Below are 144,179 nucleotides of genomic sequence, written 5' to 3'. Positions count from 1 at the left end.
CATCTCTATATCTTTGCATGTGTAGTTTCCATCCCAGGATGCTCTTTCCTCCTTGTCCACCCATTCCTTTCATTCTGCCATTTCTTATTAGCCAATATTTAAATTTTTTTTCAGTTTCTCTCTTCTGTTATAATTCTCAGGGAAATACAAGGCAGTAGTATTTGTTTAAGACAAATATCACTCCTCCAGGCAGCCCTTCATAACTTCTCTGGGTAGAAGTAAGAGACATCTTCCTTTGAGCACTCATAGGACTTCTCTGGAGCTTTAATGACAACCTGTATCACATTAATTATTAATTAATAATTAATTTCTTGTCACTGTACTTACTGATTTTCATGAGTCTCCCCTAAGAGGCCCCACAAAAGGTAAAATTGTTATATTTCATAATAAGTATTTAATAGATATTATTGAATCAATGAGTAAGCAAATGAGTGAATGTTTTATAAGGCAGAAACAAAATGAAGAAATTATTACTTGAATGAATTTTCTGTAATGGAATATTTGTCATGAAACTGGTTTGAGCAGAGGCAAATCTTGAGTGGTCATCATTGCTGGAGCTCTTCCCAACCAATCTGTTTAGCCCTGGTGTCTGGCACAGTGCCTGGCACTGAGGATACACTTATTAAATGTCTGGTGATAGAGGTACCAGATGAACTCTAGAGATGAGTCACAAAGAAGATGCTATCTCCAAGGTCTATGAATTGTGGAGGAGTGGTCACTGGAATAAAATTAGGAACTTAAATTTCAGCCACTTTAATAAAAAGCACCCTGCAGAATTATTTCACAGTGGCAATGTTGTCACAACCTTCTGGGAAGAACTTATTCTTAAACACGTCTTAAAAGTGCCAGGCTTCAAAACCACCTGTCAATACAGGTTTGCCAATATCAGATAGTTAAGGAGCAAATGTTTTTGAAAACAGCAGCTGCCAAGCATTTCTGAAGGAGGTGCCCAGAGTGTTTTGATGAGTGCTGAGTAAGAACTACTCTCCTTCCCTAGCCATGCCAGGTTATTTCCCTTTGACCATTCATTTGTCGGAAACACCCTTCCTCTTTATTTCATCTGGCTAATTCTATTCCTCCAGGTTTCAGCCTAATGTCACTTCCCACCCAGGAGTTCTTTATTGATCCTCCAGGATGCATGGTGGACCTTTTCTAAGTGTTCTCAGAACGTCCACACACCTCCCTATCTGAGCAGTGGTCCCCCCTCATCATGAATTCTTGGTCAGTTGTCTGCCTCTCCTCTCTTTAATTTCAGCATACTTGACTCAAAGACTCAAATATTTAAAGCATTTGATAAACATTCATGACATAAACCACTAATCCTTGGTGGTTGGGATGGTTGAAAAGCATTGGCGGACAGGACTCTTCAGAAGGGTTGGCCCACATGCAGGGTGCTAGAAATAGAATGTTCCAGGCATCAGAAATCATACATCATTTATCCTACAATTCAGCCTGGGCCAATCCCACTAATAATACCCTGGTAAAGTTACCATGGCTGAGTCATGCTATTATGAAATTACTTAAATCTCTTTTAAAAAGTGGATTTTCACCTCAATTAGAGAATTTGAAGGCCTAGGCCATATACTCTCTTTTTTACAGCCCTTCAGGGTTTCTAATGGTGAAGAAGAAATCTGAAATTCAGATGTGATAATCTCAATGTTTGTTCTGAAAGGAAATTTTATAATCACTTTCACAAAGCTTCAGGCTTTCCTGGGACTTGCAGTGTACATCTGTACTGAGGTTGAAATATTTGTTGAATCATTTTCTTTCTCTCCTTTCTTCCCTCCTTCCTTCCTTCCTTCCTTCCTTCCTTCCTTCCTTCCTTCCTTCCTTCCTTCCTTCCTTCCTTCCTTCCTTCCTTCCTTCCTTCCCTTCCTTCCTTCTTTCCCTCCCTCCCTCCCTCTCTCTCTCTTTCTTTCTTCTTCCTTTTCTTCCTTTCTTCCTTTCTTTCTTTCACAGTGAGTTAACTGTGATGGATTTAGTCAGATTCCTTTTCCTGAATTTCCATATAGTTTCCAGAAATGCCCCTGTATAAAACCCATCTCTGTGTTTCTTTACTTTTCTGCAAAGATCCTTTGTGTTCACAGCAAATAAGGCATGAAGTCCTTGAAACTACTGAACTCATTAGTTGCTGGAGCAATAGACTGAGTGCAAATTGCAATTAGAGCACCACTGGAAAAAGAAATCAGTTATGAAACAATCCTAAGTCCCCTTAATATGCCGGTGATATTAAATGCTTAGTATAAAGTAAGCAAGGTCATTACCAAGTTGCAGCCATCATTTCATGATTCCTGCAGAAGAAAAATGAGCTCAGTCAAATAGTGTCTTACAAACCAAGCTTTCAAAAGAAAATGACTATTAGGCTAAAAAGTCTCAAATTTTATTATTGAATACAATTAAAATCAGGTAAAATCAGATAATCTTTGCCTAACTTTGTTTGATTCTCAGACACCCTCTTTTAAAAAATCTAGTCTGTTAATAGCCATTTTTAAATACACACACACACACGCACACACACACAAATATATATATACTACATGTGTTAAAAATTAAGCCTAATATAAAATAAACCAAAATTTAAAGTCTATTTCCTGCTTCAACATAGATTGATACCGACCTCTAAATTTATACAATTTTATTTTCAAGTTAGATGTGATATTGTTTATATGTCTAGCACCTCAAAAACAAGAAAATCAGAAGAAAAACGAGAGCTTTCTAATAATATTTTAAAACAAGAGAAACTACCTGTGGAATTATTGAGTTAGTCCCAACCCTGAAAATATGATTATGAAATCCACACATTTGTTTGGTAAATTCAAAGCATTATTATTTTATGACACATAGCAGTGAGTTTTATGAAGTAAAAGACCACAGTTCAAAGAAATAAATAATGCTTAAATTAAATTAACTGCAAAATGTGGCAGTATTTTTTTCCAGTTAACATTGTCTATGCACGCTTTTTTCTGACGTTTTTGGGAGACTAACTTGCTGTTTCCTTAATTTGCTCACTGTTTTTCATTTGAGCTTTCCAATTTTGAATCATGAGCACACCTTCAAGGTATTAATTTGTGGATGTCCTGAGAGGTCTGGATTTAGGATGTATCCCGAGAAGTAGATTTGGTGTTAGAGTCTATCAAGTGCCCCAGTATTACTAACCTGGACCTGTTCTTTTGTTAATATCTACTTGAGTGGTTTTTTAAAAACACAGGTAGTAGAAAGTCAAACCTCAAATCTATCTGGTTACCAATTTTAGAAGCGATCTTCCCCCACCGAATTCCAGTTAAAAAAGTAGAAACTCTTTTAGCTTCTTCTAATGATGGCGAATGAATCATTTCCACACTGTCATTTCAACCAGGATGCAGCATTCTGAGGCCCAATGCCAATGTGCTGTATTGTGAAGACTTAAAGGCTTCTCTTGCTCCTGCATAGTTATTGAATTCCAACTTGCAACCTACAGACCTTTTCTAACCCTGTTCCCACCCCAAGTGCAGCTATTGAATTTTCAGCTTCCTGGAATTTTCCCTTATTTTCTTATGAGCTCAGTGATACATTTTAAAATTCTATTTTCCCCAGTATTTCTGGATGTTTTGCTGCAGGAAGATTTTCTGGCTATATACTCTACCACACTGGCAGCAAACAAGATCTTAGCTGAGAGAGTGAGATGCACTTAAGACCAAAAAAGAAAACAAAACAAACATTAAAAAATGCAAATTAATTTTTTGTTACTAATCGTGCAATTCTCAAAATATGTTACTTTTCTAATTATTAGTTCCTGAAAGAATAGCTACTACCATATAAGTGCTTTATTTATAAAATCAGGAAATTCAGTCTGATATTATACACTACAATACAGAGAACTTATAATGACATAATAAAATGAGAAATTAAAAATAAATCAGACTGTGTTAACGTGTGTTAAATGTATATATGATCCACTTATTGAAACATGATATCAAAAGAAAACTGTATACACCAAGCATTCTTCAAATGATTTGTCAATGCTTTCAAGAAAATGTTTTGTTTTCCGTCTCCTAGTTATATCAATTACTGAGAAACGAGTCTTGGAATATCCAGCTACATTTTTGGATTTGTCCATTTCTTTTTAATTTTATCAGTTTTTGCTTCATGTATTTTGAAGCATTGTTATTAACTGCATAACTACTTAGGATTAAGTCTTTTTGAATTGAATCTTTCATCATTATGTAACATACCTCTTTATCCCTCATAAGGTTTTAACTCTGAAGTCTACTTTGTCTAATATTAATACAGCCTCTCCAGCTTTTTCAAAATTAGTGTCTGCATGCTATATACTTTTTCCATTTTTACTTTCAACCTATCTATACTGGGTCATCAGACTTTTCTCCTAAAGGTTCAGATGGCAAATATTTTAGGTTTGTGGTCCGTGTGGTTTGTTTCATAACTACTCAATTCTGCCTTTGTAGCATGAAAGCAGCTAAAACAACTTGTAAATGAATGGGCATGTCTGTGTTTCAATAGTTTATTTGTAAGAACAAGTGCTTGGCTCATGAGCCACAGTTTACTGACTCCTAACCGATGTTGTCATATTTGATGTGACTTTCTTGGACAGATGATATAGGGAAGCAGTAGAAACTGAGATTTTTTTTAAAACAGGCTTATCACAGATAAACCACACATATTCAAACTGTGTAATTTGATAAGTTTTGACATATAGACCCTTTATCACCACTGTATTAGTCCATTCTCATGCTGCCAATAAAGACATACCTGAGACTGGGTAATTTATAAAGGAAAGAAGCTTAATGGACTCAGTTCCACATGGCTGGGGAGGCCTCACAATCATGATGGAAGGCAAAGGAGGCAAAGACACATCTTACATGGCAGCAGGCAAGACCATGAGTGCAGGGGAACCACCCTTTATAAAACCATCAGCTCTCATGAGACTTATTCACTGTCATGAGAACAGCATGCAAAAAACCAACCCTCGTGATTTAATTACTTCCCACTGGGTGCCTCCCATGACACATGGGCATTATGGGAGCTACAATTCAAGATAAGATTTGGGTGGGGACACAACCAAACCATAGCAACCACCATAATCAAGGTAATGAGCATATCATCATCCTCCAAATCACTGTGCCTGCCACGTCTTCCTGTCCCCCACCCACCCCCAGGCAGCCATTGATCTGCTTCCTGTCACTCTATATTTGTTTCCACTTTATAGTATTTTATATGAATGACATCATCTAGTTATGTATTATTTTTGTCTGGCTTCTTTCACTTATATAATAACTGGAACTTTATCCATGCTGATGAGTGTATAATAGTGCATTACATTTTATTCCTGAAGGGTACGACATTGTATGGATATGCTACGATTTATTCAACTATTCACCTGTTAGTGGACATTTTGGCTATTTTCCACTTGAGGCTATTACAAATAAGGAAACTTTAAATATTTGTGAACAAGCCTTTCACAATATATACTTTCATTTCTCTTTGGTACAAATACCTAGGAATGGAATGACTGGATCATATGGTATATGTATCATTAAAATCTTAAGAAACTGCCAAACTGTTTTCAAAGTGGTTATACCATTTTCCACTACCACATTTAATGTGAATACAGGTAGGGTTAGTTTTCCATCTATCATTGTGCTATTTTTTTTTTTTTTTTTTGCTTCTGTTTTTCCTTCTCTTTTGCCTCTGTTTCTGCTCCCTTTTGAGTTTTGCTTCCATTTTATCTCTTTTTAGAATCATTAGGTATATTTCTTTATTTTACTATTCTAGTGGTAACTTTTTGGTTTCTAGTACATATTTTAACTCATCACAGTCTATCTTCAGGTGATATGATACAACTTCACATTGCGGTATAAGAATGATATAGTGGTATACATCCATTTCTACCCTGCAGATGATTGCACTCTTATTGCCATGCAATTTATTTGTACCGTGTGTTATGAGCCCCATATTACATAGTTAATATTTTTGTTTAAACTGTCATTTATACACAATTTTAAGGAATATATATTGTTACCAATGTCTTTACCATTTTCATTGGTTTTCATTCCTTTTTGTAGATCCACATGTCATCCTGGTCCCATCATCTTTCTGTACAGAAAGATGTCCTTTAATATTGCTGTAGAACAGACTTGTTGGTGATAATTTTTTTAAATTTTTGTGTGTCTATTTCACCTTCCTTTTTGGAAGATATTACCACCAGGTATAAAATTCTAGTTTAAAATTTTTGTTTTTCCAATAATTGTGTTCTTGGAAAGAATAAGTGTTCTATAACTGCTGGGTGCTGAATTCCATGTTTGCTTATTAGATCTAATTATTAATTCAGTCATTAAAATGTATTATTATGTTGTTTAACTGTTTTATCCTTACTAATTTTTGTCAGCTTATCAATTACTAATTAATGCATGAAAACCTATGTTTATGGTGGTAGATTGGACATGTTTTTCCTTTAAAGATGCTAAATATTGTTTTATATGAGGACACATTAGGCTCATAAAAGTTTAGAACTGTAATTCTATCGTTATGATAGAGGCTTTTAGTGCTCGCTCATTAATATCGTTTGGATATTTGTCTCCTCCAAATCTCATGTTGAAATGTAATCCCCGGTGTTGGAGGTGGGGCTTGGTGGGAGGTGTTTGCATCATTCACCCCTCATGAATGGCTTAGCATCATCCCCTTGGTGATGAGTTCATGTGGGACCTGGTTATTTAAAAGTGTGTGGCACCTTTTGTCTCTTTCTCTTGCTCGTGTTCTGGCCATTTGATGCACTTGCTCCCCCTTCACCTTCTTCCGTGATTGTAGGGTTCCTGAGGGCTCCCCAGAAGCAGATGCTGGAGCCATGCTGGTATAGCCTATACAACTGTAAGCCAATTAAACCTCTTTTCTTCATAAATTACCCAGCCTCATGTATTTCTTTATAGCAATGCAGAAATGGATTAATCCATATACATAATTCTTCTCTCCTTCTGGGTACAGTAGAGTATAATAATTCCCTGACTTTCTGAAATAAGGCAAGACTAAAAGTGACTAGTTCATACAAAGTGTCTATGAGAAGAAGTAAATACCACTTGCAGGCTGAAGCATTCAATTTATAGCGTGAGACAATCCAGTGCTCTCTTACCTTTCCATGGCAAAAAGAAGGTTATGCATTTCTGACAGGGCCACTACAAGACAATAGAGGCTCTATCAGCCTGAGTTTCTGGATGACTTGTGTGGAATAATATACCATTCTGACCTGTAGTGGTTATACAATATGAGTAAAACATGTTAAACAGGATGGATTTGGGGCTAATTTTTACTGAAGCAAAACCTTTCTTATGTCACTAATATATGTGGTGATTCCTTATCCTCAATGAGGCTTTTATCCTTAATAAATTGCTTATGCTATATTTTGTGTTATACATGAAACAACATTAGCCTTCTTTTAATTTGTAGTAGTTTGGTGAATTTTTTACTTGTCACTTACTTTTAAGCCTTTTTTGTTTATTTTGTTTTGTTTTAAATGTGTCACTTGTAAATAATAGAATATAATAGGATTTCAACTCAATTTTTATTATTTCAACCAAGCATTAAAGTGTTCATTTAGTTACTTATGAGTACTAGGCCCTATTCTAGATACTTGGAGTACAGTAATGAACAAAGTAAAATTGTGTCTGTAATAAAACTGTGAATATCTGTCTTTTACTGACAATGTCATAATTTCACCTTCACTGTTAGATAAGAATGTGTCTGAATAAAATTTGGTGTGTAACTAAACTGTATGTAATTTCCATTTTGTAGGTATATAATTTAACATTAGTAATTCTGTGTGGCCTAGGCTAACTAGGTTATCAATTATTTTCCCTTAGCATCAAAGGTATTTGATGTCTGTCATTGCTGTTGAGAAGTTTCATTTCAGTGTCCCTATTTCTATTAAAGGTAATTTATTTTTCTCTTTTTAAAATTTTTAATTTATTATTTTTCAGTATTGTTCTACTTATGAATTTGTAGATCCCTTTCTTTTCTTAATTAAAAAAAATTAGCAGCTATTTTCTTATATGAATATTGCCATTGTCTTATTCTCTCTAGAGTTTCCATAGGCATTCCTATTAGATGTATGTTGGACCTTCTCATTTCTTTGCCTTCAATTCTAAAAATTGCTTTCCTATTTTGTCTCTTATCATTTATGATGCATTATTGATTTTTTTCTCAGATATATGTTTCTGTTCATTAATTCCGTTTTAGTTGTGTTTATCTGATGTTAAGCACATTTATTGAGTTTTTAGTTCCAGTGTTTATACTCTTTTTTACTTCTCAAAGTTTTATTTATGTTTCCAAATATTTTTATTATTTTCATGTAATGTTTTGTGTGTGTTTGATGTTTTGATTCCTTTCTTTAACTCTCATTCATCTTAAATATGATTATTTTATGTTCCTTTTCAAACTGTCTTTCAAACACCTCATGTTTCTATGACACTAATCCCACTGTTATCTTGTGTGTTGCCTCTAAGCCTTTAAATTGTTTCTTCATATGCTTTCTTATAACAAGCTCATTGTTAGGTGATATATTTTGTTATTGTTTTAACTGAGTATTTTGTGTGACCTGAATTCTAGAAGTTTCTTTCAAGGGTTAGTTTGCATTTGTTTCTGACAGGAACTACTTGAGGCCTATTGAATTTTGGGGTTAAGGTTTCCAGGTTATGTGAGTGATGTAGTTCAAAACATACACCTCAGTGCAACATAAATCTTGAATTTGTAATTATTTTTTCTGCCATAAGCCAAGCCTAGACAGACAACAATTTTTGTTTTCTACTTGTTACAATCCATAGATGTTCACAACAAATGCAGTTCTTCAAGGGTCCCAGAATTATGCAATAGTCTTAACTCCAACTCCTAGCCCTGTATGTCTGTAAGGCCTCACTACTTATGCCTTCCACATCATAAAAAGCCAAAATCATGGTTGACTGATACCACTACTTCCTTCTCTTTATTCTTCTAGAAAATCAAGAAGTAGGCAGACAATTAAATTTGGAACTAAGATAGATATATGGAGGTAAAATGCTGCCAGTTCTTAATAGTACAAAGGTTAAAACAAAAGGAACAATCTTCAATCTTTGCAGTTGACACAGGCAAGGTTTCCTTGGATAGATCACAAATAGCACAAATCATTTAAAAATTGATAAATTTGAATTTATTAAATTTTAAAACTTCTGCTCATTGAAAGACAGCATAAAAACACTAAAAATACAAGAAATATATAATTGCAATCCACATATCTGACAAAACACTCACATCCAGAATCCCTAAATAATTCCTACATCTCAATAATAAGTCAAAAATGGGTACAAGATTTGAATGGACTTCACAGACGATAATCAATAAGCAAGTGTAAAGATGCTCAATATATTAGTCATTGATGAAATGCTAATTAAAGCCAAACTGAGATCCCATTATATATGTCAACTGGAATCCTCAAACATTGCTTAATGTGAAATGGGACAATCACTTTTAAAACATGATTATCATCTTATATAGTTAAATATATACTTATCATATGACCCAACAATTCTAAGTTTTTACCAAATAAACAGAACACATACATCCACACAAAAACTTATATTTAAATGTTCATGGCAGCTTTACTCATAATAACCGAAATAAATGAACAAACCACAGATACACATAACATGGATTAATCTGAAAAAAAAAAAATGCATTGCAGAGCAAAAAAAGCCAAACCAAAAGAATACTTACTATATACTTCCCATTTATCTAAATTAGACAGCAGTAAAAACTAATGTATAACAGCAGAGATCAGATCAGTTATTGCCTGAGATAGAAGAATATCTATCTATGCAAAGAGATACCAGGAAGCTTGTTGGAGTGATAAGAATGCCTTAAATATGGTAGTAGCACATGATATGTTTTTTGTCAAAACTTAAAACTGTATACGTAAGATGAGTGTAGTTTACTATATATAAATTATATAACATAACTTATATACCTAAAAAAACTGTAAGGATGATAGTAATTTGTTATTACACCAGTGGTAAAACAACAGAGTGATTCCAGCAGCAAAGCTGGTGTTGTTGTCACTAAACTGCTGCCTCAACATCCCTTAGCTTCCCTAATACCAGAAAAATAGGTGTTCTCAGAGCTTGAGAAGGAATTATGGCCTGTGAAAGTATTGAGTGTCCCCCTGTTCCATAGAGGCTGGATGTAGAAAACCAGACAGGTAGTTATTTTCATGGTTATTCTTGTTTTCTGTAGCGGTCACTGGGCCAGATTTATGTCTAGGATTGACCAAGTCAAAATTAGGGGAACTCGAGTACATGAGTGACAAAAATGAAAATGAGTCCTGTCCTTAGAAACTTTCAAGATTCTCTATGGCAACATACTTTATTGAGATACACAGTTCTGTTTTCGCATATTGTAGCAAATCCTTAGACAACTATCAAAATAACATTTCTCTTCTTCCTCCATTTCTTCATAGTTAACTGATACTAATTTGTTTTCTGGCTTATAGTGAGATTGTTAATGACTTTCCTATTTCAGAGTCTGAACCAGAGACTCCACGTCACCAGGCTTTTGTATGGGAATCTAGAGCAGGAGTTGGCAAAGTTTCTTAAAGAGACAGATAGTAAATATTTTAGGCACTTGGGACCAAGAAGAAATACCAACGATATTATATAGGTACTTATATAACAATTTGGAAATACAACTATTTAAAAACATTTTTTAAAAATTTGCTTACAAGCCATAAATAAACAGGCTTTTGGCTGGATTTGGCCTTTGGTAGGTCTCGTAGTTTGTCATACCCTGATTGAGGAGAATTAAAGTGCAGTTTTCCTTAGGGACCTCTTTCCTTGGGACCAAAGAGAGGAGGACAATGGTGGTGAATTCCAAGACTGTGGAGGAAGCCAAGTTCCACTTCTGTGAAATACCTAGGGTTGACAGTACCTTTGATGGATGGGCTAGTACATGGATTTCAAAAGGGATGGAGTGGAAAGCAAACACCAAGGACGGTGGCCCAGGGAGCCATTGGCAGAGTTCTCTGTGTCCCAGCTTAGCACCAAGTTGGTGAAAGCAGGTACATTTAAATGGACTAGGAAGCCCTGGGCAAAGATCTTGGGCTTCCCTTCCTGGAAGGAAAGCCCTGATGCCATGAAGTTGAAGGACCCCTGCTCAAGTTCACTGGATTACATAAGCCATTTGGGACTCTGAACAACCAAGGTGAAAAGAAAACTCCTTAATACAGACAGATATTGGCTATTCCATCGTAGTTCTGGGGGCACTCAGAACCAAATTTATTCTGATTTAAGAAAACAAAGCAATGTAATATCTGATGCACATGCATATTGTAGGAAAAATTCTACTGTATATCATTAATTGACACCATATTTTCAGAACCAGCAAACTACTAATTTAGAAGCAAGATAAGTTGTAAGCTAGCTTGTTATATTGTCCAGACTCCATGAACTATTTTATAGCTGGGGCAATTAGCATGAAATGAGCAAAACTCAATACTTTCTGTGGTTTTCCCACTCTCTGTCTCCTACCGAATAAAAGAGGCATTATAAATCTTAAATAGCGATATCATATCATGATCTAAAAGTGTCACTCAGCTTCTCATGGAATTACAGTGAAGGAGCAGTCGACCCTTTTACTGTCAAAGACAACTGTCAGCTTCTGCTCTGGTGGATATTTCCATTGCTGGGCCTTATTATTTTTCCTACCCTTGTTGAAAACATGCACTCCTCTATCACAGCCTTCTCAGGTGCTTAGTAGATTTTGCCATGGATACCACAGTAGCAGCTTGATGCCTGGTGTGTGAAATAACATGTCAGCATCCAACCTTGCTCAGCAATGAGAATTGGCATTTCTAGGAGCCCAAATTCTCCAGAGTCAGTGCCTTTTCCTGAGAGTGGATAAATATATAGATGAAAAGAGCCTTTATCACTCCTATTTCTTGTTTATTTGATTGCATATTGTGTTCTTTTGATTTATAATCCACCCTCAAATTCCTGGTTTGGTAGTATCTATTATCTGTGGTTGTCACTTGCAAGAATTGAGCTTTATTTTCTTTACTGCTCTTATGTACCAGTGGTGGGTGAGAAATGGCCTTCTCTGTACTTTCATTTTCACAGGCTATCCATAATAAAGTTGACAGAGAAGTCCCTCAAATGCACATATGTAGTGTGTATAACACAAAGGGGAAAAAAAGAGCCTGAAGAAAAAATAATGAATACACCTTGAGCACTGAAACAAAAGGAAAGAAGAAAAACATGCTGAAGTCAGGTTTTTGTAGTTAGAAACAAAGGGAGGTTAAAGAAATGTCAAGACACCTGGCTCCCCTGCCACTATGTTCATTTAATATTTCAGAAATGAATATCTTCATGTTTAAAACAGTCATTATCATTCCTCCCCTACCATTTTATTTTGAAAGTTAGATGGCGTGCAGTATGCAGCACTTTGAAAGTAGCTCTGCTAGCTTTGCCCTGCTAATAATTAGATAGTACATTTAAATTGAGTCACTGAAGAATGTTTAATTGTTGAACTCTTTACAAAGCTGAGGATAAAGTTTAGGGAGCTATAAGGGATCATGTAGCAGCCCAGGGCTAGCAACTGTGAGGATCCATTACCATTCCTAGCCTTGAGCTGGTAAGAAGTGTTTACCAGTCCTAAGGAGGGTGGGCGTGGAAGAGCTCACCTAGCAGGAGCTGAGTTCAGTAGAGAGATCCAGTGGACCCTTGGCAACTTAGCAGGGAGACAGGCAGAAAAATACCCCAAACTCACTCACTTCGTGTGGCCTGATCTGCTTGTGTCCTGCCTCCATTCCTACCACTACCCAGATTAGCAGACAAGTCAGAGAGCAAGGATGGCTGTTAATGCAAAGGCAGGGTAGAGAAAGGTGAAGAGCAGATGGAGGGGGCAAATGAAGACATCCAGAATGACAACAAAGACGGCCTTCTTTCCTCCTTTCATGCCTTCCACTTCAGAGTTTTGGGTAGGTGGATAGATAGATAGATAGATAGACAGATAGATAGATAGATAGATACATACATACATAGATAGATAGATCAGGGGTACACGTGCGGATGTGTAGATTTGTTACATAGGAGGAGAAAGTGTCATGGGGGTTTATTGCACCTATTATTTCATCACCCAGATATTAAGCCTAGTATCAATTGTTTGTTTTTCCTGATCCTCTCCCTCCTCCCACCATCCACTCTCCGATAGAGCCCAGTGTGTGTTGTTCCCCTCTGTGTGTCTGTGTGTTCCCATCATTTAGCTCCCACGCATAAGTGAGAACATGTGTTATTTGGTTTTCTGTTCCTGCGTTAATTTGCTAAGGATAATGGTCTCCAGCTCCATATCCTTGCAAACGACATGATCTCATTTTTTTCTGTGGCTGTGTAGTATTCCATGGTGTATATGCACCACAGTTTCTTTATCCAGGCTATCATTGATTGGGTATTTGGGTTGATTCCATGTCTTTGCTATTGCGAATAGTGCTGCAATGAACATATGCATGCATGTGACTTTATAAGAGAATGATTTATATTCCTTTGGGTATATACCTAGTAATGGGATTGCTAGGTTAAATGATATTTCTGACTAGGTCTTTAGGAATTGTCACACCGTCTTCTACAATGGTTGAACAAATTTACACTCCTACCAACAATGTGTAAGTGTTCCTTTTTCTCCATAACCTCGCCAGCATCTATTATTTTTTTGGTTTTTTAATAATGGCCATTCTGATTGGTGTCAGATGGTATCTCATTGTGGTTTTGGTTTGCATTTCGCTAATAATTAGTGATGTTAAGCTTTATTTCATATGCTTGTTGGCTGCATGTATGTCTTCTTTTGATAAGTGTCTGTTCAGGTCCTTTGCCCATTTTTTAATGGAGTTGTTTGTTTTTCTCTTGTACATTTTATTTAAGTTTCTTACAGATGGTGGATATTAGACCTTTGTCAGATGCATAGTTTGCACAACTTTTCTCCCATTCTGTAGATTGTCTGTTTACTCTATTGATAGTTTATGTTGCTGTGCAGAAGCTCTTTGGTGTAATTAGATCCCATTTGTCAATTTTTGCTTTTGTTGCAATTGCCTGTGACATCTTCATCATGAAATCTTTGCCCATGCCTATGTCCTGAATGGTATTGTCTAGGTTATCTTACAGGGTTTTTACAGTTTTGAGTTTTACATTAAAATCTTTAATCCATACTGAGTTAATTTTTGTATATGGTGTAAGGAAGGGGTATAGTTTCAATTTTCTGCATATTGTTAGCCAATTCTCCCAGCACCATTTATTGAATGAAACTTCCTTTCCCCATTGCTTGTTTTTGTCAGGTTTGTCAAAGATCAGATAGTTGTAGGTGTGTGGTCTTAGTTCTGGGTTCTCTATTCTGTTCCATTGGTCTATGTGTCTGTTCTTGTACCAGTACCAGGCTGTTTTGGTTACTGTAGCCCTAGAGTATATTTTGAAGTCAGATAGTGTGATGCCTCTAGCTTTGTTCTTTTTGCTTAGGATTGCTTTAGCTATTCAGGCTCATTTTTGTTCCATATGAACTTTAAAATCATTTTTTCTAGTTCTGTGAAGAATGTCCATGGTATTTTAATGGGAATAGCATTGAATCTATAAATTGCTTTGGGCAAGATGGCCATTTTAAAGATATTGATTCTTCCTATCCGTGAGCATGGAATATTATTCCTTTCGTTTGTGTCATCTCTGATTTCTTTGAGCAGTGGTTTATAGTTCTTTTTGTAGAGATTTTTCAGTTCCCTTATTAGCTGTATTCCTAGGCATTTTATTCTTTTGTGGCAATTTTGAATGGAAGTTCTTTCGTGATTTGGCTCTCAGTTTGGCTGTTTTTGGTGTATAGAAATGTTAGCAATTTTTGCACATTGATTTTGTATACTGAGACTTTCCTGAAGTTGCTTATCAGCTTAAGAAGCTTTTGGGCTTAGATGATGGGATTTTCTAGATATAGAATCATGTCATCTGCAAACAGGGATAGTTTGACTTCCTCTCTTCCTATTTGAATGCCCTTACTTTCTTTTTCTTGCCTGATTTCACTTCCAGAACTTCCAATACTATGTTGAATAAGAGTGGTGAGAGAGGGCATCCTTGTCTTGTACCGGTTTTCAAGGGGAACGTTTCCAGTTTTTGCCCATTCAGTATAATAATGGCTGTGGGTTTGTCATATATGGTTCTTATTGTTTTGAGGTATGTTCCTTGAATACCTAGTTTATGTAGAGTTTTTAACAACAAGGGATGTTGAATTTTATCAGAAGCCCATATATTTTCCCCAAACATCGACTCATCTTCTCTGTTCTTCATTTTCCACAGAGCATCTAAAGCAATCTTACAAACCTGTAAATCTGATCTCATCTTTTATCTGCTTAAAACCTTCACCAATTTGCCAATGAAAGCCCAGTGTGATCCACCCATGCTAATCTCTACATTCTTACCCGGCCATTTTCTCCCTGGCTCCCAATACTCAAGTCATACCTCTCACACATCGTCTCTCCCTTCTTTAAAAAGTCACACTTATGTCCACTCCAGGGCCTTTGTTCTCACCACTTTGCTCATGATTTTCCTAGAGTTGTTCAAATATCTGTTCCTTCTTATCTCTTCATGCTGTAGCTCAAATACTATGTTGGCAGAAAACCATTTGTGACTATGCATTCTAAAGTATCCCTCATGGCAGACACTGTTGGCTTTCTACCCAATATTTTATCCTCTCTGCTTTCACATTAACAAAACTGCAACTTTTCATTGGATATGTCACTAACTGACTTAAAGGCTACATTTCACATCTTCTTGCCGGCATGTAAGACCAAGTGACTTAGCTCAGAGTAATGAAGTGGGAGAATAAATATCTTGTAGGAATACTAGGAAGTCTTCCAGAGGGATGAGATATTTCCTTGTCTTCATTATTGCCCATCTTGCTGCTTGGAACAGAGATGTAATGGCTAGAACTCTTTAGTCATTTTGAACCATGAGGACAAGGTTGGTATCTTAAGAATGGATGGAAGACTAATAAGCTGGAAAGGTGCAAGATCCCTCATAATCAGGCCTGAACTTTTCAGCTGTCAAATATTTGTTCAATGAGTTTAAAGCATTATCGGGTGTTCTTTTTTCCTATCTCGTTTTCTTGAAGCTCCCAACGCTTCACATTTTTTCTTTGTTTATTTCTTTCATTGGACTTACCACTATCTGAAATCATCCCATTTATGGATTTGCTCAGTTGTGCATCGCTTGCCTCCCCTCATTGGAGGACAAGGCTCATATCAGTCTTACTCACTAAGTCATCTCCAGCCCCTAAAACAGTTCCTGACACAAAACACAGGCATTCAATAACTACTTTGAATGAATGAATGACTTTTTTTAACTTTAGTTTTACTGCAGATGGGAATGTTTACCCGTGAGTCCAATTTTCTTAATGATTTTCTTATTCCACACTAGAATATTCACAGTGAAGAACCCAGCCACTATGACTGTTCAGAATCAATGTAAAAAATATTTCTAAAGTGGAGTGACTTTATATTAGGTTCATTGAAAAGCCGGGACTCTGTTGGAACCTAGGACCTAAAACTAATGTAGTCATGCACTGTCACTGTATCAATCGGCAGTCTGAAATTAAATTTCTCTATTAAGTTGGTCTTACACCTTTTATAAGGGTCTTTAGATTCTTAGACAAGGATACTGCTAATGAAAATCTACAACAACTCCCCGAAGGCCAATACACACAGTTACATTTAGGATTTAATCCTGTGGGTCTCTTTTGCAAGAATTAATACTATGGGGAGTTTTTCCTTCAAGATAAAATATTCTGTAACCCTTAATAAGTACACTCTGAAGCTTGTCTACAGTGCAGCCTTTTCAACCCCATGTCATGTAATTCAACTCTAACTTTGTCCACTCAGTTTTGTTTTTAGTCTTCTGGTGGCAGTGAGGGAAGGAATGTATAGTTTGTTGATTGCTTCTGAGTTAGAACCTCTTTAATCATCTCAATTGCTCTAGCTGATTTGGTTTGGTTTAGGTTTGCTCCTACCAACTATAGGGGCTGTTGACAGAGGTGCTTGGGATGTGGGTTTGTGAATCGGGCTGTATTCTCAATCTAGATCCTTCATAATTAGATATGTACAGTTATATTTATAATAAGATTTATAAGAGCTAACCCTTATTTAGCATGTATCAGGCACTCGTCTAAACCCATTTCATGTGCTATCTAACTCAACCATCTTACCAAGAGGTACTATTTTCATCTCCCATTTTACAGATAAGAAAACTGAGGTAAAGAGAGGTACCTCAACAAGGCTGGCCAAGGTCATAGGGAAAACAAATAGCAGAGCTAGGTTTTGAACTCTGGTCGCCCTGACTCCAGAGTCTGTGCTCTCCATCACCATGCTAACATTCCCTCTAGAAATGAAATCTTACTTTGTGAAACACTTTCAGATGTGAGACCTTATTTGATTATTTAGAAAATATATTCAAGAGAGCAAGACAGACAGTGACATTTTCATTTTAAGAAATCAGAACACGGAGATACCAAGAAGTCAAATGTTTTACTTAAGGTTATAGAAAATTCAGGATCAGTGCCCTGTAGTGGGACCAGCAGAAACTTTCAAGCTAGTTAATCTATGTCAAATGTGGCTCTGTTATTACTGGTTGTGTGCTTGGAATGTCATCTTACCTCTTTGACCTGTAGTTTCATCATCTCATCACCCATACAATGAGATGTAGAGCAGGTGTCTCCATCTTGGTACTATTATCATTTGGGCTGGAGATAAAGCAACATTCCTGGATTCTATTCATTTGATGCTAATAGCATAACCTTTTTCACCTTTTCACCCCCAACTATGACAACCCAAAATGTCTCCCGATATTACCAAATGTCAGGAGTAAATAGCCTCTCGTTGAAAACTACTATCTCTACCTCACAGTGTATTTTCAGGTATTAAAGAAAATACATATAAAGTGATGGGTGCACAATGTTTCCTTGGTGAACGTGAGATAGTATTAATTATACTTCAGCTTAGCTCATTCTTTGACCAGTGTTTTTTCCATAGCAATAAGGAGAGCACTTTCACAGATTGGTGGAGGCATCAGATGAATCAGTGTATATGAAAATGACAGGTTGTTACTTAAAACTTATATGCCATATTGAAGCAAGATCAGACTCTGAAGTGTAATACATGAATTAAAATGGTTCATTCTTTGCAGTGTTCAAGTCAATATTCCATGTTGCACTTGCTTAAGGCAATAGAAAGTCCAGAATATACACGTGTACACACACCCAGCCCCAAGCTAATTCTCTAGTCCACATTATGGGCACAAGTCTTGGCTCTGGATTGAGTACTCTACTTCCAATTATAATTACAGTGATTTCTAGTTTATCTAGTATTAGGGTTTTGAGTTCCATGGAAACCAAAAGCTCTTGATCTTTTTTTTTTTTCAAATTCACTTCCTATCACAGCTCCCCAAGAGGCCTTGTTGCACAGAGTCGTCTATCTGCCTTTGGTCATTATAGGATTTCAGCCAAAGACAGTTGCAAAGTATTGATCGTAGCTATTTCTGGTCTTCTTTCTCTACCAGTGGTTGAATGAAGTAAAGAAGGGAAGTTCATGTCACAGGGAAGGATGAAAGAGGATAAGACCTACCTAGTGGCATCTTTTGCTGGCAGAGGCATTTGAGACTCCATTCAGCAGCCTAAAAACGTTTTGAGTAGGTTTATTTATTTTTTCACAACTTTCTGTTGTAACAGCAATATCTCTGATTGTATATCTTCAAGACTCTTTTTACCTCCCATTTATTTAACAGGCAAAGGCACAGGGGATCATCAACTGCACTGGCATCATTCCTCATGGATTTTTTATTTCTACACTTTGCCATAGGAAGAAGCAAATGAAAGCACCCATGCACAAAACACTTTAATAGTTTTCATCATACACAAAGCAAACCGTGCCAAGATGGCTTGCCTCAGTTCCTGGACAACCCCTATTTAAAAATTTTTTTAGATGTTCCCTATATTTTTCCTTACAAATGTCTGTCCCAAATTTGTATAATTTGCAGTCTCTTCCTTTCTGCTAGCTCCTTTTCTTCTTATTATCCAATTGTTTAATTCTAATTCCTAGTATATCACTCACTTCTAACCTCTTGAAATTTAGCCTCTACCTTAATCATCCTACTAAAATTGATCTCTCAAAGGCCCTCCATTAATAGACTCCTACATTTATTCTGAAGTCTACCAAAGCTGAGTCATCCACCATTCCCTTTGGATGGTATCTTACATCTGTACTTTTTCCTATAGTGTCAATACTGTCTACATGCTCGTATTCCATTCTGATTCACTAAGACTGTCATTAGCTACTCGGGTTCCTTTGTACAAATTAGAAAACGACAGCTCCTTCTCTAGGTCAATTGTTCTCAAACTGTGGATCCCAGTACTAGCAGTACCAGTTTCACTTGGGAACTTTTTAGAAATGCAAATTCTCAGCCCTACTTGGACCTACTGAATCAAAAACCTTAGGGGTAGAGACCAGTAATCAGTTTTAACAGATCGATTGGGTGATTCTGATAGATGCTAAGGAGGGAGAACATTGCTCCAGGGGAATAGTGACAGAGTTGCCAACAGGAGAGGAAGGTAGATTTCAGCTCCTATCAGCAACCCTCAGCCAGGCTCCCTTGGTGGAATGGTCCTCCCTAACTTCTGCAGACATACAGCCTGCCTATTACATTTTACTTATCACTTCAATAGCCAGTTAAATTAATATTTTAATAGACCCAAGAAGAAAAACCATATAAGGGTCATCATAAATATTGGAAAGCATTTTATAAAATGTATATATTTATTTCTGAAAATAAAAATTCTTAGTAAAATAGGAATAAGTGTTTTCTAAAGACATCACTTTACAATATAGATTCTGAAACTCTGAAATAAATCTAAGTGAAGACACCGTTATAATTTTACAGAGTTTTGAAGATGCTAGCCCTTATCATTAAACAAGAAAAAAGAATGATCTATTAAAATTAATAAAGGGAAAAGTTACTCTTTTCAGATAATATAATTTTATATCAGGAAACTAAGATTAATTTTACAAATTAAGTAATGCTACTGGTTACAACATTAATATATACAAATCAATAGCTTTCCTATTTATAAGTAGTAACTACTTAGAGCAAAGATTAACAAACTATGGTCTGAGCACCTAATCCACCAAACTAAGGATGGTTTTAATATCCTCATTTATTTATATTTTGAGACAGTGTCTTGCTCTGTTGCCCAGGCTGGAACACAGTGGCATGATCCTACCTTACTGCAGCCTCAAACTCCTGGGCTCAAGTGATCTTCCTGCCTCAGACTCCTGAGTAACTGGGACCATAGGTGTACACCACCACCCCCTTTTTTTGTTTCATCTTTTTTTGTAGAGACACAGTCTTGCTATGTTGCCTAGGCTGGTCCAGAATTCTTGGTCTCAAGCAATCCTCCTGCCCAGGGGTTCCAAAAGTGCTGAGATTACAGGTGCTAGCCACTGCGCCCAGCCCCTACATGGTAGAGGGATTGTAAAACACACACACTGTGCCCAGCCCCTACATGGTAGAGGGATTGTAAAACACACACGTATGTGACAGGGTCCCAAAAAGACTGAAACATTTACTATCTGGCCTTTACCAAAAAGAAGTGCTGACCCCGATTCAGAGAATATGATGTTCGTATTTCGTAACAAAAACTTATAAAAATATCTAGGAATAAACTTAATAACAAATGTGTACTATTTATATGAAGAAGACATAAAAATCAGATTGAGGACTAAAAAGACTTGAATAATTGGAAAATGGAAGATTTTTTATTTTGAGTGAGAAGACTCAATGAAATCAGTTCTCCCTAATCATGTTTGTAATCCCAACTACTTGGGAGGCTAAGTAGTTTATCTTTTTAATCTATAAAGTTAATTGGATTTTGATTTAGGCATATTTTATCAAAAAAATCATAAAAGCCTATCTCATGTTTTAAATGTCATCAATATACCAAAATCCCATAAATGTTCAGATCCACTACAGATATCTCAGACTCTAGATGCATGTATGCAACTCCCTACTTAATATCTTCAATCTGATGATAAAAGATATTGTAGAAGAACGTATCGAAGCAGAGCCCTGACTTTCCCTAAGTCTCTCCACCTGCAGCCTTATCTCATTTAGCGCCAATTCTAATCATCCATTGATTTAGACCAAAAATATCCTTAGAGTTTTTAAAGATATCTTTCTTTTTCCAATACCCCACACCCAGTCAGTCATAAAATACTTCCAATTATACCTCGAAAATATATTCAGATTCCTTCCACTTCTTATAACCTCCACTACTATCACTCTGCTCCATCTAACATCATCTCTCTACCTGGATTACAGCTGCGGTCTATCAACTGCTCTCTTGTATCTGCCGCTACCCCACAGTATACTCTTAAAAGAGCAGTCAGGTCATTTCTTTTTTTTTTTTTTTTTTTTGAGAAGGAGTCTCGCTCTGTCACCCAGGCTGGAGTGCAGTGGCCAGATCTCAGCTCACTGCAAACTCCGCCTCCCGGGTTTACGCCATTCTCCTGCCTCAGCCTCCCAAGTAGCTGGGACTACAGGCGCCCGCCACCTCGCCCGGCTAGTTTTTTGTATTTTTTTAGTAGAGACGGGGTTTCACCGTGTTAGCCAGGATGGTCTCGATCTCCTGACCTCGTGATCCGCCCGCCTCGGCCTCCCAAAGTGCTGGGATTACAGGCTTGAGCCACCGTGCCTGGCCAGGTCATTTCTTTTATTTTTTATTTTTATTTATTATTATCATTTTGGGGGGGGCGGGTGGATGGAGTCTTGCTCTGTCACCCAGGCTGGAGTGCAGTGGTGCTCACTGCAACTTCTGCCTCCAGGGTTCAAGTGATTCTCCTGCCTCAGTCTCCCAAGTAGTTACGATTACAGATGTTCACCACCACGCCCAGCTAATTTTTGTATTTTTATTAAAGACGGGGTTTCACCATGTTGGCCAGGCTGGTCTTGAATCCCTGGCCTCAAGTGGTCCACCTGCCTCAGCCTCCCAAAGTGCTGGGATTACAGGCATGAGCCACCATGCCTGGCCTCATTTACTTTAAAACCTAAGGCATTTCATGTCACTCTACTGGACAAAACCTTCTCATAGTTTCCAACGTTGGGCAGGGTAAAAGCCAGCATCCGTGCAATGGCCTTCAATGTCTGACACCATCTGGCCTACATCCCCCTCTGAACCTGTATCCTAATACTTTCCCTGCCCACTTTGTTCACTTTAGACCCATTGGCCTCTTTGTTATTTTTGTAAGAAACAAGGTGCATACTCATATCAACAACTTTGTGCCTGCTCTTTGTTAGTCATAGAATGTTCATCCCCAAAAAGCTAATTTCTGCCTCCTTGAAATCTCCATTCAAATGTCACCTCAGTGATGCCTCACTTAAAACCACCCCCCAGGGCTCCTGGCACCCTGCTTTCCTTTACCTTTCTCTAATGTTCTCCAAGTCCTAATTTCCTATAGATTATCTGTATCCTCTACCAAAACTGTAGGCTCCACAAACGCAAGGACTTTTTCTGTTTTGTTTTCTACCATATCTCCAGGGCCTAGAATAGTGTACGGCACATGGTAAAATTTTCAATAAATAGTTGCTGAATGAATGCAGAATGTGTGGGGAAATTCTGTAAAACAGCATTGAGCAGCTCTGCCAGATAGGAGTAATTACAAAACTTTGGTACGTAAAACATTTTATACTACTCAAGAGTATCAATTTCAATGGAACTAAAAAAATGAAGAACTAGAACAAAATACAAATAGAAATTTAATACATGGTAAATGTGGCATTTCAAACCAATGAGAAAAAGATGTAAAACTGAAGAAAATGGGAACAAATTGGGAGAAAAATCAAGCTGGGTCTTTATTTCTTATTCCAAGATAAATTAAACACAAACCCCTGAAAATTTTTAAAAAGAACTTGAAGGCTTTTAAAAGTACATATTCTGGTGGTGATTCAGGCAGAAGCAGACAGAGAAGTGTGGCTGACAGAAAAATTAACAACAATAATAACAAAAATAAACCTTCCAGATGTGCAGCAAAGCTTCCAGAGTGGGAATAGAAACACATTAAGAGTTCTCAAAATGGACTGGAGAAATTACCAAGTGTGCAAGAGGGAGAAACTTTGAATTGCCAAGAGAATAAGACAACTAATGAGACCTCATCCATTTCTCTGCTTTTTTTTTTTTCTTTGACAAGGTCTCACTCTGTCACCCAGGCTGAAGTGCAATGACACCATCTCAGCTCAGTGCAGTCTCGACCTCCCAGGCTCAAGCGACTCTTCCACCTCAGCCTCCCAAAGGGCTGGGATTACAGGTATGAGCCACGGTGCCTGGCTTTTGTTTCCAGCTTCATTGAGTTATACTTGACAAGTAAAAAATTGTACATATATGAGGGGTACAATGTAATGTTTTGATGTTTGTATATAGACTTTGTGAAATAACTATTGCAATCAAGCTAATTAACATATCATCTCACATAGTTAACTATTTAGTGTATATGTGTGTGGTACGAATACTTAACAATCAAACTTCTTAGCAAATTTCAAGTATACAGTGTGGTATTATTAGCTACGTCACAATGCTGTACACTAGATCACCAGAGCTGATCCATTTCTAATGTCAGAGTCTTTTTCCAGTACCAGAGCCTTTGATCAATAGTTTCATAAAAGGTGTATCAGGAGAGGGTCTCATTAAACAGGATTTACGTGCAGAATGAATTTTGACTACAATTTAGAACGAATGCTTGGAAATAACTAACCTGAATCGAAAAGCCATCCTTTCTCTGAAAAGAATAACTTTCTTATCTCTGAGCAAAAAAGCTTTGTTAATCAATATCTTAAGGACTTCAGTTTCCCATTTACTGGTCAGCAAAATGAAGTTAATTTTCCATCACTGAGGATGAAGCCATTCAAGGGAAACCACAAATACTCTCGCTTCTGGCCTTCTTGGGACAATCAAATGAAAAACTGGCTTTCTAGAGAAGTGCTAATGTCAGTAACCCTGGGCTATTATGGAAGTGACAAACAAATCAATTAGCTTGGTGTAGAGCATGACCTTGGGCTCTGAAATAGACTTCTGAGAACTGCCAGATGAGCCTCCTTCTGTGAGAAACAGTGTTTTTGGAAAGAGCCAGGCAAACCTAGGTTCTAATTCTGGCTCTGATGCATTCAGTACTTCTGTGACTGCAAGCAAGTGGCTACCTATCCACTGGACTTCTGGAAATAGTAGACAAAATAAAATATTCAATTAATTAACTTCTATTTAGTGCTTTCTATGCAGCTGACATGTTTGGTGCTAGGAACACAGGGATGAGCAACAGAAAAAAAACAGAAAAGAACTGTATGGAGAGTTCACATAATCAGATATTACACAAGTAAACAAATAAATGGTATAATTATGGACAGGGGCTAGAGTCATGAAATAGAGAATAACTGGTTAGGAATAGTAGGGGCACCACCTGACATAGTATAACCATAGCTCTGCTTAGCATATTCCAAGCAGAAAAAGCTGTAAATGGAAAGATCCTCTGAGGAGACAAGAGCTTGCCACATTGAAGGAAACCAGTGTGACTGGAGCACAGTGAATGATGCACAGAGTGATGTAAGATGCAGTTATAGAGGCAGACACTGACTGACTCCCATTCTGCCCTTGTTTGCTCCCAATAATATCTTTGATTACCTTGCATGAGGCTGGCCATGTGACACAGCTCTAGCCAATGAGATGAGGCACAATTCCCAGTGGAGAGCCTCTCTGTCTGAATTGAAAACAGTATCAAACTCTTACATTTGCCCTTTATACGTCTTTATTCTTGCCTAGAACAGTGATGCAGTATCTGGAGATGTAGTAACCATCTTGTGACCATAAAGACAAAAACTCCATGATAAAGACAGCATAGAAGATAGATAGAAGGGGCCTGGGCTCTTGGATGAGTCTCTTGATTATCTGCTCGGACTTCCTACTTTAGAAAAACCTTTACACAGGAAAAGTTGGTTTCTTCCTTTACTGACTCATTTTGTTGAATTTTCTTTTACCTAACACACAACCACTATTCCTAGCTGATACAGTTGTAGAGGTTAACAGAAGGCAGGCCATGCACGGCAAAGAGTGTAGAATTTAAGGATTACAAGCACATGTAAAGCAACCAATTACATTCAATGGCACATTTTAGATTTTCAATAAGTGATTATTACTACTATTAAAATGGCAATATTTACATATTTGATGCTAATTTCGAAAAATAAAAATCTTAGGTCAGCTTTTCATACTACTACAAATAATTTTTTTTCTCCAAAGTCTTCTCTATTCTCTTCTCCAAAGCAAAATCTCAGAAAATTACCCATAATGTATGTTGGGTCAACACTAGTGTATCATGCTACATTAGGTGCCAGTGATTAAACTGACACCATCTGGACTGAAACATGTTGTCTTTGCCTGATGTCAAAAGAGCAAAGACAGCAGAACTCATATTCAGTGTGCTGGAAACTTCTAAGTATCAATCCACAGAAGGCTGCTGAGGTTGAGAAAGCATAATCCCAATAGTCACAAATAGCTCAGAGTCCTGGAATTAGCCAGTAAGCCTAAAGGAAGAAATGAACACAGCTTGCAGTTTCAGGACATATCACTTCCCTATAGGTGAGAAGTGAAAAATTGGCATCTCTCCTCTGCTCCCCAGCACAGACAACCCCCGAATGGGATGCCTGAGAAATGGGATAAAGTGGAAATCTGAGCCTCCATAGTTGTAATGGGAGGCCCCTAGCAACTTGCATCAGGATTATCATCAGTCTGTGATACATACAATGTAATATACATATATAATTTGAATGTTTAGATGCAGTGGCACAGGAGGGTATCTGCAGAAGATTCTCTTCCATTTCGGAACTGGTCAAGAATAGCTATAGAAATACTGTTTGTCAGTTGTAAGATTCATAAAACAAGTTTACAAAAACTGAAGTTTCTTTCACTGGACAGCATAAATACACACACACATATATATACACACACACAGAGATATGTATGTTTGTACACCTATTTTATGTATGTGTATATTACATTTACATAGATATAGATACATATATACATGTATCTGTATATATATTCCTGCACAAGTATATTTCCAAGCATCATAAATTCATCTCTGTAAATTACCAAAGATGGTGGCAGATATTGTTTAGTATGGTTCAGATGAAAATTCACTGAGATAAAATTTATCTGTAAAATTAAGTAAAAATCATCATGGCAGTGGGCCCCAAGTCCAAAGAAGGTGGGTAGGAAAGCCTCATGGGTAGATAAAGTAAATATGACCCTACCCTGAGTCTAATATCTGGAGTTCAAGACCTGGAACAATCACTTTATCTTCTCACCCAATGCCCAACAAAGAGGGTTAAAACTTCAAAAACACCCAAGATGAAGAATATGCACATTCTCCTCTACCTTGAAATGTCACTGAAAACACCCTATAGTCAACTCACCTGCCAATGAGCCTGATGTGATGCTTGTACTTACCCCATCACCAGAGAAAAGATCCCCCATGTGAAAGTTACAAGGGCACTGGGGAGAAGGGACAATGGCCACCTGTGCAGAAGCCACCATGCCTCTTTCTCTGTTCTCCACCATCTTTAGTAGCCCTAGGGCAAAGCTATCTAGTGCTGACAAATGGTAAATTTGAAAATCAGACTCCAAACAGGAGCCTATGTATTTGTACCTAAGGATATGTTACACATGTGTTTATATACTTTATGAAATGAATTATTATGAATATGCAGTATGCATAAGAAACTCACCAAAATCTTGCTTCTGCTGACTTGCTAGATAGGCAAGCTGAGCTTTCTGGAAATTTAAAAAGCAAACTAATTTGCAAAATAGATAACAAGGGCTTCCACGTGATTCTCAAGTATGACTTTCAATTTACAAGTCTTTTATCTGTCCTCACTTTTCATCTGCCCTTCTTTTCTTTAACATCATTTGAACCTAAACAGATCTATCAGCATGAAGATTCTGAAGAATTGCCTGAAGGCTTCCCAAAAGAGTATAGAACTGTCTATTTGGGTATTTTAAGGCACTTTTAATTGTAGGAAAATGGTCTCTGGATATCTGCCATAGATCATATGGATTAGTGAAATTCATTCAGCTCAGGCATAACATGAAATATTAATAGTAGCGGTAGTAATGGTAATAGTCGTAGTAGTAATAGTCACCATGTTAATCACTTTACATACATTTTTTCACTAAATTATTTTTACATTCTGCAAGATGGTCATTTAAAAGCTGATGAAACGGGGTCAGATTTATCAAAACCACATAACTAGTACATGTCAATGGCAGAAATGAACCCAGGTTCACCTCACTTCATTGTTCATGCTCATACCTACCTCTCCATGTTGTTTCTAGAGACACTAATCATGCTAACTTACATGTTGCACAGAAGGTATTGTGGAAACCACTGGACCAAGATTACTGATGCCTTTACCTACAGATGCTGAAGCCACAGCTCAGAGGGAAACAATAGTAGGCAGGCAGGTTGAAACACTGGTACAAGAGAACCACACACCCTACTTGAAGCATAGTGCAGCTAAGACACCTCTGTGGCAGAAAGACACACTGGCATATGTGGTAATAAGATAGGCTGATTCTGAGCAGGAAGCACTAACAACCACTGGAGCAAAGACCAAAACAAAGTGACAGATGACATCCAGGTGTAGACAGAGATGCTTATCTGGAATGTAGCACAGAGAGGTCAGGTGCCACATGCGTAACCTTGAGCATTATCAGCACTCAGATAATTGTAAGTAATAACACCCCTACAGTGTCAACTTCTAGGTGAATTCTTACACACTATGTGCAACAGAGAATGTTGTTCACCAGGCCAAGTGGGTTTGTAGAACACAGAGTAACCAATCTTTTAAAATTATTTTTAACTAAATAATTTCTGCAGATTTTATGTTAGATTCATTGTAGTTCAACCATCAGCTTCTGTCTTTGAGAGCTACATACTTCAGGAGATAGACACAGCAGCAGCTACTGGGACAAAACATGCCAGAAGTATTGTCGTTCAACATTTTCCAAGACTTGTGCATCAGGCCCATATTGGTAAACTTGGAACTATGTCTATTACTGTGTAACACAAGTTCACAGTAGATTTGAATTCATCCATTCATTTATTTATTCAGCCAATATTTCTCCAGCATCTATTAAATGTCAACACCATACATATACTTATAGTCAATCTAGGGTGGGGAGAACATTTTAAAAATACAGAAATGTATGTTTAATTGTAAATGTGATTAGTGCTACAAAGAAGTCCAGGATGCTATGGGAATTCAATGTAGGGGATCTAAACTCGGCCTAATTGTGTGTAATTTAAATTAAGACTTGAATGGGAGTTTTACTTTTGTTCTGTAAGGAAGAAAGAAAGAATCTTCGAAAGAGAGAAACAGAATATGTGAAGTTCCTAAAGGAGAAAGTTGGAATTTCTGATACATGGGAATGTGGCTGGAGTATGAACAGAGGGAAGGAAGAGCAGTGTTAAAGAGACTGGAGAGATGGATTGTGAGGGAAGCCATTATCAACCACATTGGGCATTTCAGACTAATCTAAGGACACTGAGAGGTCACATGAAGGGTTTTAAGCTTGGGTATAACATAGTAATGACGAGCCAGGAATTCTTCTGTATTTGTTAACTTTACAATCTGTTAACTCTACAATCCTACTAGGTAGATAAACTGATCTCCTCTATCAGATGGGGTGTTCAGCCTTAGAAAATTTCAGTAACTGATGTTGGACAATCAGCAGAAAAGCCGAACAGGGATTCACACCCGGCAGCCTGGCTCCAGAACCGAGCTGAACTGTTACCTGACATTGCCTCTAATGAGCAGCTTTGTGCTTCAGAGGGCAGCAGATTGTTAAACGTGTTCCGTACGTATTTCTTCAGTTGGATGTCTGTGAACAAGAGTAGAATAGGATCTCAAGAAGAAATCACTAGACATCTATCTGCCTTGGCTGTGTACAGCTGGTGGAGGCCTTTTGACAAATGTGAACATCACAACCAGAAGTACTTTCTGCACCTATTAGACATTTTGCACTTAAAAGCCTCTGAAAAAAAATGGAAGGCAGTCCATATTTCAGCAACTTCCATTAAGCTGTCATGTACCTTTCCCACACTTCCTGTCATATGGCAAGCCTTGGATAAATAAGATCTTCCTTACTTAGTGAAAGTGCTCTTCTCTCATTTACCCAGCCATCCTGTATTCTACTCCTGATGTCATAGTGCAATAATTTGAAGGTGAGAAGCACAAGTTCAAACCCAGATCTTGAGCCCTTGGGTGGTTCTGAATCTTAGCAACTGTAGCCAATGTTTTAAAGGCTAGAAACATACTGAGTTTTGCTTCCCCAGGACCACCTACTACAGAAAACTCTTCCCCACCTAGCTCCTGAGTGTGAGAAACAAGGGAAATAAAACACAAAAAGCTCATTGTTTAGTTCTGTCATGGAAAATTCAGAGAATATCGATGTAGAACTCCACAGTAAGCGTATTTTTTTTTTTTTTTTTTTTTTTTTTTTTTTTTTTTTTTGAGACGGAGTCTTGCTCTGTCGCCCAGGCTGGAGTGCAGTGGCCAGATCTCAGCTCACTGCAAGCTCCGCCTCCCGGGTTCACGCCATTCTCCTGCCTCAGCCTCCCGAGTAGCTGGGACCACAGGCGCCCGCCACCTCGCCCGGCTAATTTTTTGTATTTTTAGTAGAGACGGGGTTTCACCGTGTTAGCCAGGATGGTCTCGATCTCCTGACCTCGTGATCCGCCCGTCTCGGCTAAGCATTTTAAGCTGTTGAAAGTTTCACTCAAAGTCTGTTTTTTAAATAAGTAATATATTTGCAATACAAATACAATTTTCCACTCATCCTACTAAAAATTATATGCATATACATATATACATATATGCACAGGTACATATATATGGAGATATATGTGTACATACATATGCACATATACTTGTGTATATAGAAACAGAGTTTCAATTATTCCTCCTACTCTAAGTCACTTGTTCCCACCAAATGTCTCCAAAATAGGTAAGTTCTATTATTAGTTTCTTCTGTACCCATCCAGAGATTGATGTTTTTTCCCTCATTCTTACACAAAAAAAGCATACTATGCACACTATTCTGCAGCCATTGTTTTTCATATAACATAAATATTTAGGAAGTGTCTTCACTTTTCTTTAAACTATTTGTCATATGTGATTATTGAGCATGTGGCTAGAACAACTTTTTGTCTTTCAATAGCTTGAGATAGTATTCACATCACATAATTCACTCATTTACATTGTATAATCCAGACTAGGCATAGTGGTTCAGGCTTGTAATCCCAGCAATCTGGGAGGCTGAGGCCGGAGGATTGCTTGGCCCAGGAGTTTGAGACCAGCCTGGGAAACATACAGAGACCCCTTCTCTACAAAAATAAAATAAACAAAATTATCCAGGCATGGTGCCATGCACCTATAGTCCCAGCTACTCTGGAGACTGAGACAGGAGGATCTCTTGAGCCCAGGAGGTCAAGATTGCAGTGAACTGTGATCACACCATTACACTCCAGCCTGCCCAACAAAGCAAGATCTCATCTCCAAATTAAAAAACAAACAAAAAAAAAACTGTAAAAATAAAAATAAATTGTACAATTCAGTGTTTGTAGTATATTCACAGAATTAAGTACAATCACCACAATCTAATTTTAGAATATTTTCATCACCCCCTGCAAAGAACCCTAATGCTCATTAGTAGTTAGTCCCCATTCACTCCCTCAAACTCCTCTCCTTTAGTCCTAAGAAATACTAGTATATTTTCTATCTCCACAGATATTCCTACTTGACATTTAATTTAAATGGAATCAAACCATTTGTGGTCTTTTGTGAATAGCTTCTTTCATTTAGTATAATGTTTTCAAGATTCATCCATGTTGCAGCATGTAATATTCAAACATTTGTCTTTGAGCTTCTATATGTTTCATTTCTCTTGGGTTTATACATGGGAGTGTAATTGCTGGGTCATATGGGTAACTCTGTGTTTAACATTTTGAGAAACTGCCAGTTGTTTTCCAAGGTGGCTGCACTATTTTGCATTACGAGCAATATATGAGGTTTCCAACTTCTCCACATCTTCATCAACACTTATTATTGTCTCTTTTTTATTATAGCCATCCTAGTATATGTGGAGTGGTATCTCGTAGTTTTCATTTTCATTTTCCGAATGACTAATGATTTTGAGTTTCTTTTCATGTGCTTATTGGCTTTTTGTATGCCTTACAAGTAATGTCTATTCAAATCCTTTCCCTATTTTTAAAATGGGTTGTCTTTTTATTAATAAGTTGTAATAATTCCTTATACATTCTAGATAAAGTACCTTATCAAACACATAATTTGCAAATATTTTATTCCATTCTGTTGATTTTTCTTTTCTCTTGATGGTATCATTTGTGACACATAAGTTTTTAATTTTGCTGAAGTCAAATTTGTATATTTTTGTTTGTGTTTTTGGTGTTATATCTAAGAAATCATTTCCTAACCCAGCTCCATGAAGATTTACTCCTAGGTTTTCTTCTAAGGGTTTTATAGTTTTAACTATAGATCTTTGATCAATTTTGAGTAAATTTAAGTCTTTGATTTATTTTGAGTGAATTTGTGTGTATGATGAATGAAAGAAGTCCAACTTCATTCTTTTATGCACATGGATATCCAGTTGACCCTGTATCATTTTTTGAAAAGACGCTTTCTCCCTTAAATTGGTTGGCACCTTTGTTGAAAATCAATTAACCATAAATGTAAAGGTTTATTTTTAGATTCTCAATTATCTCCCACAATGAGTTATATGTCTATTCTTAATGCTAGTTCTACACTGTCTTAATTACCATTTTCTTGTATTACATTTTAAAATTAGAAAGTGAGTGTCTTTTTACTTTATTTTTCTCTGTTAAGATTCTTTTAGTCATTCTGGGCTCCTTGCACTTTCATATCAATTTGGAAGTGGCTTGTCAGTGTCTGGAAAAAAAAAGCCAGGTGAGATGTTGTTAGGGATGGCACTGAGTCTGTAAATCAATTCTCAGAATAAGCCTTCCCTAACAAAATTAAGTATTCTGGCCCATGTATATGGGTTGCCTCCATTTACTTAGATTTTTAATTGCTATCAACAGTGTTTTTAGTTTTAATGTATAAGTCTTACCCTTGTTTCCTTTATTTCTAAATATTTTATTCTTTTTGATGCTATCATAAATGGAATTGTTTTTTAATTTCATTTTTGAATTCTTCATTGTTAGTCATAGAATTACTGTTAACTTTTGTATATTGATCTTATATACTGTAAACTTATTGAACTCATTAATTAGTTCCAATAAATTCTCAGTTGATTTCTTAGAATTTCTATATATGAGAGATCATACCATTTATAAAGAAAGATAATTGTAATTCTCCTTTTCTGATCTAGACATCTTTAATTTTTTTATTTGCCTGATTTCCCTGGCTAAAATGCACAGTAAAATGTTTATTAGAAATGGTGAAACCAAACATTCTTGCCTTGTTCCTGATCTTAAGAAGAAAGCATTCAGTACCTCACCATTAACTACGATGTGAGCTATGCATTTTTCATTAGATATCATTTATAAGGTTGAAGAATCTACCTTCTATTTCTAGTTTGTTGAACTTTTTTAATCAAGAAAGGGTGTTTGATTTTGTCAAATATTTACAGATAAAATATTTCACAAAATCAAACACCCTTTCATGATTAAAAAAAACGTTTTTTTGAGATGATCATGTGGGTTGTGTTCTTAATTGTATTAATATGGTGCATTTTACAGATTGGCTTTTGAATGTTAAACTAACATTACATTCCCAGGATAAATTCCACTTGAACATGGTTTATAATCCTTCTCATATGTTGCTGGATTCGGTTTGTCCCTCTTCCTTTTTTTAGAGCTGTATATTATTCCAGTGTGTGAATGGTTTACTTATCCAGTTCCATATTGATTGGAGTTTTTTAATTGCTTACTGTTTACAAATAATGCTGCAATGAGTCAGCCCATATGTATGTAATTTCAGAAGTAGAATTGTTATTATCAAATAACTATTTTGATATGTATTGTTTAAAAGCTCTGTAGAGCTGGAATCCATTTACATTTCTGCAAGTCATGCATGAAACTGAACATTTGATCACAAGCTTGGAAGCTGAGTGGTATCAAATTTTTGGATACCTGTCTTCTTAATAGTTCCACATTAGTAACCATGAGCATTGTTTTCATGTTTTGGGAGCCATTTTCAGGGTCTACTGTTTTTAGTGTTTATTCCTAGGCCTTGCTTATCTTTTAATGAGGATACTGATGTTTTACAATACGGTTATAAATGTAGTTATAAAAGCACTTTTTTAAATTAGGGAAAATGCAACTTGGCTTTTTCTTTAAAAAACTTTTTGCTATGCAGGATTTTTTAAAATATTATTAGGTAAAATTTAGAGATTTTTATATATGGTTTCTGATTATTAGCAATAAATAGAAATGTCTGTTTTATGCTAAGGCAATTAGAATTTCCATTGTCTTTTTTTCCTAGAACATTTATGCTTTTATTTATTACATGTAAGTAATTGATCCATTTGAAGTATATCCTGGAGTAAGATGTAAGAAAGATTTACAGTAATCTTTTTCTGATTTTTTTGGTCTATCAAAACTTGTTTTTACTTATTTGAAATGTCACCATTTTACATAACATAGTTGCACATTAATATGAATTAGTATCTATATAATAAACTCTCAAATTAATATTTTCAGATTTTTCTTTTCTGTTCCACTGGATTGTCTTCCTACTAATGTCTCAGCACCATGCTGCTTTTTTATTGACTCTTCAAAATGTATTCTTTGTTTCAATAATCTAATAGATTGATTTCTCAAATTCACTTAATTTTTTTCCTATTCCCATATATTTATTTCCTTATATTGCTATATGACCCTAGAAACAGTCTATCTGGTTTTTGAAATGGTGATACTTTTATCAGGTTAGCATTGTATTTATAAATTAACTTAGGTAAACTTGACATTCTTCATGATGTAGACTATTCCTACTCAAGTCATAGTATCTATCGATTTTTTCAATTGTTTTTGACGTACTATGATGTTTTATCTTTTCTTCATATATGTCTTGCATATTTCTTATTTTTTCTAGGTATTTTATCTCTTTTGTTGCTATTATTTATGTTAATAAGATTATGTAATCACATCTAATAATTTATTCTTGCTTTAATATATAAAAATGCTAATTTAATAATTTTGTAGTAGTATGTTTTTCTGAAAACTTGTATTCTTTTTAATAGTTTTTAGTTGATTATCTTTGGTTTCCAAGGAAAATACATAATCATTATGGCCTGGAAATAGTGATAGTTTTACCTCTTTCTAATTTTTAAAATTCTTTCTCTTAAATATTTGGGTTAATTTATATCTACCCAAGAAGTCTAAATAATTGTGTATTTCTGTGTTTATATAAAAAGTTAATTTCTTGCAGGTAGCATTTAGTTGGGTCTTTTATATCCAGTGTGATAATTTTTGCCTTCTAAATTGAGTATTTAGGCCATTTATATTTAATGTGATTTGAATTGTATTACATTTAAATCCATCATCCTGCTTATTTGCTCTCTATGTTCTTTGTGTCCTTTTTTCCATTTTTTGCCTTCATTTGGGTTAAATTAATATTTTTTAATGATTTCATCACTTGATGTATTAGCTACAACTCTATGTTGTATTATTTTATTGGTTGCTAGGACTTATGCTATACATCTTTAACTTATCACAGTCTGTCTTCAAGTGATAGTCTTCCACATCACATGTACCATAAACATACTGCAGCAATCTACTGCTATTCTTCTATTCTGATATTTCGGATATTGTTGCCCTTTGTTTACTTCAACATATTGTATAAACTCCATATATAATTTTGTTTCAAAAGTCAACCATCTTTCAAAAGAATTTAATAAGAAGAAATATCTGCATTTTATTTTTGTAACTACCATTTTCAGTGTGCTTCATTACCTTGTGGAGCTCAACATTTTTGTCTCATATTATTTTTCTCCCGCACGAACTTTTAAAAATATATGTCTCATAGTGCTGGTCTACTTGAGATGGATTCTTTCAGCTTTATTATATTTGAAATGTTTTATTTTGTCTAAAGAAGATAGACTGACAGAAAACTTTTTTCATTACTTTAAAAATGTTTTCCTAATGTTTTCTAGCTTGCATTGTTTCAAATAAGAAATATAATATTACCCTTGTTTTTGTTCCTCTTTGGGCAATGCATATTTTCTCTTGACATTTTTAAGATTTTTTTCTTTATCACTGGGTTAAACAATTTGTGATAAGTTTTGTTATAGTTTTCTTCATATTTTGTCACTGGCATTTGTTCAACTTCTTGGACCTGGGGGCTCACTGTTTGAAAATTTTTTTGGCTGATATGTTCACAAACATTCTGTGTGCCTCATCACCCCAATTCTCTCCTTTAATGACTCTAGTTACATACACATTTGACCATTTAAGTTTGCCCTACAGTGTAATAGTGCTCAATTTCTTGTTGTTGTTGTTGTTGTTGTTTTCCTAGTCCTTTTTCTGTTTCATTTTAGATAGTTTCTATTGCTATATCTTCAAATACATCACTTTTTATTTGCAATGTCTATTCAGCTGATAATCTCATCCAATGTATTTTTCATTTTAGACACAGTTTTCATCTCTACAAGTTTGATTTGGGCCTTTTTATAAATCTTTCTTGTTTCTGCTTTACATGCCCAATCTAGCTCCTCAAATTTATGGAATATACTCATAATAGCTCTTTTAATCTCCTTTACTACAGGCTACTTTAAAAGAATTTAATCATTTTGGGCCTTGATTTTTAGCTTTGTTTAGCTGAGCGCCATTTAGTCTAGGGTTGATTTTCTCTGCTTTTTTTTTTTTTTTTTTTTTTTTTTTTTTTTGAGACGGAGTCTCGCTCTGTCGCCCGGGCTGGAGTGCAGTGGCCGGATCTCAGCTCACTGCAAGCTCCGCCTCCCAGGTTTACGCCATTCTCCTGCCTCAGCCTCCCGAGTAGCTGGGACTACAGGCGCCCGCCACCTCGCCCGGCTAGTTTTTTGTATTTTTTTAGTAGAGACGGGGTTTCACCGTGTTAGCCAGGATGGTCTCGATCTCCTGACCTCGTGATCCGCCCGTCTCGGCCTCCCAAAGTGCTGGGATTACAGGCTTGAGCCACCGCGCCCAGCCGATTTTCTCTGCTATTGAATAAAGACCCATTTTTACTACTCTAACTAAAGCCTCCTAACTTATGAGGTTTTCCAGTCTGAGTGTTGGGAACAAGCACTATTTCAGCCTTGTTTGAGTTATGAATGATTCCCTTTTATTCTTTCAGTAGGTCCTTTCCAGACTTAATTCGTGTTTCCACTGACAGACACTGATCACTCCTCAGCTGAGGACTTGAGGGAGTCTTCCTGCAGATCTCTGGCGCACTCTCTCTCTTTCTCTGTGTATCTCCCTCACCTCTAGTGCCATGTCCTGTGAACTCTACCTACTCGGACATCCTCAGACTCTTAGCTCTATCTCTCCCACTCAAGGAGACTGCCAGACTGTCTACAATTCCCTGCCCTGTGACACAGTCTGGACACTTTTTCAACACAATAAACTAGGGAAATTATTGGGCTCACTATTTGGTTCCCTGACTCCTGGGAATAATTGTCCTTCATTGACTGGTGTTCAATGTCTTGAGGACCATTGATTTTTGTCCACGTTTTATTTGTTTGACATCATAGTAAGTCTCTGGTACTCCATTTTGGCTACAAGTAAAAGTCTTAGATCTGCCTTTTCTGTCGTACTGGTCCTCTCTCTATGCTTCTTCGTTTTTTCACATGCATCTTCTGCTCAATACTAGCTAATGTTGAAAGTCTTATGCATATACTGGAATCAATATTACATCCATCTCCTAGAGTGACTGAAAATGGAGCATAAAGGTTTTAATTTTCCTAGTCTACTTGTTTTTCCTGACAACCTAAAAGAGAATGTGAAAGATGTTGACATTCTTAAATAAAGCCATCTCAGTTTCTATTTCAACAGTAGCTAAGGGCATGCACAAATCCTAGATTCTCATTCAAGTAGAATAAATTGGGGCATATTTAATGCCAGTAAGTTTCTTAGGCCATTTGATGTTTCCAGGTCATCGTATATGGGGGCTGCATTTACAATTCTATAGCCAATTAATCTTGATAATATTTTTAGTATTATTCAACAACTGGGAACATTTTCTCTGAAGTTTTGTGGCCATTATAATCACCATTATTACTAGTATGACTGTCTTTCTCTAATGAGGCAAAACGCACTATGTCTTGGGGTAGTGGTTCAAGAGACAGAACGTGAAAACCATAGTGTGATTTTCCCTTCTTTATTATTAGTCTGTTCACTCCAGCCCCAAGTCTTCACCTCACCATCTACTACTACTTAGAAATTTTGCTCCTTTGGTGCCAAATGAGGAGGTTGAAGGCCCATTCTTGCCATCCAAAGTTATTCATATATTCATGTAGCCACAATAGAAAATGGACTAGAGGAGGAGTATAGAATAAAGTTCTAGAGCACATGATTTGGAATGACACAAATCAGAATTTGAATCTTAGTTCTATTGTTTATTAGATTTAGGCAAGTCACTTAAACTCTCTGAACTATTTTCCATCTGTAACATGGAGGTTATCATACATACATCATTGTTTTACTAAGGGTTAAATAAGTATATGAATTTAATTTCTCAGCCCAGTGCCTGACATCTTGCCAAGGATTACTATCATTATTATTGATATTATGTTAATAATATATTGCAATTATAATTTATAATGAGAAAAGGTTAGGACTCTATTTTTCCTTCCAACAGCCAGTTCAGCATTACCAGTGTCTTGTTCAAGACTTCTAAAGGAATGTGCCAAGCTCAGGATTTATTGCCATTTTGATTATTTAGTATTCACTGAGCACTGAGAGAATGCAGCATTTGTGGGAACACAGAAGGAGGCAGGGGCAGCCTCTCCCACTCTGAGTGGAGAAGGAAACCTGGAGCTGGCTGGATATGTGGCTGAGAACAGTACAGCCAAAAAAGACCATCTGGACCGTGCAACCAGGGTTCCCAGGAAATCTGTGGGGCCTCTGACTAAACTAAGTTATTTGGCTTCTAATCAACTTAACATTAACATTCTCCAAGCCCTCCCGTCTAAGATGCTAATTTATCCTAAAGAGGCATGTGAAGTATAGGCACCCACATCAATCAAGTTGCTCTTTTCTTCTGCCTCATCTCACCTCTGTCAGCTAGGTTGATCCCCTGGAAAACACAGACCTTAAAATAAAGTAAAACCTTCCCCTTAAAATAAAGTAAAACCCTAATTTGAATGAACACCACTGCCAAACTCTCGCTTTAAGAGCCCTGAACACAGTTGGGGACTTAAGGCCTTGCCAGTCCAATAATAATTCTACTGAAAAAATGCCAAATTCCCTTTCTTTTTAGAAAAAGGGCCAAGCATTGCTTCTAGTATTGCCCAGTCCATGACCTCCTAACCTTCCAAAAACTGCTTTAAGGCCAAGGGTGTTCTGAATTCTGTATATAACATTAGTATAGAAGCTGTCCCCTCCAACAGGTTGATTAGTGACAGGGTTCAGTTCTAAGTCACAAAATGCATCCTGTAATTGCTTTCTTTACTTCATTACCTGCTTCAGCCCAGACAAATGGTATTCAGGGAAGTCTAAGGGTATCCACTTTCCCACAGAGAATTAAGCAAGACCTTCTTTTTAAAACCCTATCTTATAAATTTGACCCATTTCACCTAAAATGCTGAGGGAAATTTCAGATCAGACCCTCTGCCTCATGTTTCATGGTATTATCTTTACTTCCCCAGATACAGTGACAGGCACATGGAAGGTGCTTGTTCCAATGTCTGCTAAATTCAGTACAACCAAAAGAACTATTCCTCAGCTTCCATGGGTTTTTATTTGCAACTTTAGCTCCACTGGTATTTATTTCCAAACCTCATGGTTAGGTAGTATTACAGGAAGGTCTCAAAAGCAATTCTGCATAACCAGACAAGCAAATAGTCAATGTAGATATGAATGTGTGTGTTCTAGACATGTTGTAAGTTGGAGAGGGGAGGAGGAATATTTGTAGTCCCATGAAAATAGGTAAATCTATTGTAAAATGTCTACAGTATGTTGCCACAGGAATCATTTCAGTTAATAATGATACTAACTGCTGATTATTTGACGGTTGATGGTTCACAAAGGACTTTTGCCTATGGTATCTCATTTGATCTCCATAACAATTGAAGGAAGTAAGAAGGATCAGGATTCTTATTCCTGTTTTATCCACGGGGAAGCAGAGCTCCTAGAGTCAGCTGTGAGCAATTTACAGTGACAGAATTGGCCATGTTGACACTTCTCCTGCTACACTCCCTATCACATATTCTCAGCTGCTCCTGATGCTTCTCTTCCTTAAGGGCTCAATCCGGGATCACTGAATCCACTCCTATACTTTAAAAGTTGACATATTGCATAATCATTTATTGAATAAATTATCCAGTGATTACTTAGATAGTAGGCACCATAATGCATTGTGGAGGAAGAGAAAACATTAAATAAGATAAAGATCACTGTTTTTGCAGAACTCAAAGTCTACTTGGAGAAGTCAAAATTGTAAATATTTTTGTGTAATGTGGTAAGTCCCTACAAAGTGTTCAATAAGCAAAGAAGAGAGAAGAATAAACTTTTCTGAGAGTGGACGTCAGTGAAACTTCAGAAAGGGTTGATCTTTGGCAGGGCTTTAAAGGATAAATAAGTTTCAAGGCAGAGAAGAGAAAGGAAGAGAAGGGAGGGTATTTGAGTAAGGGGAAAGGAGCACAGGCACGGAGTCATGAACAAATATGGCCTACTTGTGAAAAGATGAGCAGCTCAGTGTGTTACATTATAGGATATTTGGGAGAACTGGTAATAGGTGAGACTACAGAATAAAATCAGGCCAGATGGCTCCATACTGAGACATCTAGTTCCTAAACCTGTGCGTTATATATATTTCCAGAATTTAATTTTTTAAAAAACAAGTTTTGTAAATAAGCATTTCACCTAAGTACTTGGTCAGTACCAAGCACCAAGTACATCAATATTTGAAATGCCTTCTGTGGAAGAAGGCCAAGTTTGTTCCAAGACAGGCGTAGATAGGATATGGGCCTGGAGATCAATAGTGGAGATTGTCTGGGTGCCGTGGCTATTTCTGGGTGGCCACATGAAGAAAAGGGACAGCTTGTGCAGACCCAGAGAAGGAAGCCATGTCAAAAAAAAAAAAAAAAAAGGATGGTTCTAGTTTATTATAATCTTATAATCTCATTTATATGTTGGCGATGGCAGATAGCAGAAAGACTCTGAGGAAGAGATGTGTCTCAAGAGCATGGAGATGGGAGGGACTAATTCTCCAGTCTCCCACCTCTCCATCTGATGATTCTCCTGTACTGACTGTGGGTTATATTTCCCTGTTTAGTGCTTTGCAGTGAGTGTATGTGGATAGTAAGTATTAAATACCAAATAAATAAATATGTGAAGCACTTCTTTACAAGGGATTTTGGGGTACTTGGTACCTCTTTGACAAATTTGGTAGAAAATGTATTTTGCCAAAATAATACAAACCTAACTAAAGAACTGCAGCCTGCCACACTTTGGCTGTGGTTCTTCCTTTCAGTCAAGAGCTTTGCACTTACCATAAAATTCTAGCTCCTTCTCATGGCCTACAGGGCTTTTGCCCAGTCCAGCCCAGATCACCCCTCTTCCCCCAGCCTTGCTTGCTGCACTCCGTACATCTGCTTCCTTTCTTTTTCTCAAGGCTACCAGGTTCTTCCTACCTGTGGCCTCTGTCGAAGCTATCCTTCCTTTTCCTCCTCCACTTTGCATGGCTGGCTCAGCCCAAATGTCACCTCTTCATAAAGGTCATGCAGATATAGCTGCCTCGCTCTAGCCCTCTCCCAATTATTACCATATCCATTGGTTTTATTTCTATCTTACCACTTATCACTATCTGAAAATGTCTTATTTTGGTCTTTATTTGTTTTTTGTCCATATCTCCCACTATAATGTGTCATTATTACCGGGATCCCCATGTTCACCACAAGGCCTGGCACAGAATAGTCACCCATTAAATAAAAAAGTGAAAGAAAAAGCAAAGGTAGTTTTGAGGAGAGTCAAATTCTGCCTCTATTGGCATCAATATTTCAAACACCCCAATTTCTACTTGACTTTTCCAGCTACGGAAAGAAACAGCTATATATTATCTCACTTTCATCACATTATTTTAATATCCTTCATCTAAGTAACTTGTGAATCAATTTTATTTCTTTACCCCCAACTCCTGACCCTTCACTCCACCCCATTTTCCTCCCCATGTCCCCATTCTCCCCACCATGTCCCCATTCTCCCAATCTAGTCTATTTCTGTGAGTGATAGGGAAGGAATGTATGCTTAGCTCACTATCTGGTATAACGCCCTTCCATACCAAGTACCGCACTAAGCACTTCTTAACTATGATCTCTGAATCTGATTTATTATAAACACTTTCTGAATATTGCCAGACCCTACACATTTGCATTGTAACTGTTCCACTTACCTATTTCCTTTTTTAAAAAATAAAAACAAAAACTCCTTTTTGCCTTCTATCTTTTCACCTCCTATTTATTTCTACCAATGCCTTAAAATAGTTGTATATCCAATAGAATGAATCTAATTTTAAAGGTCCTTTGATACATGCCACAACAATTTTTATGGCATATTTTGATCACTTGGTTCTTCAAATAGTCCATCAATCTTTAAGTAAGGAACGCATGCCTTCTATGACACCACCAGTGATGTTTTAAAAGCAGGGATTTAGTTCAGAGAAAAAGAAATTTTAATGCTCTCAGTTCACATTATACACCAGCCATTGTGCTGAGAGCAGCACATTAGTTATCTAACGATTACAACAACCTTGTGATATAGGTGTCATTTTCCCCATTTTATTGTGAGGTAACTGAAGCCTGCTTCACAATGTGGCCAAAACCATGCAGCTAGAAAGAAGATGTACTGGATTAGAAGCAGGGGCTGAGTGAATATAATGTTAGAGGTTAGACACAGATGTCTGGTGTTCACAATGAAACATCTGAAAGAATTAAAATGCTTCATTATCTTATTGATAACTATTGAGGTCTGCTAGATGAAGGTGTGTTCCTGCAGATAACGTAATACTACTACTCTGTGCTGGGCCCAGTGCTAGGTGTTATTATTCAGAGATAAATAGAAACTAATACTTTAAGGAGGAGAACATAGAAAAACAAAACACACAAGACACAAAGTGACAAAAGCAAGAACACAAAAAGGTGATTGCTTGAAAGGCAGCACTGAAGATGGAATGATTGGTATTGGGTAGAATATTAGGAAAAGCTTTCTGGACAAGGGGCCATCTGAATGGATTCTCAAAAAATGATAACTAGAATTTATTGAGAACTTACTATGAGCAGTGAATTGCCTTAAGTGTTTTACATACAGCTTCTCATTTAATCCTCACATCTATTCTAAAATGGGTAGTTTTCATTCCTTCACTGAGTAAAAAACTGAGACAGATAGATTGACTAGGGTGCTGGTGCTCAGACAACCACTGTATCAAACATAGTCCAACATGATCACAACAATTATTTTATATTATTTTATATGTAAAATTTAGCCAGATATTGAAGAAATTGAAAGCAAAAAGAGAATAAAAAATAACAGAAGCAGAATTGCATAAAGCAGTTAACCCTCCTAAGGCTTAGGGAATTAATAGAACCCAGACGCTTGGAGGAGTAAACCCCAAGCTAAAACACTGTCCTCTGAGGAGGAGACACTGATTAATTAATGCTGATATCTTGGCCAGGGAGAGCCACAATGGAGCTGGGATCTAGACCTCCAAGCAAAGAGTACAGTAACCTGGTGCTTTTCTCTGAGGGGATGTGATGAGGCTGGTTCTTTGAGTTTGGGGTAAACTGCAAACTGGAAATACTGCAGGAAAAGAGAATGAAGTACTGCTGCCATGGTGAAGAAGTATTACTGGGTTGACACTGTTTGAGAGAGGATCAAGCAGGAAACAAAACAAGAAGAAAGTCCCCTTTTCCTCCCTCTAGGCTTCTGATACCCCTCTAGGGCCTCCTAACAAGGAGCAGCCAGCAAAGGAGAAATGTAGTTAACACAGTCCCTGCCCCCAGCATCATGAAGCCAAGAATACCTGAGAGAGTTGGGGGCTGAGAGACAATAGCTTAAAAACTGGCACAACCAGGCAATCTTACTTTCATTATGGCCTTTTCACTCTCCACTCTCCTAGATGACAATTTCACTCTTGCTCCTCTTGTTTTACATCACTAATGCCTCCTCTTTCATTGCCACACTCAGTTAATAACCTCGCTTCCTACTTCACTTAGAAGAATGAAGCAATCAGAAGAAAATGCCAGACTGCCTCCATTGTACCTAGCCATCGACCAGCAGAATTGCCATTGTACCTAGCCATCGACCAGCAGAATTGCCATTGTACCTAGCCATCGACCAGCAGAATTGCCATTGTACCTAGCCATCGACCAGCAGAATTGCCATTGTACCTAGCCATCGACCAGCAGAATTGCCATTGTACCTAGCCATCGACCAGCAGAATTGCCATTGTACCTAGCCATCGACCAGCAGAATTGCCATTGTACCTAGCCATCGACCAGCAGAATTGCCATTGTACCTAGCCATCGACCAGCAGAATTGCCATTGTACCTAGCCATCGACCAGCAGAATTGCCATTGTACCTAGCCATCGACCAGCAGAATTGCCATTGTACCTAGCCATCGACCAGCAGAATTGCCATTGTACCTAGCCATCGACCAGCAGAATTGTCATTGTACCTAGCCATCGACCAGCAGAATTGTCATTGTACCTAGCCATCGACCAGAATTGTCATTGTACCTAGCCATCGACCAGCAGAATTGTTATTGTAAAAGCTCTGCGTTGTACATAAATACCCCCATCTAGAACCAGGTACACGACCTGTGCACTAGATTCCATCATTTCTTGCTTCCTCATGTATACCACTCCAGCAATTCTCTCCTCTCTCTTGTGAGTTGGTGGCAGTTAATACCCATCAGAAACCCATGTGTTTCTCTATATTTCCCAGCTTCCCTTCAGTTAGGTTAGGGCTATGTGATTAATTTTGGCCAATGGCCTCCAAGCAGAAGTGAAAAGCATCCATTTTAAAAGGCACTGTAACAAATTTAAGATGTGGTTTCCCTTCTTTTCTCTCTTCCTTTGCTATCTCAGAGGCTAAAGAATGTTCCAGATGGTGCAATTACAAGATGGATGGGCCTTCATTATTATGAACACCTGTGTAATTGTGTGGCCCTCACAAGATAATGACTTTTGTAACTGCAGCCCAGACTTCTCTCCTGGATGAAAATACTATTTTTGTAACTCTAGCCCACATTCATATAAACAACTGCCTATTTGACATCTTTACGTGCTTGTTTAATAACTCAACTTGCCCAATACCAAATTCCTAATCCTGACCCATCTTATAGGAATCCTCCCCTCTAATCTTTCTTGGCTCTACTTCTAAGATCTATTCCAGCACTAACAGTCCAAGCCTAACACCAACATTCACATCATTGCCCAATATTTACCACTGGACAATGCAGAAACTGTCACCTCAGTAATGAGAGAAGGAAAGTAAAGTGAAATACCAAGTTCTGGAATAAACAGGAAAATTTCATCAGGAAATATAAATTACTCCATGATTTGCTTACCCTGAAAAGTATCTTTATGAAATATATTTTTCAAGGGAGAAGCAATGCAGGTGTGTTGACTTCCTAAAGTTGATGCCTACCATATCAGTATTGAGTTTTTTCAGCAATTCAGTAATATTTTAATTCCAAATATTAATAAAACTCTTCTGGACAAATACAAACTTACCTAAAGCAATATTCTACTCCCTGCTGTTGTTTTGACTTGCAGTTGATTGATGAATACATTAATTGAATTAATGAATTAAAAGTCTCAGGGTATAGGATTTGAGAGTTTGTTTTTTTTTTTTTTCCAAAATCTATATATTGTAATATTTCTACTATTGTGCAAATGTTTATTCTCGGGCAAAAAGAATTCTTTCATTGAAGGATAAGTGGTAAATTCCACAGTGTTTAAGAGCTACCAAGATGAAGGGGGAAGAGGAGGCGGAGGAGCAGAAAGAGGAAAAGGAGGAGGAGAAGAAAAAGAATAAAAATAATTGTGTATTCTCATCAGCTATGTTTGATCACAGTGCTTCCCTCAGAACTTTCTTAACTTTCTTATTAGAACATGAAAAATTATCTAATCTAAGATCCTGCAAGACCATCTCCACAGCTTTATCTTTATAAAGGATTGGAAGTTGAATGGAAAGGGAATCTGCTTCTTGTTTATGAATTCAGAGCTTATTGAGCCAGGGAAATCTACTCTCCTTTCCCCATCCAAGTTGATACAAGGTGCTGAACTTTATGAGTAGGTGGAAACCAGAAAAAAAGGCTTCGTCTTTCTGGGGCATTAATTATTCATAGAAAGTATTGCTGTAAAGAAATGCCAACACAGGGTATTCTTATTTCCCTGACCATGGACTTTTGCCATGTCAGAGGCAATTTTGGAGTGGAGAATAAGGCAATGACAGAAATTCTTGTTCATCAATCTCACGTATATGCCCAATAAAATCCCCTATTCATCTCTATAAAAATGGAGGAGGAGTTAGAAACAAACCAGGGCATTGGTTCATTAAATCTCTACTGATTCCCATTTGAAGAACACAATTTAACTTCAAAGGAGACCCTAAATTCGCATCTGATTCTAATTCCATTGTACAGGTTAACTCACCATGGTTTACAATATCTTCAGTACAGCTGGTGCCCTTTCTTCTTCTGCAATATCCCAAAATACTCCTAAACTCAACAGATTCAGTGAAATAATGTTTGATAGTACTGTTGGACTGTGTATAACAACCATAGGGTTTTAATGGCTGTAAATAGGATAATTATGTTTTTGACAAATGGGTATCCCTTTGAAGAAAGGAAATATAGGGCAATTACAATGATACATTGTCTCCAGGACTTGATTGACACTCCTGAAAGGGGTGCAATTCAGCTTAACATCTCTCATCACTTCCTGGCTTTATGGTTGAAGAAGCCCAAGTTTGTTTTTCACAGCTGTCAAGGGCTCCTGCCACATCTGACCACCATCTTCTTCCCCCATTGGGGTTTTATGCCCATAATTTCAAAAGCACTCCTGATTCTAACACATTATCTTCCATCTCTCTAGACAAGTATGTTCCCCAAATGAGTTATTTCTTCCAATAAACGACTGAGAGTGAAAAATGTATTCTCATTACAGTCCTCATTGGTGTCATGAAAAACATGTCCTGCCATGATTTTGGTGATAAAAAGATGATGACTTAACCCAAACTCTCTCTTTCTTGATTTTATTTTAAACAACACACACAAACATTTTAAAATAGAATTTAAACAGGTGCCCAGTAACAGAATGACAAACGTTAAGTGTGAAATCAGAAAGTTAAAAAACTAAACCGCAGATGGTCACCTTTTTATTTTTTTTAACATCCGCCTGCGCTGGACTGTTAAGTGGCCTCATCACTGTCAAGCCAGGCAGGATTTGTAAAACTTGGGATGTGGGTATTCAAAGATGACATTTGCTTGGTGCCTTTAATGATTTCTGTAATTAGTCATTTAAACAGATTGCCCTGTGATCCAAAACAGGGAATACAGAGAGATGAGCTGAGAAAATCATTTCCTGGAGGCACTTTAGAGCTAATTGTGGAAAATGAGGCTTGTCTCTTTGCAAGACTCTCTGGATCATATTTCACTGGGTGGGGATGGAGCTGGAGAGCAACATTCTCCAGGAATCTATAAAATGTATATGCCTGGGAGGTGTTTTTCTTTTTGACACTATGGTGCTAAAAGACTTTGTCAGGTCACAAAATTTAACAGATATTAAGTGATCCAAATTTGCCCCTGGCAATTTAGAAACCAGAGAAGAAAATGCACCTGGTCAGAGAAAGTTGAGGCTACATGACAGAGACAAGCCAAGGACATGGTATTTCACAGGAATAGGGTAAGACTTGGGAGACCTATGACTTTGCCTTCATCGCACTGGACAGTTGTACTTTTTGTTAATAAATGTCCTTGGAGTGACAATTCTGCTCTCTAAAGATAAAAGTGGAAGCTTTCAGAGAGAGTCAGAAAGGGATTCGACTATTTTAATTAATTCATCACTCTCACTAGGTAACAGCCTCTCAGTAAATGCCTTTATCCCAGCAAGCCTCCATTGCTTCCTCAGAGAAACAGCTGTTTAATTCTCACCAATAATTTTGCCACTGTCTTGTGGGAACTGTGTTGATAACTCAAAATTTCTCAAAAGTTTAGATGATTTAAAATTCTGTGCCCACTCATGTTTGTACATAATAAAAAATAACAGTTAACATGTACTGAATGCTAACTACATGCTATGCACAGCTCCAACCTTTTAAAGTGTCCTAATTTATTAAACTCTCACACATTTGAATAGGGAGGTTTTCCTGATCAGGAAATAGAGGATCAGAGCATTTAAGTAACTAGCTCGAGGTCACAGAGCTAATAAAGGGAAGAACTAAGATTCAAACTCAGGCAATCTAGCTTGAGAACTGATGCTTAATGTGTAAACATCCTTTCCTTCATGTCCTTCAACATTCCCATTTCACATCTGTAACCAAACATATGGAAGGCATAAATTTCTTTTATGGGTCCTAACATCACCATAGAGCCCTAGGTAAATCTTAAGTGGGTGCTGGATGACGGTAAAGCATATTAAAAATGGAGGGTGGTGGTAAAGTTGACCTGATTTCACCACTCAGAAGAATAGAGTGTTGCTTTGAAAGACATAAAGGAATGTAGATGACAGGTTGATGAGTGCAGCAAACCACCATGGCATGTGTATACCTATGTAACAAACCTACATGTTCTGCACATGTACCCCAGAACTTGAAGTATAATAATACTAAAAAAAGAAAAGACATAGAAGATCATTAACGTCTTGATAGCTGGAGAGGATACAACACCATGAAGTCAAGAATTCAACTACATTATTCCACTTACTTCTGGTGGCCTGGAGTTCTAACCACACTAGGGCAATGGTAATGGGAGTCAGAACTTCAGAATTGATGGATGGTGGATAAAGCCCCTGAGTAGCATCTGTTTTTTCATCTCAAAATCCTTAAAATCTCTGTTGTAGATTGCCTTGCGTTTTGCCACATAAACATCTACTGTTCAGAGTTTTCAGTCTAGCTCACTAAAAAAGCAGAATTTCAGGGAAACAGCAGAAGCACCCTGCGGCCATGGGACAGTTCCTTTGGTTGACACACAAATCTCCCTCCCTAATGATTACCTGACATTCAGTGAATTTCTGACATAAAATCCAATCTAAACATGGTTTTCAAAAGGAAGCCGAAGCAAAGAATTATACTAAAACTTGTGTGTTTGCCAAGTCACCTAGTCTTTAGGGTGTCCTATGCAAAATATGGAAAAGCAAAACCATTCAGTGGTCCTTGAGACAGGAAAAATGATTTGGCATAAACCATTCTTTCCATTTTGAGACTCTCTGATGTGGCAGGAGACATTGGGAACCTGAGGGGCTCTAATCCTGGTTGCCTAAACATGCTCATTGAGGTGGGGGATGAGTATATTTGTCTCAACTGAGCAGGGAAAGCTCAGCAGAATGCTAAGTAGCTATTTCAGTGGTGCTGATTGATTTGCAGAGATGGCACAGATGTGACCTTCTCAGTCAAAGTCAATGTTTTCTTGGTCCTCAAATTTCAGAAAAAAATACAAGTATAAATGATAAATAATGACAAGGCCCAGATATAGTCTCAGAGTCATTGCCTCAACAATTATTAATGCCTGCTAGGTTTCTAGTACCCTGCTAGAGACTGACAACAGCATAAAAATCATCTAAGACCTATCTCCTGTTCTCTACAATATTCATAACCATAAAGTTGCAAAAAGTATGTAGTTTTAAAAATCACAGCGTGGAGAGTTTTCTTTGCATCACGTATTTTGCTTTTTCAACTAAAAGCTAACAGACAAACATAAGTGTGCCTTGCGCCTAGTCTTCCTTTTGTCTAGAATGCCTTCTCTTCTTCATCTGCCTGGAGAACCTCCGTATGTAATTCAAAGTCCAACAGGGTTGTCACCTCAGTGACATAAAACCTCACTGGCCATGCCCATCCAGCAATATCTATTGCTTTCCTTTTATAGCCCACTATATCATTGCAATTCAAGATATTACTGGAGCTGCCTGTGTATGTGTCTAGGTGTCCCGCTCAATGACCTCCTGTGGTTGACAATCTTCTAGACTATGGCTCATCTTTAGAAGCATCTCTGGGTAACTTTTAAAAATGCAGAAGTCCAGGTTCCAAACCAAAACCATCGACATCGGATTTCCAGAATATTGGCCTGCACATCTTTAGTTTACTCTCCACAGATAGTGTTGAGTTGCTACCATGACATAGAAGCACTTGCTGCATCTGATTCCTCTTTATAGTTCCAATGCTAAGCCCAATGTCTAGTACAAAGCAGTGCTCAGATCATGCTCGTGGACTGAATGAATCGGTTGCATCTGCTTTATTCCTTCTTGCAGGTAAATATCTAAATTATCTGTAGCAACAACTTGGTGGGGTCAACTCGAATGTTTTTGTCGGCTGTTCTTGAAGACTGCTGGGTCTCTACAACCACATTCTTTGGCTGGTGCCAGTGTTTAAGCACTCTGGTAGGTGAAAATATTTTCTTTTGAACAGTGATTACATAAAGTTTTGAAATAAACAAGTTAGAATTTAGAAATAGGGATTTATTGCCAAAATGTGACAAGTAAATAAAAATTAGTTGTAAGTGCCTCTCTGTATATTCATATATATTTCCAATTCAGAGTAGAAAAAAAAAATCACATTACAGCTTGGTGAGAGAACCAAGTTCTAATGGGGTGTAAGCATACAGTCATTTTATTCCTGACTTGGCTCTCCTTATTTTTTGTTTCTCATGTTTTGGGAAAATTTTGTGACTATTTGTGCCTTCCACTGATTTCTAGTAAGACTTTCCTGAGTTCAAATTTACCTACGTGTCCTCAAGATGCATTATTGGGAGGGAGATGAATTTTGTATTGCCGATAGTTATAAACAGCTGTTATTTCGGCTCCACTCAGGAATAATCTATATACACATTCCTGTAATTGAACACAGCTACTGATCAGTATATAATCCAATTGATTGATGGATCTCAGTGCCTCTTCCTTCATGGTGAATGGAGCTAGCTAACTAGATAAAATGTGCATTGCACCATGACATGAATTGCTTCCTTTGGTTCCTTATTTTCTATGATGCAGAAACTACACAGCAGCATGTTTGAAGGTGGCCTGTCAAATTTGGGAGGCTGACAGTGTGACTGAGCTAGTTACGGGGGTCTTCACAGAAAAGGCAGTCTGGATCCTGGTCCACTGGAGATTCCATCTGAATGGTGAGTGAGTACACCGTAAAGCTTTTGCTGAGGGCTCTAGCAATTTCTCTCCGAACCACTTGGCTGTCCCGGCTGGCTGCTGTTGATAAAGAACCACAGGGAGATTAGCGCTGATTGCACACGCATGGGTGACTGCTGTGACTCCAACTTCAAGTACTTTGTCTTTGACCTCCTGGGGCAGGGCAGAGGCAGGGCACTCAGAGGAAGCCATGTTGGCTCTGATAATCAGCTACACTCACACAGACAAGGCAGGGGAAACTCTAGTGCAGGAAAGTGCCCTGTCGCTATGGGAACTCTCTGTCCACTGTTATCTCTGGAGTCTGGCATTCCTAGGAGCTTAGTATGGAAGGGGAGACAAGCCCTGGAAAAAGCCAAGACAGAACTATTATTTCTCATACAGCCCTGCTCACCAGCTCCCAGGGATCTCTGGGTTGCAGGCCTTCTATGTAATCAGAATTTATATCAAGGATAGTGACAGGAACCAAGAAGCGTTTAGAGCTCCCCACAGACCTTTCTTAGAGCAGCAACCCTCACTGCCGTATTTTTTTCCTGTCCCAAATGCTATCAGCAGGCTGTAAAGTCCCCTCCATAGCAACCTGAGTGTTTACTAGATTCTTCCATTTGCAGTGAAATATTGGCATAGTGAATGCTGTAAATTCCCTGAAGTCAGACCTGAGCCCCGTCGAGAAGATGAGGATGTCTGAGAAAGCACAGTTTTCAAATGACTGTCACTAGTGTTCCTGTCCACTGCCCCTAAGTAACTTCTTGAGTCATTTTTTAGCAGCCTAATGTATCATCCTTGGCCTGAGCTTTCTCTTGAGGCAGTAAATGCTCTCTCACTACCTAGTCTCCCAGCTCTAGGACATATCAGAGACAAAATTAACTTCTTGAAAAGGTAATTTTTAGTATAAACCTAGCATTATAAGAATTTTCTCACATGGCTACAGAATTTCTAACCACACAGTATGGGACCTGCAGTAATTCCTATTAGCACATCCATTCGTTTGTTAGAAAGTGAAGAGTAGGGCCTGTGTCTCTTTCATCTTCCTATTTTCAGTGCTAGGAAAAACATCATATATAGAGGAGATACTCAATTAAGATTAAGTTTTTAATTCATTCCTATTATTTGACTGATAGGACACCAAGCCAAACAGAAGAAGTTGAATTGTCAGAGTCCAAGGCCTTGAAATTGGGGTTGCATTTTAGCCCTTTGCTCTGTCTGTCCTCGGCCTTCTGTAGTCAGCCCCAACGATGTCATGGGTATCATTGTTGCTATGACAACATCAATAAGTGGGCTGGTTTCAAAGGCCCTTGGTAATAGAAAACACTTTATAGTGTTTTGACAAGCAACAGACAATAAGGGCAGCTCTACAAAAAGGAGGGAAATTACTGACTTTACAGGACAAGGACTGAATTTTTTTCCAGGGTGTTTACAAAACTCACTGACCTGTAGCAACATGAGCTGAGAGAATTACTTGATTCATTGTAAGAGACCAGATGTGCAGGCTGTGCACAGACACCACCCCGTCGACTGCTAAAATAAGCTCTTTCACACCATTGTAATTCAGGCTCTTTGGCACACCTGACAAAAGGTAAGAGATGGAGGCTGTAGTTATTCAACTAAATACAGTTCATGGAATTACCTAAACAAGCTGCGAAGTCTTCACCCAAATTTCAATGTGCTTATCCCTTTGCTGGTTTCTTACTTCAAATGTTTACAAAGAAGATTTACCTGACTACTTCAAGGTTTACCATCAACCAAAAGTTCCCACTCAGAATACTTGCAGAATTTACTGTGCAATAACCAACAATGGTAATTATCCTTAGTTTTTATGGTATACTATAACTGTGCCTTTTCCAACTATCTTTATATACACTCTGGAAAGTAACATGAATAACATGAAATTTGGTATCAAATAATCATGGGTTAGCATGCTGATGACAACTATTGTGAATTTACCCAAATCCCAGAACTTCTCTGATCCTCAGCACATTTGTAGTAAAATACGGTTGATAAGAACAACACACAGATCACAGAACTCTTTGAGGAGCAATTCAGAAAATATCTAAACATTATGAACGGCAATGTTGTACAAAGATTAGTTACCCAACAGGTCATTTAGTGAACTGTGCTAATAGAAGATCCTAACATTGTATAATACCATCTTATTTCTTTTGTAAGTTTTCCATTATTTTAGCTATGTTGGAGGATGCTGTATAAGAGATGTCTAAGTACAGCCCTTTTTTAGCCTCTACTTCAGTTATGTACAAGCAACACAAACACCTGGGGTGTTTATTAAAAATAAATGTACCACGACTCCATTCCAGACCTAAAAGGAAATTTCTATGGATGAAGCTCCAAAATCTAGAGTCTTTCGGAGTGGTTTTCAACCTTGGATGCACATTAGTATTACCAGAGGAGATTTTAGAAATCCTGATGACTAAGTTATAATCCAAGACCAATTAAATCAGAATCTCTCTGGATAAGGCCCAACATCAATGCTCATTTGGTGATTCTATCAGGCAGCCGAGATTGAACCACTGCACTAACATTCATGAGCCACTGAGCAGCTCTGCTTTGCAGTGGTTCTCTAGCCTGACTACATGTTTTTAAAAATACCAAAGCCAGCCCCAACCCCAGACAATTAAATCAGAATCTCGGGGTGATAATAGTTTGCATATTTGTCCTTGCCAGTGTCTCATGTTAAGTTGTAATCCCCAATGCTGGAGATGGGGCCTGGTGGGAGGTGTTTGCGTCATGGTGCCAGATCCCTCATGGCTTGGTGCTGTCTTTGGGATGACGAGTGAATTCTTGCAAGATTTGGTCATTTAAAAGTATGTGGCACCTCCCTGCCCTTGCTCCATTCTCATGATGTGACGTGCCTGCTCCCCCTTTGCCTTTTGCCACGATTGGAAGCTTCTCGAGGCCTCCCCAGAAGCAAATGCCACCATGCTTCCTGTATAGCCTACAGAACCATGAGCCAATTAAACTTATTTTCTTTAGAAATTATCCAGTCTCAGGTATTTCTTTATAGCAATGTGAGAACAGCCTAATACACTGGGTATGGGAAGCCTGGGCATAAGTATTTTTTAAAAGCTTCCCAGAGGATGATAATGAGCAACTAGAGCTGAGAACCATCTACTTAAAGAAATAGGGAACGCTTAACCCTCCTTTTGAAAAATTTAACCCATTTATGCCTGAGGTTGCAATTTTTTGAATTTTTGTAATCAGACCTTGGCAATGACCTTAAGCAGTAGGATATAAATAACTCCCACATGCTTAGCATTCCACTAATGGAACACTAGGCATAAATAGGCTAAGAACCTTGTTTATGGGGGATTTCTTCCTTGAAGTTAACTCAAAATTCTCTACAGCATAAGCGGAGTGTTTGATCCTACCTAATATTGTTTGGGGAAGTAACAAAGAGCTGGTCATTATGCTGTTTTACTCTATGAGTGGCAAGAGACCTAGGCTCCTAGAAGCAGATGAAAGGAGTTCTTGTCTCAAATTAGCCATGCAATGTGAATAAAGTCATGGGTAAAACTGTTTTAATAATAATAACAAACTTTTATTGAGGGCCCACTATGTGTAAAGTTTGTGCAAAGTACTTCATTTATAGCAATTATCTCATTTAATAGTCCTAAAAACTTTAGAAGCTAGTTATTAAGGTTACAATTCTTATTTAACTAGAGGAGAGGAAATTGGGGTCAGTTAGATTAAGGAACATTGCTAAGGCCACAAAGAGAAGTGGCAGAATCAGGGATATCAGATCCCAACGTCTGTGCTCTGAGTACAAAGTGTTATGCAAATACTACAGTCTAGGAATTGCAATCGAAACATTGTCTGTTATGCCTAATGTGTGTCATCTCTTTGGGGAATTATCATTTGAAGACCTGCTATCATTCATCTAGGCCCTTTGAAATTAAGTCATGATCCCACTACCCTTTTTTCACTTGTCTCCTTCATCTCATTACTATTATAGAGAACACAGGTCCACCATGACTTATTTTATTATAAGAAATAGTGTTGCCAGGCAAGAGGCATGGCCCTACTGGCCTCAATGCTCTATCACATCCTAGAACTTTCTTTTGCTTGGGGGGAAGTCTGAAAAAAATATTAATGCATCCAGAAAAATATCTAAATTAGTGTTTAATAAATAACTTCCCAGACTTATAAATGTATTTTAAAAACCACTGAACACCATTCATAGTTAAATAATTGCATTTGAAATCAATAAGATACAATATTTCACCTATCAGAGTAGAAAAGAATGAACAGTTTGATAATACTCAGTGGTTGTGATGATGTGAGGAAAGGGACATTTTCATATGCTGTTGGGGGGAAGGAAATTGATACTATATCTTTGGTAGAAATGGTAGTATCTATCAAATTCTGAAATGCATGTGATATAGTTTGGCTGTGTCCCCACGCAAATCTCACCCAAATCTCACCTTTAATTGTAATAATCCTCTCATGTCAAGGGTGGGGCCAGGTAAAGATAATTGAATCATGAGGGCAGTTCCCCCATACTGTTCTCCTGGTAGTGAATAAGTCTCATAGATCTAATGGTTTTACAAATGGGAGTTCTTCTGCAAAAGCTTTCTTGCCTGCTGCCATGTAAGGTGTGATTGTGCTCCTCTTTTGCCTTCTGCCATGATTGTGAAGCCTCCCCAGCCATGTGAAACTGTGAGTCCATTAAACCTCTTGTTCTTTATAATTACCCAGTCTCAGGTATGTCTTTATGAGCAGTGCAAAAACAAAGTAATACAGCATGTAAGTTTTGAAACAGCAATATCACTTCTAGGAATTATTCCACAGATATTCAAGTGCTAAAAAAATATATATCCAAGGATGATAATTACATCGTTTATAATGTCCATCACAAGCAAGTCCTTCCATGCTGTGGAGTAATTACAGCTGTGAAGGATGGGGTATATCTATGTATGTGCTAATATAAAAGATCTCCAAGTGAAAAATGTCAGGTGCAGAGAAAAATGTGAATCAATATGTAATCCCATTTTTATAAAAAAAAAGGCACACACATACATCACATACACATATACATATACATGTGTGTGTATATATATATATATATGCAAATGCACAAATATCTTTGGAAAGATAAATGTCAACTTATTAATAGGTATTATCCCTGAAGAATAGGACTAAGAAGTCAAAGATGGAAATATAAGGAGACTTTTTAAAATTATTGCATACTTTTCTGTATTATTTTTAAATTTTACTAAGTACTATACTAACATAATTTGAAAACCTGAGTTAAAAAGTAAGTGTCTTCCAGAAAGGAGTTATCTGCCAGTTTCTATAATTAGCTGACGTAGACCAGTCTCTGCACTTTTCCTGAAGTAAAATAAGGAAGATAATCACCAAGGAAGAGCTATAGTGAGACACACAAAAAAAGTGGAATATAACTCATTTCAAATTGTACACCAACTTGTCTTTTATCTTTCTTTAAGTCAATAACTTCCATAATAGCAACAACAGCTGCGGCTCAGCACTTGGTGCTCAGGAAAGAAAATGGATGCTTCTGTGGCTTGACAAACCAAATATTAGAGCCAGAAAATTCACTGTTACTCTGTGACATTTGACTCCATTATCCATTTCACTGTTGTCAACACTATCATCTTTCAACAATTGTAGTGACCACCAAGAACAAACCTTTAAATGTATACTTAGCAGTGAACGCTAATGAAATGTGAGCTGTCACTAAAGGCAATTGCACTCTGAGACCAGATCTACCTTATGTCAAAATGTGCTGGACAAAAAAAAAAAAAAAAAATCAGCTACTGTCCAATCATCCAGATATTTGATATGATGCAAACTTATAGCTCTGGCTGAATTTTACAGGTGCCATTCCCAGGGCCAGCATGTGGGAATCCCTTCAGTGGTACGAAAAGATTAGTCCAGTGGTTCCTGAAATGTTGTCCTGGGACCAGCAGCACCAGCATCTTGTTAGAAATTCAAATTCTTGCCCCTCCTACTCCCCAATAAGATATACTGACTCAAGAATTGTGGGAGTGGGTTCAGATATCTGTGTTTTAATAAACCCTCCAGGTGATTCTCATGCCACTAAAGTTTGAGAACTGCTGGGTTAGTCAAATAAGGGTTTTAGGCAAGTCCTTCATAATACCTATTTTCCTGGAATGTGGGATAGAAAATAGTATCATTTGTTAATTACAAATGGTCAATGTAGCAATGATAAATCACCTTCTAAATATAATTGAGTACCTTGGGTCTCCAATAAACCTTATTTTTAAATTTTAAGCAGTTTTAAGTTGACGTAATGATTGTACATATGTATAGGACACACAGTGCTATTGCCATACAGATAATGCATAGTGATCAGATGACGGTGATTAGCAAATTCATCATATCATACATTTATTATTTCATTGTGTTGGGAGCATTCAGTATCTTCCTTCTAGCTATTTGAAACTATATATTATTGTTAACTATATTCTTGTCATTCTATAGTGCTATAGAACATAGAGCTTATTCCTCCTATCTCATTGTAATTTTGCATCCTTTAACAACTCTGTCCCTATCCTACTCTTCCCCTTCCCTGCCTCTGTTATTTGTTCTACTTTTTACTTCTATGAGAACATTTTTTTTTAGCTTCCACATATGAGCCAAAACATGTGATGTTTAACTTTCATTTCCTGGCTTATTTTACTTAGCATAATGTCCTCCAGTTCCATCCATTTTTCTGCAAATAACAGGATTTCATTCTTTTTCATCACTGAGTAGTATTCCATTGTGTATATACACTGCATTTTCTTGATCCATTCATCTATTGTTGGACTCCTAGGTTGTACTACCACTTTCCCTTTGACGCTCCGGTCAAATCTCCTCCGGTTATTTGTTGCCTTGGCCCTTCCTTGTTGGGGGGACTAGCCCCAGCATCTCTAGTCAGCCATCTTGCTGATGTCACTCTCTGACATACTTTAATATTCTAAGATAATGTCAACGGGAGTCAGTAGTTCTCCCATTCCAAGTACCACTGAATAGTTCTTCTGGTGATGAAGATGGATTTATTCTGATCAAGACTCTCTTATCTGGCCTTTCTGAGGCCATCAGCATCTATGGCTGACTAGTGCTATCGCCACAGTCTATAACCAAGAATTGGGAATTTCTCCCTGTGCAGATAAATATACAGGACAGTGTTTATTTCCACAGTGTAGCTTCATATTTCCTATATTCCAGTCAACACAAAAATGCTAGCTGATAGTTTATATTTACCGAGCTTCCACTGTGTTCTAGCGTAATGCCATTTATTTCATCTAATGGTCTCAGCAACACTGTATTGTGGATGTGATACTCCCATTTTTGAGTGGCGAAACTGAAGTTCAGAGGAGGTCACCTGAGGTCTCACAGCTAGAAACTTGCATGACTAGCATTTGAACGGAGGTGGGTCTGATACAAAGACCTTGCTTTTTCAACTGTATGATGTGTCTCTCTGAGCTAACTCTGCCAGTAAAGATGTAGCCTAGAAAGGGCAGAAACCAGTAGTTCTTCAACCATTTTATGCCAAATGAAAAAAAAAATCACCAAATTGCAGAATGGGGGAAAGGGGGAAAGGAGGCAGGCAGTAAGCTTTAGGTATAAGGATGGATTTCTTTGCAGTGAGGGTTATTTATGTGATCTGTTCCTGGATAGTTGGAAGACTCAAAGAGCCACACAGAAATTTCACAGGCCCGGGAGAGTAGTCAAGGATAATGATAATGGGGCTGTAAGTGATGAGGTTAATAATGTAAGATCCTACTCGGGCCTAATAGCAGGCCTCAGCAAAGCCTCTGGGACCACTGGCCCCTGCTCCCAGCCATGTTAAGATCTCTAATAAAAGACCCACACCTCTTCTTTGTAGCAGTTCCCACTATTGCATTTCGGTGTAATTTTTTGAATAATCTCTTTCTCCCCTTATTAAAGTATTATCCCCATGAGGACAAAGCTTTTATTTATTTATTTACTTTTTTTTTAATTTTGTTGAGGTAGGGTCTTACTCTGTCACCCAGACTGGAGTACAGTGGCGCCATCTCGGCTCACTGCAGCCTCTGCCTCCCAACCTCAAGTGATCCTCCCATCTCAGGCTCCTGAGTAGCTGGGACTACAGGCTTGCACCACAATGCCCAGGTAATTTTTTGTATTTTTTGTAGAGACGAGGTTTTCCCATATTGCCCAGGTTGGTCTCAAACTCCCGGATTCAAGCAATCCTTCCACCTCAGCCTCCCAAACTGTAATTCCTGGAATTATAGGCATGAGCCACTGTGCCCAGCCCATATTTCATTTCACTATACTTTATTTTGAGGGATGGGGTCTCACTATGCTGCCCAGGCTGTAGGGCAGTGACTATTCACAGGCACAATCCCACTACTGATCAGCACAAGAGCTTTGACCCACTCTGTTTCTGATCTGTACCAGTTCACCCTTCCTCAGGCAACCTAGTGGTACCCTGTTCCCAGGAGGCCATATTGATGTTGAACTTAGTGCAGACACCTGAACCTCAGAGCACACTACAGCCCAGAACTTCATAAGAGCGCTGTGTTCTGCTCTGCTCATCTCTGTAACTCTAGTTCTGAGCACGTTACCTCGCACAGAGTTGGGGCTCAATAAACACTTGCCAAACAAATAAAGGGTCACCCTTGTTTTCTTCTACTCTGAGATACAATTTGAAAAAAAATGTTTAGCTCTAATGCAGCCTAGGAGGTAAATTTATGTAGTTTTTTCTTAGGTCTTTTCCAGGTATATTTAGGGAATAATTTATATTTTTGCAGTATCTCCTCATGGTGTTTATACTTACTGTTTTTACACTGTAAGATATTACATAACAGTTGCTAGAGCAGGAATAGAAGCCAGTTCTTTTTCCTTGTTCCCATATGAAAAAAATCAAATGGTCGTTTTCACAAAAATTCCTTATCACTTTAAATTTTTCCCATAATTCAAATTAACAGTGAGCGTGCCTTGCAGTCTTTCTCTTTTGTGATTCTAGGGAAGAGAAAACACTGACCCTGGGAGTAATAATAAAATCACTCCTACCTTCCATGAGTAAGATGGAGAAGTCCTTTAAGATAGTGATGGTGCTGGCCAAAACCAGGATGGAAAAGATGAATGTGCAGATTGGGTCGGCTAGTTTATACTCTGGCTAGAAAAAAACAAGGATTTTGGTTAACTGAATTCATACCTCTCTTCCAGAAAGTCTGATTAATAAAATAAGTAAACCTCCCTGTGTCTTTCCTTGTCACTCATTCACCCTTTTGACATGAGTCATCCAACTCAGAGGCAAGACTTTGTTTTTGAAGACTCAATCCTTCCTTTTAGCTTTAAACTACCAGCAAATAAAGAAGTGAGACTACAAGACATGCTCTCCCCATAATTTAAGAACTAAAAGGAAGAATATTCTTAAGTTTGCTCTCAAGAGCCCTGATTTAACTTCTTGAAGATTAATAAAAGTACAGAGTATGTGATGAAAGTATGCACAGATATGCCCACAAGATCCAATGACATTTTGGCCTTAATTATAATGAGCAGAAGAAAGGATATTACTTGCTCAGAAATTGCATATGGCCAACATACAGCTGGACTATACCCTTGGTTGACTGGAGTGAGTTTATTTCTTTGCCTCTCAAGTATTGCACATACTCAAGGCTGGCATCTTTGATGCAGTCTTAAGGGTGTGAACCAAAGTGTCATCCTTGCTCAGTCTCCTCACTGGAACCCTTAGCCTCAGGGTGAAATGTCTGCTTTTCTACCCTTGATGAAGTTCTTTGCCACAGAAAAGACTGTGCCCCACTCTCTTCAAGAAATTCAGCATCAACTCAACTTCTGTAAGTGGACCCTCAAACTCCACGTACCCTTATAATTTTGAACCAGTTTTGCCTTAGACTTAAAGCTTTCAGTGATCATTTTGCTCAACTGAATTCAGATATTTTTGTAATTTTTATTTACATGTTTTCCCTTTTTCAGGAAAAGCTGTGAGTCTCTGCAAATTAGACAATTGTGATGCAAACAGACAGAGCTAAATGTTCTTCTCCATTCTGTGCCTGCTAACCCATCTCTCTTATCAGTATTACCAGGTAGAGATCTGTAGTGGATATTTATTTATTTAGGGTCAGAGGCTTACCGGGGAGTCTTTCCCACTTTTCATTAGCACTTTGGCTTTTGGGGGAGAAGCTACTTCTCTCCCATTGTGGGCAATACTGGTGCAACAATAAATCAGGTACTCTAACCTCCCTTCAGCCAAGCAGCAGACACAAGACACAACCTAGGTCAACTGGACTCTCGTTCACAGAAATATCATTCTTCGGAAGTGACAAAAACAGAAAAAAAAACTTGCTGAGACACATTTATTTCAGTGTGGTGTCTCGGACAGAAGTTGGATCGTTTCCAAAATCTAGATATCAAAAGTTGCCCTTATTTCTACTTTGACGTCTGTCTAGGAGCACACACAGTAAATTTCAGCCAATAAATATACTTTTTGCTAAAGTGAGCCAGAGATGTTCCCTATTGCTTATAATCCAAGAACCTGAAGGTATTCACAGTTTTGTTGCTGTTCATCTTAACACCATGGTTGAGGGTTTGTTTGCTTGCTTTAGCTTTGCAAAGTAGTTTGTATAGGTAAACAGAGGATGCCCATTCTCTTTAAGTTAATGTTAGAACTTCTGTACTACCTAATCTACGTAAGTACTATGATGGTGGGTAAACTCAAACTCACCTTAAAGTAGATAATAAGTGCACTAATTAGCACACTGATACTCTGAAATAGATCTCCAAGAGCATGCACAAAAGCAGCTCTGACGCTGGCATTGGCTTGCACTTCCTTGTGATTGTGGCCAAGGCGTCTCTGGTGCAAAACCACAGTTAGTCTGAAAGAGAGAACAATGTTCTTAGCACACATGAGATCAGTTTTCAAAATGTAGGCAGCATAATGGAGGAGCTGACAATAACATGCATTATCCAAAATGATGGATAGTTGAAGTATGTATGCTTTAAAAAGAACTATCTTTGACTAATGTTTAAATACACTTGTCATAAAATTTTAATACTTTTATACAAAAACAAGCCACAAAGACACACCCAGTTTACTCATTCATCCACCTAATGTTTCTCTGTTTCACATTGAAACTGGAAAGCATCACTTCTTAGATGAAAATCAAGCATTTGACAATGAAGGGAGAAAATCTCCTTTATTGAAGGTTGACTGTCAGGCACTGAGCTGACTTAAAATCAAGCCTCATTGGGAGCTTAATTAAAAGTACTGGTTTCACATGCAAAAAACACAGGAAGGGATAAATAAGGGAAAAATAAAATAAGTAGTGAATTTTATTGAGGTTTTATTTTACCTTTTAGTTAATTTTGTGCATTTTCAAAAGCATTTGAAATTTGATTTTTTAATGTCCAATGATGAGAATATTGTGCTCATGTATATAAAGCTCTTAATCCAGGAGTAGAAATATATTAATGTATTAAAAATGATCTGGTATGTGTACATATGTATATATATATATATATACACAATATACTGCAAAGCTGAGCATCTCTTGTCTCAAAGTGATCAATAGCAAATACTACAAACTATGTACATAATTCTGTTTATCTATACCTTTAAGAGGTATTAGACTAAAGGTAAAATCAGAACATTTTCATTGACAGCTCAGTGTTTTGCCTTTCTGAACCTTTTCTAAACATTTTGGAACAAATATTTAAAAACAGCAACATATTGTTCAACGTCATGTATCCCATTCTATTTTCAGGTAAAGTGTCTGTTAAATCTCAGGTCATCACCACAAAGTGGAATGACTACTAGGCATCAAGATCTGATCACCACAGAATGTACAGTTTTCAGATGTTCAGTGTTTGGGTAGAAATTCACTCTCAACTAGGAGTTACCATTTAAAGTCCCTTAGACAGCCTGATATGGCTGACAGATCATAGACCCTCATCTGATCTGCCACGTGTGTTCATCACATTGTCATTCATTCTTTTACTCATCTTATTGACAAAAAGAGACAGGAAAAAAACGTATGTAGTCACTCATATGCAGACACTTGTAAAATCTTGGGCCATAAAGGTGAGTGAAAACAGATGTGGTCATTCCCCAGTGTAGCTTTAAATGTGCTGGAGAAGGTAAAGTTTAAGCACCCTCCTCCCCTCCACACACACAAGTGGAAAATTCTAATTACAATAAGTCCACCAAGAACTGGTACTATGGGTAATACAACAGAGGAGTCTGATTTACTTAGAAAGACGTAACAGCTGAGTTGAACTCAAAAGCTTAAGCTAGAGTTAAATATGCTGAGGGAGGGAAACGTTTCAGGCAGTGAAAACTTAGCAGGCAATAGCCTTCAGGCTCTATTTATAACCTTCATCCTAGCATCTCTTCACAACTTCTATTGGAACTTTCTGTCCTGATTTTGAGTCCCCAAGGAATAGATTTATTCCTGAATCGCGGTTCTAATATCTTTATATTCAAACAATACAGCATCTAGCAGCATTTGAAACCTGTAATCCCAGTTTTTGGAGAAAATATTATAGTCACTCAGCATTCTTATCCATAAATAACTATCTACTCGCACAATGAAGGCAGAGATTTCCAACTGCCTTGACTTTCTGAGTGTAAAAAGCACTTGCAATGTTAAGGTCAATGTTCAAAAGCAGTTACAAGAAAAAGAAAATCTGGATGATATCTGTTTAGAAAATCAAACCTGATCATTGAGGCCCCAGATTGATGTGACAGTTGGGTAGGTTTGTAGCCTTCATCTTTGTGTAGCATCAAGACAGCCTACATGACATATGACTCTCAGGAAGTTCATACTTGTATTCTTCCTTCCGCCTCAAGACCATATTGTTCTCATTATGCAAAGCAGACATTATTGACCCGTAGTCAGCAATATGTGTGCTCTGGCATATTTGTCTCCTAGAGGTGACAGATTTACATTGATCTACTCACACTTTTTCTCCCAGTGCCAATGTGAAACACATTTTCAAGTTAACTGGCTGAAGATGGGGATCTAGTCACTGACAGCAGATCAAACACCATTCTTCTAATTATTTAGCTCAGAGATTTTGAGCAATGGCTCACAAACTGAGAGCTGGGTAAGTGAGATGTCAAGGGGCAAGGCTATTAGAATGACCTGAGGACCTTTTTCAAAGTGTACGTGCTCAGCTATTCTTGAATTCCAGAGATGCCATTGTGCCCCCTCTTAAAATCCACTGTTTAAAACTTCATTTTTCGATCACTGTCTTCTCTACCTTCATGTGAAAATCTACCTCAGAGCATATATCAAGTTGCATTGCAAGATAGATAGGCAGATGATAAATAGGCTGAGTTTCCTATTGCTTCTGTAACAAATTACCATGATGTTTTAGCAGCTTAAAACAACACAAACTTATAGTTCTGGAGGTCAGAAGTCTAAAGTGGGTCTCTAGGACTGCATCTTTTCTAGAGGTTCTAGAAGGGAATTCATGTTCTTGTCTTTTCCAGCTTCTAGAGGTCACCTGGCTCCAGTCTGTCTTCTCCATTTTCAACATCAGAAATACAGCATCTTCTCTCCTCTCTGATCTCCTGTCTTCTTCTTATAAGGATGCTTGTCATTATGTGGGCCCACCTGGATAATCCAGGATAATCCCCTATCTTAATATCCTTCATCACATTTGCACAGTTCCTTTTGCCATATGATTTAACATATTCAGAAGTTCCAGGGGTTAGGATGTTTAAATCTTTTTAGGGGAGTGGGTCATTATTCTGTCCACCAACATGATAGCTAGCTAGATCACTAGACAGAGAGATGGATGGATGGAGTTTTAAGTAGAGTTGCCCAGAATTAGATCCTCAAATGGGAAGGAGAAATTTAACTCAAAAAGATCAAAGTCCTAGCCTCAAAACCCCATTGCCTGAGCAATCCAGTAGTTCATTTTAGGAAAGGCAGACTCATTTGTCAAGGGACATATGCTCATCTCCTGTAAAATGATTTAAAACTGCCTAGATAAAGAATGGACCAGCAGGTTGAAACCAAAGGGAGAATTTAACTAACATAGCACAAGGAAGAATTTTCATGCAGTCACAATGCTGCAAAGATAATAGAGGCTGTTTTTGAGAGAAATAAATTTCCTTTTATGAGTTCTATTAAAATATATGAAACTAATGACCATTTTATGGAAATGCTGCAAAAGAGAATGCAAAAGTAAAACGGGGACTGAAGTAAATACATTTTAGAGTCCCTTCCAACGCAGCCCACTGGGAGGCCATCGTCTGCTCAACTCACAGAAATGGAACAGTAGTAAGTCACACCCCATGTGGAACCATCAACATGCCTGAGAGCAGAATGTAAAGGAGCTCAATTCTGGGCCTGTGAATCTGGATTAAAATCCTGGCTCTGTACTAAACCTCACTGGGCTTCAGTTTCCTGATCTATAACATAGGGGTGTTGTGAACATTAAAGTTGGTAATGTATATCCAAACATCCTCACCCTGCCTCCGGCACACCAGAAGCTTTCAAAACATGATAGCTAGCAGAAGCCAGTATTAAAAAACACTTTAGCTTAAACAAAAGCAGTCAACCTTGTTTTCACTCTTAGAGCCATTCAAACACTCTGTCTGGCCTCTACCATCTTCACAAGTACTGAGTTTTTAAAAAGTCTTTGTCCAGGTAGAGTTACAGGAGAGCCTCATGGGCACTGTGCGGGGACCAGGGGATGACTTACACAATGTTGGCTGCCACTGCGCAGCTGGAAACGATGATCATCACAGTCGCCTGGATCTGGTAATCGGGATACAGCAGGCGCTCACACGCCAGGTACACCAGCACGCCAGTCACCACCCAGATGCACAGGATGGAGAGCAGGGCACCAAGGATCTCTAGGAATTCAAACACATACAGAAACCCACACACAGATAACTCCATCACCTACATCCCCAAAAGTCATAAGAGTCTTTGCCGCTTCCCCCAAAAAGAGGCTTCACACTAGTTCACTCAGTGATTCACAAAGTAAAAGTCTGGACAGATTTTAAAACTAAGAGAAGGAATGTTAATGTTGCATTCATAAAACACCAGCGTCTGAGTCATTATGCTCCATGTTACTAAGTAATTTCCAGCAAATTTTTAGAACATATTAACTGCTGCCTACCCCCCGCACCCCCTGCCCACTCCACCACCCTGCCACCGTTTTCCTTGGGGATCTTAATTTAAACAGGTGCTAAAATGATTGAAACTTATTAGGAGGTAAAATAATGAGACACAGAGAGTAAAATGTGTTTAGAAACTCTTAATTTCGCCATAAAACATTTACGACCTGCCAGTGCCAGCACCTTCAATGGAATAAAATAGTGAAAAGGGAAAGCTTCAGAGAGCACTTGAAGAAAATGAGTTTTATTTGCCAATGCAACATGTTATAAACACAGAGGTGAGCTCAGAGGCTTACTAACACTCTGACTGCATTTTAAGAGCAACAGTAAGGAAAAGAAGCATCAGAATAGAAGTGTTTACATCAATATGTAAAGATAAAATGGTGTTCAATCTGCCCACTGAGGAAAGTGCATTTGCTCACTTAGGAGTTAACACTTCATTCTGACCTTTAATTCAAAACCATAGATAGATTCTAAAAACCCAGAAGGGTCTAGAAACAATCTTTGAGTCCGTGGTCAGGTACAATCCATCATTTAGTCCTTCCCCACTTTAAGCTAATCCCAGAGATTAGCTCCTTTTAAAGCAGAGCAATGTAATATATTATTACCCAGTGTGTGGCAATAATTTCCCAGACTTTAGTCATTTACAGACAACCTTCATAACGTTTTCCAAATCCACATGCTACCTGCCTTATTAACCACTCAATCTTTTTTTCAAATAAATTCCCTTTTTACACTTAGCTTCTTCCTAAACAATGTTATCCATGAAATTACATATTTGATGTGCTAGTTTATTTTGTAATGGGCATCAGGATGTGTAAGTACTGTCCATGTGATACTTAAAATTATCTGACTAACCAACTGTGGAACATTTCTCACACTATGGGAAATGCTGATGCAGATGTTTAAGGCATGAGCTCAAGTGTCAGACGTATATGGACTGGCTATGTGACTTTAGACAAGTCACTTAACCTATTTGAGCCTGAATGTTCTTATCTATATGTATTATAATGATAGAATATATGTAGACTATAATAATAGAATAATAGAATATACATAGATTATGGGTTAAATTATGTTCCACCCAAATTTATATGTTAAAGTACTAATCTTTGGCCGCATGCAGCAGCTCATGTCTATAATCCCAGCACTTTGTGAAGCCGAGGCAAGCGGATTGCCTGAGGTCAGTAGTTCAAGACCAGTCTGGCCAACATGTTGAAACCCCATCTCTACTAAAAATACAAAAAAAAACAAAAAAAAACAAAAAAAAAATTAGCTGGGCGTGGTGGTGTGCACCTGTAATCCCAGCTACTCGGGAGGCTGAGGCAGGGGTATTGCTTGAACCAGGGAGGTGGAGGTTGCAATGAGCCGAGACTGTGCCACTGCACTCCAGCCTGGGCAACAGAGCAAGACTCTGTCAAAAAAAAAAAAAAAAAAAAAGTACTAATCTTCAATTCCTCAGATTGTGACCTTATTTGGAAATAGGGTAATTGCAGATGAAGTTAGTTAAGATGAGATCATACTGGAGTAGGATGGGCCCAATATGGCTGGTGTCCTTACTTAAAGTGGAAACCTGGACGTAGACATGCAAATGGGGAAAATGCCATGTAAAGATGAAAGCAGAGCTCTATGAGCCAAGGAATGACAGACAAAGTTTCTGACAAAGTTTGCCAGAAAACCACCAGAAGCTAAGAGAGAGGCCTGAAACTGATTTCCCCTTACAGACCTCAGAAGGAACCAACCCCACTGACGTCCAATGGCAGACTTCTGTTTTTCATAACTGTGAGGCAATAAATGTCAGTTGTTGAAACAGAAATGTATTTAAAACCGAGTAATGTATTATTACCCAGTGTGTGGCAATTACTTCCCAGACTTCAGTCATTCATAGACAACCTTCATAATTTGTTATGAAAATTAATAATGTGCCCCCAAAATAATGTACCCAATTTGTAGTACATTATTAAGGTAGCCATAGGAACCTAATATGACATATAGCAAACACTCAAGAAACTGTTATTTTATTAGTCTACTCAGTCTACTTACAACTCCCCTTTGCAGAAGTTTATGAGGAACAGGCCCAAAAATTTCTGGTTTGCCGGAAATGGAAGTTGAGTCTGTGGATGTCAGGAAGTGTGTTTCCTACCCGTGAAAATCCAAATCAGGGTATGAAAGTGGAGCATGTCTAACTCAAAACCCATGGTTAGGAAGCACAGTGGGAAAAGAGCTGCAGGTGTAAAGCTCAATACCAACAGCAAGAGTCAGAAGTCAGATCTCAAGACAAAACAGAGTCAAAAATCCAAAAGTAACTAGTTAGAACAGTAGACACATGAGGATCATTGGTAAATGCTACCATGATTGCTTAAAAAAAAAATAGCTTAGCTGGGCTCATTGGGTTGACCAGATGATGGGTGTATTGGGTATGAATGTGTTGGACTCACCTCTATGTCTATAGAGGTGCTGTTTAATATGGTAGCCACCAATCATGCATGGCTGTTTAAAATGAAATTAAGTAAATTTAAAAATCTGGTTCTTCAGTAGCACTAGCCACATTTAAAGTGCTCAGTAGCTACATCATACTGTATATCACAGAATATTGCCCTCGCAGCAGAGAGTTCTATGAACAGCTCAGGGTCTTCCATGGCCACGATGCCAAAGTACAAGCAGAGATCTAAATTCTGAGTTCACCCTACGTTTTCAAACCATCTTAGGTTTACAAAACTGCTTTGACAAATGGTATCAGAAAGGGTCAAGTACATGTAAAACTTTACACCGACAAATAGTGGGTGCTTAGCCAGAGGTCCATGTTTTCCAAGTGTAGTGCTGTTCAAGCACCGGCAAAAGCATTCTCACATCACATTGTCACGAAGTCTCTTTACTGCTGTTTATTGCCTCGTCTCCTGGATGTTAAAGGGAAGCAAGTCAAAACACCTGTGATGATCAGTGGTTTAGTATGAAATTAGGACTTCCTACCATTCTAAACTTAAGCAACTGCAGTCCACAGGTGTCAGTCTACAAGCTGTGACACGTGTCTAGCAGCCCTTTCAGTGAAGGCTGGCCACCCTTCCTCAGCTCTCCGATTTCCTCTACATTGAGGTTCTCAACCAGTGTGAAAATGTGGAATTGTGGCTATTTGTTCACATGATTTGCACAAAATATTCAGTCAGAAGCTACTCCAGCTGATATAAGGAGTAACACAGAGGAGAACTGAAGTTACAGAGTGTGGGGTTGTGGGGGTGGGTAAGGGAGGGATTGTAAAAATGAGTCAAAGTAAAAACCCTTATCAAGACCTAGGTGATGGGTTGATAGGTGCAGCAAACCATGACGGCACATGTTGACCTATGTAACAAACCTAAACATCCTGCACGTGTACCCCAGAATTTATTAACATTAAAATTTATAAAAGCATACAGTCAAATGTGTTACAGACCAAATTTAGAGACCTCCAAGTTGTTTGTTTATGCTGCTTGGTTAAGTTATTTATGTCTGTTTTAGTGCATACATGCTATTTGAAATCCCTATAATTATTGAGAAAGCTGGAATTTGCCCTGGACTACTTCTCTCCCTTTCTTAATCAGAGTGGATTGATTTGTCTATTGTTGTGAAATTATTTAAGGAAGCACATGTGAACCACATTAAATAAATGGAAGGCAAGCCTCAGGCACATGTTTCAGCACATGTTTGCTTTCATCCTGTTACAACAGTCAACTGAGCAATAAAAAATGAACACACACCCCTTATCATTACCTTGGCTACTTCCTATACAAGAGTAAGCAGTTACGCAGTGAAGGAACCAGCTGCAAGAAAGGAGAAAAAGTAAATTTTCATCCTCTCCTCTTCCTTCTCCTCCTCCTTTTTTGCATTATTGTTGATTGAGTGAGCAAGATATTCAGTTGGACCATCCACTGAATGGCTAAATGCTGTGTGTGAGCAGGAAGCCTATATTCTATTCCTGAATCCTCTATAAGTAGTTCTTCAATCTCTGTAACTCTCTTGGGTGCTCTGTGCCTCATTTTGCAATATGGCAGAAGCTTTACTCCTATCCTCTCTTCCAGGGATGCACAGTAATTTAGCGAATTGTGTTATGTCTGTCACCATGCACAGAGTCCCTGAGGCTGGGGCGGTTGCTGAAGTGATACACGTGCTCCTGTTGTCCCAGAGGACTAGAGATAGCACCATTAATCTGTTATCTGAATTAATATTGAAAACACATTCCCACATAGACGTTTGTTTTATGCTGTGCATCAGAAATGTGTCTCTAAGGATTTTCCAACAAGGTTTTGCTTTGTATCTTCCATTTTTACTCTTGGTTTGACTTTGCAGCACCACCCTGCTGTTATTGCTCACTCTATGAACTGTACCTGCTCGGTGCCATCCAAACGTCAGCCGCTTAGAGGGAGGCTTCGATGACAACCACAGGGAGAAGAGACTGAGCAGGAAACTGGTCAGGTCAATTAAGAGGTGGGCAGCATCTGTGACGACAGCAAGACTCCCAGCAAAGTGCCCACCTAGAGAATGCAAAATAGTACACTGTGTTAAGGCCCCAGAATGCAGCTAGATTCATAGATATGCTAACCATCGTGGGTGAAAATGCCGCAGACTCACAAAACTTTAGAGGAGAAAGAGATCTTAAAGTTGATTTAATTCACTCCTTCTGCAACTCAGAGAGTGGATATGATTTGAACACGTAGAAATCAATTTCAAAGGAGAAGCCATTCCTTGGGTAGCAAAGACATAGAGATTAGAAAGTGTGGGGCAGGCACATCTGGAGAACACCTTAGTTAGACTGGGGTAAGAGGATTCAAAAGAGAAAAATACAAGAGTATCAGGCTGAAGCAGTGTGGGCCAGATTCAAAGAGTCTCATAATCCAAACTGAGGACATGGACTTTTGTTTATAAACTAGATGTTGCGATCTGGCCCACAGATGTGTTTTTATTTGACTTATAATTTAATCATCATCTTTAGCCTTTCCTTTTTCTCTATTAATTCATATTATCCACCTGAGCTTGAAATCCCTGTAATAAATAATAGGGAGCAGAAAGGAGAAAGGGCAGGTACCTTCCAATGGGCGTCTTGAGTGCTACAATCCAATAAAGCACAGGGATGCAATGTAAGCCATGAGAGTCCTGCCTGGCTTTTCCCTTTATTTGATATGCTCCCTCTACTTCCCTCTAATCCTCCTTTGAGAAAAGACCTCCAGCCTCCAAAATAGAACTTAAAGAAAAACCTTGCCCTTTCCTTCCCAGACACGGTTTGTTGTTTGAGAGCAATAACCTTTATTGCTCTTACTACATCTTCTCAGCAAAGGGCTTTTGCTGACTGATTAGTTCTCCCTATAGCTGTTTATTGCCTTGTGTACTACAAAATAGCAGAGACTGTCAGCCACCAGCCCCGCCATCATCAGACTCACCTTGTCTCGCCTAATGATTTTTAAAAATTACATAGATAGCTCATAATTGCAATAATCCCCACAGGCCATTGGCTCTAGCTGTAGTTAATAACTGGTTTGTCAAGGTTTAATGGGCTGAAGCAAAGTAATCTTCGAGCCTGTTACCGAACAGTCAGTGCAAAAATCAGAATGATTCATTAGCCAAAAAGCAACATTTTGCTAACAAATCAGCTGTCCTTCCAATTATCCTCTAATGTTGCTCTATCTGCCAAACTTGGTCCTGATGATAAAACTGTGTTAATAAGGCATTATTTCTTGCCTGGAGAACAACTCCATGCAGATAAGCAGTATGCTGCAATCACAGCAATGAGTGATGATGATTCTACGTGCTGGGTTGAAATACAGTCTAAATCAAGGAAATGAAGTCAGTCTTATAAAGTCTCTTCAACAGTCTCAGCTGAGGCAGGAAGCACCTGAGAAAGAAAAAGGGCTTGCTTTGGAAGAAAGCATGTTACTATGGAGGCTTGGAAACTGAGAACCATTTTGCAACCTTCAGAGCTACTTATAGGAGCCATCCAGAAAACTGTAGGCAATCACTGACACATAGAGCAAACTGCTTGCAAGAGGTAATTTGTGACTGATCTTGCATTTGCTTCTGAAAGCATGGAGTATTATTGACAATTAATTCAATTATCCAGCCAATATTTATTGAGCCCTTACTGTGCATGGTACCGGGGATTGGGTATACAAAGATAAACAAATCACAGCCTCTCTTCAGTGATCTCCTTGTTTAACACTCACTGTACCAGAGACAAGGTAATGGGCTAAGGGATCAGAGAGCTGCTCTCACTGGGAGGGGTGAGGAACTTTTCACAAAGAGAGGGGTAAGAATTAGCAAAAACAGAAGGGGTTTTCAGGAAGAGATAAAACCACGGGCTAAAATAGAGTGAAAGAACATAGCACTTTTCGGGAAAAGCAGAAGGTATGGAGGGTTGGAGGAAAAATGGGAAATGAGCCTGAGAAAGCACATTGGAAATGCCTGTGTGGGGTATTATGTGTCAAGCCAAGGGGTTTGAATGTGATTCTATGGCTAAGGGGATCTACTTATTATTTTGAGGCGAGGTTGTGGTATGTTGAGATCTGTTTTTAAGAGAGACGTCTTAGCCAGCAATATGGAGGATGACTGGAGAGAGGAGGAGCTAGAGGTTAAGACTTGACAGTGTTAGCCAAGGGAAATTATGATAAAGGCATGAACTAGGGCAGCAGCAGTCATATTTCTGGAATACTTGACAAGATGTGGAGAGCAGTACACTTACACCAAGATAAGAGACACACAGAAAAGACTCAGACCTGGAAGACTTTACTTAAGGCCTGTGGGGTGAAAGTGACAGCAAATAGAGCAGAGGAACTATGGGGCCTGGGTCTCACAAACTACCTCCAATTAAGATGGTGTTAATTCCCCATGCGGGTTTCCATGGAGAACAGAGACTTACTGACAGCAATGAAAGAAGTAAATGTTTATCTGACAACATTAGCCATGTGTCCCATTGCTGGGCTACACAGTTGTGTGCTATTAAATAATTTTTTTAAATTCTTTAATTATTTTGTGAATAGTATTATGATACTATACCATATGTTGTGTCAAAACCCCATTGAGTTGTTATTTAACAAATACAACAGGTCCTCAAATAACATCATTTCATTCAACATCCTTTGTTTATAACGTCGATAAGAAAATAAAATGGATTCCTGACCAGGGCCGCTGTCTGTGTGGCGTTCGCATGTTCTCCCCATGTCTGCATGGGTTTTCTCTGAGTATTAGAGTTTCTTCCCGCATTCCAAAACTGTACACGTGAGGTTCACTGGCGCATCTACATCATCCTGGTCCTGGCAGGAGTGAGTGTGGGTGTGACTGTTCCCTGTAATGGGAGGCATCCTGTTCAGGGCTGTTTCCCACCTTGAGCCCTGAGCTGTGAAAGGCTCCAGCTATGAAACTGGAATAGGAAGGCTGAAAAAAGAATGAATGAAAACAAATGATTGTAAAATAAATATGTGAAGGTAGATGATCATCATACAGATGCCTAACAAAAAAGAGTATGAAAGTACTCAGCAAGCCCAGCTCATTTTTTCTTATTTGGGTTTGAACTGTGTGGTGGTAGGACGCACTCCTGACAATTTTCACTTTGTAAACATTTATTCCTTGATGTAACCACCACCATTATGACCACCCTCACTCACTGATTCACCCAAAATTGCGTAATTGTATCACTTGTGTTTATCATCTTTCTTAGATGTATGTATAGCTCACGTTTATTTCAGTGTTTAATATTTGAAGTGTTTTGGCCTTTATTTAGAAGTTTTGTGATGTTTTTGTGACCAGTAATATGGCATGGAAACTTGACTCGTTTCTATCAGTTGGCCTATGGTAAAATTGGTTTTTGTTATATGTCGTTTCACTGAAAGGCAAAGTTTCCAAGAACCTCTCCATGATGTTAAGTGAGGACTTACTGTGTTTAAAATATATCACAGTTCTCACAGCCATGTTTTGACATTTCTTAAAATATTAATACCAGGAACCTCCAAAAATATAAGAGGCCTGAGCTACTATAATTCCTTGGCTGTGTAGAACAAGGTAAGTGCCCTGATCAATAAAACTTGTGGTTATTACACCACCCAGCAATATCTTTCTCTTAGTAAAAGAGAAGTTTTTCACTCAGATACTTATCGTCTTCCCCAGGCTGCTCCCAGCTCTGAATTCCTATCTGATAATCTGATGTTTTCTCTATTTTTTTTTTTTTTTTTTTTTTGAGACGGAGTCTCGCTCTGTCGCCCAGGCTGGAGTGCAGTGGCTGGATCTCAGCTCACTGCAAGCTCCGCCTCCCAGGTTCAGGCCATTCTCCTGCCTCAGCCTCCCGAGTAGCTGGGACTCCAGGCACCCGCCACCTTGCCCGGCTAGTTTTTTGTATTTTTTAGTAGAGACGGGGTTTCACCGTGTTAGCCAGGATGGTCTCGATCTCCTGACCTCGTGATCCACCCGTCTGGCCTCCCAAACTGCTGGGATTACAGGCGTGAGCCACCATGCCCGGCCCGTGTTTTCTCTATTCTTACTCAATTCGGAATAGTCCTACTTCAGATATCTCCCCTAACTACTCTCAATTTCTTCCAGCAAAGGCCATACCTGAGCTTATTTTTCTTCTGAGGTCTTAGCATCTGAACGTGTATCCATTCAAATAGAGAAACATGTTTACTATCTGCAACATAACACCTCTTTTTGGCCTTTCTACAAGTAGGAATTTTCACAAGCTATCAGAAAGAGTCCCGATTCAACAGGTTCAAAGGTCCCTTAAAGGTGGATACATTATGCTTATATCCTTCTTTAGTTCATTCTCCAGTTTGCTCTGTACTCTGTTGCAAATTATTTCCCTCAACACAGCTCTATGACCTGCTTCTCCCCCATTCTAAATGTCAATTATTCCCCAAAATCTATGAATAAATCCACATTCCCCAGCCGAGCCTCAGCTCTTCTTGGCCCTCCAACTACCATTCTGGTTATATTCCCCATTAACCACATTTTACCCTACACTCCTGCCTTGGATAGGCTTTCGCAGTTGTAAGCTATGAATGCCTAACCCAAACTAGCTTAAACAATACCAACAACAATAATATACCAGTATATTGGCTCATACAACTGAGAACAAATCTGAGTGGGATTGGATCAGATGCAGCCCAGTCCTAAGGTTCAAAAATGTTCTTGTCTGCTCTGTCTCCAGCTACTCCTTTTGATTGTTCAGTTTAAGAAAGACTTTTCCTCCATTTCAGCAACAAAGGTAGACCTCTAAAAGCTCCAGACCTGTATCACTTCAGCTCAGTTTTTGTAGAGGAAAGAGAGAACGCTTTTTTTCCAGCCTCCCTATGTAAAGACCCAGAGACTCTGATCAGTCCAGCTTGGTATCTCATATCCAGCCCAGCCTAAGAGCATGAGGTTCTCAGACCAGCAGGACCAAAATTGCAACCAGAGAAAAGAATATGACAAAGCTTGCTGAAAGGAAATACCAGTCTACTACAGACAGTGGTACCCAAATTTCTAAGAATACAGATTTCCTTTCCTGTTTCAGACTCACGCACTTGGAATCTTTCAAGGCAAGCCCTGATAAGTATCCATCTCCTGGACCACAGCAGTAAGTAGTGTGCTGTTCCTTCAGGCCACTCCATCCACCTTGTGGCCACATCTCAATTCCTATTCACTTTTCAAAGCCTTGCTCAAACCCCATATCCTGCAGGAGGACCTCTCAGATTTTCAAAAGTGATCTGAGAATAGTAATTGCTTTCTCTAACATAGCCAAGAATGGCTTTGGGGAGGACGTGAGCTGTGGATCAGGGTCTTGACTAATGATCAGGATTTTAATGAGTATGGAGAAAGAGGAGAAGGCTTTTCTATTCAAAGAAAAAAAAGCATAAGAATAAAGTGCAAAGATTATCTTGCAGAGAATGAATAAACAAATGTGGCTGAAACAGGGTAGTCAGGGAAATAGCAAGACAAGAATATTGATAGTTCTGCCACCAGATTATGCAATGTCTTGAAAACTGAAGTAGGAATTTTCATTTTGTCCAGGATGCTAGAGCTTTCCAATAATTGATCTTTTTTGACTTGAGGCAAGCAATTAGTGCCTAGCACAGTGGGAGCCTCTGAAGCAGTCTCTTCCAGCTACAAACACCCTTGTCAGTTTATCCCAGTGCTCAGTAAAATGTACCACGCTTGTCATGAAGGGAAAAAGGTTGTGAACCCTGAACTAAGCAAAGGGGAGCCAGTTAAAAAAAATATATATTTTTTTGAGACAGAGTCTCACTTTATCGCCCAGCCTGGAGTGCAGTAGTGCAATCTTGGCTCACTGCAACCTTCACCTCCTGGGTTCATGCACAATTCTTTTGCTTCAGCCTCCCAAGTAGTTGAGATTACAGGCATGTGCCACCACATCCAGTGAATTTTTAAATTTTTAGTAGAGATGGGGTTTTGCCATGTTAGCCAGGCTGGTCTCGAACTCCTGACCTCATGTGATCCACCTGCCTTGATCTCCCAAAGTGCTGGGATTACAGGCATGAGCCACCGCACTGGCATCAGTAAAAAACTTTGAAGACAGAAGTAACACAAGGAGAGCAATGTTTTAGGAAAATTGGCTCAATCTCAATATAGCTGAAATGCTGAATAATTTTCAGTCAGTATCAATTTAATTTATTTACTGACATCATCACTTACTTCTGCCCCTAAAGTCAGATTAGAACTCATAGACTCTAATGTATAAAAATGAGAAGGGAAAGAGGAGGTTGTGAATGAAATTAGACCCTTATCTCATACCATACACAAAAATCAACTCAACATGGCTTGGAGACTTAAAAATATAAGATCTGAAACTCTAAAACTACTCTAAACTACTCTAAATATAAGATCTGAAACTCTAAAACTACTAGAAAAAAAATATAAAGAAAAAGCTCCATGACATTGGTTTGGGCAATGCTTTTTTTTAATGTGACCCCAAAAGCCCAGTCAACAAAAGTGAAATTACACAATTGGGATTACATCAAACTCAAATGCAAAGGAAACAATCAATAGAATGAAGAGACAATCTACAGAATGGGAGAAAATGTTTGCAGACCATACATATGATAAGGGGTTAATATCCAAAATATATATAAGGAAGCCAAACAACTCAATACTAAGAGAACAAATAACCTGATTAAAAACGGGCAAGGAACCTCAACAGACATTCCTTGAAAGAAGACATAGAAATGGCTAACAGGTCTATGAAAATATGTTCAACATCACTAATCATCAGAAAAATTCACCTCACATCTATTAGAGTGCTTATTACCAAAAAGAGGAGAGATACATGTTGGTGAGGATGTGGAGAAAAGAAATCTTGCAAACTGCAATGTAAGTCAGTACAGCCATTATGGAAACCAGTTCCTTAAAAAATTAAAAATAGAACTACCATATGATCCAGCAATTCTGCTACTGTGTATATATCCAAAGGAAGTGAAGTCAATATGTTGAAGATATATCTGCCCTGCCATTCAATGCTGTTCATTGCAGCATTGTTCACAATAGCCAAGATATGGAATCAATCTAAGTGTTCATAGACAGATAAATGGATAAAGAGAATGTGGTATGTATACACAATGCAGTTCTGTTCAGCCTTTAAGAAGAAGGAAACCCTGTCATTTGCAGCAACATTGATGAACCTGGAGAACATTTTATTAAGTGAAATAAGTCAGGAACAGAGAGACAAACACCACATGATCTCACTTACATGTGTAATCTAAAAAAGTTGAATTTATAGAGCAATGAGTACAAGTGTGGTTATCAGCGGCAGGGATAGGGGCTGGGGAAGGAAGAAGCTGGGGAGGTGTTGGTCAAAGGACACACAATATTAGTTAGATAGAAGGAGTAAGTTTAAGAGATCTATTGTAGAACATGGTGACTATAGTTAAGCACAATGTACTGGATTCTTCCAAATGGCTAAAATGAGTAGATTTTAAGTGTTCTTACCACAAAAAAAGTTAAGTATGTGAGGTAATGTCCATGTTAATTAGCCCGATTTAGTCATTTCACCATATATGCATATTTCAAAACATCATGTTATACATATTAAATATATATCATTTTTATTTGTCCATTAACATAAATTACTTTTGTGAGCGGAAGATCATCTCTTTTCAGACTATTTATTAGATATCAGCCGGAGGGACAATGCCATCTATTCTCAGCATCCATATGGATTCAGGGAAAAGCGGAGGAAGAAAGTAGTGGAAGAAAGAAGTCAGTCAATGAATCTTCCTGAGCTGTGTTTGCAGGTGGTAGTGCCAGAATTTTATTTGGATGTCCAAGAACATCGCCTTTTCAAATCACATTTCAAATGAATTCTGTTATTAGGTTTTTCATTATGTCAATCTTTTACATAAGCTACTGAATATTATCCACAAACTTATTAATTCCAATAATGATAAACAATATCCCTCTGGTATAGATGTTAGTAAATTTCCAAAAGGTGTTTTCCAGATTAGAACTGCTAAAAGTAAGTTCTTTGCGACTCCATCAAGCTATTAATTCAGCTTCTTCAAAGGAACTGACTCCAGGAATTTTGTGGTATGAGTTAGTTCTGTAAACTTTGACTGAAAGGATATTGCCAACCCTGGAATTGTCTTGGACTAGACATGTCTAAGTTCTTTCATAGTTTTCAACAGTTATAAATGTCCAAATATGAGTGTATAGGCCATTAGACTCCATAGCTAGAAGAAACCAGCTAATTCTGGTTGCTAGATATTATAATGCAAAAAATAGCTAAGCAGAGTCTATTTTTCTCTAGTCTCAGATTACGATTAATTTACCCCTTTGGATAACAGAAACGTAGCCACCAAAATATTGGTAACAGAGTGTGAAGGTAACGTTTGATAACAGATTGGTAGTAGCTTATGGTCCTATATGTCAGGTAGTTTACAGTGTTCTTTTTTCTGTTTGGGGAAAAATAATAAGATAACATTGCATATCAGGACATTTGAACGAAGTTAATACCAACATGAGGCTATCATGTTCCATGGTATGATAATACATTTGAAATTTTCAATGAGATGAATGACTTTGAAAAAAAATGAATGGCCAAAGTGTACCCAAGATGGAGAAATTTTGAGTATATCAATAAGTGAGGATGAAGCTAAAAATCTTATCTAAAAGTCATCTCCAAAAATGTCTCCAAAGCCATACAAATAACTAGGTAGTTTTTTAAAAAGGAAGAGATAATAAAATGTTATATAAACTGTTTTTATTTCTTTATAAAATTATTAAAATTAAACTTTCCATTTAAGCATGCATAATGCAAATATAAAAACCTAGAAAAATGACATAAAAACAGAAAACTATAATTAAATTTCAACTATTAATAAAGATGTAAAAATCCTAAAAAAAAATCAGTCACTCAGATTCAGCAATGCATTAAAAGGATGGCCCGCCACAGTCAATTTGAGAGGCACCATAGTTAGGGCTTAGGAATATAAGCTCTGAAATTCAGACAGCCTGCCCACTTACAGGTATGTTTCCAAGGGAGAGTTACTTTACTCTTTGTGCTTCTAGTTCCTTCTATAAAGTGAGATTAACAATGAGAGCTACCTCTTAGGGAATTCACCAGGATTAATTAAAGTAATACATGGAAAGCACTTGTCACAGCTTCTAACACATAGGAAGCATTAAATAAATAATAGCTATTATCATAATGCCAAAAATGCAAAGATCATAACATGTTTCAAAATCTCTTAATATAACGCACCTCAAACACGGGTCAAAAAGCTTTAAAAAACAATAAATTCAAAAGAAAAGGTATTTGATTAAAAGTCAACACTCATCCTTGATTCTTTGTTAATCATTACAAAACTGAAACAAAGAAACATTTCATTAACATAATATAAAACAACCTTTCAAGAAGCATTTTGCTTAACAGCTAAATAATCAAACATAGATTTGATTTAGCATAAGGTATTGTTTAACATGATAAAAACATGAAACACACAAAAGAGATATAACTATTGAAATGAGGAGAAACACGTTTTCTGCACAAGAGAGCGTGATGTCCTGGGATGAGGAAGATGCACGAGACGGGAAAAGGGGACATGCACTAAAATATATTTAGAATTGACAATAATTCAAATGCATAATTGAGTACAAAGTGAATATACAAAAATCAAAATTTTAGAATACAAAAAGTAATTATCTAGAAAACAAAACATGAAAAATGGTGGACTGCACTCACCCCTGGAAAGAATAAGCCAAGCACATATAATAATCAGAAATAACTCTTTCAAGAAGTAGGCTGTCCGTGTAGTCAGATGAACACCATAAAACCTTGATGAGACATGTAGAAGATTTGGATAAATAGAGAAACATAACATATTCCTGGATGGAAAGCCGAATACTTAAAGATATTGTGTTCTCAAATTAATTTAAATATTAATAAAATCATAATTCGATGGGGGAAAACTGAACAGAACAATTCTCACGTTTAATTAGGATAATAAACAGAGATGAACAGCCTTTGCTTTGCTAAATTAAAAATCATTAATAGGAAATAACAGATATTATAACATATAAATCTATATTATGTCCTTGACAGAGACCAGAAACACAGATCAGTGAAACACCTTAGAAACAGACCTGCTATTTATAAAGTGTTGATAAGTGATTAAAGAAATATCAAAAATCAATGGGGAAAATAATTAATTATTTCATAAATGATGCTGAAAACTGTGTTAGCTATTTAGAAAAAAATTCAGTCCTTAGAGCATACAAATATATCTAATATCAACATAATTTTAAAATTAAATACAAAAATTAAACAACAAAAAAGCTATCTTCTCAGTAGATGGAGAAGGATTCTTAAGCACTAAAACAGTAAAAGAGTAATAAAAGAAATGAGCTCAAAATGAAAAGTTTAAAACAGTTACCTATGTAAAATTTAAAACTTCTCTAAGTCAACACAAACATCAAAAGGTTAAACAACAAACTGGAAAAGCACTTATAACTAATATAACAAAGGTCTAATATCCTAATACATGAAGAGTTCCCAGAGATCAATATAGAGAATTTAAAAATTTTCTAAAAAACAAATGAGTAACAGACATTAAGAGACAAGGAGAAAATGCATTAACAGAGGGAAATACAGATCACTAACAAGCATGCAAAAATAGTCTAATAGTAACAATTAAATAAATAAATATTAAAACATCTATGCGACAGCAAAGAGATTTTAGAGATTAAAATTAGTTGTCATTAAGATTTGGAGTCAGAATCACTCTCAAGTAGAGCCGGTAGACATGAATTGTTTAGCTTTCTCAACAGCACTCTGGCAACATGAATCAAGTAATACAAATATTCATGTCCTTCAAGCAATTATTTCCACCTTTAGGAATCTCTTTGAAGGGATTAACCAGAAAGGCAGGCAGAACTTTCTTTAAGATTTTGCATTGCAACATTGTCCATAAGCAGGAAAGAACTCCCTAAATTTCTAACAATAGAGAAATGGTTATGTAAATTACAGTGGAGCATATTAGAGAATATTGTTCAGGCATAAAAATGTTTTTGAAGAGTATTTGACAGTGTGGTCAAAAGCATTCAGTATGGTCTCAGTTATGTTTAAAAAATAAAACCTGTGAGCTATGAACAGAAAATGCATTGCACAAAACACTCCCTAAAATTATTGAAGGCTATGACTCGAATATGGAATAGTGATGAATTTTATTTTGTTTCCTACTGTTTTTCAACTTATCTACAATGAGCATATTGTTACCTTATACTTACAGAAAATACTAAATCTTACTTTAAAAGAACTTAGGTAACCCTCCCATAATGATGCAGAGTTTTGTTTGTTTGCTTGTTTAATCAAAAAAGTCTGCAGAAAGACTCACCCACGACCTCTGCAATCATGAAAATGAAGCATATTGCTGAAGCAGCACAGAGCTTCCACTTGGCATAGGCGTGTTCATTCGCCCTGTTCTCTGTGGGCCTGGAGCCACTGTGGCAGTGGTACATGCCTCCTGACTCCAACTCCTCTGGTCTCTCTCTGGGACACTGATCTTTATTCACCGGTTTCTGTTGGAGTTCCACACTATGAATGAGTTTGACAGAAGCAAGAAGTGAACATAGTTGCAAACCAGCCACTCACTGACCCACCCTGCCCATACTTGGAACCACTATTAGGACATTTGCTTACTTGCTAGGAAGTGTCCATTTGCAGCTCTTTCTACAAGAAAATATCAAGTGTAAGAAACAAGCAAGAAATATCCTTCTAAACTTTAACTACTAAAAGTTGTACTTTTATTCAGCCAAACTCTTATTCAGTCAATGCCACCAATGATTAAGAGATATCAAAGGAATAGGAGAAAAGAAGCAGATACATTTTAAAGGGATTTCTTCCCAGTTATTTCACTCTCAAAAGATTTGGACACTGTGCTACAAAAAATAATAATAAAATAAATCAGGCTACATTGTACGATATGTGTATATGAGCCAGACTGAGGATTCAAATACTCATCAACATCATTGACAGATCATAGTACTTTTTCCTGCTGACTCCGTATGTACTCTGAGACCTTCTTACCACCGCTCTGCAGACAGTGGCTACCAATTAATCAATGTTATTATGAGAGTTGAAACCTACTTATACTTCCCAAAGCAGGCAGTGAATATCAGTTCCGCTCAAATATAAAGCAAAATTTAGAGTCACTCATAGAATTTCACAGATGGAAAGGTAGATAACATTTGGTCTAACACTTTTTCTTTTTTTAAACAATTTTCATTGATGCATAATAAATATACTTAATTTAGGGTACATGTGATAATTTAATACATTCATATAATTTTTAAAGATCAAATCAGTACACTTGAGATGTCCATCACCTTAAATATTTCTCTTTTCTTTATTCTAGAAACATTTCAATTATTCTTTTCTGGCTACTTTGAAGCATATAATAGATAACTGCAAACCATAGTCACCTCACAGATCTGTCAGACACTAGATCATTTTCTTCTCTCAAATCATTATGTTTGTACCCATTAATTAACCTTCCTTCATACCTTCCTCCTCTCTACCCTTCTCAGCCTCTTGTAACCACCAATCTACTCTCTTATCTTCATGAGAGCCACTGTTTTAGCTCCCATATATAAGCGAGAACATGTGATATGTGTCTTTCCGTGCTTGGCTTATTTCACTTAACTGCAACCCCATATTTCTTGGCTGAAGTAACTAAGGTTCAGGGAGTTTAAGTAATTGCCTGAGGTCAAATATCCAGGAAATTTTGGAGTGGGAATCCCAAGCCCAGTTTTTCTTCTGTCATGCCTAAAACCAATTTTAGGTGTCCTAATGTTGGGGCAGAAAGGCAGATGTCAATATCTATGGATCTTGAACTAATCATATTTTTAAATTTTTAAAAATAAATTCATGTACAGAAATAAATAAGAGTCTTGGAATTAAGAACTTTGCATTCGTGACTCTGAAAGGTAAAAACAAACAAACAAACAAAATTAGCAATATATTAGCTTTCACTTTATTTCATTTAGCCTATCACCATTCAGGATTAAAAGTCTGATGGTTTTGGCTTAGATGAACATTATTATTCTGACTCTAATTATTATATATGATTTTTCTGAATAAAATAATATATATTCATTATAGAAAATCTGGAATTACAGAAAAGTCACAAAGCAGAGGGAAAAATAACTGGTAATCCTCTCCAAGAGACAATTATTATTGATATTTTACTGTGTAGCTGTGTAATACATGAATACACTTTTTACATAATTAGATTTCATATTAATTAGGATGTTTTGGGTTATAAGTATGGAAAACAAGACTCTTGCTAGAATAATTAATAAGTAAGAATTATTGGTTCTGCAACTGAAAACATTTAGAGGGGCCAGGTTTCAGACACTCTTTGACGAGGTCTCCAGATTCATGTCTTGGTTCTTAGCTATTCTTCAACCTCAAGTTTGTCTTCCCCATGGTAGCGGGATGGTTGCCAAAGGTAATCAGACTATGTATTTATTTTTTAACATATACATAGAAAGATTATCCCCTCTCAAACTGCTAAACAAGAGTTTTGATGTGCATGTGGATTTGGCTAAATGAGAAACAACCACTATAGCCAGGGGAATATGGATGAGCTGATTGACTTAGGCATTGTTATACTCAGAAGACTGGCAAAACTCAGCCATGCTGACTCATAGAGCTGAGAATAGGGAAAATTCTACCTAAACCTGGCTGCTCCTCAGTGGGGAAGCGCTAGAATGGATGTGAATAAGATGATTGCATCACAAGAGGATCCTACCAAAGATATAGCTTCTGAACCTGATTCTTAGCTATAAATATTGGTAATATTTTTTCCATTTATAAAATGTTGTATATCATTATTTTTAAAATATGGAGGGCAGTATATATTTAACATAGCTACATCATAGCATAATTAACTCATCTTTTTAAATTATTGGACAACTCGTTCTTTTGCAATTACTTGCTCATATAAGCACTACTATGATTCACATCTTTATAATCTTTGCTCAATATATTATCTCCTTAAAGTGGAATCTTAAAGAGGAAATTACTTGGTCAAAAGGTACCTACATTTCTAAGGATTTTGACATATATTGCCAAATCAGCTTTGGAATATACATTACAGCCAAGTTACATCATTGATTTATTTTTTTTATCAATTATGTGAATAGCACTCAGGATTCTGAGTAGTTCCAAATAAGCTTCTTAGTTGGAATGAGAACAATTTGGAAAGTAACAAATAAAGTATTTATATTTAAAATGAGTAGACTTTTGCTTTTGTTATATAACAATATTCTAATAATAAACAACCATAGAATATGGTAGTATGGGTCCCCAGTGGCCATCAACTCAGAGGAACCTGAGTACTAACACAAATACATTGTTGAGATATACTCCTTCCTTGGCTGAGAAGACAGCATGAGCAAAGCAGGCTCACCAATTGTTCTGGCACTGACTGGTGTGCCGTGGTCATATGAAGTGTTGCTTTATTTTAGGTTTTCATAAATCTTATGACCAGGGAAAGCCAAGTAGTCAGTGACCAGGAGAGATAATTTATCTTGGAGCAGCTTAGAAGCCAGACCAAAGCAAGAATCAAACCTGGGAAAAAGCCCCTGGGCAATGCCACCAGGAGGAAAGTATGAAAATGTGGGCAGTTTTTACTTTTGTGTACTATTTCCCTATCTTGGATTCTAAGTTTAACAAATATGGGTATACTTTGAGCTGAGACTGCTTCCTGAAGAACTAAGCCAAAAATCCAAAAGTGGGCTTCATAAGGTCCATTGAAATTGTATACAATGTGTTTGTGTGTGTGTGTGTGTGTGTGTGTGTGTGTGTGTTTGTGCGCGCGCGTTTTATGGGACAGGCAAAAGTACACAGTCTTCACTTGGCTTCCAAAAGAGTCTGTGACCCCAAAGAAGTTAAAACCCAAAGTTAACATATATTCCTCATAATCTCGTTAAAAGAAAGTGATCTAAGTCTCTCTAGATGCAGAACAGCTCTTGATCACAACAATGATGTGAATTTTCAATATTATTTTAAGAAGAAAGTTATAAAAAGCAAGTTCTATGATGCAACAAACACTGAAATGTGAATCTGCTATTAATGAATAAATCCCAAAACATTCCCATGTATTCAAATATGGCCAAAGCTTTAAAAATTAGGAATAATAGGCCAAAGAAATTTACTGTAGCATCAAAGAAAAAAAAGATGGAGAAACAGAGATGAAAAAGTATGGAAATATTAAAAATTTGATGCCAATATTCTAAAACTTTGATTTCATCTGCAAAAATGGGATTTAGAAAATGGGACTTTATTTTTGCAATCTTGGAGAAACTTTTATTTTTTAATTCTATTTTTGTTTAGTGGTAGAAATTAAATTCTTTTGCTTCTATCTCCAAAATAATGTTGGTAAAATTTTTATTTTTTACCCTCTTATTTCAAATGTTGAGCACATAAAAATCACTTTGATTTTGTAGTTTCACATCACTTTCCCCAAGAACCTCAAATCACTATTCTTGTTAGAAGGGGAGATAAAAGCTTCAGCCTCACCATGAATTTTTAACATTTTATTCATTCATCATTAAATATTTATTGCATGCCTAAAAAGGGCCTGCAGCAGCAGAAGTGTTAATGATACCATGTTGTATAAGACAAAGGTCCTTCTCTAAGGAGCTTGTATTTTAGTAGAGGGAGACAAAGAGTAAATGAATCAATTTACTTTGTCTTTAGTAGAGGCTATATAGTATGATGAATGGTGAGCAGAAGAGGGAAGATGAACTACCTTAAATGTGGTGGCAAAGGAAGGCACCTCTGTGGAGGTGATATCTCAGCTGCAAGTTACAGAATTACCAGGAGAAAACCTATGTAAGTGAAGGCTATCACAAGTAGAGGGCATTGCTAGAGCAAAAGCCCAAAGACAAGAAGGATTTTCTTGTTCAAGTGCTTGTCTTGAACAGAAAGAAAACTACATAGGTGGCCCCTGTGGCATAAAGAAAGAGTGAAATGGAAAGAGGTCAAAAAAGGGATCAGATTTTGCAGAACAAGTCAGGTCATTATAAAGAGTTCAATTTAATTCAAGGTCTAAAAGGAAAAATTTGGAAAGTTTTGAGCTGGGAAGTAACATTACATGGTTCACATTTCTAAAATGATCGCTTTGGGTGCTGCCTGGAAGACTAGAGTGCAGAAGATCAAAACATAGAAACCCTTAGGAGATGACTACAGCCAACACATTGGTGGCTTGGACCTATGTAGTGACAATAAAAATGGAAAGAAGTAGTCATATTTAAGGGACTTTTGAGAGGTGGAGTCAACAGGACTTGCTAATCAATAGCATTAGTTCAGGGAGAATAATAGAGAGGTGGGACTCAAAGATGACTTGTTGGTTTCTGGTTACAGTAACCAGGAGGAAGGAATGCCAATTCCCAAGATGGGGCTGAGTAGCAGGCAGTGCAGTACAGAGGCTGAGAGATTGGGCTCTGGCAACGCATCACCTCAGTCCCAACCTTACCACTCACTAGTCATATGACTTTAAGAAAATGACTTAACCTCTCTGTGCCTCAATTTCCCCATCTGAAAATAGGAATAATGATAGCATCACTCTCATATGCTGGTTGAGAGATTTTAGCTAATTCATATAAATCACTTCAAAGTGTCACTGGAACAAGATAAATGCACAAATTTTAAAATTATTTTACCATATTCATGAACCACATTACATTATTATCATTGTTATTTAGGAAGGATTAAGTAGGCTATACTGCAAAACAACTTTCAGGACAAGCATTTTTATAACAAGACTTAGATAATAAAAAAGCAAACCAATTTTTTGTTTCTCTTTTGCCTACATCCACTATTCCAGATTTTACACCAGTGACATGACATCAGTCTTACATGAATTGACCCTGAAGATTGACTGTTCATTCTTAAACAGAAGATAAATATCAAAGAGGGAAATAACATTCCTGTAATCCCTTAGCAGTTCTTCACTTGTTTCCCTGCTTCACCATTCTCCTTGTCTGCCCTAGAAATAGTCCTGTATGCTCAATGCCTGAGACCCTGTCTTGAGCATAACAGATATTCAGTACATATTTATTGAGATTATATTTCACTCAATGTTTATGAAATAAATGAGTGATGTGGAAGAAATAGTTTGAAGGGTGAGAACTAGAGAAAGTGGGAAATATAAACATTTACAGAATCAGATGTCATGTTTTGTCCTAGACAGGCATTCAATCACACACCCCTTTTTAAACAACTTTATTAAGATAAAATTATAAAATTTGTGTGCTTTGGGAGGCCAAGGCAAGCAGGTCACTTGAGGTCAGCAATTCAAGACCACTCACTAGAGATGGAGTGAAACCTCATCTCTACCAAAAATATACAAAAATTAGCCAGGCGTGGTGGTGGGCACCTGTAATCCAAGCTACTGGGGAGGCCAAGGCAGGAGAATTGATTGAACTCAGGAGACAGAGGTTGCAGTGAGCTGAGATCACACCACTGCACTCCAGCCTGGGCAACAAACAGAGCAAGACTGTATATCAAAAAAAAAAAAAAGATATAATTTTAATATTATGGAAATGGTCTATTTGATCTATATAAATTAATGGTTTTCAGTATATTCACAGAGTTGTGAAACCATTACCAAAAAAACTCATATTCATTAGCAGTAATTCCCCATTCTCCTTGCACCCTCTCCCAGGCAACCACTAATCTACTTTCTGTCTTTACAGATTTGCCCATTCTGGACATTTTATATAAATAGAATCATATAATATGAGGACTTTTGTGAATGGCTTCTCTCATTTAGCATCATGCTTTCAAGGTTTATCCATATTGTAGCAAATATCAGTATGTCATCAGTATTCCATTGCCTTTTATTTCCAAATAGTATTTCATTGTATGGATACATAAAATTTTACTAGTCAGTTGATGGATATTGGGTTATTTCTTTTTTTGTTGTTTTTTGACTATTTCAAATAATGTTGTCATGAAAAGTTGTATAAAAGTATTTTGTAGAAGTATGTTTTCACTTCTGTTCCAATCTAGCAATGGAATTCCTGAGTCATAAGATAACTTTATGTTTGATATTTTGTAGAACTGCTGGACTCTTTTTCAAAGCACAGAACCATTAGACATTCCCATACACTGTGTAAGAGAGTTCCTATTTCTCCAAATCCTTGCAAACACTTATTATTATTTTTTTTTATTATAGCCATTCTAGTGGGTATGAAGTGGCATCTCATTGTGATTTTGATTTGCATTACCCTAATGACTAATGATGTTGAGCATATTTCATGTGCTTATTATACACTGGTATTTTCTTGGAGAAATGTCTATCAGTATTCTTTACATATTTTAATTGATTTATAGTTATTAATTATAACAATTATTTTACATATTCTTATACACATCCCTTATTATATATGTAATTTATAAATATTTTATCTCAATATGTGCCTTATCTATTTTCCTCTTAGTATTGTTTACAGAACAAAATACTTTATTTTGATGCTCTCCAATATATATAATATTTCTTTTATCACTTATGCTTTAGGTGTCATACCAATAAACCATGGCCTCACCCAAGATCACATGTTTTCATTTAGGAGTTCTATAGGTTTGGCCGGGCATGGTGGCTCACGCCTGTAATCCCAACACTTTGGGAGGCTGAGGCGGGTGGATCACAAGGTCAGGAGATCGAGACCATCCTTGTTAACACGGTGAAACCCCATCTCTACTAAAAATACAAAAAAAATTAGCCGGGCATCGTGGCAGGCACCTGTAGTCCCCAGCGGGAGGCTGAGGCAGGAGAATGGCCTGAACCCGGGAGGCAGACCTTGCAGTGAGCCGAGATTGCACCACTGCACTCCAGAATGGGCAACAGAGCGAGACTCCATCTCAAAAAAAAAAAAAAAAAAAAAAAAAAAAAAAAAAAAAAAGGGTTCTATAGGTTTTGCTTTTACATTTAGGTCTATAATCAATTTTTTAGTTAATTTTTTTAATGGTGTCTGAAAGGTATACAAATTAATTCTTGTGCTTATGTACATCCAGTTGTCCCAAAAATAGTTGTTGAAAATTCTGGGGGGCGGAGCAAGATGGCCAAATAGGAACAGCTCCAGTCTCCAACTCTCAGCACGAGCGACACAGAACACTGGTGATTTCTGCATTTTCAACTGAGGTACTGGGGTCATCTCACTAGGGAGTGCTGGACAATCGGTGCTGGTCAGCTGCTGCAGCCCGACCAGCGAGAGCTGAAGCAGGGCGAGGCATCGCCTCACCTGGGAAGCGCAAGGGGGAATGGAGTCCCTTTTCCTAGCCAGGGGAACTGAGACACACAACACCCAGAAAATCGGTGACTCCCACCCCAATACTGCGCTTTGAGCAAACAGGCACACCAGGAGATTGTATCCCACACCTGGCTGGGAGGGTCCCACGGCCAGGAGCCTCCCTCATTGCTAGCACAGCAGTCTGCGATCGCAGGAGGGGTGCCCGCCATTGCTGAGGCTTAAGTAGGTAAACAAAGCCACTGGGAAGCTCGAACTGGGTGGAGCTCACAGCAGCTCAAGGAAACCTGCCTGTCTCTGTAGACTCCACCTCTGGGGACAGGGCACAGCTAAACGACAACAAAAGCAGCAGGAACCTCTGCAGACACAAACGACTGTGTCTGACAGCTTTGAAGAGAGCAGTGGATCTCCCCACACGGAGGTTGAGATCTGAGAAGGGACAGACTGCCTGCTCAAGTGGGTCCCTGACCCCTGAGTAGCCTAACTGGGAGACATCCCCCACTAGGGGCAATCTGACACCCCACACCTCACAGGGTGGAGTACACCCCTGAAAGGAAGCTTCCAAAGTTAGAATCAGACAGATACACTCGCTGTTCAGCAATATTCTATCTTCTGCAACCTCTGCTGCTGATACCCAGGCAAAGAGGGTCTGGAGTGGACCTCAAGCAATCTCCAACAGACCTGCAGCTGAGGGTCCTGACTGTTAGAAGGAAAACTATCAAACAGGAAGGACACCTATACCAAAACCCTATCAGTACGTCACCATCATCAAAGACCAGAGGCAGATAAAACCACAAAGATGGGGAAAAAGCAGGGCAGAAAAGCTGGAAATTCAAAAAATAAGAGCACATCTCCCCCTGCAAAGGAGCGCAGCTCATCGCAAGCAACGGATCGAAGCTGGTCAGAGAATGACTTTGACGAGAGGAGAGAAAAGACTTCAGTCCATCAAACTTCTCAGAGCTAAAGGAGGAATTACGTACACAGTGCAAAGAAACTAAAAATCTTGAAAAAAAAGTGGAAGAATTGACAGCTAGAATAATTAATGCAGAGAAGGTCATAAACGAAATGACAGAGATGAAAACCATGACACGAGAAATACGTGACAAATGCACAAGCTTCAGTAACCGACTCGATCAACTGGAAGAAAGAGTATCAGCGATTGAGGATCAAATGAATGAAACGAAGCGAGAAGAGAAACCAAAAGAAAATAGAAGAAAAAGAAATGAACAAAGCCTGCAAGAAGTATGGGATTATGTAAAAAGACCAAATCTACATCTGATTGGGGTGCCTGAAAGTGAGGGGGAAAATGGAACCAAGCTGGAAAACACTCTTCAGGATATCATCCAGGAGAACTTCCCCAACCTAGTAGGGCAGGCCAACATTCAAATTCAAGAAATACAGAGAACGCCACAAAGATACTCCTCAAGAAGAGCAACTCCAAGACACATAATTGCCAGATTCACCAAAGTTGAAATGCAGGAAAAAATGTTAAGGGCAGCCAGAGAGAAAGGTCGGGTTACCCACAGGGAAGCCCATCAGACTAACAGCAGACCTCTTGGCAGAAACTCTACAAGCCAGAAGAGAGTGGGGGCCAATATTCAACATTCTTAAAGAAAAGAATTTTAAACCCAGAATTTCATATCCAGCCAAACTAAGTTTCATAAGTGAAGGAGAAAGAAAATCCTTTACAGATAAGCAAATGCTTAGAGATTTTGTCACCACCAGGCCTACCTTACAAGAGACCCTGAAGGAAGCCCTAAACATGGAAAGGAACAACCGGTACCAGCCACTGCAAAAACATGCCAAAATGTAAAGACCATCGAGGCTAGGAAGAAACTGCATCAAATAACGAGCAAAATAACCAGTTAATATCATAATGGCAGGATCAAGTTCACACATAACAATATTAACCTTAAATGTAAATGGACTAAATGCTCCAATTAAAAGACACAGACTGGCAAACTGGATAAAGAGTCAAGACCCATCAGTCTACTGTATTCAGGAGACCCATCTCACATGCAGAGACATACATAGGCTCAAAATAAAGGGATGGAGGAAGATCTACCAAGCAAATGGAGAACAAAAAAAAGCAGGGGTTGCAATACTAGTCTCTGATAAAACAGACTTTAAACCATCAAAGATCAAAAGAGACAGAGAAGGCCATTACATAAAGGTAAAGGGATCAATTCAACAGGAAGAGCTAACTATCCTAAATATATATGCACCCAATACAGGAGCACTCAGATTCATAAAGCAAGTCCCTAGAGACTTACAAAGAGACTTAGACTCCCATACAATAACAATGGGAGACTTCAACACTCCACTGTCAACATTAGACAGACCAATGAGACAGAAAGTTAACAAGGATATCCAGGAATTGAACTCAGCTCTGCACCAAGCGAACCTAATAGACATCTATAGAACTCTCCACCCCAAATCAACAGAATATGCATTCTTCTCAGCACATCACACTTATTCCAAAATTGATCACATAATTGGAAGTAAAGCACTCCTCAGCAAATGTAAAAGAACAGAAATTGTAACAAACTGTCTCTCAGACCACAGTGCAATCAAACTAAAACTCAGGACTAAGAAACTCAATCAAAACCGCTCAACTACATGGAAACTGAACAACCTGTTCCTGAATGACTACTGGGTACATAACGAAATGAAGGCAGAAATAAAGATGTTCTTTGAAACCAATGAGAACAAAGATACAACATACCAGAATCTCTGGGACACATTTAAAGCAGTGTGTAGAGGGAAATTTATAGCACTAAATGCCCAAAAGAGAAAGCTGGAAAGATCTAAAATTGACACTCTAACATCACGATTAAAAGAACTAGAGAGGCAAGAGCAAACACATTCAAAAGCTAGCAGAAGGTAAGAAATAACTAAGATCAGAGCAGAACTGAAGGAGATAGACACACAAAAAACCCTCCAAAAAAATCAATGAATCCAGGAGTTGGTTTTTTTGAAAAGATCAACAAAATTGACAGACCGCTAGCAAGACTAATAAAGAAAAAAAGAGAGAGGAATCAAATAGACGCAATAAAAAATGATAAAGGGGATATCACCACTGACCTCACAGAAATACAAATTACCATCAGAGAATACTATAAACACCTCTACACAAATAAACTAGAAAATCTAGAAGAAATGGATAATTTCCTGGACACTTACACTCTCCCAAGACTAAACCAGGAAGAAGTTGAATCCCTAAATAGACCAATAGCAGGCTCTGAAATTGAGGCAATAATTAATAGCCTACCCACCAAAAAAAGTCCAGGACCAGATGGATTCACAGCTGAATTCTACCAGAGGTACAAGGAGGAGCTGGTACCATTCCTTCTGAAACTATTCCAATCAATAGAAAAAGAGGGAATCCTCCCTAACTCATTTTATGAGGCCAACATCATCCTGATACCAAAGCCTGGCAGAGACACAACAAAAAAAGAGAATTTTAGACCAATATCCCTGATGAACATCGATGCAAAAACCCTCAATAAAATACTGGCAAAACGGATTCAGCAGCACATCAAAAAGGTTATCCACCATGATCAAGTGGGCTTCATCCCTGGGATGCAAGGCTGGTTCAACATTCGCAAATCAATAAATGTAATCCAGCATATAAACAGAACCAAAGACAAAAACCACATGATTATCTCAATAGATGCAGAAAAGGACTTTGACAAAATTCAACAGCCCTTCATGCTAAAAACACTCAATAAATTAGGTATTGATGGAACATACCTCAAAATAATAAGAGCTATTTATGACAAACCCACAGCCAATATCATACTGAATGGGCAAAAACCGGAAAAATTCCCTTTGAAAACTGGCACAAGACAGAGATGCCCCCTCTCACCGCTCCTATTCAACATAGTGTTGGAAGTTCTGGCTAGGGCAATCAGGCAAGAGAAAGAAATAAAGGGTATGCAGTTAGGAAAAGAAGAAGTCAAATTGTCCCTGTTTGCAGATGACATGATTGTATATTTAGAAAACCCCATTGTCTCAGCCCAAAATCTCCTTAAGCTGATAAGCAACTTCAGCAAAGTCTCAGGATACAAAATTAATGTGCAAAAATCACAAGCATTCTTATACAGCAGTAACAGACAAACAGAGAGCCAAATCATGAATTAACTTCCATTCACAATAGCTTCAAAAAGAATAAAATACCTAGCAATCCAACTTACAAGGGATGTAAAGGACCTCTTCAAGGAGAACTACAAACCACTGCTCAGTGAAATCAAAGAGGACACAAACAAATGGAAGAACATACCATGCTCGTGGATAGGAAGAATCAATATCGTGAAAATGGCCATACTGCCCAAGGTTATTTATAGATTCAATGCCATCCCCATCAAGCTACCAATGACTGTCTTCACAGAATTGGAAAAAACTGCTTTAAAGTTCATATGGAACCAAAAAAGAGCCCGCATTGCCAAGACAATCCTAAGTCAAAAGAACAAAGCTGGAGGCATCACGCTACCTGACTTCAAACTGTACTACAAGGCTACAGTAACCAAAACAGCATGGTACTGGTACCAAAACAGAGATATAGACCAATGGAACAGAACAGAGTCCTCAGAAATAATACCACACATCTACAGCCATCTGATCTTTGACAAACCGGAGAGAAACAAGAAATGGGGAAAGGATTCCCTATTTAATAAATGGTGCTAGGAAAATTGGCTAGCCATAAGTAGAAAGTTGAAACTGGATCCTTTCCTTACTCCTTATACAAAAATTAATTCAAGATGGATTAGAGACTTAAATGTTAGACCTAAAACCATAAAAACCCTAGAAGAAAACCTAGGTAGTACCATTCAGGACATAGGCATGGGCAAGGACTTCATGTCTAAAACACCAAAAGCAACGGCAACAAAAGCCAAAATTGACAAATGGGATCTCATTAAACTAAAGAGCTTCTGCACAGCAAAAGAAACTACCATCAGAGTGAACAGGCAACCTACAGAATGGGAGAAAGTTTTTGCAATCTACTCATCTGACAAAGGGCTGATATCCAGAACCTACAAAGAACTCAAACAAATTTACAAGAAAAAAACAAACAACCCCATCAAAAAGTGGGCAAAGGATATGAACAGACATTTCTCAAAAGAAGACATTCATACAGCTAACACACACATGAAAAAATGCTCATCATCACTGGCCATCAGAGAAATGCAAATCAAAACCACAATGAGATACCATCTCACACCAGTTAGAATGGCAATCATTAAAAAATCAGGAAACAACAGGTGCTGGAGAGGATGTGGAGAAACAGGAACACTTTTACACTGTTGGTGGGATTGTAAACGAGTTCAACCATTATGGAAAACAGCATGGCAATTCCTCAAGGATCTAGAACTAGATGTACCATATGACCCAGCCATCCCACTACTGGGTATATACCCAAAGGATTATAAATCATGCTGCTGTAAAGACACATGCACACATATGTTTATTGTGGCACTATTCACAATAGCAAAGACTTGGAATCAACCCAAATGTCCATCTGTGACAGACTGGATTAAGAAAATGTGGCACATATACACCATGGAATACTATGCAGCCATAAAAAAGGATGAGTTTGCATCCTTTGTAGGGACATGGATGCAGCTGGAAACCATCATTCTTAGCAAACTATCACAAGAACAGAAAACCAAACACCGCATATTCTCACTCATAGGTGGGAACTGAACAATGAGATCACTTGGACTCGGGAAGGGGAACATCACACACCGGGGCCTATCATGGGGAGGGGGGAGGGGGGAGGGATTGCATTGGGAGTTATACTTGATATAAATGACGAATTGATGGGTGCTGATGAGTTGATGGGTGCAGCACACCAACATGGCACAAGTATACATATGTAACAAACCTGCACGTTATGCACATGTACCCTAGAACTTAAAGTATAATAATAAAAAATAAAAAATAAAAAAAATAATAAAATTCTTTTTTTTCTTACCATTGAATTGTCTTGGAATCCTTGGTGAAAAACAATTGACCACACATATAAGAACTTATTTATGGACTATACATTCTATCACATTGGTGTATATGTCTGTCTTTATGCCAATATCACACTCTTGTTGTGATTACTATAGCTTTGTATTAAATTCTGAAATCAGGAAATGTGAGTCCTCCAAATTTATTCTTTATCAAGATTCTTTTGCCTTTCATAGGCCCCTACTGGTTCCATATAAATTATCAGGCTAGCTTAACTTCTTCAAAAAGACAGTTAGGATTTTAGTAGTAATTGCATCAAATTTCCATGTTAATTTTAGGAATAATGTCATCTTAGCAATATTACATTTTCTAATCCACAAACATGGTATATCTTTCGTTGATTTATATCTTTTATTCTTTCTTTAATATTTCTAACTCCCTTTTATAATTTTTAGTGTAAAAGCTGTGCACTTCATTTGTTAAATTTATTCTAAAATACATTTTTTATGCTATTGTAAGTGAAGTTGATTTCTTAATTTTATTTTCAGATTTTCTATTGCTACTGTATAAAAATACAATTACTGTTTGTATATTGATCTCTTTTACTGTGACCTTACCAAACTTATTAGTTCTAAAATTTTTAAATGGATCTTTTAGGACTTTCTACATATAAGATAATGTCATTTGAAAACAGTGATAGGCTGGGCACGGTGGCTCATGCCTGTAATCCCAGCACTTTGGGAGGCTGAGGCAGGTGGATCCCCTGAGGTCAAGAGTTCAAGACCAACCTGACCAACATGAAGAAACCCTGTCTCTACTAAAAATACAAAAATTAGCTGAGTGTGGTAGCGCATGCCTGTAATAACAGCTACTCAGGAGGCTGAGGCAGGAGAATCACTTGAACCCAGGAGGCGGAGGTTGTGGTGAGCTGAGATCATGCCATTGCACTCCAGCCTGGGCAATAAGAGTGAAACTCCATCTCAAAAAAAAGAAAAGAAAAGAAAACAGTGATAATATTAATTCTTTCTTTCCAATCTGAATGTCTTTTATTTTGTCGTCTTCCCAATTGCTCTGGCTAGAACATATAGTACCATGTTGAGTAGAACTCATGAAAGTGGACATCCTTATCTTGTACCTGATTTTAGGGGAAAATGTTCAGGCTTTCACCATAATTACTATAAAAGACGGCACTTTGGTACAGTGTACACTGCTCAGGTGATGGGTGCACCAAAATCTCAGAAATCACCACTGAAGAGCCTATCCGTGTAACCAAACACCACCTGTTCCCAAAAAACCTAATGAAAAAAAATTATGATGTGAGCTGCAGGTTTTTCATAGATGCTTTTAAAGAAGTTTCATTCTATTTCTAGTTTTGCAGGTGTTTATATAATTAAAGGGTGTTGAATTTTGTCTATTCATTTTCTGCATCTAGTGAGATAATCATGTGAGCTTTGTTCTGTATCGTATTAATATGTTATCACTTTGATTGTATTTCAGATGTTAAATTAAGCCTGCGTTACTGGGATAAATCCCATTTCATCATTGTTTGTAATTACTTTTATATGTTGCTGGATTCAGTTCATTAGTCTTTTTCAAGGATTACTGCATCTGTATTCATAAGGGATATTGTTCTATAGTTTTATTTTCTTGTGATATTTCCTCCTTTTTTGCTATCAGCAGAATATTGACCTCATAAAATGAGTTGGGAAGTGTATTTACGCCTCTTCTATTTTGGGGAAGAATTTGTGATGAGTTAATATTAATTCTATTTTAAATTTTGGTAGAAATCACAAGTGAAGACATCTGGACTTGAGCTTTCTTTGTATAAGGTTTTATGAAATTTATTAATAATTCAGTATCTTATCAGATTTTCTATTTCTTCTTAAGTTCATGTGGCAGTTTTGTCTTTCTATGAATTTATCCATTTCATCTAAGATTATATACATTTTATTTTATGCAGTTTCCTCTTAACTATTAGTTAAGAGGAAAAAGGATGACAAATCATGTATTTTATAATTACCCACATTATTATCCTTATTGGTGCTATTTTCTTTTAGTATTGGTTCAACTTAATATCTGGTGTCATTTGTTTTAATATTTCTGTTACTATTGCTTTCTTTACTGATTTTTGTAAAGTGAATCCAACAACAAATTATCTTAGATTTTGTTTGTCTTTATTTCACCTTTATTTTAGGAAGACAGTTTAGGTGGATATAAGATTATTGGTTGATAGGAATTTCTTTTTCTTTTACCACTTTAAATGTCATCTCACTGCCATCCTCCTTTGCTTCTGGTAGAAGTCAGTTGTTAATCTGATCAGGATGCTCTCACACATAATGCATCTTTTTTTTCTCTTGCTGCTTTCAAAGTTTTTTATTTGTGTTTTGCTTTTAGTAGTTTTACTATAATGTGTGAGCGTGTAAATCTATTTGCTTGATTCTTAAGAGTTCATTGACCATCATGAATGTATAGATTAATATTCAACAAACTTCAAAAGTTTGGGGCCATTATTTCTTTGACTATTTTTCTTCTCCTTTTTCTCTCTCCTTCTGGCCCTCTTATTATGCATATGTAAATATATTTAACAATGTACCACATTTCTCTGAGGCTCTGTTGATTTTTTTACTTCATTCTATTTTCTCTCTGTTTTTCATGTTGCATAATATCTTCCAATCTATTTTCAATTTCAGTGAATCTTTCTTCTGCCAGCTTCTATGAATACAGTTCTACTGTTGAACCCCTCTAGTGAATTTTTAATTTCACTTATTGTACTTTTCAGCTTCAGAATTTTCATCTGGTTCTTTTTTAAAAAATAGTTCCTAACCCTTCATTGATATTCTCAATTTTATGAGACATTTTAATCATACCTATCTTTAATTCTTTGTTCTTTGATTTTCTTTAATTCTTTTAACCTAGTTATAATAGGTGTTTTGAAACATTCAAATTCTAAATACAACACCTGGACTGTTTCTACTAACTGCTTTTTTTAAACCAGGTGTTGTCTGACTTCCCCTCCATGTGCAGCCTCTGTTGTCATTCCTCAGAGGGTGCATGACTGGGTAGACGCACAGTCATTCTTATCCTCTCCCATTTCCAAAGGATAATAATCACTTTAGTTGTGTTCACTTTCTTTCTTTCCATGGTCTCGCTGTTAAGTGATTGTTCTGCCTGTGTTGGTATCACACCCAGATTTTGGCCTTCTTAATTGTTTGCTGAACTGTTGCTCTATGGTTTTCAATAATACTCTGAGGTATGAATGGACCAACAATCAGATCCAATTAAATTTGTCTGCTTCAGCTACTATAACAACATACCACAGACTGTGTGTCTTAAATAACACAAATGTCATTTTCTCACTGCTCCAGAGGATAGAATTCCATAATCAAGGCGCTAGCAAATTCACTGGTGAGGATTCTCTTTCTGACTAATAGATGCCTGCCTTTTCATTACTTCCTCGCGTGGTCTTTCCTTAGTGTATGCACCCAAAAAGAGAGAGAGAGTGAGCTATCTAGAGTCTCTTCTTATAAGAACATTACTTCTGTCAGATCAGGACCCCACTCTTATAACCCCAATTAACCTTAATTATTCCTGAGAGGCCCCATTTCCAAATACAGCCACACTGGCATTTGTGCTTCAACATATAATTGTGGTGGACATAAACATTCAATCTATAACAGGCTTCTGTATAGGGGTAATATTTGAGGCCAAATTTTGTGGCTAGTCCCAAATCCAGGAGGGCATTTCTTACCTCTTTTTCTTTCTGTCTCTGTTTAACTTCTAGCCGGTCTGCCAATAGCCTATTGCTATCATAAAGCAACAAGCCTACTCTTAATTGCTCACCAGAAGAATCTTCATTGTTTTCAACAGTGTCCCTATGCTTGAAATGCCCCATGCTCTCTCATAAATAAAATTCCAGCTTGTGTATCATCAGTCTTCTAAGGGAAAGATACATAACCCTCTATTCTTACGGCCTGGCTCTCCCATAAGTAGTACCTTTACACCACTGCACCAGAGCTGGCAGAAGAGACCGTGACCTACTTCTCCTGGAGCCATATTCTTGCTCCACAAGTACAGCACTGATTACGGATAGTAGTCCCTAGTCTTTTTTGCTTATGCCTCCTGGAATACGTCCTGCACACTATGAGTGATCCACGGCAGGGATATTCAGGACCTTGCTGCTCCTGGGCTAGAGATTATACCCTATGTGAGGAGGCTGGGTGAAGGAAAGAAACCTTAGTCCTCTTGGTCATGTCTACAATGAAGAGAATTTCTGCAACCTGAGGCTGGGACAATAAGAGATGCCAACAGCCTTTTGCTCTAGGGGTGAGCTATGATCTTTAACTGGAAGCTGGGAGGAGAGGGAGCCTTGTCTTTTGGCTACATCCACTCAAGAGTTGAGCTCCCATCATACTGAGCTTGGGGAAGAGCAGAGGTTAATGGAGCAGATCCTGGCTCAAATGCCATAGACTGTCACTTCTTACTGAGATTTAGATTTTCTAGAATAAATAATTCTTAATTTTCTGCATGACCTTAAGACAACTTCCAGAGATTTTCATTTCTTTTTTATAACTTTTACCACTTAAATAGTTGTTGAAAATGTTCTAGCAGTTTACCTCTATCATCTGTCCCTACCCTTACTTCCTCTGCACTTCTTCAACATATGGCTGGGGAAAAGAGAAACTTGATCCCTTCCACCTAGCATCAAGAAAAACATTGATTATTTTTCTTGTTGCAGTTCAAGTTTACACAGCTTTTTTTTTTTTTTTTTTTTTTTTTTTTTTTGCTACAATGAACCCAAAGCCCAGAGAATCCCATCAATGAAACACATTTGGAGAGACTGGAGAGGGTAAAAATCATAGTTCATGGCACCTACTGGGTCCAATATTACTACTTCCTGTAGTAAAATGTCTGTAAAGATTACCTCCAGCAATTCCTGTCATCCAATATGCACATGCAATCAAGAGATAGAATCTATTGCCTCACCCATGGAATCTGAGACTTGGGACTTGCTTTAACCAACCCATAAATTGTGATAAAAATGATACTCTGCCAGTTCTGCGATTAAGCTATCTGAGAATCGTCAGCTTCCACTATTGCTCTCTTGCTACTCTGGACTGCCACATAAGGAATTCCAGGCTAACCAGATAAAGTGAGACACCATACAGAGAGAGAAGCCATGGGAAGAATAATTAAGACCTCCCACCCCAGGCAAAAAGCCAACACAAATATCTCAGTCATGTAAGTGAAGCCATCTTAAACCTTCTAGCGTAGCCCAGATACCAGCAGAATGCAGCTTTCCATTCCAGCTAATATCACATGGAATGCTGCCCAAATCCTGACCCACAGAATCATAATAAAAAAAGTTGTTGTTTAAGCCACTAGGTCTTGGGGTAGTTTGTTGCAAAGCAATAGATAAATGGAACACTCCATTTGTGGAATTAGGTAATAAAGTTTTCTTCAGATTAAGTTTCTTACCAGCTGGTAACAGTTTAAATAGAAAACTGATCATAAGTAGAAAGAAAAAGAAGTAGAAGGAGAAAAGAGAAGGAATATCAGGGGACAAAGTTGTCTATGACTAATAGAGACAGAACAAAATAAATGAGATAGATTGGGAGAGGTGAGGGAAAAAGTGAGTAAGTGAGGGAATTCAGGGACATGTGACCTAAGGAGGAAATAGATTAAGGATTCAGGAGCCCAGATGGTGGACGTATGAGTAGAGGAGATGTAGAGGGAGAAGGCAAACACTAAATTAACAAGCAGGGGGCCTGGGTCCACAGCACAGTTCTATTGTAATTAGCCATCTGCCCTCAAGAAAGGCATTTACTTTGACCTCAAGAAAGGTATTTGTTCTATCTGGCATTCAGTTTCCTACATGGTAAAATGAGGGATCGAGATAAATAATCTCTTGCAGATTTAATTTATTTCCCTTGACAAGAAAATACAAATGAGTTTGACAATTCTTATAAACACTGTGCCCTGAAAACCATACCTATTTATTGGGTGAATGAGACTTTGTAACTATAAGTGGTTGGCTTATTTGTGCAACAAAATGGTAATAGTCTACCTTACTGAGAAGGGAAATATTGTTATTTCAGTAATGTGGAGATGCTCTATTGATAGTATCTGTAGGGCTAACAATTTTTTGTCCAAAACTTCTGCCTGACTTACCACGAGGCTTTGTTTTTTATGTTAATAACCTCAATAAATCATATCTAATATTATTTTCTAAGAAAAATAATTATTCCAATGTGAGACTGCTAGATTCTCTGTTTTAAGACAAGTTATAAATATCCTTTTTATAAAGTCTCTTTGCTGTTGCTAAAATATTTGATGCTATCAAACATAGTATCACTACTCCTTAGAATATTAATTTGGCTTTGTGAAACAAACAAGAACATTACACATATTATTAATGGGCAAGTATTCTCTTAAATTCTTCTTCTAACATGAATTCTTTTCAGATTTTCATTAGCTCATTTATATTCACTGAATGTGTTTCTTTTTTGAACCCCATTCGGATTCAACTCCTCAAACAAACCAAGCTCACATCTTATGTATGTGAAAGTGTATTTACTGTGCAATTATCTAAGTCTGCAAACCTTTCCTTAAACCTATTTTCTATGTAGGTTATCCCTAACCCTACTTTAATTCCTTTTTATTTTTCAGCTCTTAGCCTATTAATTCTGAAAAAGCTTCCTCTGATTCCAAAGTCCAGTTATTCTTACTGAATGCCCTCAGTATGACACAAATACACTGTTTTGTAATTGCCTAGCTCTAATATGTATTTCACATTAGACTAAGTTTCAAGAGGACAAAGATCTGAGACTAGACATTTTTTTCTAAGTCCTGCACTTCGCACAGGTGTGTTCAATCAACAATTGTTAACCAAGTGAAAAATGAATGAATGTATTGCATGTGACACTGTGGGTGATATTAAAAAGAAATTGAATACTTTGTAGAACATTAGAATCAGCTATATTTATTATAGGTATGCGTATTAATAATATTTTATGAGCATGAAAGCAACAACTCATTTTAAGATCAATATAACTACAATTATGCCATATATTGAAGTCTTAATTTTTTCTAAATAAAATGTACTATCTATCATAAAACTGAGAATAATTGAGAAAAGGAAAAGTCAACACATTAGATTATATAGGTCTATTTCTTGGAATAAACACTACAGATGAAAAACACATCAATAAAATGTGCTCTTTACGCACTTAGGATATTTAAGGAATCAAATCAACTATATAAAGTATTGCATTTTTCAGAATATAAAATACATGTCAGTCAACAACTTATAAAATGTTCCAGAGTGCCCCAAGTAGCAGAGTAAAGGTTTACAGTTCAGAAGCAACAAGTTATAGGAATTAATTGGATGATATTCAAGAGAGAAAACTGTGAAGCAGACACAGACATCTATTACCTTTCTAGTGTGAAAGCGTACATCTTGGCAGCTTTATCATTCACCAGATAAGTTCTTTCAAGAAACTCCATGACGGCCAGGATAAGAGCTGCTGCTGCTGTTGTCGCTGTTGAACTCACCCCCAGTTTTGGAAGCAAAGCAGCACTCCAACTATTTATATACTTTCTAAAGAAAAAATTAAAAGGCTCCAGAAATTAAAATAATGAGCTTCCTACATCAGTGCTATTGGTAGGTCTGCAAAAATTACAGCCTCCTTGGAATATTACCTGGTTTCACTGTTTTCACCTACAAAAACTGCTTTTCTAGGGAGACTTGCAGGTAGCATTATATGAAGTGTGTATGTCTTTTGCATGATATCTGATTCAATTGTGCTTTCTAAGAGGTACAGGAGCTCAAGAGTTTGCTACAAATTGCTGATGTAGGGTTTTGACCTTCAGAGCACACCTGGGTGAGCTGCAAATAGCTACCATTCTGTACACTAATCTAATTTTTTCTTTTTCTCTCCCTCCTCCTTTTTCTAGACTCTTTATCAGCCTAAAAGTATTTCTTTGGAATTTAGTTCTAAGATGACCTCTAAGCAGCTGTCAGAATTTACTTGTCCCTCCTAGGACCATTTTGGGATTTCACTATTGAAAGGGAAGACAAGGGTCAACAGTTTCTGAAACCAGTCATCTGAAAACAGTTCTTGAATAGCTTTGAAATCCTTTTGACCGGCAAGGGAAGGACAGGCTCTGCTTCTACGTAAATAACAGCCCTCCAAAACACAAGAACCAGAGTGAGCTTAGTTCTCCCTGGCCAGGGTACTCTCTATTAAAGATCAAGGATTCACCCTACCAGGCATGCCAGTTCCAGCTCTCAGGAATGAAGCCTCTGAGTTGCTCCTGGGAGACCTCGGACTCTTCAACTCCTAGGAATCGGCATTTACTTCATTACAAAGCACTTTTCTTCCCAAGTAAGAGAAAGAACTATAGCCTTATGGCAAGAGCTTGGACAAACAGTAGACATTTGTTTGGGGGCAAAAGGTTCCAAAACCTATACAAATGTACGCAAAGATGCAGAGAGAGGGGATTGTGTAGACTGGAGAAGAGGAGTAAACCCCAGACCACTAGGTACTTGGTGCCTTTTCCTTGTGTGATCACTAACTTTCTAGTGAGAAAACTCAGGGTAGTTAAGTCCCAGAATAACCCAGTGGCCCAGTGTAATGGGAAGTTGCCCATTATGCTAAGCTGAGATCTCTCACAATGGCCTGATAAAATGAATATTGTCCTCTAAAATGAGGATGGGGTTCGATGCCAGTTGTCATAGGCAGTGACAGGAGAAGACACCTTTGGTTCAGAATGAGAATATTAGGTCTCCTATCACATCTGTGGTGTGATTGCTGTACCTCTTATTATCTTAAGATTTCAAACACTCTCATCTATAACATAAATTCTAAGGTCTTCTCATATGACCCCACTCTTATCCTTAACTTTGCTCACACAGTTGGGAGCCTCTAAGAGGCTCTGGGGGAGCCTTTTCCTTGCAAGTGAAGGCACTGAAATCCTAGGTCTACTGTTAGCAGAATAAAAACCAATGTATTTTTTCTCGTATATTCTTACTCTTAACCTTACAATGTAATCAGTCATTCTGTGGAGGCAAAAATAAAAAACCAGAAAAGAATTACTAATCCACCTGTGTGACACATTCAAGCTGCCATACGCCACAGCTTGAATCATTTGTCAATAGTTTCTAGCACATACAAGAGAAAGAGAATTCAAGTGAATGAATGTCAAAAATGAGGAAACGAGTCCCGGAGCAAGATGGCCGAATAGGAACAGCTCCACCCTCCAGCTCCCAGCGCGACACAGAAGATGGGTGATTTCTGCATTTTCAACTGAGGTACAGGGTTCATCTCACTGGGGAGTGCCGGAAAATCGGTGCTGGTCAGCTGGTGCAGCCCGATCAGCCAGAGCTGAAGCAGAGAGAGGCATCACCTCACCTGGGAAGCACAAGGGGGAAGGGAATCCCTTTCTAGCCAAGGGAATCTCAGACACACAACACCTGGAAAATCGGGTAACTCCCACCCTAATACTGTGCTTTACCAAGGCTCTTAGCAAACGGCACACCAGGAGATTATATCCCACACTTGGCCAGGAGGGTCCCACACCCACAGAGCCTCGCTCATTGCTAGCATGGCAGTCTGAGATCTAACTGCAAGGCAGCAGCGAGGCTGGGGGAGGGGTGCCCACCATTGCTGAGGCTTAAGTAAACAAAGCTGCCAAGAAGCTCGAACTGGGTGCAGTCCACAGCAGCTCAAGGAGGCCTGCCTGTCTCTGTAGACTCTACCTCTGGGAACGGGGCAAAGCTAAACAAAAAGCAGCAGAAACTTCTGCAGATGTAAAAGATGCTGTCTGACAGCTTTGAAGAGAGCAGTGGATCTCCCAACATGGAAGGTGACATCTCAGAATGGACAGACTGCCTGCTCAAGTGGGTCCCTGACCCCTGAGTAGCCTAACTGGGAGATATCCCCACTAGGTGCAGACCAACACCCCCCACCTCACACGGCAGGGTACACCCCTGAGACGAAGCTTCCAGAGCAAGAATCAGACAGGAACACTCGCTGTTCAGCAATATTCTATCTTCTGCAGCCTCCACAGCTGATACCCAGGCAAACAGAGTCTGGAGTGGACCTCAAGCAATCTCCAACAGACCTACACCTGAGGGTGCTGACTGTTAAAAGGAAAACTAACAAACAGAAAGGACACCCACACCAAAACCCCATCAGTACATCACCATCATCAAAGACCAGAGGCAGATAAAACCACAAAGATGGGGAAAAAGCAGTGCAGAAAAGCTGGAAATTCAAAAAATAAGAGCTCATCTCCTCCTCCAAAGGAAAGCAGCTCGTCGCCAGCAACGGATCAAAGCTGGATGGAGAATGACTTTGGAGAGTTGAGAGAAGAATGCTTCAGTCCATCAAACTTCTCAGAGCTAAATGAGGAACTACGTACCCAGCACAAAGAAACTAAAAATCTTGAAAAATGAATGGAAGAATGGATAACTAGAATAATCAATACAGTGAAGGCCATAAATGAACTGACAGAGATAAAAACCATGACACGAGAAATACATGACAAATGCACAAGCTTCAGTAACCAACTCGATCAACTGGAAGAAAGAGTATCAGCAACTGAAGATCGAATGAAATGAAGGGAGAAGAGAAGTCTAGAGAAAAAAGAGGAAAAAGAAATGAACAAAGCCTGCAAGAAGTATGGGATTATGTAAAAAGACCAAATCTACGTCTGATTGGGGTGCCTGAAAGTGAGGGGGAAAATGGAACCAAGTTGGAAAATACTCTTCAGGATATCATCCAGGAGAACTTCCCCAACCTAGTAGGGCAGGCCAACATTCAAATTCAGGAAATACAGAGAATGCCACAAAGATACTCCTCAAGAAGAGCAACTCCAAGACACATAATTGCCAGATTCACCAAAGTTGAAATGCAGGAAAAAATGTTAAGGGCAGCCAGAGAGAAAGGTCGGGTTACCCATAGGGAAGCCCATCAGACTAACAGCAGATCTCTCAGCAGAAACTCTCCAAGCCAGAAGACAGTGGGGGCCAATATTCAACATTCTTAAAGAAAAGAATTTTCAACCCAGAATTTCATATCCAGCCAAACTAAGTTTCATCAGTGAAGGAGAAATAAAATCCTTTACAGACAAGCAAATGCTTAGAGATTTTGTCACCACCAGGCCTGCCCTACAAGAGACCCTGAAGGAAGCACTAAACATGGAAACAACAACCGGTACCAGCCACTGCAAAAACATGCCAAAATGTAAGACCATCGATGCTAGGAAGAAACTGCATCAACTAACAAGCAAAATCACCAGCTAATATGACAATGACAGGATCAAGTTCATACATAACAATATTAACCTTAAATGTAAATGGACTAAGTGGTCCAATGAAAAGACACAGACTGGCAAACTGGATAAAGAGTCAAGACCTATCAGTTTACTGTATTCAGGAGACCCATCTCACATGCAGAGACATACATAGGCTCAAAATAAAGGGATGGAGGAAGATCTACCAAGCAAATGGAGAACAAAAAAAAAGCAGGGGTTGCAATCCTACTCTCTGATAAAACGGACTTTAAACCATCAAAGATCAAAAGAGACAAAGAAGGCCATTACATAATGGTATAGGGATCAATTCAACAGGAAGAGCTAACTATCCTAAATATATATGCACCCAATACAGGAGCACCCAGATTCATAAAGCAAGTCCTTAGCGACTTACAGAGACTTAGACTCCCATAGGATAATAATGGGAGACTTCAACATCCCACTGTCAACATTAGACAGATCAACGAGACAGAAAATTAACAAGGATATCCAGGAATTGAACTCAACTCTGCACCAAGCGGACCTAATAGACATCTACAGAACGCTCCACCCCAAATCAACAGAATATACATTCTTCTCAGCAGCACATCGCACTTATTCCAAAACTGACCACATAATTGGAAGTAAAGCACTCCTCAGCAAATCTACAAGAACAGAAATTATAACACACTATCTCTCAGACCACAGTGCAATCAAACTAAAACTCAGGACAAAGAAACTCAATCAAAGCTGCTCAACTACAAGGGAACTGAACAACCTGCTCCTGAATGACTACTGGGTACATAACGGAATGACGGCAGAAATAAAGATGTTCTTTGAAATCAATGAGAACAAAGATACAACATGTCAGAATCTCTGGGACACATTTAAAGCAGTGTGTAGAGGGAAATTTATAGCACTAAATGCCCACAAGGAAAGCTGGAAAGATCCAAAACTGACATCCTAACATTACAATTAAAAGAACTAGAGAGGCAAGAGCAAACACATTCAAAAGCTAGCAGAAGGTAAGAAATAACTAAGATCAGAGCAGAATTGAAGGAGATGGAGACACAAAAAACCCTCCAAAAAATCAATGAATCCAGGAGTTGGTTTTTTGAAAAGATCAACAAAATTGAGACCACTAGCAAGACTAATAAAGAAGAAAAGAGAGAAGAATCAAATAGATGCAATAAAAAATGATAAAGGGGATATCACCACTGACCCCACAGAAATACAAACTGCCATCAGAGAATACTATGAACACCTCTACACAAATAAACTAGAAAACCTAGAAGAAATGGATAATTTCCTGGAAACTTACACTCTTCCAAGACTAAACCAGGAAGAAGTTGAATCCCTGAATAGACCAATAGCAGGCTCTGAAATTGAGACAATAATTAATAGCCTACCAACCAGAAAAAGTCCAGGACCAGATGGATTCACAGCTGTATTCTACCAGAGGTACAAGGAGGAGTTGGTACCATTCCTTCTGAAACTATTCCAATCAATGGAAAAAGAGGGAATCCTCCCTAACTCATTTTATGAGGCCAACATCATCCTGATACCAAAGCCTGGCAGAGACACAACAAGAAAAGAGAATTTTAGACCAACATCCCTGATGAACATCGATGCAAAAATCCTCAATAAAATACTGGCAAACCGGATCCAGCAGCACATCATAAAGCTTATCCACCATGATCAAGTGGGCTTCATCCCTGGGATGCAAGGCTGGTTCAACATATGCAAATCAGTAAACATAATCCAGCATATAAACAGAACCAAAGACAAAAACCACATGATTATCTCAATAGATGCAGAAAAGGACTTTGACAAAATTCAACAGCCCTTCATGCTAAAAACGCTCAATAAATTAGGTATTGATGGAACATATCTCAAAATAATAAGAGCTATTTATGACAAACCCACAGCCAATATCATACTGAATGGGCAAAACTGGAAAAATTCCCTTTGAAAACTGGCACAAGACAGGGAGACCCTCTCTCACCACTCCTATTCAGCACAGTGTTGGAAGTTCTGGCTAGGGCAATCAGGCAAGAGAAAGAAATAAAGGGGATTCAGTTAGGAAAAGAAGAAGTCAAATTGTCCCTGTTTGCCGATGACATGATTGTATATTTAGAAAATCCCATTGTCTCAGCCCAAAATCTCCTTAAGCTGATAAGCAACTTCAGCGAAGTCTCATGATACAAAATCAATGTGCAAAAATCACAAGCATTCTTATACACCAGTAACAGACAAACAGAGAGCCAAATCATGAATGAACTTCCCTTCACAATTGCTTCAAAAAGAATAAAATACCTAGGAATCCGACTTACAAGGGATGTAAAGGACCTCTTCAAGGAGAACTACAAACCACTGCTCAGTGAAATCAAAGAGGACACAAACAAATGGAAGAACATACCATGCTCATGGATAGGAAGAATCAATATCGTGAAAATGGCCATACTGCCCAAGGTAATTTATAGATTCAATGCCATCCCCACCAAGCTACCAATGACTGTCTTCACAGAATGGGAAAAAACTGCTTTAAAGTTCATATGGAACCAAAAAAGAGCCCGCATTGCCAAGACAATCCTAAGTCAAAAGAACAAAGCTGGAGGCATCACGCTACCTGACTTCAAACTGTACTACAAGGCTACAGTAACCAAAACAGCATGGTACTGGTACCAAAACAAGAGATATAGACCAATGGAACAGAACAGAGCCTTCAGAAATAATGCCACACATCTACAGCCATCTGATCTTTGACAAACCTGACAAAAGCAAGAAATGGGGAAAGGATTCCCTATTTAATAAATGGTGCTGGGAAAATTGGCTAGCCATAAGTAGAAAGCTGAAACTGGATCCTTTCCTTACTCCTTATACGAAAATTAATTCAAGATGGATTAGAGACTTAAACGTTAGACCTAAAACCATAAAAACCCTAGAAGAAAACCTACGTAATACCATTCAGGACATAGGCATGGGCAAGGATTTTATCTCTAAAACACCAAAAGCAACGGCAACAAAAGCCAAAATTGACAAATGGGATCTCATTAAACTAAAGAGCTTCTGCACAGCAAAAGAAACTACCATCAGAGTGAACAGGCAACCTACAGAATGGGAGAAAATTTTTGCAATCTACTCATCTGACAAAGGGCTAATATTCAGAACCTACAAAGAACTCATACAAATTTACAAGAAAAAACAACCCCATCAAAAAGCGGGCAAAGGATATGAACAGACATTTCTCAAAGGAAGACATGCACGCAGCCAATAGACACATGAAAAAATGCTCGTCATCACTGGCCATCAGAGAAATGCAAATCAAAACCACAATGAGATACCATCTCACACCAGTTAGAATGGCAATCATTAAAAAGTCAGGAAACAACAGGTACTGGAGAGGATGTGGAGAAATAGGAACACTTTTACACTGTTGGTGGGATTGTAAACCAATTGAGCCATTGTGGGAAACAGTATCGCGATTCCTCAAGGATCTAGAACTAGAAATACCATTTGATCCAGCCATCCCATTACTGGGTATATACCCAAAGGATTATAAATCATGCTGCTATAAAGACACATGCACACGTATGTTTATTGTGGCACTATTCACAATAGCAAAGACTTGGAGTCAACCCAATGTCGATCAGTGACAGACTGGATTAAGAAAATGTGGGCCAGGCGTGGTGGCTCAAGCCTGTAATCCCAGCACTTTAGGAGGCCGAGACGGGCAGATCACGACGTCAGGAGTTCGAGACCATCCTAGCTAACCTGGTGAAACCCCGTCTCTACTAAAAAATACAAAAAACTAGCCAGGCGAGGTGGTGGGCACCTGTAGTCCCAGCTACTCAGGAGGCTGAGGCAGGAGAATGGCGTAAACCCGGGAGGCGGAGCTTGCAGTGAGCTGAGATCCGGCCACTGCACTCCAGCCTGGGCAACAGAGTGAGACTCTGTCTCAAAAAAAAAAAGAAAGAAAATGTGGCACATATGCACCATGGAATACTATGCAGCCATAAAAAAGGATGAGTTTGTGTCCTTTGTAAGGACATGGATGCAGCTGGAAACCATCATTCTCAGCAAACTATCGCAAGAACAGAAAACCAAACACCGCATGTTCTCACTCATAGGTGGGAATTGAACAATGAGATCACTTGGACTCTGGAAGGGGAACATCACACACCGGGGCCTATTATGGAGGGGGGAGGGGAAGGGGTGGCACTGGGAGTTATACCTGGTATTAATGACGAGTTGATGGGTGCTGACGAGTTGATGGGTGCAACACACCAACATGGCACAAGTATGCATATGTAACAAACCTGCACGTTATGCACATGTACCCTAGAACTTAAAGTATAATAAAATAAATAAATAAAATAAAATAAAACCTTAAGGAAAATTTTTTTTTAAAGGAGGAAACTACTTTAAATCAGTCTGAAATTCATTAAGTGTAAGTACAGAAAAGAAGAGATAAGCAGTATTTTCAAATCAGGAAGGAGAATATTTGGCTATAGATATCAACAGGAAATAAACAATCTGGAAGTTTGAGATTCCTCAGTGTGAACTTTGCCTCTAGTACAAATACAGATGTACAGATCTATGTATGTCTATTTATAATTCTATGAGTGTGAAGGATACATGCCAGGCAGTTAATGTGGATTGCGTATGGGGCAAGAATAAAGTGAGAGTAGGATGGGGTTAATGTAGGACAGGGAAAAGTGAAGATGGGAAAAGAAACGAGAGACCCAAGCAAAACAACAAAAAATATTGCTACCTCCTGTCAAAAATGTATCCTATGATCTCTTATATTTGTCTATAAGATAAACTATGTATTAAGTCCTATGTGGTCTAATATCAGCAATTTTATATGGTTCAACTTAAATATATATGCACACATATACAAATACCTAAAATATATGTGTGGATATGTATATTACATTTACTAATAAAAATGTATGTATTTATAAAGTATTGGGAAATTAATTATGACTTTCATCAAAGATTTTTGAATCCCAAAAGTTACTCTTGAAGATGATTACCATAAAGCAAAGCTTCCAGTGTGAGTAGCATAAGAACAGGGAACAGTAGATTACAGCAAATAAAATTATGTTTAAAAAGTAAGTTTTGCTACCATAAATTTAGATGCAGATAAATTATGATCAAGAATTGCATATTATATTATGTAAAATATGCATCTGCTGATCACCTTATCCTCTTACAAGTTCATTTTAACTGCACCATCATTCCCTCTCTCAAATATTTTGTCAGCACAACATTTGTGAAAACTCTCTCATCCTCCCTGACTAACCTTTGGTCTACTTTGGCATGAACTGCCCAACAAGGGCCAACAGTCTAACTGAGCTCCACAAGCAGCATAAAATGTATATTTGGAAAGCAACTCGGATGAAAAAGGAAAATCCCATCCCCTGTTGACATTGGTTTTAGTGGGCATTACGCTGCTCATTTCAGTTTCCTAGGCAACCGGCTTCCAAACCATCCCGAGGTTTGGAAGAGGAGAGGTTGTCCTCTCCGCCCACTCTCCTTCACAAGCTTGGAGTAACTGAATGGGAAACACACAATCTGTAACAGCTACCTGTGGAAATAAGTATTCCGTCAGCCACAAGAACATCACCAACATCACTGAAGAACTGGTTTGGCTCTTTAGTGCTAGCTGTTGTCAGCAACAATTTCTTAATAGGATGTCATAAAACAGTAGCTAATACTTGTGCAAAAATAATTTCACAAGTATCTTAAATATTGTTGGATATTTCACTTGCAGAAAGGATGTATGGATTTATAAAAAGCTACTGTCATCATCCCTAGACACTAAAGTACCAAGTCTTACAATCTGTGTTCCCCATATTTAAACTCGTATTTCAGAAATACTTCTGAATGTTGTCAGTGTGTTCATGCAGCCATCTTTTTAAATCAGACATAGAAATGTGCCTGTTTTAAAATAATAAATGTAGACTTTCATCATGTTTTTCTTCTTCCTGCTTGTGTGGAGAGGTAGTGTGGTGAAACGGTTTAATACATAGGCTTTCAAGTTAAGTAGACAATTTTAGTTTCTGGTTTGACCACTTTCTTAGATGTGTGACCTTGAACAAGTTGCCTGACCACTGTGTTTTTCAGTTTCTCACCTGTAAAATGGGAGTATTAATAGAATCCATCTTACAGACTTCTTGTGAAGAGGAAAAGAGATAATATGTGTAAAAGTTCTTAGCATAGTCTCTGATATATAACCGGTTTTATATAACTGTGAGTTTCTATACACTGGGCCATGTCTGAGTGAAATATTTTGGCTGTTGCTGAGAAACTGGCCCCAGCCTTAGCAGAAGGCTAAGAATTACCTATGAATGAAGCATCCATCAAGGAAATAAAGGTTATTGAAAAGGAAGATCTGGGGACTTCAGCTATCAGCTCTGTGACTTTGGGTAGATCTCTCAAACACTCTGGACTCTACTTTCTCAAATTACATTGAGGTCCGCCTCATTCTACCCCCTCACCAGTAGAGTGCCATTCGGAATGATCTTCACTATGGAGCTGTCTTCCACAACAGGGGAGGAAATTCAGATTCAACCACTGTAATCACCCACTGAAGATTCTGGACTTACGCATTGTCACATAACTATAAAGATCTTATTATTTCCAAGTTGGGTAATATTTTCTTAGCAAGGTAGCTTTATGGTTATAACTACAGTGTGAGTATTTCAGAAGTTTCATCTAGAAATGTGAAAATAAAGACATTAGAAATTTAATTGGATTGTATTTTAGAGAGCATTATGAAAATTTTATTTTAATCTAAAGTAAACATGTATAAAACACAAACCATTTCCAATATTTTACACATTACTTGAAAATGGACTGAAAGCCATGTGATGTTTATTTCCTTCTTGATAAATTACGACTTTTTTTTTTTTTTTTTTTTTACTATTTCTATTTTTAAAGAGATCGAGCCGTAGAAATGTTCTGGTGAAATGCAGTCTGTATTTGTTAAGAATAGAAAGACTTGATAAAATATTGATACTAAAAGAATACAAGAAATATTTTATTACATCTCATAGATGCAAATAAATGATAGAAAAATGAACTAGCATTATTGTGTTGGGGAGAAATATTGGTGCTAGCTGCTGGAAGTGTTTGTGAAGTATATATTTCTTCAATTCTTCCCCATATACCACACTTCTTTTTCCAAGCACTCTGCAAATTTGAACTAATTAACCCTCAAAAGCACCCTCTAGGTGAGATATGGTTATGTCTCACAAACTCCACAACAATGGTCTTTGGCTTCATAATCTCACAACTACATGTCTTTTCATTTTATTTACATAAAAAGGCAGGAGAGGATTACAAAGAACTAATCCATTATTTTAAAGCATTAGAATAGAAAAAGTAGACAAAAATATACTTTCTAATATTCCAACTCCTTGGTCTATAAATGCACAGAGCATCACTGAAAACTAAAACATTAAATGTTGAAATTTAATAATAATAATAATAATAATAGAATCTTCTTGTCATTATCTGGAATGCCACCATTTAATTTTCATGAGGGCTGTTTATTTTCCTTCAGTGAAAAGTTTTAGGGGCTCATAATTCATCTTTGGGAGATGGATTTTCACAGCGCATTCCCAGATGAATACCAACAGAGCAAAGGCAAAGCTCATCGTCTCCTCTGAATCTCCAGGCCTGGATTTATTTGACTCCTGGCTGACAATACTGCCTCTCAGGAGATAGTCCAGGAGACAAGACAAAGCTGCCTCAGAGCTTTCCCCTGAAAGACTGAACCGTTGCTTTTCACGTTGAATCCAAAATGCATCAAGGGAACGGATGGCAGCTGTCTTTCCTGCTTGGAAGCACAACCACAAGGCATTACTACTAATTCATCTCTTCTTTTGGTATTAGTGAATTTGCTTCCAGTAAGTCTACAGTTTAAAATGCTGCTAATCCAATTGTAGCAAATCTCACCACTACCATCAGGAGATGAGTTATTTTAATCTACATCCAATTAAGACAAGTGAGGCACCTTATCGCCTTTTGCAACCCTAAACTCTTGACGAAGTCACCCAGATATTGATCAGTAAGCAGATGACAGGAGCCTCCATTTCTTTTGCAGTCAGCTAACTCCAAAAGAGAACACAAAATGTTTATTTAATTATAACAAGCAAACACAAAACATTATTGAAAACATTATATTTAGCAACAGATTTTTAAAAGCATTATATACCTAGGATAATATTCCCCTTTATCATTCAGAAATTAAAACAAAGAAGATTATTCTCTGAGTCTCCACCAGAAATGTAACACATCATCATTCACAAAATAAAATTTTCATTTTAAACTTTCATATTAAACTGTTAAAAAATAGTATCAGGACACAATTACAATGTTTTCCTATTTTAGGTATTACATATATGTAAGAAAAATCAATATGACAAAGCAATATGAAATTTTTAATAAGATTTGTTAGAATGGAATTTGGAATAATCTGCATTTCCTAGTCACAAGTTAGTTTCCAAGAAACCTGGTGAATAATAAACTCAGACATCCCTTGAACTTTTCCTGTGGAAGGAAACAAAAGTAGAAATCAATTCTATGAATAAAATGATGTCCCAGTGGATACTAATTTTCCATCACTTCTTAGAATCATCATTATATGGATGTTGCTGACAACAAATGAAGAACATTTATTTCTAATCCACTTTATAACACACAGTCATTTCTCCTAACTTTTTAATAAGCACAAGGCTCCCAACTAAAGTGAGGTACACTGACTAGTCCTGAAGTTTAAGCACAACAGATTCATCGTCTGCTCAAACATATCCTTTGCCTGGCTAACTGGCCAGATGAAAAGCCCTGGAGCATTCTACTTTTATTCAACATAGTCATTAGCTACTAATTGAAACTCCTTGCTGGGTAGATGTGATTATCTCATTGCTACCCACAGTGTATTAAATTCTGCTCTGAGGAGAGTTCTTCTCAAGACTAGCATACTTGACACCTGAATCCAGCCCAAGCACCCATTTTAACTCATGTTACTGCTGAAACGAACATGTTTTCATGCTGAATGCATTCAGTTGGTATATTTGGAGGCTGTGAGTTTGAATTCTTTCCCTCTTACTGATTTTCAGTGTGTCACTGAATACGTTTGCTTCTTTCTTCCCCAGTTTCCTAACCAGAAAAAAAGTGAATGACGCCGCTGTGAAACCTCAGAAGGCTCTTGTCAGTAAAAACAATCCCCTTTCTCCTTCAGACTAAAGGAAACACTTCCCAAGTATTTTATTGTGTACACTATTTACGCTAAGGATTGAGAAGTCATTGCTCGCTAAAAATAAAATGTACTACCAATAAACTGCCAGCTAAATAAAACTTTTAACATTTTTTTAATTTAAAATGTAACACATGTGCTCAGCAAGGTATTTTAAATTTCACAAGTGTAGACAATGGAGAGCAAGTCTTCTTGTTACCCTAGGCAACAATGCAGTGAACATATGATTTTTTAAAAGAATATTCTGAATGTCTTTATAAAATTCTTTGTGTATTTACGAGCATGCACACAGACACAGACACACACACAGACACACACACACACACACACACACACACACACCTTTTTATACCAAATTTGCCAGACAGCAGTCTGGTGACTATAAGGTAGCATCAGTAACGAAGCATCAATAATGAGACTATTTCCTTTCCTGTGGTGGCTGCTAGGAAACTCCCAGTCCTCTGCCTCCTGGACTGGGAAGGTGTGATGATTGTGACCGCTGTGCCATAATTCCCCATAAGTCAGCAAGTGCATGCCCACTTCTCACTCACGTCTTGCTTGCTAGCAGACTGAACAGGCTACAGTTCACAGAAGTGGTTTTTCACTGGGAGAAAACTGAAAGAAGCAATCAAGGAGCCCAGGAGATAACACAGGTAACTGCTCAACCCAACATCGCCACGTCCTCTTCTATCCATGCCTTAACAAAATTCCTACTTCTAATGGCTAAGCTCTAAGCTGATGTGATACTCAAGCAATTTAGACAGATGTCACTTCTGCTCTCTGAGAATTTATAATATAAGAGAGAATTGCCTTCGAAAAGAAAAACATTTGGTACGGGGTGATATACGACTCATTGCAAACTAGCAGCAAGTCACACAGCATTGCCAACATTTTATCCTTAAGGTATACAAATTCATTGATAAAACCAGAATAAAGACTGAGGAAGGAAAAAAGTGAATACCTCCAGGCCAGTTACCTTCAGTATCAACACTAAAAATTAGAAACACCTATCTTAGCCCTTGGGATTATTAGATCTGACTCTGTCAATCAAAAACAACATCACACATCCCACAGCATCTGATAATTTCTCATGGCTTTAATACTCTCTAGAGCCTGGAATTAGAGACACAAACTTATAACATTGTGCTGAACAGTTAGACAAATGAAACATTTACTTTGTCACATAAATTCAAATATTTTCCTGTCTTTCAGGAAAACGTCACAAGAAGATGAATCTTTTCCTGCTTAGTCTAATGGTGAGAGACAATGACAGAGCACAAGAAATAATGTCTTTTTCAACAACCTAAGGGCAACATTATCTTTGTTGTTCTAAACTGCAGATCTCTTTCATGAAGAGTTTGAGTTACTGCTCTTCAGCATAGTGTTTACAAACACTCAGCAGCTTATTATTCAGTAGATGAGAGGAAATGGGAAGATTACCAAAGAAAAAGTAATTTAAAACATTAAATAATGTGAAAAGACTCATTGTAAGTGTGAACTGCCCATCATTTTTCCCTAAGAACTCCACATGAGACTTCTTCTTCCTAGGTTTCAAAAATAATTTGGAACACATACCAATTATGCTTTAGAGATGCTTGGCTAAAAGGAATACATTTATGTACCTGTGGATCATCTGATAAACAAACACCCAAGGATAGGTCCGGTGGCCTCTGTTCTAGAGAGCAGTATGGTGTGTAATGAATTGTAGACAGTTTCCACTGAACTGGCTACTTTGCTTTTAAAATTGGCACTCAAGAGTAAGCTTCAGTTACCTGGAAATAGCACTATTAGACACCCCAGTACTGTTGCCTTTGCCTGGAACATGTGCTCTCCCGCTGGCTGTGCACACAGATGCTGCATTCTCATCCTGCCATGTATCACCTCCTCAGACAGCCCCTCTCACATCCCCCTGTAAGAAGCACAGTGAGCTCAGCCATTTCTAGTTTTTCCTTTCCACATTGCGCTCTTCATCCCTTTCAGCACCCTTATTGCTATCTCTCTTCCCTCTTTAATTTTGTGTTTGTTTCTCATCTCATCTACTCCTATGAGAACATAAGTTGTTAGTGGCCAGGGGCTTTGGCTGATTTCACACTGTTGTTTCCCCAGTTCTTCATAAATGGTATCTGGAATATCATGGGTGAAGAATATATTTTTTATAAATCAATAAATGGATGGATAGATGGATGGATCGGTGGATGATGGATAGAATGTACTGATGAGAAAGCCATTACATAGTGAGTGATTCAGAGTAAAGCCTCTGAAGTCAGAAGACTTGGGTACCATTCACCAACCGGCTAATCAAAATCTTTCTGAACCTGTTTTCTTACATATAAAATGGGGATAAATGATTTTTCTCTAATCCTAATTTCTCTAAGATAGTTATAAAAATTAAATGCAATAATTTAGATAAGTAAATTTTATATATAAAGCTCATAGTAATTGCCTAATAAATAAAGACTTCATATTAATACTTCCTATATAAAACCAGCCTGTTATCATGTAGGCATTTCTGCCTCATCAAATAAAAAAGAAAATCACAAAGTACTTTGAGATCTAGTTGTCAAGTCAACAAACATGGAGAAAAAGTTATACTCGATTGGACTTCTTTGCCATAAAGAATAATAATATTTGGAGTTGGCAAGAATATTAAGCTTGAAATTGCACTGCTAACTGGCAGGTTATAGTTTCTTCTGTGCTTCCTTGAGGGGGAAGAAACACAGCTAGAGAGAGAAGATCATTGAAGTTGATGCATTCTGGGAGAAAACAAAACCCTCTGACATTCACTAGATCAGTTATTATACACTCAGATCCTATTATTACAGATCCTATTTTAATATTTTTTCTTCCTAAAGTACAGGAATTATATTATCTCATTTTTTAACTAAAACTTGCAGAGTATGTTTTACTCTAGTGCTATTTAAATTCAAGTACATTTGTACTGTATATATGCATTCTTAGATACATGTGGAGAGAGTCAATTTGTTATGAGACATGAGGAGTTCTACATTATTTCTCATTGGTACAAAACTAATTGGCTTTTCTCAGTCATTGCACAAATATTATTTTTGCATTTTATCATTCTTGTAACTGCAGCTGAAATTAGTAAAGGGCACAACCACCTGGCGAAATCTGGAGCAGGAAGCTTTTCATTTCCAAGCATCCTAGCCACATTGATTTTCCGACCTCAAGAGATGCTGCTGGTGGAGCTCCCTCATAGTGCTACTCCTGCTAAGAGCACAAGTTTCCCATACACATCTCCATTCACAAAAATATTTGGTGAATTTTTCTCTTGAGCTAAAAAGACATTCCTAGCGCTGTCTGAGGCTCAAGAAGTAGGAATGGAAATCAGTGGCATAAACTACTGGTTCCTCTGCCGACCACATTAAGAGTCACACAAATCTGGGCTGATGTAAAATGGAGACAGAATGATAAAAACTGTAAAAGAATGGAATAAATGAAAATTACCAAAACCCATAAGACAAAATTACATATCCAAATTTGGAGACTGGATTCAAGAATCTCAAATGCAATCATGGCAACACCAAAACTTCTCATTCTGATAAAAATCTTGTATATATTCTGATTAAACTATCTGGAGATCAGTTGCTCAGTTTGTTAGTTCTTAAGCCTCACCCCCAGGTGCCTATCAAATTATTTTCCCAAATGAAAAGAGTTCTTTCACTAAAAAGAAACTCTGATGTTAGAATTTTGGTATCTCAATATGTTTTTATTGTGGATGTTTTCCTTCATTTCATTAAATGCTATGTATGTAACAATCTTTACTGATTTTTATTTCAACTTTTATTTTAGATACAAGGGGTACGTGTGCAGGTACTTTACATGGGGATATTGTGGGATGCTGAGGTTTCGGGTATGGATCCTGTCATCCGGGTAGTAAGCATAGTACCCAATAAGTAGTTTTTCAGCCCACACCCTCCCCCATCTAGTAGTCCACAGTGTCTATGGTTCTCATATTTATGTACATATGTGCTCAATGTTTAGCTCCCACTTGTGAGAACGTGCAGTATTGGATTTTCTGTTCCTTTACCGTTATTCACTGATTTTCTTTCTTTCTTTTTTTTTTTTTTTTCTGGACACAAGGGAGGGCTTCTCTGCCCTTTTGAGATTGGATATTGGATGTGGTCATATTGCTAATTCTTCCCAGTGGATTGAGAGTGAAAGTCTTATCCATTACTTTTTGGTTGAGGTATTTAAATGCCAATGTGAGATCCCACAGCACTGATTTTGCCTGCTCTGGCAACCATGAAAGCCTGTGTTGAAATTGAGCCTGCATGAGCCCGGGTGCCGGAATTGTAACCATCAATCAGCAGAGCCTCTCTACTGACCTGCATTGGGTTTGTAACATGAGGGGAAGCAAATCTTTGTAGCTGTGAGCATCTGAGATCTGTTGCTCATTTGTTTGTGCAGCATCAACTAGCCTCTTCTGACTAATATAATATTCTTATTGTAAAAGCATGGCACAGTCCTTTACTCCCCTCTCCCTATAACTAAAGATTCATTTTCCTAGACCAGTTTTTACAATCACAGGAATGAGCTCATAAAGCAGGTTATATCCTTTCACAATAATCTATACAAGTCTGAATGCATGAAAAGGCACTACTTTTGGAAAATGTGCTCCTGAGAATCAGTTGGTCCTGACTCCCATCCACACCCTTCCCCAGCTTTGCCTCTCCTGGGACATCTCCTGTCAAGAGTCTATCATGTTGAAATTAATCAGGCACTTGCTTCTCAAAGATATAAGAATGTGCACACCAAGGGTGAGAGATGAGAGGATTCCTCACAGCAAGTTAACATACCAGCTGCACTAGCCAATATCTGATGCAAGCTCTTTGTTCAATTTCCTCATCAACAGTTTCCAAAATCTTCAGTGTCCTTTCAGTCATTTATAAATGAATTGAGAAATTAAAATAAGCAACTCTAACTATGTCGTACAGCAGATCTTAATGTGAAACACATTAAGAATGACATATTGTGTTAAAAAATTAAAATGTGGTGATATTGTACAACTCTGTCAATTTGCTAAAAATCACTGAATTATACACTTAAGTGAACTTTATTGTAGGTGAATTATACCTCAAGAAAGCTGTTAAAAATGACAAAGTAAAATATGTAATTGCTATAAAGTATAATTTTTAAAATCAAATATTGCTTTACATTATGAAACTTTTATATTACTCTTCACACAAAAGATAACTTACAAACTTTTATTTCCGCATTTCAAGAAGTATGATCATTTTCCCAGGGTGTCAATGCCTAATAATGAAATTAGTTCAGGTTTCTAATTAATGCTACATTTAAAGATTCCTTCATGCTATTTTAATATTGACAGCCTATTTATGTAAATGTCATCCATTAGTCTCATTCTGATGTCTGTTTATGCACTGCATAAAATCAACTACATTACATTTTTAAAACATGAAGGTTTCTGGTCAGGGAGTACACCTTTAGTCTCTGTGTCATCTGAGTAAATGAGAAGGTTTAAATGTAGACACATTCTGTCTGTCGCCATTATTAAAACTTAGACCCAGAAGAGGATGGTTAGTTTCCCAGTGGCAAGGAGCAAATGATGAAAGTAAAGGAGATGAAGCCTGACCTGAGGTCTGCCCTCTAAGATAAGAGAGAAGATGGAGAAACTTCCCATTAATTCATTCAACAAATATTCATTACATGCCTGGTCCATGCCAAGCAATGGGTTTAGTGATAAAGGTGCAACAGTGAATAAGTCCAAGTGGTTCCTCTCCAATGGATTGATATTCTAATAATATAAAGGAATGCCCAGTACATCAAAGACCATCACAAGCTCCATCATCATTTGGGAAGCAATTGACTTAAGGATTTCTAAACAGAGGAGCAGAGTCCATGGAGGGGAAAGGAGACTGTGGTCCTCTGTGGAAGAAAGGCAGAGTCTGTCTGGTCTTCAACCAGGACGCCAAAGACATGACAAAGCTCTGTGATCCTTGCCAGAAAAGAGACTTAGACTTCAATAAGGGAGGTCTTCGCTAAAACACCCAGAGCTCGTGTGGCATGTGGCCTATAACCAGGTTCTACTAAAAGAGAGTAAAACAATGTTTAAAATTACCTGCCTCAACTGTGCGTTCATCTGGGGCCACTGTAGATGTCAGTACTCAGATGAAAAATGCTTGTAGATGGTAAGCCCAGCTCTTGGAAGCAATGAAGAGAACAGACCAGGAGAGGGAAAGATTGGATGGTTAAGAGTTACAAGCCTTGTAGGTGAAAGGCCTGAGTTTGAATCCCAGTTCTGCCATTCATGAGCTAGATAACTTTGGGAAAGTGATTTAATCAGTTTCCTTACATGTAAAAGGTGGATAATTATAATAGTATCCAACTTACTGTATTGCTGTAATTATCAAGGGAGATATTGAATGAATAGTGCTTAGAATAGTGCCTAACACTTCATAAGCTCTCAAGACATGTCACCTATTATTAAAGGACGTCAGGGCCTAAATGTTGCAGCTGTAAACAGTTCTCTTAATCTCAATTTCCCACATACAATCCTACTATAAAGCAATTAGAATAAGTCTACAGGCCATACAAAGGCCAGTCTTATCTCTGCTTCTAAGCCTGTTACTAATTAGTAATTAGCTGAAGTATAAACACCCAATAAAGCAATATGACATAAAAAGGACCACTCTAATACCTGATTTCCATTTCAGTTAAATTACGCATATCATAGAGGACACTGACAAACTACACTGTATAGGTTTTTTATTGTGAAAAACATGAGACCTACTCTCTTAGCAAATTTTTCTGAGTGTATAGTATTGTTAACTATCAGCATGATGTTTAGGTCTTGAGAACTTTTCCATGTTGTTTAATGGAAACTTCATATCCACTCAACAGCAACTCACCATTTCCCCCTCCCCCACAATCCCTGGCAACTATCATTCTCCTTTTTGCTTCTGAGTTTGACTATTTTAGACACCTCGTATAAATGGAATTATGCAGTATTTGTCCTTTTGTGATGGCTTATTTCACTTAGAATGTCTTCAAGATTCATCCACGTTGCAGCGTAGGTAGGTGCTACAGTCTGAATATTTGTGTACCCCTCCAATGCATGTTTAAATCCAATCACCAATGCAATAGTATTAGGAGGCGGCATCTTTGGGAGGTGATTCGGTTCATAAGGGCAGAGTCCTCATGAATGAGACTGGTGTCCTTATAAAAGAGGCACCAGAGAGAATCATGTGAGGATTCAGCAAGACGGCACCATCTGGGAACTAGAAAGTGGGCCCTCCCCAGACACTGAATCTGCCAGTGTCATGATCTTGGATTCCCACCCTCTAGAACTGTGAGAAATAGATGTCTGTTGTGTATCAGCAGCCTGGTTTATGGTGTTTTGTTACATCAGTCTGAATGGACTAAGACAGCAGGATCCCTTTCCTTTTTGAGATTGAATAATATTCCATTGTATGTATACACCACGTTTTCACTATCCATTCATCCATTAATGAATGTTTACGCTACTTCCACATCTTGGCTATTGTGAAAAATGCTTCAATAAACACGAGAATGCAAATATCTCTTTGAGATACTGATTTCTATTATTTGGGATAAATACTTAGAAATATGATTGCTGGATCACCATAGTTCTATTTCTAATTTATTGAGGAACCTTCATATTATTTTCCATAGTGGCTACAACACTGTACATTCCCACTGACTGTAAGGGTTCCAATTTCTCCACAACCTCAGCGACACTTATTTTGTGTGTGTGTGTTTATTTGCTTTTGATGGCCTTCCTAATAGGTATGAGGTGATATCTCATTGTGGTTTTTGATGTGCATTTTTCTAATGATTAGTGATATTGAGCATCTTTTCATATACCTAATGGCCCTTTGAATGTATTTTTTGGAGAAATGTCTATTCAATTCCTTTGCCCCTTTTTAAAACCAGGTAATTTGGGTTCAGGGATTATGGGTTTTTGTTGATTTTAGGGTTTTTTCTGTAGAAGTTGCCTATATATTTTAGATATTAACCCCATATCAGATATATGGTTTGCAAACATTTTCCTTTAATATGTAGGTAGCCTTTTTTATTCTGTTGTGTCCCTTGTTGTGAAGATATTTAATTTGACGTAGTCTCACTAGTCCATTTTAGCTTATGTTGCCTATGCTTTTGGTGTCATAACAAACAAATCATTGCCAAGACCAATACTGTAAAGTTTTCCCCCTATGGTTGCTTCCATTTCAGATCTTATGTTAAAATCTTCAACCCATTTTGAGTTGATTTTTGTGTATGGTTTAAAATAAGGGTGAAATTTCATTCTTTTGCATGTTGTAATTGAGTTTTCCCAATATCATTTGTTGAAGACACTATCCCTTCCCCATCATGTATTTTTGGCAACCTTGTCAAAGATCAGTTCACTATATATGTGTGGGTTTATTTCTGGGATCTCTATTCTGTTCCATCCGTCTAATGTCTGCCTTTATGGAAGTACTATACTGTTTTAGTTACTACAGATATGAAATATGTTTTGAAATCAGAAAGTGTGATACCTTCATTTTTGTTCTTTCTCAAGATTACTTTAGTTATTTTAGGTCATTTATGTTTCCATACAAATTATAGGATTTTTTTCTATTTCTGCAAAAAATGCCATTGTAATTTTGATAGAAATTGCATTGAATTTGTTAGTCACTTTGGATAGTATGCACATTTGAACAATATTAAGTCTTCCAATTCATGAGCACAAGATGTCTTTTTATTTACTTATGTCTTTTCTTTCATCTATGTTTTGTTGTTTTCAGCATATACGTCTTTTACCTCTGGTTTATTCCTAAGTATTTTATTCTTGATGCTATTGTAAATGGGATTGTTTTCTTAATTTCCTTTTCTGACAGTTCATGGTCAGTGTATAGATGTATAGAAACATAACTGATTTTTATATGTTGATTTTATATCCTGCAACTTTACTGAATTCATTTTTAAAAACACCTTATATTTTACCTTAATATAGCACTGCTGTACTATAGCTTCTACCATCTCCCAAAACTCTCTGTCTCCTGCAAGGGTTTTAAGGATAAGGTGTTACATGATATTAGCCATGCAGAATAAAACTTAAACTTAATGATTATGCATACACCCAGATGATGTGATATGGGAATAAGGTGGGGCAGGAGAGGTTGTGGCACAAAAGAAGAGTGACTGAAGGGGGTGATCACGTAGAATAATTCCTAAAAGAATGTAGTCTTCTCTTATTCCCCTTGACTACCTCTTGGACCAATGTGGGCGTGGCAAATGGGGAGGATACTTCAGCAGCCAAAACCCTGGCATTGGCCAGCAGTCTCCTTTCCTCTTTCCTTTAGAAACTCAATCTAAATTATGAAGATGGGGGAAAAATGCAACATGGACTGACTCCCCAAAGATTCTAGCCCAAGGTGGGTCTCCAGTAATTCCCTAACACAAAACAGATGAACTAAGGGTGCTGGAGACAACAGTCAAAGCTGGGAGTTGCTTTGTGAACATAATGGATTTTTGAGATGATTGTTTACTGCTAGCCTCACAATATCTCAGCATCACATTCAAGTTTCTCTTAGCCTACAGGTAGAGCCTATCTGGAACCTTTTCCAGAACACTATTTCTGATATAGGTAACCAAAACTTGGATTGTCCTTTTCAAATTAGACCTCTATATTCCTAACCATGGAAGCCAAACAAGAGGAGGCTGACTTTGTTGACTTCTACCCAGTCTAAATCCCCAGACATTAGGCCTGTCTCAGAAGCCCATAGGAATTTGCCTTATTTCCAACACCACATCTTTGAGTGAGTTTTAATGTTAACTGAATTGTTTACACTATTTTCTTTCTATAAATTTGCCAGAATGTTACCATCACCTGACGGCAATGCAGATGAATGACTCAAATTGTTGTTCAGTTAATAAAAGACCAGATTGATTAGTTTTACACATCAAAAGATAATAATGGTATCTTTCACGTGAGGAGGTATGCTTGGAAAAGGAACTAAATGTGTTTAGAGACACACTTGGAATGACTATTTTTTAATATATTTGTGCAAAAAATAAAAGGAGCCTGCTGTAAAATATGCTACCAAATATACATTAGGCTGCTGTAGATTTTCAAGGTCTGAAAATATGACTTATCTGGCTTGGCAATGCATTAAGAATGCTCCATGGTTTAAAAAAATGAGCTATTGATCTTAGAAGATTTTAATTTAGATTAGTTCACTTAAAAGTGTAATAAATGGCAGAGCTCACATGTTGAATCACTAAGGCAGCAATTATTTTAAGAGTATCAGTCATCTGTGCTTCCAATTTAATCAAATCTCTTTACAGAGTTTTTAGACAGTATTTGAAATAGCCATATAACCTGTCTCTGAAAAGGTGTTTTGAGTTGTATGTCAAAAGTTGAAGTGAAATTAGAAAGACAACTTGCGGTTTTAAAAGACCATTGATGACAGATGGGCAGTTGCCTTTATTTTATCTGTGAGCAACTGTTATTTTGCAAGGCATTTTTGTTTGTTTTTGAGACAGAGAGAACGTATATCATCTGAACTGGAAAAGTAACCCAAAATGTTTCTGAGTTAAATTTGCAAGAGCTAAGTCTTTAAGAAGCTACAACAAGAGGAATCACACAATTTTGGTGGCCTCTAACAAATTCTTGCTCATGTTCATAAGGAAAAGACAAGCATAATGAAAAAGAGAAAGAAGAGACAGACTTGGTTAACTCACAGTTTTACCTCAGATGTCAAATATTTAATCTGAATAGACTTTTTACCTTTGACCTTTTTAGGTTTTAAAGAAGATTTCATCATATTGGTTCGTGAGATGCTCGTAGCTCCCTGCTGAGATGAAGACAGGCCTTCATCCCTAGAGCCAGAACTGCAAGCTCTCTCTTAAGTCCTAAAAATTCATTTAGAGCCATCTTTCCTGACATCTGTACATAAAGCAGTGTAAAACATTACAATATAAATTACATCTGGGGGATTCATCTGAAATTCTATTTCACTATTCAATAATTAAAAGTTGAAAACCTCTCCATAGCTTTACTGCACTCTCTAACAAGACTAAAATTTTTTGATAAAGCATCTTCCTTATCACAGTGGAAGCCTTTGCTGCATTCTGCAGAAATGAGTGTAGTAATTAATAAATCGCATCCTCTGGGATCTGACTCTGTGTGAAGCTCTTACTGAGGAGATGTCACATATTCAGAACTCCCAAATTATCCACATATTTAGAGTATATGAATTTACCATAACTGTCTTTTGTTGTTGTTCATTAAATGGGGATGACAATAATACCTGTTACACAGAGTTGTTGCAGGATTACATAAGTTATTATAAATAAGTGCTTACAAAAGAGTCTGGCACATAGAAAATACCATAGTATCAGCTATTGTTACAACTGTTAGTGGTTTTGTATTATTCAGTAGAGCCCTTTTGCTTCATATAAAGAGAAATTATTCTAAAGATGGCCCTTTCCTAGGAAAGACAAAATGCTGATAGCTACAAATTATTTTTCATTATCTTTTGAGTCTCAGGCATTTCTGGAGGGCTACGGCATTCATTTTCAAGAGTGTAGAAGCCACAAGGTGGTAGGAAGAAAGTGTTCTAAAACATCAGTATTGTATAGGTGGGGTAGTTTCAGCCCTAAGAAGGGCTCTTGCCCAAATACTGGCCTACTATAACCCTGACTCATGCCTGCACTCACTCACATGAAACCATTGCTCCTATTCAAATGCACATTCTTAGAAAATAAACATATTAAGTCACTGTCTCCTATGGAAACTTGACTGTAAACTAAACCATTAGAACTTTTCTGATTTCACTATGATAGGTATCTGAGAACAGACTTTGATGGTGGCAAGAAGAAAGAGAGTAACTTCAAGGACAGACAGGTTACCTACCAGTCTGGAAGGCATACTGGGAGCAATGTGTAATGAATAGTTCTAATTCTAATTCTTTATATAAAATCCAGGCACACCTGACAGTAGTACCCCTAATTATGCTACTCATGCATTCTGATATGTTTTTATGGAGCAGAATAGAAAGAGTACATTACAGCTAAGATACTTAGAATTGCCTTTATTCTATCTTGCATTTCATCTGAGCCACTGCCTTATGAACAGGAGTCACACAATATGCCATTCCTAGCTTCCATAATCATAAATGATAATTATACGGAATTTCCATTGTCCGTGAAATCAGGATTGCTTTAGTATTTCAGTTCAGTTTAATCATATTCTGGACCAGCCTGTGAATTGGGTATTTTTTAGACCAAAACATGAAAATCACCATTTTGTCACTTCTAATCAAAGCCCTCCAGTGCCATCCCATCACACTCAGAACAAAATTCAAACATCTTGTCATCACTGCCTACCTATAAGGCCTTGTAGACTTCTCAGGCCTTAGGTCATGGCACCTTGCCCAAACACAGCAAACCCCAACCACACTGGTCCTATTATCATTTCTTGTTTTTATCTCAGTCTTTGCCGAAGTCTTCAAGAAAGGGCATACAGAAGTTTGGAAGGGGAGCTCTTCTCCCCTCCATAAAAATCTCTACAAACCCTCCTTAAGCCACTCATAATGTAAGTACACAACCAACACATAATATAAGCAAAAGCAATGTGCTTGCTCTGCAAATGCAACTTCCAGACAAGTCCCAGAATTCCCCTTCTTGTCAGCCCACCCTCAAGCACTTCCAATGGCTTTGTATCTGCATTTCCTCTCTATGGAATGAGCCTCCCCAGATCTCAGAACAGCTGGCCCCTCCTCATTGATTAGGTCTCAGTTCATATGCCACGGCCTCAATGAGCTCTTCCCTACCCACTCTGCAGAAAGTGGCTCCTAATCCTTCACCCTCATCTTCAGGCCTCCAACTGTTGAACTATTTTGCATTTATTGGTAATTGAAATTAACCTATTTCACTAATTTGCTTGATTGGCACATGACTTTCTCACCCAAAAGGAATTTCACTAAGGAAAAAACATGTGTTGGTCTTCCGACAGTGCTCAATGCTTATTTGTGGAGAGAAATAAAATTATAATAATGAAAGAATGATTGTAGGCCGGGCGCGGTGGCTCAAGCCTGTAATCCCAGCACTTTGGGAGGCCGAGGCGGGCGGATCACGAGGTCAGGAGATCGAGACCAACCTGGCTAACCTGGTGAAACCCCGTTTCTACTAAAAAAATACAAAAAACTAGCCGGGCGAGGTGGCGGGCGCCTGTAGTCCCAGCTACTCGGGAGGCTGAGGCAGGAGAATGACGTGAACCCGGGAGGCGGAGCTTGCAGTGAGCTGAGATCCGGCCACTGCACTCCAGCCTGGGCGACAGAGCGAGACTCCATCTCAAAAAAAAAAAAGAATGATTGTAAAGAGAATACTTACTGCTGCTAATAAAATGCAAAATTGGTGAAGAGCTTGGCAGTGTGACCAAGGGAGTTCAAAATGGCAGTAGGACAAGAGAAGAAGTACCCCAAAAAGGAACAAAGAAAATTAGAGCAGAAGATTGATGGGGAAAAAAGAGGATCAAAATGGCAGACAAGGATGATGCTTGGCAAAGACAACCTTTCACAATTTTCACTTTACATCATATATCAACTAGCAGTTCCTCCTGCTGGTTTCTTATTCAAGAAGACAAAGGTTAGATGAGAACTGTGAATCACACCTGTAATCCCAACAGTTTGGAAGGCCAAGGCAGGAGGATAGCTTGAGACCAGGAGTTCAAGACCAGCCTGGTCAACAGAATGAGACCCCACATCTACAAAAAATAAAAATTAAAATTATAAACAAAAAATAAAATTTAAAAATTAGCCGGGCATGGTGGCACAAGCCTGTAGTCCCAGCTATTCAGGAGGCTGAGACAGCAGGATCACCTGAGCCCAGAAGTTTGAGCCTACAGTGATCTATGATCACTGCAGCCACTACACTACAGCTTGGGTGACAGAGCAAGACCCTGTCTCTAAAAGAGAGAGAAAGAGAAAGAAGACAGGAGAGAGAAAGACAAAGAAAGCAATTAACTTATAGAGCCTAAAGTATAATTCAGATCTCTACATTCCCATTTGAGACTGCTCCCAGCCTCTGTGATTCTGGAGGCTGAAACTGGTCATTTTCACACTGCTATGGAATATTTTATGGCTGGGGAAGCATAACCAACAAAATAGTGGGCTTTCTGAACGCCCCCACTTTTTCTCTCAATAGACTCCAGCCTCTTAAATCTTACTTAGATGAGAATCTGCTGAATCAGCAGAGGTAGGAACTCCAGAGCCTTTGGCTTACTAAACAGCCAACTGATTCACTTTACCATATGAAACAGTTCTAATAGGAGGGCTAAGGGATTTAAAGCTGACGGGGGTCAGCTTAGCCTTTGAGGGGGGAATTCACTCTGGTGATTACCCCAGGGCTTAAGTGTTCAGTAAGAAAACTTAATTTCTCCAGATTGATTTTCTGCTATCATCACCAAATTGTTGCTGCTTCACCAGGTATACTCCCTTGGTGTTCAAATTTTGTGTTGTGGAATACGAATAGCAGTTCAGAGGGGCAAGGTGGAAGGGGATATATAGACAGGAAGGTACCGGTTCAGTGATAGTCCTTGTCAATTGAACATGGTCATTTTTTTTTTTCATTCAAATTCTAATCTCATTTCATCTAATAATTACTCCTAAGTGTAGACACACAGTAAGAAAGCCATTTCCTGGAGAAACAATGTAAGTGTTTGGAAAGAAAAAGAGCTTCTATTTTAAGTGCTGTGTGTCTGAATTTTCCAACTTGATGGCTAAGACAGGGCATTTGTACCTGGAGCCAGGTCATCATTTTCCACTAATCTAGTGATACTGTTCTCCAGCACCTGGGAGGTCTCATGACCCAACCACCCTGTGAGTCCGCTAAAGAAGCAGATGAGAAAAACATAATCTTTAAGTAATCTGTTGTCCTCTTGTTTCACAAATCTTCTGTGTTTTATAAATCTACCCATGTCTTCACCTATTGTCTGAACCACACTCAGTGCATCTACATTATTGTATCACGAATTACAATTATTTTGTATATTACTTCACCATCTTAAACACCACTTGAGGGCGGGAACCAAGCATGCCATACCCCAAAGTTTTTCGAAGTAGACAAGCCCTCATTAAGCTTTATGGAAATGAGTTGAATACATAAAATGTCTAGCACAACAACTTCTGTATAATTAGAGCTAACAAGCACTAGAACCTCTCTGCCTGCTGGCGCCTTCGCAAGCCTGTTACTCACATCTCTGAATGGCAGAGATAAGAATGCCTTAACAGAATCACAATGCAGGCAATTGTTAAATCAGAATAAAATTCCAATTCCTGGGCAATGCAGCCAGGCTTCTCCAAACTTTAAATGTTATAATAGCAATACCTTGGTTTTGGATAACACTTACACTTTCACAACTATTTTCTTATCTCATCTTCATAATAATACACGAGGGAGGAAGGGCAGATAATATTATTTCTATTTTGAAGATAATACATTGAGTTATAACATAGAAAAATGACTTGCTTCCATTCTGTTACAAGCATCAGAGCAGAAAGCTGGCAACCAGTATCGGTTAGTCTTCTAAACCACTAGTTCGTTACTTTCCCACTAAACTCACTTTAAGAGTTTTGCTTCTCAAACTTTCATGTGCATACAAATTGCCTAGGGATCTTGTTAGTATCCTGGTTAAAAGCTGATTCCATTTGTCTGTATTTCTCTAACAAACTCTTAGGAGATACTGATGCTCCTGGTCCCCTGACCACAATTTGAGTAGCAAGGATTATAGAAGGCAGTGACTACGGCTACCATCTTTATATCCGCACTGCTTGGCACATAGTAGGTGCTCAATAAATAGATGCTGACTGAATAAAAGAACAGTCATGCTTGACCCATTTTTTCTATCTGTAGTGCTGGGCAAATAGTAAAACACTCAGGAGATAAGTAGTGAGTTAATGAAGTAATCAATGGTCAATGAAACAAAGAAAGTGCTGACTCCGTAAAACTGCATGTAATCACAATGGAAGGAAAAACAAATAATTTGCAGAGCAGGAGAGTCCTTGGGATACACCCCGGCATTTCCCCTGGGCTAGCTATTGAGTCCGTAATAACACACTTTTCTTATGCAATTGCATCCATCAGAGAATCTTCATGACCCTACACGTAATATGACGACTTTTTTCCAAGTATTTTTTATGCTTTGAAGACATTGTCTTCCTAATACTTCCTGCCAGTGCTCAATGAAGTAAACCAATTTCAGCATCCTCATTTTTGCTCTGGGAAAAGAAGGCTGAGTTGTCCCAGTCTCTCTCTGGCAGAGGTGAAATTAGAGCTGGGGCTTTCTGCCTCCCAGCTCAGACCTTGACACTCAACTGAGTCTCAAGGGGTTTTTCATTTACACCAATGAAACTGAACTGAGGTATGAAATAAAGGGCTTTATTAAGAGTAAGGGATGAATACAACAGAGCTTAATCCCCCTAAAAGGAGAAGCTTCGTCATGTGCCCCTGCATGCCCTGGCATCCAGCCAGCTCCTACAGATCCTTTGCTCTCAGCATTTCACAGTCCTGCTCTACAAGTTTGACAGCTGCCCCTGGGAGGACATCTGGCCCTTCCACTTCTCTGGGCCACCACTCCCTACTCAGGACATCATGACACATGGTGACCTTATGTCATTTCCTTGGCTCTTTTTATCTTCTTGGGACTTACACCCACAGGGCTGGAAAGAAGTCCTCAGCTCTGTCAATCAGAATGACAAAGTCACAGAAAGCACAATGTAAGACTACCATTTAAACTATTTGATGGTTTTTGTTTGTTTGTTTTTTTAAGTAATGTTGCTGAGTCTATAAAATTCAGAGGAGTGGAAAGAATTTGAAGCCTCAATACCTCTCTCTGTGGCCCACGCCAAACAACAATAGCAGCCACAGCTTCTGTCATCTTATGGAGGATTTTTTTGAATCAACATGTTTTTATTCTAATACTCTTTCCAGGTGTATCTATCTTACAAGGTGTAATGAAGATATAAACAAGTCAGAAATCCTTCATTAAGTTAACAAAATGCTTTGCACTTCAGTTTAGTTTTTCAAAACAGAGAGGGCTTGGAAAAGTCAATAAAGAAAGCGTAATTCTAAGCACCTTAATCATTATAAATGCTGAGCCAGCTCTTGTGTGAAGCCAGTCATTTCCGACTGGTATCCAGGATGGTAATTCCTCTCAGATCATCCCCTCAAAAGAATGTCTTCTTTGAATTCTCAGCATTTGTCCTTAACAGCACTAAGGCTCTTTGTTAGAGAGTTTTTACCTTAGGAGACAAAGTTGAAAAGCCTACGAGTCTGTTGAGATAGCTATTTTTCAACTTAATAACAACATGTCTTCAACAGACGTAAATACAGATGTTGCAGTTTAAATGGGTGTTTCAGCATTGTCAGATAAGGGGCCATTCATTAAATACGAGTGAACAAACAACTTTCCAGCCAAAATATACACGGGGCTCTTAGGAATTTATAAAATCTGATTCGTTCCTTCTCTTATTTTTTTCCTATTGGCAGTGGATGGATTTAAAAGGTGACTGGAACACTTCTTCCTGACCTCAGAGATGTGATGGATGTCTGGGAAGATTTTCTCAAGGGCTAGAAGTTAAGAACTTTGTTCCTACTGTTCATCTTTTTCCCTTTCGTATTCAAGCCACTTAACCATACTGAGCCTCAACGTTTTCATTTATAAAATGGAAATCAGTCTAACTTTTCTCTGGAGGACAGCTGTTGCCTGCCCATCACTATTTCCGCCTTTTCTGGTGACAACATCCTCCTTTTCTTTGAAGAATAATGCCTACCCCATTATAATGACTTTTACATGGGGCTGTCCCAACACATGTTGCCTTCAAGGCTAGGTGCATGACACAGGCTTGGCCAATCCGTGTGTCCAATCCCTCTGGCCACTGTGATTGGTCCAGTTATGGGTATTTGATGCAGATCAATCCAGTAAAACTCAGCCTTGTGTCTTTTACTGGAACCATCAGTCAAGACACCTTCTTTTTCTGTGGGGTTTCCAGGTTAGCAGAAGGAAGGTTAGAGCCCTGGGACGCCACCTCATGTGAAAAGCCTGCCAGAGAGCAAAACTAGCACAAAGGAAAGAAAGTATTCCAATAAAAAGGTGACACTGAAAGCTGAAATGTGAATTTGTTAAATCCTCAAATAGCCAACAGCTTCTAGGACAAGATCATACAGTTAGGACCTCGATAACAATTCGAATGTGGAATAGATAAGAACATTTTAGATCCTGTGTTGCTCAACTCTGAAATGCTGCTCTGTGTTGTGAATATTGGTTTATTTTCTTTGTAGAGTTGAGTCATTAAGACTAGAGCTCCAGGCTTCTTCATTCAACTCCAAGGGTTCCCAGCAACATGTGAAGTCTTCTATCTGTCACTAAGAAGCTATGTGAGTGAAGCAGGCTATATACCTTGGTTTCAACATCTGTGAACAAGGTGTAATGATGGTTTTCTCATCTTTTTTTAGGATGGTTGTAAGAATCTGAGACAGTGAGAGGGAAAAGATTGTTTTCCATTCATTAGTTTGGGTTGAGCATTGGAGGCATTTCTTCACCTGCTAAACCAGCACTGGTAAGTCACTCTTTGGAGCCATTTCTGGAAAGAGGTTCTGTACAAATAAAATTAGAAAAGTCTGAATTTAGCATATGAGAAATATTATGGCCACTGGTACATATCACTCTAAACACCATTCTGCTTATTCTTGTCATGTAGGGGTATTTGATTTTTAATCTATCCACTTAAATATTGGCTGCTTCTATAGACTTCCCAACCAGCAGTCCTTGTGCAGGCAAAACTCCCATTTCACTGAATAAAACTATTGAACATAAAATATTGTTAGGAAGAATTTGATATTGTATTTATCCTGCTGATAATTATCTTACATGTTTTAACTACCCCGAGTAGTGCCCCCAGGTTAAAGGAAAAATGTAATTTACTAATGGAAATAAAATATTGTACAAGTATCAAATGATACTGATAAATATTAAACAATAAACTTTCCTAGAATGCTTTCCCTAAAAAATTGGGGACCTTATACTTCACTAATTATATACTGCAGAGCAAGCTGGTTTATAATAGAATGATAAAGGTGATTAGAATGAAAGAGAGGCCATTTGGATTGATTCAGTTTTGCTATATTTATTATAATTTATAATACTTTGCCATAAAAATAAAATAATTACCCAAATTATTTTATTGTCTTTATATTATGGTTATACAAATAATGACAATTATTTATGGTTATTGTCTTTATACTGTGGTTGATTTTATAAAGGCTGACCTTTATCCCATATTTTTCAGTGTTAGTTATTACTGTTTTTTACCTGAGAGATCTGGGGGAGTTGTGTTTTTGGCTCAAACATCCAATCTAAATTTGGTTATCTTATAGCAATGGATGGATGCATAGGAATGATAGAACTTGGATCATCTTGTCAATCACAGGTAGTAGATTGGATGTCTGGCCCCAAATAATAAGCTCTTCATCAAGAGATAGTATCGTCTCCTTCCCTTCAATAACAATCCTCATTTCTAGCTGGTATAAGAATTTCATCTTCAATAATTGATCAGTGTGACAGAAAATCTGTTGTTGGCAAAGCATGTTTAAAATTTTATTACTTAATCATTCTCATCTCAGAGACACTTTCCATCTGCTCCTCAAATCCAATGCCCATTGCAAGGCACAGGTCCATTTCATGCAGCAACTGATTGCCATTATTTTTAAATTTTCCTTTATCTAAAAAAAGCAGAAGCAAACTTTGAGTGCTTCATGGGCTATATTTAATACTTTGATATTATGTTAAATGCAGAGTCAACATGACATCCTGTTATTGGTATAGTGCAAAATATTTTCAAGCTTATTTCAGTAAGAACAGTATCCTGACAAAGGCACGCTGTCAATATAAATGTGTCTATTTTACACATTGGAAATGAACAAAGGAAGTTCACTAGTATAAGAAAATAGATCAATGGTCCTGTGAGAAACTCTTACGATGCTCTTCTCACTCTGTTTTTGTCAGTTAGAGATTTACCGAGAAAGGTGCTATGGCAAAAATTGCATCATGTGGGCCAAGTGACATTTTTCTCCAAAGAAAATACTGATGACTCAGTGCTATGCAGACAGAATGGTTTTCCTTCCCCAATAAAGCATATGGGTGTCAGTCAGAGACAACATCCCTTTGGCATCACTGCAGAGGTGATAGGTGTGTCATAAGCCAACCAGCTACTGAAAGAAAATGCCAGATCATTCTGCCATGGTGCAGGCAAGATGCAATCATTCTGAAACCATGTGCAAAGTTGAGTTCTATTTTTAGAAGCATTTGTTAATTAGAGTCAAAGTGGGCTGGGGATTCCAGGTGGAAAATCAAATGGTCTAATTAGATGGGGACGTAGAACAGGGTAGGGAAATAAACATTGAATTGACAGGCAGCCAATCCAAGTTCTGGGTCCTGCACCACTGCCAGCAAGCTCTAATCCTCAGCAGTTCATGTGACCTCTGAGTCCTCATCCACAAAAGAAAAACATCTCTAAAATCCTCTCTTGCTCAAAGTTCCTTCTTACTCTAACAATCTCTGAAACAATAATCAAAATCTAATTTATCTCTGTGTCTTAGTAAAAGAAACTCAGTAATTTATTAGGTTGGTGCAAACATAATTGTGGTTTCTGCCATCACTTTTAATGATAAAAACCACAATGAATTTTGCACCACAATTGCATACAGGAAATTATATTTCCCAGTAGTGTCATTTAGACATTTAAATGTAAATCTAAATTAATTATAATTAAATGAAAATAAAAATCTACTTCCGCAGTCATACTAAGTATACTCCTAGTGTTCGATAACCACATGTGGCTAGTGGCTATTAAGTAGTGCAGATTATAAACTTCCTTTATCCCAGAAAGCACTTACTTTATCCCAGAAAATGGTTTTATAAAACCATTTTCCTCTCCCTAGAGCGTGGTGGCCTTCTGCAAATGTTTGTGGAATGAATAAGTGAGAGAATGAGAGATTAATAAAGCCAATACTAATACCAGTCCAACGAAGAGCTGCAACTGAAAAAAATCTGACAAAGTATGATGTATATTTAAAACGAAAATAAACTCTATTCTATTCTTCATGAAGTTAGACCTGGATAGCTATGTGTAGCTCTGCTCTCTGCAATTTAAGAGAAATAATCTGGAAATGGAGAAGAAATAGGGACAAGCACCTGTAACGTGCAGTTCTATGTGTCAGCTTGGGTAGGCCATCATACCCAGTTATTTAGTCAAACACTGATCTAGGTGCCGCTGTGAAGGCATTTTGTAGACATGTTTAACATCTAAAATAAGCTCACATTAAGTAAGAGATTATCCTCAATAATGTGGGTAGGCCTCACTGAATCAATTGGAAGTCCTGAGAGCAAAAACAGGTTTGCCAGGGAAGAAGAAATTTGACCTCAAAACTGCAACATAAAAATCCTGACTAAGCTTCCAGCCTGCTGACTTGCCCTACAAATTTCAGATGTATCAGGCCCCAATCATACGAACCAATTTCTTAAAATAAATCATATATGCGTATTCATTAATATATACACTCATATAAAGAACACATATATGTGTACATATATGTATGTGTTGTGTGTGTAAGTTCTATTGGTTTTGTTTCTTTTGAGAGCCCTCACTGATAGAGATTTTAGTACAAAGAAGTAGGGTGCTATTGTGTAAAAAAATAAATAAAAATACGGAAGTGGCTTTGGAACTGAATAATGGATAGAGGCTGGAAGAGTTTTTAGGTGCATGATAGAAAAATCTTAGATTGCTTTGAAGAGATTCTAACAGAAATGTCAGAAGCGTTTGAACCAGAGCAATTCCATCTTTAATAGGTGCTGGGTAAAATAAGGCTGAGACCTACTGGGCTGCATTCCCAGGAGGTTAGATATTCTAAGTCACAGAATGAGATAGGAGGTTGGCACAAGATACAGGTGACAAAGGCCTTGCTGATGAAACAGCTTCCAGTAAAGAAGCTGACCAAAACCCACCAAAACCAAGATGGTGACAAAACCTCTGGTTGTCCTCACTGCTCATTATATGCTAATTGTACTATATTAGCATGCTAAAAGACACCCTCACCAGTGCCATGACAATTAACAGATGCCATGACAACATCAGGAAGTTACCCTAAAAGGGGAAGGAACTCCCAGTTCCAGGAACTGCCCACCCCTTTCCCAGAAAACTCATGAGGAATCCACACCTTGTTTAGCATATAATCAAGATATAACCATAAAAATAGCCAACCAACAGTTCTCTGGGCTGCTCTGCCAATGGAGTAGCCACTCTTTATTCCTTTACTTTCTTAATCAACTTGCTTTCACTATATCCTATGGATTTGCCTCAAATTCTTTCTTGCATGAGATCCAATAACCCTCTCTTGGGGTCTGGATCAGGACCCCTTTTTGGTAACAGAGATATGGATATTGAAGGCAATTCTGATGGGATCTCAGAAACAAGTAAAGAGGGAGGATTATAGGGAAATTTCTGTTGTTTTAAAGAATACCTATTGTCATGAACAGAATGTTGCTAGAAGTATGAACATTAAAGATGCTTTGATGAGGTCTCAGATGGAAATGAGGGACACGCTACTGAAAACTGGAGGAAAGGCAATCCTTGTTAGAAGGTAGAATAAACTTGGCTGAATTGTAGTCTGTTGTTGGATGGAGAGCAGAACCTGTGAGCAATAAACTTGGATATTTAACTGAGGTCCCTAAGCAGAGTGTGGCCTGGTTTCTCCTAGAAGCCTATAATAAAATGTGAAAGGAAAGAAATAGAGAAAGAAACTGTTGAGCAAAAAACAAACCAGACCAGATGATTTAGAAAATTCTCAGCCTAGTCACATTGCAATAATATGAGAAAGCAAGTTCTAGAAGAGAAACTCAAGTTGGGGTCTAGTTGGACCCTCTTTTGCTGAAGAGATTAGGCATATGACTTACGCATTCAATCACCCATGTCAGCAAAGGCCAGGAATAGAGATAGGTTATCCAGGAGAAATGTGTGGAGAAACTTTTTGTCTAATGGCGTGATCCCCATGATGTCCACAGAAGACTGTTAAGGGTTTTGAGAATGTTATACATGATGTCCACAGAAGACTATTAAGGGTTTTGAGAATGTTACATGACTAAAAGCTGTAGCTTGGACTAAACAGGACAGAGATGGGATGAAGTGAAAGAAAGCTGTTGGACTTATGGGATTCTACAGGCAGGAAACAGGCTGATAGAGCAACACAGTTGAAAAAGTATGTTACCCTTGGCTGGGCACAGTGGCTCACACCTGCAATTCTTGCACTTTGGGAGGCCGAGGCTGATGGATTGCTTGAAGCCAGGAGTTCGAGACCAGTCTGGCCAACGTGGCAAAACCTGTCTCTACGAAAAATGCAAAAAATTAGCCTGGCATGGTGGTTCACGCCTGTAGTACCAGCTACTCAGGAAGGTGAGGCAAGAGGATTATTTGAACCTGGGAGGTGAAGGTTGCAGTGAGCCAAGATCACATCACTGCACTCCAGTCTGGGCAACAGAGTGAGACCCTTTCTCAAACAAACAAACAAACAAACAAAAGTATGTTATCCTTAAAGCAAAAAGAAAGATGACCCGGAGGGCAGTGAGGGTAGAGTGACAGGCTGAAAGGACAGCACTACCACTCACGTGGGCCAAGAAGAGGAGGCAGATGCCTCAGGGTCTCTGAGCATCAAGCCACAGAGAATTATTCTCAGTCCTTGAAATTCTGCTTGTCTTGCTGGGTTGCAAACTTGCTTGGGACTCATCACCCCTTTCTTTCCTCCCAATTTCTCGCTTTTAGAATGAAAATGTTCTACCCAGTGGCTGTCCCATCATTGTATTCTAGACATAGATAATGTGTTGTCTAGTTTGGCAGGTTCTAATAGAGAAGAATTTTACTTCAGGATGGACCCTACCCAGAGTCTCACCCATACCTGATTTAAATGATTTAGAAGAGGAGATTTTGGACTTTTCAAGTTAATTACATACAATAAGATTTTGGACTTTGAGTTGACGCTGGAATGACTCAAGACTTTTGGGGATATTAGGATGGAGGGAATGTATTTTGCATGTAGGAAAGACATGAACTTTTGGGGCCTAGAGAGTAGACTACACTGAGTTGAGTGGTGTCTCCCCCAAAATTCTTGTCCACTTGGAATCTGGAACTGTTTCCTATTTGAAAACAAGGTCTTTGAATCTGTAATCAAGTTGAGATGCATCATGTACTATATTGGGATGAGCTCTAAGTCTAATGATTGGTGTGCTTATGAGAAAAGAGAAATTTGGATACAGAAACACACAGGTACCCATGGAAGAAGGCCATGCAAAGATGAAGAATAAATTGGGATTATGCTGCCAAAGCCAAAGGAATGCCAAGGATTGCCAGAAACTAGAAGCAGCAAACAAAAAGTCTTCCCTAGAGCCTTTGGAGTGAGCATGTCTCTGCTGATGGCTTGACTTCAGACTTCTAGAGTCCAGAACTGGGATAGACTAGATTTCTGTTTATTTGGACCGCCCAGTTTATAGTGATTTGTTATGGCAACCCTGTAAACTAATACAGCACTCAAGGTAACCAGGTCAATGAGAGATAAAATGCTAAATAAAACCTGACTAGCAACATTCGATCTTTTTAAAGTCAGAAAGATGAGTGGTAACTAATAAAAGAATTATGTAATATAAATTTATGGAATAATAAATTATTTAGGCAACTCATTCATTGAGTTTAAAAGACATCTCTTAGATCATGAAATAGGTATATTTAAGACAAATGAATTGAAGCAGAGAACCACTTCATATCACTAATACTAAACTTATGGAAAACTTTGTATCAAAAGGAAGCACAAGCTAAAATTCAAGTACATTGAAGGGGTTTACATGAATTTATTGGAGACAGATTTTCTATAAATATTAGAAGAGTATTTTTAAAAACATCAATGTGATTTTTTAAAAAATCGACAAGTTGGAATCCAGCCTGAAATCCCACAGCTCAACAGTGACATGCCACCTGGCTAGAACTTCGTATAGGAAGTCTGTGTTCTCAGATACCGTATGTATTAGTCAGGGTTCTCTAGAGGGACAGAACTAATAGGATAGATGGATATATAAAGAGGAGTTTAGTAAGGCATATTGACTCACATGATCAAAAGGTGCGGTCCCACAATAGGCCGCCTGCAAGCTGAAAAGCAAGAAAGTCAGTCCGAATCCCAAAGCTGAAGAACTTGGAGTCCGATGTTCAAGGGTACGAAGCATCTAGCAGGGGAGAAAGATGTAGGCCAGAAGACTAAACCAGTCTAGTCTTTCCATGTTCTTCTGCTTGCTTTTATTCTGGTCACACTGGCAGCTGATTAGACGGTGCCCACCCAGATTGAGCGTGGGTCTGCCTTTCCCAGTCCACTGACTCAAATGATAATCTCCTTTGGCAACACACTCAGATACACCCAGCTACAATACTTTGCTCCCTTCAATCTAATCAAGTTGACAAGCACTATTAACCGTCACACCATATATCCAAACAAATGTTGGATGTTGGGATCCAACATTGGGAATGTTGGGAAATGTTCTTTTCTAACTCTATTACTCTAAAATTGAATTTTTCCAGTGTCTTCAGTGGCTGATCATAGGCAGTATGTAAATACATCTGAGCCAATCTGAGTTAAATAGGTCTCCTGACTACGGGGCTTTACTATTGGACTTAAATATGCTTATGTACACTGAGACACTCTAAGAGGGAGATGGTGTGTCCAACAACTCCAAAATTATCCAATGAATCCCTTTTAATTGAGCATATTTTTGGTGTACAAGATAAAAATTTAGATATGAGGCCCTGGAAAGATGCACTTCCCTTTACTGGGAGGTCTCCACCAAAGTCAGTAAACACTTTATCTTATCCTTCTGTCCTGGGGCCATACGGGTTCATAGGTAGAGGAAGGAATAGAATAATATTTTGAATTGAAAAGAGAGCATAATACAGATTCTAAGATTAAGACTTTTCTGGTCGTTTCTATCATTCATTCATCATCCATCAATTTACCCTTTGACTTGCCATTCTCCTAAATCCTGCTATACATAGAGAATTACATTTGAACTTGTTTATACTCCAAAATAGTGGCATGTTTAGTTCTAGTAAAGGACACTACAGAGCATAATAGAGACATTAAGAAGGGTTCAGAGAAGAGTTACATTCATGAATCAGGAGACTGGAAAATGGCAGCTCTAGGTAACAATTTTATGAAATTAAAATAATTATTCCAGTTGGAGAAACAAGGAAAAAAAGCCTAAATGAGTATAGGTTTCTTCAACCATTCCCTGAACAAACATTGACAGTATCTACTCTAAACAGGCAGCGAGCTATTTTAGATCTTAGAGATTGAACTGAAGTCTGAAGCAGAAGAAATGAACTTAACAATTGTAAGAGCAGAAGAAACATTATTCCAGGAGACCCTGTTCTGCTCATTGTAGAAGGCCTGGAAAGTGCCTCCAGTAGCCAAACTGGCTTCTTGTTTCCAGCACAAACCAGTATTCCATTGCCTGCTCTAAGAGTACCCATGCATGCCCCGTGGTACAGTGAGGGAAAGCATGGGACACAGAGCCAGAGGGCAGGCTTGTGTTGGGGGCTTAGAGCCTCAAAGAGGAGCTGTGGAAGACAGTGGTTATGTTCTCACAGATTAAGATTTGAATACCTCCCCCAACGTGCTCAAAATATCTTTATAGAGAAAGTATCAGACAATTAAAAGCTCATGGTTCAAATATATCTTCTCCACTGTGAGACTGCTCGAGCCACTCAACAACTTACATCCTTTATTCCTTATTAACTGGTGACCATAATACCCATCCACTAAAATTTGTGTAAATATTAAATGATATACATGTAAAGAATTTAATGAAATATATAAAAATCTGTATAGCATCTGAGATAGAGTAGGCAAATAGTAGATAATTGTTATTATTTTGTATTTATACAAAATGGTTGTCAATATGGGGTTTGAGGGTAGAGGAAGGGATGGAGGGTACAGTGCATTTTTACAGATGTGGTACCTTTAGACTATCTGGCTCACCTCTTGTTCCCATTACTTTATAGTACTGTGACCTTCAGAAAGTCATTTAACCTCTAAACCTCACTTCCCTAATCTGTAAAATGGATATACAATAGTACCTAACTCACAGGGTTGTAATCAAGATTAAATGAAACACAGTATGTAAAGCACTTAGTTCAATGTATGGCTCCAAAACAAATAATAAATGCCATCTCATTTAATGGCATAGTACTCAGAGTTTATTTTATCAATAAACCCTTCCATCGGTTAGTGTTTATTGTCCGAAAAGAGACTGATGATGTTTAGTGAGCAGGAATCTTATTTATAATTATTTAGGTAAAAGCCCATCCATAGAATACTCTGTAAACTGGTGGCTCTCCTAAAGGCTCCTGTCCATTTTTGCCCGACAGCTTTCTTTAAGATACCTTAAGTGATGGCTTGTGGTCACCAGATATTTTCTTTCTTTTTGGTTGACCTTCGCTAGACTTCAGATGAGAAACTGCTACCTCTAGATCTCCCATCGTATAAGCTAAACTATATTTTCTCTAACTAAAATGTCTATTTCTTGTTAAGTAAAGCAGCATTGAGACTGGAGGGCTTGGGTTCTGGAGTGAGACATGGTGTGATATTTGTCAAGTTGCTAACTATTCACAGCCTCAATTTAAAACAAGGGAAGGTGACATTGTAGCTGAGACATGAGACCTGAATAACAATGAGAAGTCAGTCATTCAGAGACCTTGAGTGGGATGGAGAAAAGGTGTGCAATGACAAATCTAGACATAAGAAACAGCAGGTGCAAATACCCTCAGGACAGAACAAAGATTGTTCCCTAAAAAGTGTATGTGAGAGAGAATGGTTTGGCTGTAGGCATTCCACAGCTGAAAGTTTATGAGGAAAGATACATATCTTATACTTTATATTAAGCTGCTCCTACTTCTAGCATGCTGACTTAATTGACTGATAAATTGATTCCCTCTCTGCTAGAATTCATCCCTGAGTTTAACCTA

General features: G+C 37.9%; 1 protein-coding gene across 2 annotated transcripts; it reads right to left on the bottom strand.

The window, feature by feature from the left end:
- Positions 1-49,209: 49,209 nt before the first annotated feature.
- Positions 49,210-103,356, bottom strand: SLC30A8 (solute carrier family 30 member 8). 2 transcript variants are annotated; one of them, XM_010386874.2, is made up of 9 exons: positions 102,955-103,356; positions 81,949-81,978; positions 81,644-81,843; positions 70,169-70,315; positions 65,390-65,543; positions 61,401-61,551; positions 59,726-59,831; positions 52,121-52,255; positions 49,210-50,752 (listed from the first exon to the last, which is right to left on the bottom strand). In XM_010386874.2, exons 1-9 carry the CDS (start codon positions 103,023-103,025, stop codon positions 50,607-50,609), a joined length of 1,140 nt encoding a protein of 379 aa, XP_010385176.1. In that variant the 5' UTR covers positions 103,026-103,356; the 3' UTR covers positions 49,210-50,606. The 2 variants fall into 2 exon arrangements, with proteins under 2 accessions (XP_010385176.1, XP_010385177.1); XM_010386875.2 differs by lacking the exon at positions 81,949-81,978.
- Between the last annotated feature and the right edge of the window lie 40,823 nt (positions 103,357-144,179).

Source organism: Rhinopithecus roxellana, chromosome 9 (assembly GCF_007565055.1).
Source record: "Rhinopithecus roxellana isolate Shanxi Qingling chromosome 9, ASM756505v1, whole genome shotgun sequence".
In the NCBI taxonomy this organism is placed as follows: Eukaryota; Metazoa; Chordata; class Mammalia; order Primates; family Cercopithecidae; genus Rhinopithecus; species Rhinopithecus roxellana.
The sequence above is the reverse complement of the archived record's forward strand: the minus strand, read 5'-3'. Positions and strand labels throughout refer to the sequence as shown.

What these genes read in the sequence shown, in the direction of transcription:
- SLC30A8 (XM_010386874.2), bottom strand. Translation starts at nt 103,025, where the DNA reads ATGGAGTTTCTTGAAAGAACTTATCTGGTGAATGATAAAGCTGCCAAG. An exon ending in TACGCTTTCACACTAGAAAG is followed by an intron (nt 81,979 to 102,954) that starts GTAATAGATGTC and finishes ATTTTCTTGTAG; the next exon opens with AAAGAGCTGCAAATGGACAC. An exon ending in CTCCATCTTACTCATGGAAG is followed by an intron (nt 52,256 to 59,725) that starts GTAGGAGTGATT and finishes ACCTTTTGTCAG; the next exon opens with GTGTGCCAAAGAGCCTGAAT.